The sequence below is a fragment of the Poeciliopsis prolifica genome, unplaced genomic scaffold, assembly GCF_027474105.1.
Source record: "Poeciliopsis prolifica strain line A6 unplaced genomic scaffold, Auburn_PproV2 SCAFFOLD015, whole genome shotgun sequence".
In the NCBI taxonomy this organism is placed as follows: Eukaryota; Metazoa; Chordata; class Actinopteri; order Cyprinodontiformes; family Poeciliidae; genus Poeciliopsis; species Poeciliopsis prolifica.
The window spans coordinates 10018020-10135000 of record NW_026562390.1 but is presented as its reverse complement, the minus strand read 5'-3'; the positions used below and the strand labels follow the sequence as shown (position 1 = coordinate 10135000).

General features: G+C 36.4%; 2 protein-coding genes across 7 annotated transcripts in view; both read right to left on the bottom strand.

Moving 5' to 3' along the window:
- The window catches only part of pappaa (pregnancy-associated plasma protein A, pappalysin 1a), a 96832-nt gene extending 60314 nt beyond the window's left edge, over window positions 1–36518 (bottom strand). The window contains exons 1-7 of the mRNA XM_055040409.1: window positions 36109–36518; window positions 27776–28880; window positions 19756–19901; window positions 19174–19467; window positions 18134–18326; window positions 17744–17865; window positions 7109–7610 (exon numbers count right to left, since the gene is read on the bottom strand). Of these exons, the coding sequence (XP_054896384.1) occupies window positions 7109–7610; window positions 17744–17865; window positions 18134–18326; window positions 19174–19467; window positions 19756–19901; window positions 27776–28880; window positions 36109–36499 (2753 nt within the window). The 5' untranslated portion in view covers window positions 36500–36518. The remainder of the gene's footprint in view (window positions 1–7108; window positions 7611–17743; window positions 17866–18133; window positions 18327–19173; window positions 19468–19755; window positions 19902–27775; window positions 28881–36108) is intronic.
- Window positions 36519–50850: 14332 nt separating this feature from the next.
- znf618 (zinc finger protein 618) lies at window positions 50851–91987 on the bottom strand. 6 transcript variants are annotated; one of them, XM_055040376.1, is made up of 15 exons: window positions 91604–91987; window positions 77265–77592; window positions 73814–73891; window positions 71090–71134; window positions 66521–66610; window positions 66350–66430; window positions 64588–64677; window positions 63996–64085; window positions 63849–63869; window positions 62554–62631; window positions 59491–59538; window positions 59045–59122; window positions 58217–58375; window positions 56565–57664; window positions 50851–55677 (listed from the first exon to the last, which is right to left on the bottom strand). In XM_055040376.1, exons 2-15 carry the CDS (start codon window positions 77563–77565, stop codon window positions 55138–55140), a joined length of 2799 nt encoding a protein of 932 aa, XP_054896351.1. In that variant the 5' UTR covers window positions 77566–77592; window positions 91604–91987; the 3' UTR covers window positions 50851–55137. The 6 variants fall into 6 exon arrangements, with proteins under 6 accessions (XP_054896351.1, XP_054896354.1, XP_054896356.1 ...); XM_055040379.1 differs by having other exon boundaries at window positions 59491–59535; XM_055040381.1 differs by having other exon boundaries at window positions 77319–77592.
- Window positions 91988–116981: the final 24994 nt, after the last annotated feature.

The window sequence follows — 116981 nt, the reverse complement described above, 5'->3', positions numbered from 1 at the left end:
ACATTTCTTTAGCTAGACTAAGTTGGCACTATGGAGAAATTGAGACAAAAAATGTGATTTTATGTTATTTAGTGCGTGGAAAGATGGGGTCATAATTAATTGTTATAATCATAGCCATTATCTGTTATGTGTGTTTTAAACACTGGTAAATGGGTGGGGAAGACATCAGTAAATGAGCCCATTGGGCTTGTCATAGATTACTTCATGTGGACCATCAAGTCTCATCAACTTAATTTTACAGTTCCATCATCAATGCCATTGATGCAGTGACAATTAGCCAAAAATACTAAAATCCTCAAAGGAATATCATTGCATGTATCATTAGGATATGTAGCATGTTCCTAGTAGAAAAACACGAACACACACCCTCAAATGCGGTAATGGATAATATAGACAAAAGAACGCCAGCCAACTCTTGTCCCCAGACCTTAACAAATAAACATAAGTTTAAACCACTATTCCCAATACGGCTATATAATCCTCAGTGTAAATGCAATTTACCACCAGGAGCAAATAGTGATGCCAAGTCACTCTGACTCATCAAACTCTAGGCCAAAGTCAGCAGTTAAACCAAGGAAGTGTTTGAGTGGTGTACAGGAAAGTCATAAACTTTGATGAGCCCTCAGCATTTTTGATTTTTTGAAAAGCAGAACCCTCTCAAACACAGGCAGAACAAAAGGTTTCCTACAAAACCTCATGTACATAACAATATGTGAAACCTAAAATTTCTCATCTGTTTTTTGTACAAGAACACATAATTACCTTTGTTTTGTTGAAGAACAAATTTAAAATGGTTGCATTTAGGTTATTGACAATAGTTTCTGGTTACTGTGTCACATTTTTCAATTTCATTTAAAAGTATTTCTTTTACTTTTGAAGTTCCTTTTCAAACTTTTATCATGTTCAGCAGTTGTAGCTCTTGTAATTCCAGGTGACAGCAAAACATTCCCCCTCTGACTAATTTACTTCCTTCTTTGTGTGAAGATAAAAAAAAAGCAAAACATAGGCGATAAAAAAAGTTTATTTCATTATTATTATTATTATTATTATTATTATTATTGTTACATAAACATGATTTCAGCACCTTCATTAACATGAACACTTGTTTTTGAGGAATGGGCCATCGATTCTGAACAACTGACTCACTTTTGCAGATTAACTAGGTTTTGGAGTTTGCACTGTTTTAATAAATGCATAAACAGTTGTGCAAATGTTAATAGTGAAGTGAGTAATGCGAAAAATTGGAAAAAACAAATGTCAGTCCTCAAAGTCTGCATAACTTCTTCACACATTAACTATTTTTAGATTAATGACTGTTAAAAGTAAATCCTTTTTTAAGCAGGACATATGGTGGAAGTGGCTGAATGTGAGATCATTCCTCATGTATATGGTGCTTTCATATTTATTACATTTAATGATTTTAATTTGTTCAAAGCATGTCAGTAGCTCATGCTAAATGATGCTTTACTGCATTTTGGGTCTCCAAGTGTAATATAACGTTTCTTTTTCTCTTTCTGCCATTGTTAATGCTACCAACTTGAGCGTACAGTAACCAATCTGTGCACACAGTGAGAATGAGCTGAGCGCACATATCTATGTGAATGAACGATAATTTGAGGCAGGCATGTTTAAATCTCATACACACTTGCTCAATAGTCTTCTGACACGCACTCTCTTTCAACAATACTATACTGGACCATCTGTCAAACTTGACATCCCTATTTGGCTCTGTGAGAGCATTCACAGCTCAATCTAACAGAGGTGGCCTATCACAAGATACGACAGGTCTGAAGAACGATGCAAAAGAACCAATCGCAACAACGCAGGAGCAGATATTAAGAACCAGAGAAATAGAGGCCCAGATATACCACTCTAGGCAAGATCCCAGATGAAGGTTGTGCAAAGAGGCCCCAAAAGCAATTCAGGATCCCACAGCAGGGTGTTAGAAACTGGTAGGAAAGGAATACATGGAATGCCATAAGAAAGTGACCGGTATATTTCACAAAAACAACTACTCAACCTTGTCTCCAGGATTTCCAGGTTTTGCACTGCACTGATCATATACCCCATGACTGTATGTCATATTGCCCCCATTTTGGGAAGGGTCAAAGTGCTGTTCCTCAGAGTGAGACAACTACTCAATGTGTGATTCAACCTGTTTTCAATTAGGTGCATGCTTGGTTCCCTCTGACCCAATTGCAACTGGCGATATAAAGTGTTGCTACTTTCAGCAGGGAAGAATGAAAAAGCAGAAATGGAACCGATGTAACAGAGCCTTATGAGTTCATCTTTCCATGGAGCTCCATACACAGGTTATATATGCATAGGTATTAATAAATTTCAGCTAAATATAATGATCTGATCTTGAATAACATCAAGATAAAATTATTTTAAGCAACATAGAATGAATAAAGAGTTTCGTTATATATGCAGTGAAATCATCATCATCTTCAGGTATTTTTTCCATGGCTATCAGCTATTGAGAGTTCGCTGTGGGGGGCTCCATGTATTCAACATTTGCTTAAAAACAATCTACATTTGTCAGACTGCAAAGATTACCTGTGCAAAGACCTCTTCAGATCATCAAACAGATTGTGAATTGTATTCAGGTCTACTGTAAGCTCTGGCTGGGCCACTGTAAAACTGTAATCTGGTCAAGTCATTCTTTGGTTATTTTTAATGAATGTGCCAGTGCTAGGCAGAGTTATGACATTTCTCTTCATCTTCAGTTTTGTTAGCAGATGGTTTTATCCCCAACAGTTTTTAGAACAGTTCGTAATTCTCGTAAAATTGACAAGCCCCCCCTTCAGGCTCTAGAAAACCAGTTTCGAAGCACGATACTTTTACAAACATGCTTTTCTGTAGGTGTAGAGTTCTTTGGTAATGTGCATACCTTTTGCAAAAAGAATAAACTAACTCACAGGACCAAAACATATTTCAGAGACTTCAAAAGGAGTGTAGCAAAATCTTTGGACTTGGCTGTATTTCTTCACTAGCAAAAGCTTCCATTTTCCACCATGTGCAATTGCCCAGATATATGAAGAAGCTACAATATTGTTTTCAAATGCACTACACAGAGCCTGGCAAATTCTTAAGTTTTCCTGTTGGACTGAGATTAATCAGAAGTAATCAGTTTAATCCTGCACAGTTGAAATATGTTGGTTAATTCTGAACAATAGCTGGTAATATGGTTTATCACAAAAATTTGGCATTATAAGAGGAGGGTATAGTATCAGGATAACTATCACTGGCAGTTAAATATTTTGGTTAACAAGTAGGAAAACCCAGAAAAATGTTCCAATTTCATGTTTATCTGGAGGTAAATTTTTTTGCCTACCTTTTAGCATTCAAATCTTTGGATTGAACTCTTTAGAGATAGTCAGTATCTGTGAAACAGGCTTGCACTCGTCATGAATCCAAAACAACTTGGAGTGGCACTTGCTGATACATAAAATCCTATGAGTCACCAACCCCAATTTTATTACCGTAAACTATGAGTACATAAGAGAACATTGCTTTAAATCATCAGTAGTGTTGTGGGTGCAAAATGTGCCCAGCGCTGGTACAAATTGATGCAAACTCAGTATAATGTATCAAGAGGGAAACTGGTATAAAAGACAATTGTGAGAGAAGAGATCGTAAATGGCGTAGGTCTAATTTTGTGATGGAAACACATCGTTTTCTGAAAAAACAGAAAACCTGAACCCTGAATAATAAGTAACCTCCTGTCAAGGTCTTTCTGACAGGTTTGCTTACTGAAGCCAACAATAATATCTTCGAAATCCAAAGATGTTCTAATTATCATCTATCCAGCCCATGACATGATTTATAATAAACATAGTTATACTGTTTACTTTATTCTACAGAAGCCTGATACAAGAGAAAGATATCATTTAAAGCAAAATCAATATCTCTATATAAAGGAGGATGGAAAAATGACACCAGTGGTTTCTTTTATTTTCATGGGACATTATGATCAGATTCCGCAAGTTCTGGTTCTGCTTGTTGTCCAAGCATCATAGTTACAATTAAAAAAGCCATAATTCTTAGAAATATGATTGAATTACAATCAGTGCATACAAATGAGATGTGCATGATCCATTTTGAAAATTGTATGGACTTTCAAAATAAATCAAACAATACAATCTATTGGTGAAGGTTTTCTCTCAATAGTCAGCAGAATTTTCAGATTCCTGCAAATGACTGGGTTTTACCTCAGCTGAGCCAGTATAAATGAAAAATCACTCACATTTACATGGTGGTAGGTGGAATTTAAAGCCAACAATAAAGGGACTCCAATTCTGCTCTCCCAAAAGCTATTTACTGTACTTGTTTCCTCACATTTTTACCCTAAAAAGGTTGAGAGGAATTGCGATCTAATGAACAGAATTAGAAGGCTTGAAATATAAATTTGAACAGAGTTTTAAAAACTTCAAGAACAAATTGTTAGTGATAGCTCCTACCACAATCCCACCATTAGGACAAAATAATCCTAACCAATTGTTCAATATCTTTGCCCCTAAAGTCACCAGATCTAGTTTTAAGAAAAGCTCTTCAGTCTCCAAATTGATGGATGGGGCACATTATGCGAATGATTTGAGCATAACCAGGATAGAGTCCTAATATAGACAGAGTGTGCAGTAGATGTGAAGGTGTAGGAGCTGTCCTGTGTCCTTTTTTTTTGCCTGGGAGGTCTCGCCTTATACTTTCTTGACCCCCTTATGTCTCCTTCATCACCCATTGCCATTCACCCCTATCCCATTCCCAAGCCAACCAATAATTTGCCCCCAACTGATACAACCACCCACTCAGTGTCTCCTCTTTACCCTTCAAACTCTGCACCATAATTTACTCTGTCACCCTGACCTCCCAGCCGTTTGGCCATTCCAAACAAACCACCACTCCTTGATGGGGCCAAAGGAGCCAAGATGTTAGCCATTCCTTCTGTTTGCTCCGGCTTAGATGAAGGCCAGTGGCTTGACAGGAAGAGGTCAATTCCCCTCACCCCTCATCCACTGTTTCGAATCCCAGGGAAACATTTTGCAGGAAGAATTAACTTTCTGTGTGGTCAACTGAAAACATTTCAGAAGCTGGACCCAGATGATAGATAAGTCCTGAATATGTCTTTAAGAAATTTCTCACCGGCTACCCCCATCATTTTCTAAAAACAAACGTGATTGAGAAGAGTTAGGTAAAGTCTGATTTCCCTTTACTCTGTGATCTGAATGCAACACTTTTATTCAAAAAAAGAATTGAGTTGCACAGTGAAGTCAAATCTGTATATGCACTCATGAGGCTTGGTGATAAAGGTAGTGAACAGTATCACAAAGACCAAGGGATACATTAGACAGGCCAGGGATACAGTTATGGAGATATTTAAAGTAGAGTTAGTAAGCTCTAAATGTCTAACAGATCAATCAATAAATAATTTATCACCCCAAAAAGAAAACAGTGAGTGAGGCATGACAGCACATGATTTCCCACCTAAACTGACAAACTGGGTAAGGAAAGCATTGATTAAAGAAGCGACTAAGAACCCCTAAGTACCTCAAAAAGAGTCACACCTCAGATTTGAGAATCTGGTGTTTACGAAAAAGCGGCAAGTAGAAAAACCATACAAAGTTACAGAAAATGCACTGGACAAACTAAACCAAAACTGAATGCTGGAGGAAAATGGGGGAGAAGACTTGCCTTTTTGCAGGACAAAATGTAGAGCAACAGTGGAAATGTTTACATTAAGGCATATTTATGTGCTAGAAGTGACCACTCTAAGTAAAGGCATAAATCCACCTGAGAATCTGTGGTAAGACCTAACGAATCACTTTTCAACAATGCCATCTATCCTATCTGACAAACCCTGAGCTCGTTCACAGTGGCGCCCACGAACATACAGCAGAAGATGTGCAGCTGTTCTCACACCAAAAGGCGATTCTACAATGTATTGATTTAGAGAAGCTGAACAGAAATGTATTTTTTCAATATTTATTTGTAAAAAAAATAAAAATTGTGAAATGCATGATTCCTCCTCATACTTCAAAAGGTTGTGTTAGTTTGTATTGGTCTATCACAAAATGTTAGAATAAAGGACACTGGAGTTCTTTGTTGTACTTGAAGGGATATAAATACTTCTGCAAAGTGCTGTACTACATTCTTTATTTTGTAAGAAATGTGTAAAGGAAACTTCATATCCAACACAGCTATACTTATTTACTACAGAGCTTCTCTTGAAGCTCAACAGACAAGATCCCACATGGTCTCATAAGAAAAAAAATATACAGCCATTTCCACTGACCACTACCACTGGAATGCGACCACAGCTAGTGAAATGTACCACAGTAGTAAAACTACCTACAGTACATCAACAGTCAGCAAAGTGTGCCAAAACCTTCAAATAAATACATCCTTACTGTAGGCAACCTTCCACAGATACTACCATTCAAGCAGGAAGTTCTGCACTTTTGAAACTTAGATTTCATCACTTCATCTTGCATAACATGCATACCCACCCCTTTTTGTGTTTTATCTAGCACTTTCCTTCTCATGTGAATCTCACTGATAGCACGACAGCAAGATGGTATGACACGCAGCAGCGCCATGTATAGCACAATTTTTGTCAAGTCAGCACATTCCATGAAAGAAAAGCAGTAAATTCTCACCACAGTGTGCAGATAATACCTTCAACAAGTCATCTGTTTGCCCTTGCTTCATGGAACATAGGAAAAAACACACATGGGGGCGACAACTGACCTGTGACTTAGGAAACAAATGCTGGGAAAACAGATCTGAAAGCTCAGAAGCAGCGGTGGCTTACATGTGTTCCAGGGGGTATTAAAAAGGATGTCTGCTATTCAGATATTTTCCACAGATAAATAAGTGCCTTTTACCGACATGTCTAAAATTACCCTACATTAAAGCCAGGAGCGAAATCATAAACACTCAGCCATTCTAAGCTTTTGATAGAAAACAATGAGGAAAAACAGCTGTTATAGAAAAAAAAGATGGCTTGATATTTTAAGTTATTTGTAAACCCTGGCAAACAAAATAATCCAGAATATGCAGACAAAATTCAGTCTGTCATCACTGACTGCAATTTACCACTCAAACTTACCTGTCTGTATATCGGCGGATTGGTTCTATCAGTTGCAGGCCTTTCGAGGCAAGTGTGAAGGGTGGGTGGCGCAACAGATTGTAATGAAGTGGTTTGCAATGCCTGCAAACTTTGCAGTCTGGCTTGGATGTCAATAAAGTTGCATCAATCTCGAGGTGTTGCTCCATTGTGTAAAACTGCACGCCATACACCTCTTCTTCCACGTCCAGTTTCAGAGTCAATGGAGTGTCACAAAAGACATTACTGGGCCCCAGCGAAATGTTGTTTCCACTCACAGTCAAAAGCAGGATGTCATGGATAGCAGGCAGAGCGCTCTCTTCTGGACTGAAAAATGTCACCCACACAGTCAGCGAATCGGGAACTACTGGGTGTTGGAACTCCAACTGAAGCATGCAACCCTGTGGAGGACACTCTGACAGGCCAACAACACCCTGGTCAGTTCCTGCATTTGGGCTCCATGTCCGTACACTTGGCTCACAAGCTTGCTCCACATCTGGAGGACCTGTAAGATAAGTTACAAAACAGATAACATGTGTTTGATGTTGTTTTTATTTTTTTTATTGCTATGTCATGTGATAGACCAACACAATGCAGTAAATAATGGTGAAGTGGAAGGAAAAGTTAAATTTTAAGGGAAAAAATTAAGAAATGTGGCATGTATGGGAATTGAGTTTTTACCATATTTGATGTTCTAGATTTTTTTTTGCCCAATACAAAATAGCTCCAACTCAGCTAGACTGAGCACCTGTTAACATTGATTTTTAAACATTGTCTCACTTTCTTAACTCAGTTTGAGTCTTGGTCATTCTAGCACAAGAATAATGTTTGATCTAAACCAGAGATAATCAAGTCCAGTCCTGTACGCTTAGGGTTGATGTCTTTCTCAAAGAAAAACGACCACCTTCGTCTTTAATCTTTTTTCGCTTTTTGGTGTTTTTTTTCATCAGAATTGCCCTATTTTTTTATTAGCTCTTTACATCAAATCCAAATCTTGCAACTTTCCTCCTGAAAAAATCCTTACCATGGCAGGATGATACACAAAACCCTAATAAGTAAGGGGGTGGGCTTTCAGTGACATGGTTTGGTTTATATGCTCAAAATTTTAATCTTGGTCTCACCTGACCAGATCACCTTCTCCCACATGTTAGTTTTCCCCTACACTGTTAATCACACACTGCAACACAGACTTCATAGACTTTCCTTTCAACAATTCAACAAGTGAAGTGCTAACCAAGACAAGGGATCCTCAGATCCAAGCCTCAAGGGCTGGTGTCCTGCAGGTTTTATGTTTGACTCTGCTTCACCACACCTGAGTCAAATAATCAGGTCATTAGCAGCACTCTGGAGAACTTGACTGCACTGAGAAGGTAATTAAGCTATGTGATTGAGGTGTGTTAAAACAGGGACACACTAAAACGACACTGGCCCTTGAGGCCTCAGTTTCAGGACCTTAGTACTATATTATTAACACTGCTTTAAACAGTCCCTCAGCCTTATCCCTACCTTGTCTGTTGGGTTCATTGGTTCTCAAGATGCTGTTTACTTACTAATGTTCCGTAACAAACCACTTAGGTCTCCACAAGACACACATTTGTATACTAACATTAAAGTGCACGTAAGTAAGTTATATTTACATTTTAGGTACCTTTTGATCGAAATTGGTTGTACTGAATTTTAATTAGTAAAGGTATCTGAAAATAAATACACAAGACATTTGTCAGATTCCTTTCTTATTTGAAAAATGAATAATGTATCATTTTAACATTTGAATTAACATCACAGTTGTGCATTACTTTGTTTGGGTCTGTAACAAACAAAAAAATCCCCCTGAAACTATATTGTGAAAGAATTTGAAGCAACTTAAAGGTTATTAATATCTCTGCAAGGTAATGCAGTGTAAATGCATTGCTTTATTTAAGGAATCTCAAATATTCCTGAAACAGTTAAAAAACCTTTGATGCACAGTGAAGAAATGTACTCATGTTTTTGGTGTTTCTAAAGGTCCTGTGACATCAAGGTTAAGGTGAAACTAAGAGTTCATTGTGAGTCCATCTGCAGAGGAAAGGCAGAGCTGAGGTGTGTACCTTCTGAGAGGGGCCCTGCGCAGGGTTCTCACTTCAGCGCAGTCATTACAACCTCAAACAGTCACACTCCAGCCATATTTGGAGTCCACACACAGCTAACTCGCATTATCCCAAGTGACGTACACTAACATTCATCAAGCACTTTCAGGAGCCAGCAAGCGGTAGACACTATGTTCTCCCTCGTTTTCCTTTTGAGCAATTCCAAGCTGGCAACCATCGAAGCCATTTGCTAACCTCATTTCTGGGCACCATGCAAAATTCCAGTGTTTAATCAAGTGAGGATTGAAAATGTATTCCAAGCCACATTATCTCAACATATTTATTATCGTACTGTAAGTGTGTGTGTGGCCAGAGTGAAGGTGAATTAAAGAAAAGCGAGTCAGTGAAAAAAGAAAAGATGGAGAGAGAGGGGGCTGGAAGGGAAAGAACTAAGGTGCTCCAAGAGATTGGCTGCACTCTGCTCATGTAGTCCTGGATTTCTGAGTATATTTTCATAGAGTTTGCAAGAAAAAGAGCTGTTGCCACTGAAAATATTTTGTAATGTCAGCTGTTATGATGGGCCCAACTTTTGCTCTGGCGCTGTTGGTAATGTTGTTGGAGATTTAGGAAGAGACAGAGCAGGGGTGTCATCCATTGTGAAACCTAAACAAACCGTTTCACAGCCAAGCAAGTATGTGTCCATGATTGACAAGCCAGTCTGTCCACACACACAGGATATGAATTAATATCAAAACGGTTTTGATTTATTTGAAGAATATGGTTGTTTGTAGAGAAAGTGTCATCATCAAAACTGAGATCTACAACACAAGATGCCAAATAGATTGAGTTATTGGCTGACTTTTGTCACTGTGTCTATTACTTCAAATATTAACTTCTAAGACTTCAGAGCAAAGAAGAAATATAGAGTTGAAGTTCAAATACAAACCATTAATGAAGCAATTGACAAAAAAGGCTAGGCATGTTTGGACTATCTTTAAATGTTACTATTTTATACCTCTGCAATAGACACCTTATTGTGAACAAGAATATGCTTCATCAGGCAGCAAATAACTTGGCTGCAAAAGGCTTGTGGTCAGATTCCTGCAGTCTGGTTCTAGTGTAGAATTACTGTTTATTTGTTTTGCTTTGGAGAATCTGGTTTAAGGATTTCATGTATACATACATTTTAAAATGTAGGTATGTAGACATAGAGTGATCTCTGTTTACATTAGATGATGGGGGTAGGGGGATGAAATTTAACATCCATGTCAAAATCAAACAGGATGTCAGTCAATAACAAAATACTCAGGAATTGCTATTCATGGTTGTTGTCTAGTAAGGAAAAGAAATAAAGGAAACCTAAAGCGTCAGAAAGAGTTTTTATGTAAATGCAAGCTTCTTATCTGTAATATAAGCTAAAATGAAAAGACGACTAAAGCTGCAAGCAGCGGCGACCACGGGAGCTCCAGTTCAGTACAAGTCCATAGGCAAAGCCTTTTTTCTGGAGTCCAACCGTCCAGACAGAAGTTATTGTCAATTTCTGTTTCGTGGTGAAGGATTAGGAACGACTTGGTTGGCCTGGGAGAGATAGTAAAGCATCTGTGTCCAAAGTCGGTCCTCGAGGGCTGGCATCCTGCATGTTTTAGTTCTTTCTCTGATTTAACACACCTGGATCAAATAATGGCTCATTGCAAGCCCTATGAAGAACACTGACATGCTGAGAAGGTTGTTATTACCATGAGGGAGAGAACTAAAACATGCAGGATGCCGTTCCTCGAGGACCAACTTTGGCCTCCACTGCAGTAAAGCATCAAAGACCAGAGTAGGCTGCTTTTTGCAGTTGTCTGTAGAACATAAGTTTTGAGAAGAACACCAAATAATGGCGCACCACCTAACATACAAAGTGACAGAACAGGGAGCTGTGAGTGGAGCTCTCAAGTGGTCTGTCACAATACTTGTTTTTAGGTATGTGTGTGTTTCTTTAGCACAGAAAATCATCTGAAAATAAACATTAGCTTAGGGGTGCTTAACCCTATTTCTCTAATGCAAGTGTCCTGCATGTTTCAGATGTACCACAGCTCTAATGCAAGTGGCATCATTTCACCATGTTGTGCAGAGGCTTGGTAATGATCCAGTTGTTGTATTGATTTGTGTGGAACCAGGAACATATATGATACATTCAGGAATCTGACTCTTGAGGAATGGAGATAAACACTTGTGCATTTCATTGATTAACAATATATTTAAGTCTTGATTTCACTGATTACTGCCTGACTGATTCTTTGTGTCTTTAATTAGAGTGGCATTTGTTTTTGATTGTAATTAAATACTTAAACCAAAAAAAATAATAATAATCTACCAAAATCAGCCTGTATTTCTTTTTATGTGATAGAGATTGCTCAGTGAAAAGGTCACAAATTAATCTTTCAGGTTGATTTGGACACTCTGGGAATTTCTGTGGGAGAGACTGGCTCATAACAGTAAAATTTTTAAACTTAGCTTAATCTCATCATAGTTATCACTGCCTTATTTGTGCTAGACTTGCTCAATGCTTCTTCCACACACCTCAGCTCTCTCTGATAATCACACCTCCCCTGTTTCTGGAATCATTCAGTCACAGTATGTAAATGTCCAGGTTTTCACTCGTGCCCTGTTTGATCATTGTGTTAAATTTCACTTATGTTGCTGGCTTTGTCCTGTTTGCATGAATGTGCTCACAGTAATGCCTGGGCAAGATTATTAGAGATGTATTACTATCTAATAATTTAGAGATTATGAACCAAATTATAGGTGTCGTTCAACCAAGACTTTTGTTTCTGTTGGAAACTAATTCTTGGATTTTTATTTGTTTTAATTTTTTTTTTTAAATGGCGTGTTCAAAATTATTTACACTCTTTACATTCTCAATAAAATATAATTAGCAATATTGGAATCATTCCTGAACATCTTGTTTCAGGCTTCCACTGTTGTTTAACATCAAGCTTAAAAAGCCTCCTTGCATTTACTCTAATATTGCACTTCCTCCACAAATTATCAACCAGTTTGAAGTTGAGGCCTTGACTGGGCCAATTCAAAACAATAACATTAAAATATTTTCTCCAATTAAAAGAAATATGTTGGTCAAATTAAAGCACTAAACTTTAAACCTAAACTTACCACAGGTATAAGTACATTAGAGACTTTTTTAATTTTTTCTAACAAATACATGGTTCATAAACCTATTGCTATTGAACACAAAGTATGCATTTGTGTTTTTTTATTTCCCCACCCTATAGCATGTAGGCATACATAAGCAGTAAATATTAAAAACAAAATGTCCAAGGCAGTTGGCATTACCCTTCCTATTATGAAAAAAAATTCCCATATCTTAATATGCCTTTGCAAATGTAGGACAATTGTGTGATGACTTGGGACTGAGGCTGTGTTTAAGTTGGAGTTATTTATAAATACATGCAGAAATCTAGACCAGATCACTGAAAATTAATTCCAACCTGAACACGTTTTCAATCCCAAACGCATCAAACATTTGTTCAAATCCTTCAGAGTCAGTTTTACCACACAGATGCTTTGCAATCATGCAAAAGTTGAAGAATGGATATGATATGTTCATACGTTTTGGTATTGGGAGTAGGAAAACTCACAGCACTGACTTTACAGCCAAAGGGCACTTCACCATACTTTCCAATATATTTCTAAACTTCTTTTTAAAATAATCAGGGATATTCTTTCATGTTGACACTAGGGCAAATGCTGCTTAATGTATAAATGGCAAAGTAAAATTACTAATAACTGTTGGACCACTACACCATTATAAACCAGTCTGAAGAGTGGAATGGATAAACAGAACAAGAATATGTCCGGGCATGCACACTTTATGCTTTCTAAGAAGTGTCTGCTTCTGGCTCTCACTATCTATGACTCACTGTCACACAATGTTACACACTTCCTCACTTAGAAGACAGACATCGACCCACTCCAACCTTTAGCACTGACACAGTCCTAAATAAAAAGACACTTTGCAGACACACAGGAACACTTTTTAACGGTAAAAGACACTAATGCTTGGATATCATTGCCTTGCTGCATCAATATTTTGTGATACGCTAATAGCAGTCAACAATTGAGCCCAAACATGTTGACATAGATTTGAAAAGATTGTTTTTGGTGGGTTTTTATTGGTCTTTTCTGTGAAAAAATACATTATATTGAGATAATAATTGTTTTACTTTGGTTTCTTGACATATACAAAGTCAGTCAGAGAATATGGTCACTGCTAATTATGTGGTTACTTATAGTTAAATACTCACAAAATGTAACCATGAAAAGAAAAGGAAAGATACCATTCCATGTAAAATAAATCAACAAACTGCTTATTTGGAAATAAACAACAAACCCTTAGTATGTTTGTGATTATTTCACAGAATTGGTAAGTTAATAGAATATCAGCATGTTGACAAAAAAATATGGTTGTTATTGCTGTCCAAAATGATAAAATAAGCAGAGCATGTAGATTTGCACACTTTGAATTCAAAGCCGATTCCACACAATTCCCCAACAGATCACCTCTTTCGCTTCCATTGCCAAACTACAACCAAAGGCAGACCGCATTTCTAAAACAGTGCAGTAATTTGATACCATTGTTCACAACTCCTGTGTGCTTACTGGTACTGTTGCTGACTCTGTTCTGGAGTCTACCAGACTCCAGCTTGAGAAATCAAGCTTAATGAGGGAAATCCCACACAGAGCACTGAAGGGAAAAGAGAACCAAGCGAAATTGCATAGGAAGGCAACGCTCAGGGTATCTTACAGTAGAAACATGTCATTAACTTAGGCTGTATAAAAGGATGCATAACCCTATTTTCCTCTCTGTGTGACTTTAAATGTCTTTTCTAGGTTACTCAGCCTTTATATACTTTGGAAAAGTATGCACAATGATGATATGGTTTGTAAGCTTCTGATTCACATCACTGAAGTAAATTGGAAGCCCACTTGTGAAGTATTTTAAGGCAACACTTCTGGCACATGACTTCCTTGAAGAGAACTATTGCTTGACTTACCATGTTCATCTGTTCACCAGATGAGAGGCATAAAAGTATTTAGGTGGAACATTTATTCTCATTGAAATACTTGTTGGTCCTCCAAATGAACAAGGATCCCAAGCATATTAGTTTAAAAGCTCTTAAGGACAACAACAAAGGGCAGACTTATAAACCTGATTTTCACAGCAGTTCTGCCTGCAAAATTACACCAATATTCCAGCAAACTATTCTTCGAACCATATGGAAGGATAAACAAGCCAACAGCTGTTTAAGTCATATGTGTTTATTCTACAGAAACAATTTCGGTAATTACAACTGACCTGAAACAGGAAGTGCTTTTTCTAGCTTGTTATCAAACATAAATGATTTTAAAAAGTTGTGTCTTTATCTTTTTCTGCATGAACAGGTTTTCATCAGCCTAGGTAAGTTTATTATGATACACTGACTGTTTTTGCAAACAGACGTATTGTGTTTTAGAATTAAATTTTAATTTATTTTTCTGTTATTCCCATACTTTGATCGCATTGTGTTTGTTTTATTGCTTTGGAGAGGTCCTTACGTTTTAAGGAGACTCGTTAAGACGAAGGTGGTTAGGAGTTTTAATTACAAATTACACAAATGATTTATTGTGTGATTGCAGGATTTTCTTTTTTTTAATCTCTTTGCCAGAATCATGTTAGTTTTTGTCTTGCAAGTTGACCTGATCAAGCATTTATTTCAAGATCGGTTTGACCTCGCTTCATGTTTTGGCTGCCTGTGCCAAAATCTGAAGAGTTGTTTTTACCTAGTATGTTTCTAAATGTTTATTTATTTCATGTCATAAATTACATGAAATTTGTCTTTCTGTATAATTTGTTATCTATTTATTTTTTGCTTCCTCCCCATCAGTCTGCATTAGAATCTGGTTTATATTTTTTAAACTTCAGAAGGCTCTACCCAATCATATCTTGCTTCGTTATGACCACACTGCTGTTTTCCAGTTAGCAATCCTAAATATGTGTCAAATATTTGTCATTTAAATATGAAAGTAGACACACATGTGCATTAGATGTGTGAACTTCAATATGCTTATTTTGTAAATAAGGTGATGTCAGTGGTCAGTGTTTTTTGTTTGGGAGTATTTGAGTGCGTACTCTACAGAAATGTCCAGTGGAAGTAAGTAAATATGTGGGACATTTGCAGCAGAACAGCAGCTGTTTATCCAGTAGAGGCTCGAGCAAGGAGAGAGATTCATTCCAAGAGGGGAAATAGAGCACAGTTTGTGCGCACACACACACACACACACACACACAGGAACATACTCATGACATGTCAGACATGTCCAGACTTGCCTGTGGTACAGGCATTCTACTAACTGCAAAGGCAACATAATCAAATTTGCATAAAATATGTTTTGATTTTGAGGGGCTGTTACGTTGATTTGCATAGAAACAGGTTTACAAATCGAGTACTTGCCAAAGAAGTCTCAGGCAGGAATATTTCATGAGCAGCAGATTTGTGTCTATTTAATTGCGGATATTGTGGTGACTACTAACGTTTGCACATTTTACACTGTACTTTAAACATCGTAGATATTAATTTTATCCATACCAGTCAACAAATTACAGCTGCTGCGGTTATGGTTACAACTTCTGTATTATTAATTGAAATAGTTAAATCATAAGAATTACTTACATATTTTATGTATTCATGTTAATGCCATTTATTTGTGAGTCACTCAGTTTTGTGAAGTTTATATCTGTCCTGCTTACAGCTTAGGTCTATTTTGGTTTAACACATCAAAATTATTGCTGGTTCACATTTGGGCCTCTTCTGGACACAACCCTGCTGAGAAGTCCTAAGGAGACATTTAATATAAACATTTATATTGAAGCATTACTACCTTTAATTATCCTGAATATGACATTAAATTAGAACTCATTTAAGGGTTAAACAAGTTTGACAGATTGATAAATATCATTATTAGTTCAAACTTAATGGCTCTGCTTTGCTTCCATTTCTGCACCACTGCGAGGATGTTTATCAACAGCAGGGACTGATAAACCTGTCCCAGTTCAGAGGAAGGTGGACGGTGCTAAATGAATATATATATGCTTGAGCAAAACCTGTTTCAGTCTGTCAGTGATTTGAAACGAGGACAGAGGTTTACCATTTAATAAACTGGTTTCTAGATTAAGGGGCAATTACTTTTCATACAGGAGCAAAGAGGTTGGAATTATTTACTGAGGTTAAAATGTTTATAATACAACCTTGTTTGATGATTGAAGTGAAACAAAAATGGTAGAGAATGAACCATTCTCTATTTGCTTCTGTGTACATATCAACACTATGTATGTTGTAACATAAACAATATATTTGCCACATCCAGTAAAACTAATTCTACGCCAAACACGAGTGCCAGAAGACAAAGCCTCTAAAAAGTTTTAAGATTGGGATTTATTGTTTGAAAACACCATGTGTTCCAAGCTTAGGTTGAGGAGATGCAGGAATCCATCTGTGTTCATCTGAACTAAGCGAAGGAATGCGTGTATTCAAACGGTACAATGGACATGTGTGCATCTTTCCAAATGGCTAGTTGTGCAAAGAATTTAGACAAGATGTGCTCAAATAAAATTCTAGATAAAAACAAAACAATGAAAATTTAAGAGGCACATCTAAAATATATGTCTATATTTTATATCGTCTGAGTTTCTAGATGTTACGAAACAGAATTTTGTCTATTTTAACCTTTTTTGTTGTTTGTTTTGCAAAGAATCTGTACACACCAAGACACCAAAGAGATTTGTGAATTGTAATCATGTGCCAAGCTCACTACTGTGCAATACAGGAATGAACCCTGAAGTTTCGTGACTGCCGGCACCAAAGAGGTCTAGTGTTCATAATAAAGAGTGAATCATTGCTGTGTTTTTTGTGTAAAACTAAAGTGATGCACTGTGCTCGGCAGAGCACATAAAACCTCTGTTGCTAGTTGCATGCAGTACAAATAAAATCCGCTTAACCCAGACCAGATTCATCCCAATGCTTCTACTTGGGCGTCCATACTGGAAAATATCACGTATGGATCAAACATATTTTTCTAAACACATTTCTTAAAAGCATTGTGTTCCTGTCTGTATCTGCAGTGTAAACAGATTTATTTTTCAAAGTGTTTTGAAATATTTATTACAAACGTCTCTGATCCTTGTACGTTTCTTCACTGCCCAAAAGTCATGAATCCAATGAGTCATCATTTTGGGTCTCAGTCAGTCCACAGAATTTATGTGTGCCGTATTAACTCAGAAATCCAACACCAGATAAACCTCAAATCATGTAATCAGCTCTTAAACTCAAGATTAAAGGGGCATGTTACTTTGCATTTATACAATGTTTGCTTTTGAACATAAAATTGGCAAAACAGTTGAAGAAAGTGACTCACATCTGTCATCTATTGGTAAGAATATTTAATGAATTTTCCAACAGGCATTCAAAGTTTACCCAAAAAGCACCCTTTCAGTTCGTGGGTGCTTTCATGGCATGTAACGTGAAAAACATACCTTCGGCCTCTCGGGGCGACCAGTGTCCCGAAGGGTCACATGGTCTTGGAGATGAAGAGTTGGAGGCATACTGCAGTAGAACTCTCCCCTCAGTACATTTATCACACGCTAATCCCACTTCTCTAGGAAACCAATAAGCAAGAACAAAAAACAACTTAGATGCAGATCAAAAACACCTCAAACACTTCAACACAGCAAATGTAAATATAGCAAGAACAGTAAATATGTGACAAGTAGGAGGTTAACCAAAAGGTTTTCTTTCGAAATTTTGACACTAATATTAAAATACAATTCCATCACCTGAAATCAATTTTAAAAAAATGAACATTTGTAACCTCATTAGTGGCACCAGCATTTGTTTGTTAACCTTTGGGCAGTAGTTTGTTTCACCTGTCGTAGAAGTGTCCAGTGATTGGTGGAAACCATTCCAGGGTAATGGAGTTGTGATGCTGCTCAACTACATGAGGTGCCATCACCACTGGAGGAGATTTGAAGCTTGTTTGCCATTTCTGGTACACAAGATCCAAGTAGCAGTGCATCCTTGCCACCTGGTTCAATGTGAATGAATTTGTACAAGCATCATCTGAGGATTAAGAAGGAAGTTTATGAAGGTGAGGTTTTTCAACAATCATCACATAATTCTGAAGTAAACAGAAAATTACACATAGTTTTTAACAAATAATTCTACTTTATCTTTTTAACAAGTAGAAATCTGAAAATTGCAGTGAACATTTGCATACATGAATTTACTTCATCAATTCTAAATAAAATCCCATAGAAATGGTTGCTTTTGAAGTCACCTTATGGTAGTGAAATACAGGTGGAGGCTTTGTCTTTTCAATCTTAAAAGCCAAGTATATTTTTATTGCGAATACAAAATTATGCACTACTTTGATTTGGTCTATCACATGAAATTAAAGTGAAATACACACAATGGGAAAGCTTGAAAAGCTTGACAATGGCAATTCTCTTATAAAACAATGTGTTATTGCTCATCAAGAAATATGTGTATTTTGAACCAAATTTCAAAATAAGATAGTATAATATTCTCAACATGACATTTAAATAAAAGTGACAGCATGAAATTTTTGCTGTTATGATAAAACCAGCTTTTTTTGTTAAAAAAAAGAAAGAAAACATTATTAAGTCCTTCTAATGGCCCACGACACATGAATATATACCCATCTGTTTATATTTACCATTATATCACTTTTTCTAAGAATGATAAAAAGCTGGCTATAGTATAAATCAAGAAACATAAAAGTGTGTCCCTCCTGCTGAGTTTTTTCAGTGCTTTTTCAAAGAAAAATTCCACATATGGCTTGGTATGCACATATACTCATCATATTCTACTATGGTAGTCTTTTTCAGTGTAGCTGTAAATTTGAAACAAGTCAAAAAGCAGAATCCATGAGTGGATCCACGCTCACCTGTGTAGCTCATGTAGTTGTTGAAAGGAGTGTGCGTGAAGTGCTGATGGCCGCAGGTCTCATTGCCTGGTTCCGGATCGTTGCACTCTTTACACTTTGGGGTGGGATTGGTGTCAGCACACAAGTCTCCAGTCTCCATTGAGGGTTCAGTTTCCAAACAAGCATCATTGCAGGAGTCAATCTCTGATACGCCTCGAAACACATGGTATAATCCAAGGCTATGTCCAATCTCATGGACCATTGTGTCAGTGTGACCAAATGTTCCATAAAAGGAGGGATTCAGCACAATTCCACCTATGAAAAGAAAAAAGAAAAATAGGGAAAAGCCTAATAAAGTTTGCATAACACAAGAGTCTCTATTCTTAATGTCTTAATTCAGACAGTGAATTATTAATAAGCTTCCCTACATATCATATCGTTCTAACATGTTAGATACGACTTATGGCTTGAACTGTGTTGCTGTGTTAAAATCAACAATCTGGGAAGTACATGGGACATGTGCATACATTTACTGTAATGTGGTGCATGTGAGTGTTCATACATGTATGAATGTGTGTCTGTGGTTTTGTTGATTTTTTTTACCCAAATGTGTGAGGGCTTCTTTGTCCCAGGGCCAAGTGGCAACCCCTGCCAGGTCCTCATCAGACGAATTGGCAAAGAAGACATTCAGGTGAGTCGACCCATCCAAATGTAGAATCTCTTTCACTTCTTTCATGTCCAAAAAGGCTCTAGAAAATACAGTCAAAAAGGAGAAAAAAGATCAGTTGACAATAAAGTAATAAGTCTAGGGTCAAAACCATTTTTACAGGGAATTAACATGTTTCATCAATTTTCCTAAAACAGCAAAAGTAGTAAAAAAATAAATCAAATGTTATCTTTCAAAAAACAAAACCTTAATAAACAGGTTTCAAAGTGACTAATAAATAACCTACAAATGTTTGACTTTAAACAAAACATATCTTTTCACTTCTATTATAAAATAATTTGCGTTTTTCTGTAAATAGTTCTGATTTCATTTATTTAGCTCAAGATAACAAAAAATGTGTTCAATTGTTATGATAAATTCACCTGCACAAACAGTTCCACTTCTTTGTGCAATCTTCAATCTTATTTGAGAAAATTCATTTGATTGTGTCTAATTCAGTTAGGATGATCGCTATTTAAGCTGAATTTTTAATCCTAGTAGTTCAGGAATTATACAAAATGTTCTTTAATTTCTCTGTTAGTTTTCTAAATTTGATGTCATGGTCTAAGAATAATTTGTTTGTTGTGTGACTGCAACTGAATCTTAATAACATAGAGTGGCATTTCTAAAGTGACAGTTATGAAAAAAATTAATAAGAAGCTTCTAGATTGCATGACAGAAAAGTAAGTATCTGATCACATTTGGATATTTTCACACTTTTGTTGAAGGTTTTTAGTTCTGTGTTGTTTATTGTTTATGGTAACAAAGATTTTAAGGATTTTTTACCAATTGGTGAGACAACTAATTGGAGCTCCATATCTGCACTCTTACAGACTCTATCGTCCAAAATGTCGCTGAGGATTTATCAACAACTAATTCCAGGATTTTCAAGGAAACAGGAAGGACGGATCTGCAAACTGTCCAGACCTTAACCCCATTTTACACTTGCAGCAAACTGTCTGACTTATGACAAATGCTGTTTGAAGAATGGTAAGCCATTCTACAGCAGTGTGTGACCAACCTGTTGACCAGCATTAAGAGAAAGTGCCAGTTTGTTGTGACTGTGTATGCCTCTCCCATGCACTACTCAGGCTCCTGTTTTTGACATGATTAAATTACTGAATTGCCATTCTTCTTGTTTCTTCCACGTTCAATTGTAAACTACAGTACATAATTCCAAAAAATAAAAGAAGAGTAAATAGCGGAATTATCTGTTTGGCATCAACAGAGAGGATATGGCATTTTTACTACAAACCACAACGCTTTCCAACAAAAAAGCCCCTTGTGACATTAACATATTTTATTTCCCTGCAGTAAAGCTTTCATTTCCCTCCTTACATCTATCTCAACATAGTCTTGACATTTGAATTCTGAAAGTACCCTCGATCAGCCCGACTCATACAAGTCACCCTTCAATTGTTGTCCAGGTAGTCTGATGTTTTCCTGTTCATGACCTAATGAATTAGGTATGGAGCCCTGAGAATAGTAAGGGCAACAGTAATGATTGCAATCACTCAAAATAAGAGAGATCTTCACAGCAGTGAAACTGTCATTCATTGTGTGAGCACATTTTCTCTGAGTCTGGCTGGTGGTCCTGGCAAACAGAGTCAACAAGATCAGTCTTCTTGGAAGAGCCTGGAAATCGGTTGCACATGCTGGAGTGCAACCGATTGTCTATTCTTTCTATCTGATTTTGTGAAAGCTTTGGAGTCATACATTCAGTAAATAAAGATAGATGACCAAACGCAAAACTCCATAAATTGGCCTCATCGTCACAAAATAGATCTTCTTCTAATGTTTTGACCTAGTTCATTTGGCCCACTTGCCTGCCTTTTCATTTTGTGCTCGTATTTTGCCTGACCTCATAAGATTTTGTGCACTGAAGAGAAACTACGGTTTCTTCAAATAAAAAAGCAGAAGAGGTGATTCATCAACACTGATTCTACAGTCATACCTGCGCTCTCTGATAAAACAGTCTGGCACTGAAACACACTGCATTCTACACTGAAACAAATTTATATGTTAATTAACAATCAACAAATCCTTAAGACAGGGAATATAGCTGTAATAACAGGTAAAGCAAAGTCTACAGACAATAGAATTTATCACAGTTTGGCAGTGATTGAAAACATGCTTAATTCCTTTCTTGCTTTGTTTTTATCGTGAGCTCAACTTGTACTTTGATGTCGTAAGATAGATTTGAATTTGTATTGTGATATGTTTAGTGTTGCACAACTTAAATTTGTTACAGAGAGTGTTGATTTTGTTCAACTCCATATCACTCCTTCTTCTTAAGTGGGCTCAAGTAAATACAGAATTAAAGGATTTGTTTTCAAAGATTTATACCTTTGTGTGAGTCAGTTGATCCTGGAATATACTCTTTGTATTTACCCTGACTCAGCGGCTGAAATAAGATATGTCTATGAGTTATGAAGGGCTCCAAGGTTGCGAGTTGTAGACTTTTGCAAAATTCAAGTCTGATTTTGACTTATGAATAATGACTCTGTGATGCATAAAGGCCTGAGGAACAGATATGACATCTTATAATTGGAGTGCTAAATGGTTGTGCACTTCAAAAGTAGGATAATTTTTCTTTTCCAATGTTTGCATGATATTAATTGTAACCTAATTAAGACTGTTATAGAAACCCCTGCAAAAAAGGCTCTAATATATTTTCAGACTTTTCTAAGATAAGGATTTATGAAGTTGAAGACACATACATCCAAACAAATCATCTGGATAATAAAACTACATATATATAAATATATATATAATATAAATACATATTACTTCTCATTGCAATCTGGTCTTTGAGTGAAGTGTTTATTTCGATAATCAGTCCTTCAATAAATGACTATACAGTAATCACTGGTAATAACTTACTTCATTGATGGGAACACAAGACCTGGGAGGACAATTTAAATTTAATGACAATGTTGCATTTGGGACTGCTCGCTTTTTCTTTTTTTTTTTTTTTTCAGTAAACACATTTACCAATCGTAAAATCTCACATGGTGGTTTTTAAAACAGCAAGAACGAGGAGGAAAAAAGGAGATGAGATGAATTAATTCCATCTGGTATTCAATCTGTCCCACTGTGTTTGATGATTTCCTCATTGCAGTAAAAACAATTACCATTTTCATTCCGTTAGAACATTGAGACTATCTGACGCTATGGCCCAACACAGTGCAAGTTTGCCTTATATGTGAACACAAACACCTCAGATTTGACTTTTCGCAAACATTTAACTGCTTGCACCAAATCCTTTCAAAAAGCCTCCACTGTACTAGTAGATTTAGCCAGACCAACCTCCAATCTTATTCCAATGACATCTTGAATCAGTTTGGGGTGTTAGACTGTAAAAACTTGCTTTACTGGTTACAAGCACTTTGAATAATGTGTTAGGATGCTAATTTAATGGTGGAAACTAGGGTTAAAATACTAAATGTCTAACTAGACGTAATGCCAAAGTCGTAAAGATCCTAAAACTTTGGGATTATTTCTGGGGTTAATTGGACAGAACAAAGAGATTGTATTGTAAATGTTTGTGACTTCTTCAGTCATTATTTTGTTTAGTGAAAAATTTGTTATCATTTCAGAACAAAGCTTATGTGTGTAGATTGTCTTTAAAAGTTAGCCATGTAATTTGTATTCTTATGGTAAGCTAATGTATTAAGTTGTGAGCCAGAACAGCATTGTAAAGATTTTTTTTTTCAACAAAATATGGGGTTAAAAAAGTTTGAATATGCCTCATGAAAGGTGAGCGAGCCCTATTACATAAAGTTTGGATGAAGAGTACAATATATAGTACATGGTCATAGATCTGTGCAAAAGTAACATTAGCCTCAATGGGGTGTGGTCTAAGAGGAGAGGGTGGGAGAGATGGGAGAGAAAGCAACTAATATGAGGTCTCCATTCCCAATAATTTGAGGAATTTCGTTATTTCCTCAAAAAATATTTGTCCAGAGTTTTTGGACATGCATGTCGAGGGAATGGGGTCAGAAGGTTTGATGCTGAGATGATCCAGGCATCTATGAATGAAAGGAGAATTTCTACTTTGAGGTCAACATGGATCTAATATTTTCTGTTTCATTAGCACCCTTATGCCTGCTACATGCAAGAAGCAATTCAAGGCAACACAGTTCCAAGGACAATTCCCGCTGCCTTCCCCTTTGTATTCCTTTTGGACATCTGTTCCACGTTTTTGAATAGTGTATTTGGGGAATTTACGTTACACCGCTACTTAAGCAGATAAATATTTCATTGTTCATCTTCACACAATCACAACAGTACAGATACTTTAAAAATCCAGTCTTTGCATCAGCCTTCTTATCCAGACCAACAATCTGCTTCACTTTCTCACTGAAGCCCCTTCATACTACTTAGCAAATTTTCTGGTGAACACTTTTGAACTGGATGCAAACATACTAAGTTCTTATCTTCTGTCATTGGACAAAAGGTAACATGTGAAGAAAATCAAGCCTCTACAAAAAGGCTTCACTTCAGGGTAATTCAAGATAGGCATACATAGAGTAGGCCATACTATCGTCTTAAAGCTTTTATACCTAAAACATATTAAATGTAGGGCCATAACTTCCTTCATTTGACTCTACATAAAATTCAAATGAGCCTATAAATTTGCCTTGCATCCATATGTTTAGGGCAGCATGGAAGCTGAGGTGAGCTGGCATTGCAATGACAGTGTAACAGCCAAGAACACTTCTGAAATTGGAGGGGCCCTTGGCTCCCCTGTCATCACATTGGTCAACAACACAGCCCTTAAACCCATCATTCATCTCTGGCTTTATTACTATGCTTGCACTTTCCTATTTAACCTTCCAGCACAATCCTCTGGGAACTCTCTGCTTTGCAAGGACAACATGTCCGCTGTTGTTGGATTCTTCAAAAGCCCAATTTAGAGAAACACACGAGAAACGATTGAAAATTTTCATATTTTCTAATTCTCAGAGTCAAAATTAACAGATTACCCTGGTGAACTTTCACAATTAGATAGAAACGTGAGAACCTCTTCATCGTTGGTCTCTCTGACCTCTGAACCATGGCGGCTTTACCACTGCATTTTTGGCAAAATTCCCTAATTTGTCATATTTTTTAGAGACCACCAAACATATCTGGCAACATGTTGTCCTGACATGACCTGCTGTAGCTCCTTTGCATTCCAACATTCCTTTAGTCCTTTAATTATGTACAAATGCTAATTCAGATTTAGATCAATCCACATGAGACCACAGACGAAACGTTTACTACAGGTGCTTTTACTATTATAACAGAGAATAGTGAAGTCCTGGTGTATAATGCACAGTACTTAATTATGTTTTATGGGAAACAAGGTTAAGTTTTAGCTGACCGACAGTAAAAGAAAAAAGAAACAAAAAACAGCAAAAAAGGAAAAAAAAAACAAACCATGAGCCCTAGAGATTATCTTTTCACCAGAATGCAGCAGAGAGAAGAATTGAAAGAAAGATATAAGGATGGTCCAAAAGTTAATCTGTCACAGTGAAAGATATCGACCAATGAGCTGCTTAGACTAGTCAGATGGAAAAACAAAGTTCTAAGCCAGACTTTTCTTTACTTAAACCCTAATAAGCCACTAATAGATCCATTTTTTTTACATTTTTTTTTGCAATTTGTCTTGCTGTCGTTTGTGAATTGCTTGGAAGTATTTTCATTTTAAGTTGCACGAAGGTCAAAGAAAGGTGTATATGTTTTTGGCTTCTCTGGTCAAATAATGAGCAAATTACAGATGTGAGCATATCAATATCGATTAATCTTCACGCCAGTGTTATACTGAAGCTTCAAATTGCACTTTGATGAATTACACTGATGACCTGATTTGTTGTAGTCTATATCCTGGTAAAGTTGAAAAACAATAATAATACTATCGAATTGATCTCGCATTTAAGTAGATGGTAAAACTATTTGGCTTGCTTTTAACACCAAAGAACAGAGAAAACACAAGGCATGGGACGTCAACATTTGTAAAAACAATGTAAAATATTTTCATTCACCAGATGTGGATAATGGAAAGTGTGTGTGGTGTTTATCTCATAGGAACACTCTATCGACAGAATGCATTCTGCTTCCCCTCGCGAGATGATCGCTTATGATGATCAAAGGTTGAGTCTTGATGATCGCAACTGACTGTCTCGCTTCAACTTAAATCTCGCATTAATATGATTCAAACCTCAATAGCCCTATTTGAGACCTAGAAAAATCTTCGTTCCTGTTTATAGGATGTGTCCACGATGTTGGTGTTCTGTCAAACACAGATTACACATGAGGAGTATCACATGAAAATGGTAAAAAAAAAAAAAAGTGAGACCTCTCAGCCATTGTTCTCCTGCATGTGCAGTACTTTGTTCAACAAGAATTCCATAATTAAAGAGGAATGTCAAATTGTTTGTAGTGCAGCTCTCTCCAGACATTCCATAATCAAAGCAAAATAAGCAACCACTTGGGAAGATTATATCTATTTCTTGAGATGAAGAATGTTGTGACATTTTTTTCTGCTTCTTTCTAGCCAACATCTGTCTTTTTACAAAGCAGTAAGTTCAATTCCTAAAGGGGGATTTAAATATTGTTCATCTTAACTAAATAGTTAACGTCTACTTAATTAGCTTCTGCTGATGACTAAGTTTTTTTTTGTGATTAGATATAAGTTCTAGGTTAGTTTTGTAGTGATTTTAACTGAAGTGGTAAGTTGTAAAATTGAATGCATGTCTGTCTCATCTGTAGATAAAATAGGCTTATCTTAATGATTATTTTTATTACGTAGGAAAAATAGAGGGGGAAAAAGCACAACATGCTAAATACTTTGTTTTGTCTTTCCCATGTCCTCACATGACGGGCTAAAATATTAGTGACTTATTTTCTTTTTCTGAAATACCCCTGACAGTCTGCTTTGCTGTCCACAAAAATGTCTTACTTTGGTGTGCTGACTTTCAGTGTACCAAGAATCAAACAATCATGCTATTGGAGGTCTGGATAGAAATTATTGCAGCAAATTCCAAAGACAATTCCCTCTAAGGATTTACTCATCGTCTAGTAACCACAATAAATTTACCGCAAAAACAAGAAATGTTGATGTTGTGTAGAAAACAATATTTTTCTGGATGTGGATGCAAATCTAAAAGCCTGGAAACTATGCAATACTTGTTCAATCACACACAAGAAATACTGGCGTCCTCTGAAAATGCATTGTTATCAGGATTCAGGGAACTATAACTCCCCTTCCTTGACATGTGGGAATGTGTCTAAGAAATCATCCTATTTGTTACAAGAAACAAGCATGCTGGCCTTTATTTTAGACCTCTAATGGACCTGCACTCTGTTTAAGTTATCACTTCCTCCAAGTCAGCTCCAATCTCCAACTAAGCCAGCTTAATTAAGACCACTGGGTATAAAAAACAGAAGGAAAAAAAAAGAAGGGAAGTGTTGAAAATTGAACAGAGAAATGAACAGTCTGGCCTCCACATTTGCTACCAGGAAAGTCATCATCTAGCATTTGTTTTGTCCTGCTTGAGTGTGGAACACTGATTGAACAAGGCCAAGGCTAGATTAGACTGGCTACCCCAGAGGATTTTCCTGGCCACACAGGCTGGGAGTTGAGTTACTCTAAGCATCAGCCCAAATAGTAAGGAAACAGCGAGGCCAGACCAAAAAAAGCCTTTCCTAAGGGATCCATGTATGAAAAGAATTGCTGTTTGATTTAGGAAAGTCATTAGAGGCTTTAGCGTGTGCTTTGTCTAATGTCAGTAAAAATATTCATCAAATGAAGCACAATGTTGTGATTAGTTGAAATTTTTCAGTGGATTAAAATCATGTGTTTATGAAACAACCGACAAAAAAAGGACAAATATGGTAACAGTATAAAAACTTTAAAAACAAGGACCTTACTTGTGTGGAGAGGAGCTGTCGATGCAGGTCTTGGTCACATCCGTCACATTTGGATTGCAACAATCACCGTTATCATAAAAGTAAGTGTCGCAGTTACATTCAGCGTCACATACTCCATTTCCCAGTTTGTGGTTAGGACAGTTGCTTGGATGCCCAAACAGACAGTCGCCTGCATCAAACCCTGTCAGTGGATGGTTACATTCAGGGTCACATTCATCATTGCCAATTTTGCCAATATCACAGTTGGCAAGAATCAAGCGGTCACGTAGGGAGGAGCTGGTCACATTATGAATGCTGAGATTCCAGGATATATTGTAGGGATTGAAGGCATCATTCAACTTCTGGTGTTGCAAGATAATTTGGTTGTCTGATACAGTTGGTCTTTTCATTTCATCATCCCAAATATTTACAACGCGATACTGGACTACCTTTCGCTGACGGAAAGTCCAAAGCTGGTTGTAGTTTTTAATTACGTCAACATTGTCACACACAGTTTGGCCACAAGCTGGAGGTTCTAGAGTTGTGTCCAATAATCCCTCAGATCGTCCCATGCCATCGGTACCGAGATATTCTTTTTGTCCAGGGCCTCGCTTCTCTGGCTGAGGGAAGCTGCCATCTTTAACTGTCAACCACTTGCGGCCTGGGTGTTCAAAGTTTTCGCGTATGACTAAGTGAGGTAGATCTCTGGGGTGTTCGTGACCCTGCATATCCCTGATAATATCCCTCTGTCCACGGGCCTGCCTCCACAAACCCACCTTCTCAACTGCCCCTCTGTAATTGTGATTCAGTGCGTTCCCCCCAATCATTAGGACTTTGCACTTTTTGGTCATATGACTGAAGACATCACCCGACTGCTCTCGGCTAACACCGACCTGGGCCCCATTGACGAACAGCCTCATGTACACACCGTCATATGTGATCGCCACATACGCCCATTGTTTAGGTACATAACGAACGTTAGCATGGATGGAGGTCACTTTGTGAGCACGGTCCGTTTTGAGCGAAAAGAAGAACCGAGGATCGCGGTTTCCATGTTCACTAACAGCCTGGATCCCAAGCAGCCAACCTCTGTCACTGGAGGCGTAGAAACATTTGTCGTACAGGCCTGGAAAGAGAAGGAAACAACAGTAAATTAACATTTGTTTGTCTTATTTCTAAATCTGAAGCAGAGGTGATTGATTTTTCTGTGAAACAAGTAATTGTTCAATTGATTTCAAGGTATTTTTCTAGAGAAGAACCAAACATTTTTGGTAACATTCAAAATAAGGGTTTTGCCATGATTGGTCCTTTTGATATCTAAAACTATGCTATCCTGGAAATTAGGTGGAAGTGTATGTTTAACTCAGGGAGACCCCATGGAAATGTCCCCTGTATATATTTATATTTATGTATTGAGTACATTGAAAGTTGTACATGAAAGTTGTCTCTTGCCAGTGGGGGTTGCCAGAAACAGCTCGTTTTCTGCTAAGGCCTTGTTTTTGCAGAGGCACCGAAACACTTTTTTCCTGTTTCACTTGGACCCTGCCTGTCAGCTTCGGGATGGTAATGTGTTTTCACTTCTTCGGGGATCACTGAATGCTTACTGTTTGTTTGTTAGCTTAGGGCCTGCTGAAATGCCTCAAAAGGTTCTTTTCAGAGGGTGGAAACGGTGTGTTCACAGGTGATAGAGCTGGACTCTGCTCTTGAGGCACTTCATGGGCTTTCAAGTAATTATTCCTACCCACAAAGAGACACTCAATCTTTGACCCACACACCCAGTTCCAAGAGCTATGAAGTGTTTTTAACAGTTAACAATGAGATCAGGACTTGAGATTTCTGGAAATACCTTTCATACTTGCCTATCATACCTTTATATAGAGTAAAGTTGATGATCACTACAATGTTTACATATTTGCTTGAGCACATGTAAGACTTAATTTCTTATTTTTTAAAATGATATTTTTAAGTTAGAGGTTCTTAAGCTTCATTAAATAAGCACCATCTCAGCACCTGCTGCAGGATATCACAAAAAATGTCATGTTATGCGATAGAAATGTGTGCTCCAAGAAGTCAGAATCTGCACTCTAAAGGTTCGTGGTGTCTCACAATCCACATTTCCAAAATCCATTAGAACTTGGAATGTAAAGGTGCACAAAAATCATAGTTTGCCTCATTTTTGAAAATGTTTCTGAGAAACAAGCAATAGAAAAAGCTAATTTCCTGGCAGAAAGTTAATTTTATCAATATATGTTCGATCTTAAATCGAACGCTTTTTTTAAACTAAAGGTTTGGGCTTATTTTGTCAATGAATAAAACCATTGTGTAAAAATAACTGAAAGCAGTCAATATATTTGTTAAGTATGTTTTAATTTATATTTGGATGTAGTTTTTAAATACAGTATGCAAGTTGTACTAAGACACACAATTAAGAGCATCTATTTCCCCTTGATATCCTGTCATTGGATGGTTAATATCTGGAGCTACAAGATTCATATGGTGTTTGTCATCATTTCAGGGAAGAAGTTAATTTAATGTAGCTGTGTAGCTTATTGCTGTTAAAAACACTGATATAAACGTTTTGATGCGGTCCACATTAATCCACCATTAATGTATCTGAATGAGAAACTAGAATGCTCCCCAAAATAGACCATAGTAATAACTGGGAGTCCTGGGAATTTGCTGTGCAGATACGTAATACCAACATTTCTCCGGAATGTCACTAAACATTCGGGAGAAATGTTTAGTGACAAGTATCACCAGTGGTACATGTACCACAGTTTGAGAAAATGGTATTATCAGACTGGCTAATGGTGCAGAGAAATCTAGCTACTTTGACTTGTTTCTAATTAAATACACACAACAGTATACGTTCATTAACTTGGAAGTCCGTACACAAATCCTCAAAAACATTGGGATGAGTTCAACATCAAGGTCAATCCTCAGGCTTCCAATATGCTGGAAGGAAAAACCTTCCAGCTGTCACATTGTGTACTCAGAGCTAAAAGGTGTACTAAAGTCCTCATAGGGTTTCTTGTGTAAACAGCTGTCATAATTCTGCCATGCCCAATTAATCCAGTGCACTGCACTTCTCCAAACCTAACTCTGTGAGTACCAAGATTGACACAATCACACACACCCACACACACACACACACGCACACACACAAATAAATCTATATTTATAGATATATTTGTGTCCCCCAATTGACACACATACGGATGCAAGCACCCAGGCATTTATTTCCTTTCTTTTGTTTTTTTTTTCTGCCCATACCAAAACACTACGTAAAGACAACATAGTCAAAAAGCACACATTCACTCACAATGAAAAATGTCACATGGACTTGTTAAAAAGCAGAGAGGAAGGGAATAATTAAGACTCGTTTACTTTTCAAATGTGCTGGCTCTGAGAAGTCAGCAAGAGTCTTTTTCATCTTTATACTAAAGTGATCAGAGCAATTTGAGGAGAAAATAGTGGAAAACATTGGTCAACAACAAGGTCAAAAGTAAGAAAAATGTCATTGGCTTAACTTATTTCAATTGTGTCTAAAGAAAAGTGACAAAAAACTCTTAAATAAAATAACATGCGCACTGAAATTCTTACTGTCAGCACCTAGCACAACCCTGTCAGGATGCAATGCTCCAACAAAGTTAAAAGTTTTAGCTGAGGCGAAATGATGGCCACAAATGTTTTGACAATTCTAGAACAGTTTATTAATCAAAATCTCAAGTTTATTTATCTCCCTCTTAGTATCACAATTGAATTCATACCAGATCACCTTGACATTTTCTGAGAACAGAGGAAGGCAAAAAGACAAGCTAGGGTAACATTTCAATGTTTTTGTTTATACCTTCACACTGAGTGAAAGCACCAAGTTATATCTCTTATCACAGCAATTATCTACTAACGTCTGCATATAATTGCTTCCAACAGGTCATGGAAGATTGCCACCATTTCTTTTGTGATTCTTTTCTTTTTCCTCTTCTTTGATGCGGGATAGCCCAGCATGACCCGGATGCAAAGGCTAATAGGGAACAACAGAGTCTGCATAACACTTGGATGCAGAACTTGATGTCCCAATGGTGGGTCATTCTGTGTGTGTATAGTCTCCTTGAGGTAACTTTTGTTCCTCATGCAAATACATGGGAAATTACAAAAAGTACAAATTAACAGTCACTGAAACCTTCCACAAGGAGAGTAAGCCAAAAAGGGCATTGCTAAAAAAGTTGGCTGTTAACATTGTGTTCTAACCAAGCATATTAATGGAAAATTAAGTGGAAGGAAAAGGCATAACAGAAGAAGGTGCACAAGGAACAAGGATAACTGCAGCCTTAAATTTATGGCAAGCAAAGTTCATCCCAGCATCTGGGGTAGATTTACATAGAGTGGATTACTGCTATAGTTAATACTTCAAAAGAACCACCTACTGGCATATTCAGGACAAGGGCTATAAGCGTAGCCTTTCCTGTGTAAGGAGACTGCTTAACTACAGTCAGTGCCAGAGGTGTCTCACCTGAGCAAAGAAAAAAACATCTGGACTGTTGGCTAGTTGTCCAAAGTCCTCTTCTCAGATTGAAGTAAATGTTACATTTCATTTGGAAATAAAGGTGCCAGAATCCAGAGGAAATAGAAGACCACTGTAATCCAAATTGCTTAAAGTCTAGTGTGAAATTTCCACATTCAGTATTGATGACAACCTGGGGGCCAACAGTGAAGCAGCCTGGGATTCCTTAACACCTCAGCACAGCCACAGGCTGTTCACCTCCTTGCTGTGCCACATTGATGCAGTAATTCATGCAGAAAGAGTCAACAGTAAGCACACACTACGCCATAAATGAACATACATTTGTGTAGCATTTCGGTTTTAAAAAAAGGTATTGGTTCCATGTAATGTTCAAATGTAATGTTCTGTGAATTTTTCATTTGCTCAAATCCATAGTCAACAAAAATAAAAATGTCAAGTACTCTGAGTACCAGGCCACGCTGGCCGGATGTGACGTTCAAGCCCTCAGACAGTACTGCATGGGAACTCATCAATATAATCCCACATCTTAGAAAACCCCTGTCACTCTGCTTCATCATCAGATAATGTGATATGATACCATACTCCTTAAGGAGAAAGACACATATCAGGTCTGGTCATTCAAACGTTTTATTGACAAACATTCCTTTGACAAACCTAATTTGACTAACTAGCCATATTGCTTACAATGTTGTCTTAAAGTGGCACCCCGTCTCCCTCAAAATGCTTACATGTTAGACACTGGTGTCCTCTTAACAGTTAAGAGGTTTTGAGCAACATTTAGAAATCAACAAACGCACCAGTGAAAGATGAAGTGGTGAAGAAACTTAAAGAAATGTTTGATAGCAATTTAACAGGGTTTGAATGCCATGGAGCACTATTCAACCTACTGTGTAAAAACTGAATGAATATGGCACAATAGATAACTTGGCATGGAAATATACCAGAAGATGAAAAGCATTAATTAAAAACACAAACAAGAGAACCATGGTAACTCTGGAGGAGCTGCAGAAACCCACAACAAGCAAGGCAGAATCCGTTTAGAGGAAGTTATAAATGGTGCACTCCACAAGTTTTGCAGCAAGAAGAAGAGGAGCAATAAGATAGCCTTTAATAATAAAAAAAAAGCCATGAGGAATACTGTTTGCAGTTTTCCACAGGCCATGTAAGTCATAGCAAAGATGTGGATTAAGGCGATCTAGTCAGATAAGATGAAGCATAAACTTTTTGTGCTGCATGCAAAACACCACTTGTGGTGGATAACTAACACTGTGATTCGCCCTAAAACTCCTATTTCCACTGCCAAGACGACATTGGTAGCATCATGGTGTGGGAAGCAGGTTAGGGTAGATTACAAGATGGGTGGATGGCGAAATTCTGATGGAGGCCATAAAAAACTTAAAACTGGATCAACTTTGTGCAAAGTTGGTGAGACATACCCTTAAAAACCTTCAGCTGGTAACAGTCATTCTATAAAGTATTGTCCGAAGGGCTGAGTATAAATGTATGCCATATTTTTCACATTGACCTGTCTTTGAAGAAAAATATTGAAAGCCATGCATCCTGTTCTTTCCACTTGACCTTTTATCTACCAATTCATGTTGTTTGTTTACATACAAAAAAATGAATAAATTGAATCTTGTGGCGGAAAGTTTTAAGAGGCATGAGTATTTTTGAATAGTACTTACTGTCACCTGTATCCTATCAGATTACTAAACCAGCCACTTAAAAGTAACTTAAAAAACTTCACTGGAAAAATTACTGATGAGGGTTGCTGAGCATTTGAGAAACCAGTTCAGTCAGCATGCATCCCTAAGTTGAAAACAAGCTTTCCAAAGCTCAGCGAAAACATCACCGTGAGCACTGATGTAACAAAATGCATTCTGGAGAAGGGAAAAAAGGAGTAAACTGATATTGCAACGGTCAATAACAGTTAAGGGGGGAAAAAAGCAGCAGGCACAAACAACACCGTGCTGGGATCAAAACAAGGGGTTAGAGTAATTTTAGAGGCAGTCGGATTTTTGTGGGCTGAATTAGATTTAAAAGATTATGCTCTGCTGAATTTGTTTGATCATTGTATTTGTTGTCTTTTGAGTCACCAATGGACCTAAGTCTTAAAAATGCACACAAAAGATTATGTCTAAATACTAATCTCCAGTCAGGAGGAGCCAGAACAAGATGAGGGGGCCTGGGCACAACAACAACAACAACACCTGCAGAAAATAAAGTGATTTCATACCTTATTTGCAAAGATGCTCAATTTGAGCTGGGAATTGTGTCAACCAGTTGGAAGTCGGAGTCTGTGTTTCTCTTGCACAGATTCTATGAACTCAACATATGTTCCTGATATCACACTGAGGAAAATCAAAGTGTCACTCGGGTCTCCGCAGACCTTCCCTCGACTCCCCCAGCTTCGTTCGAGACTCACAAGAGTTTGCGGAACTGGCTGACATTACGTAAAAGTGTTCTGTAACACACCACTGAGTATTTATGTGATCACAGAAGAGGGATGTTTTGGGGTCTGAGGGTCTGACAGACAAGGACAAGGGGGAGGGGAGCCGGAGAGGCATGTAAATTTTCTTTTATTGTTTGGAACGTCTCAATGCCGACTGGCTTACAGGAGGGCAAGGAGGACTGAGTTCAATTCAGTTCACCTCAGTTCACCGGCAGACATCTGTACAGCAAGCAATGACTTGTGTGCAACGCTCCCTATCGGTAAGGAATGGTAAAAAAAAAAAAAAAAGAAAGAAAAAAGAAAAAAAAAGATGTAGCCTATTCATGTCAGTGAAAAAAGATACGGTAATGCACAATTCGCGCTATTAGTCAAAAGCAAATGCTGTAGTATTAACGCCTTTGTGGGGCTTCTTTACGCATGGCTGCAGTCAGCAGTGTGCACAGACAGCAAAGCTTTTTTTTTTTTTTCCCCTGGCGGCAGGGATCCGTCTGCTGAAGTGCACCGACATCTGCCTTTATCGCTGAATATTAAATGCATCACCTCCGACTGACTGAGTCTTAAATTAGAACCGATTGTTTCGCGCAGTCGTCGGCGCGACAAGGAGCGCTTGTAAAGCCTCCGGAATAAAAGCGCACCTACACGTCTGCACACGAGGGGAAGCCCTACATCTTTGCAGTCTCCCATCTCGTAACTCCAGTAGCCAATCCAGAGGTGTCGATTTGGTGATGGGGGGTGGAAGGTGGAGTGCAGAGAGAGGGGGGCACTCGGGTTTGCGGCGTGGAGCTGCGAGCTTTGAGCGCCTCCACAGATCCCTCCGACGGATCTCTCCCGTTCTGTGCCGAACGTGACGTGCTCGCGCACAAAGTTTTGACCATTACATCATAGCTTTAAAATAGCCAAGCCGGCTCGGAGAAATTACATTTTACGCGCGGTGACATCAGCTGCCGGTCAAAGATGCAGTAGCCTATAACTGATGTCCATATTTTCCTCTGTAGGTTTTAAGATTCCTTATGGGATAAATCGTGGATACACAGATGAATAACACACCAAACATAAATTTGTGCTAAAAGGAAAATCTTGTCAAACTGCTGTTCTCCCTACAAGGTGGGAAACTTTAATGCAATAATGATAATAATTATAATAATTATAAAAAGTCTCCGGTGCGTTGCCTAAAATATCCGCTGCACTTTTCAGAGCATTACATCATTGTCTAGTCTGATAAATTAACTCATTTTTAAACTCTGCGCGTTGCTTCTTTAGGAAAACAGCACAAAGCCATCACACATTAATCCGCTTCCAACTCTCACAATAGAGTTGTAATAATAATAATAATAACAATAATAATAATGATAATAACAATAATAATAGAAATCCTACCTGCTATCACTGTGGGCGATCGCTGACCTCCCTCCGGCTTGATCCACATCTCCAGAGTAAAGTTCCCTCTTGGTATCTCCACGCCGGGCTTCAGACGCAGCTGATCTCCGCGGCCGGTAAAATAAACAGCCTTCCCCAGCTCTGGAGAGTCTTCCTCCGCGTGAGAGGAGCGCCGGCGCTGGCGGAGCACCCGCCGCTCCAGCCCGGGCAAAGACCGCTTGCCCCGGGGCAGACGTGTGGCACAAGCCCCTGGGATGGTGGCTCTCGCCTCCCGAATGCGCACCAGCTCCCTCTTGGATCTCCCTTTTCTCCGGACTGTCCCGCACTCTGATCCAAAACACAGGATGAGAATCACCAGGCAAGACACCCAGGGTGATGTCCAAAGTTTCATTGTTCGGACGAAAGCTAGAAAAAAAAAAAAAAAAAAAAAAAAAAAAAAAAGGAAAGAGAGAAAGAAAGAAGAAAGAAAGAAGAATCAAAATCAAAATAAGCGCTAAAAGAAAAATAAAAATAAACAAGTAAAAAAAAATAAAATAAAAAAAAACCCTGAAAAAATTTAAATGTCCAAAATGTTCTTCTGTTTAGGATCCTCCCGAGTTTTTCCTTTCTCTCTTTTTACAGCGGCAGAATGTCAAACCGTATAAACTGTCTAAATAAACCCATAAAGCTATGCTGTTTTTCCCTCTTTATATTGCTAAGCCACGACCCCCTCTCTTAAGCACAACTACTCTGGAGACATTCAGGGGACACGGGAATATTTCATTCATGTATGTGTTCCACGGGTTCTTTTCAGTGGGTCCCATTTAGCCAAGGGGATGACTAATAACTAATCAATCAAGAGGGGGGTCTGGCCGATGCCCCCCTCAATCCCCGTGGAAGGTAGGAGTAACTCGCAGAAATCCACAGTTGTCCGCCAACCTCTTGTCACACCTTTTTGTTGTTTCCTTATCCTACTCGTAAAACAGCATAAGAAATGGCACACAGCCTATGAAATTCCAAGTGACAGCCACCCGACCTCTCATATTTATTACAGAGAAAAGGGAGCTAAATGGAGATCCAGAATTAAATAATAATAGTAATAATAATAATAATGTTTAAAAAAAATGTAAAAAACAGAACTTCCCTTTCGGTCTGTGTGGCAGTACAAAAGTTGAAATTCACTGTGATATATCAGTTATCAGGCGCAGGAGAGGCAGAGGGACAGAGAGCTGCAACACTAACCATCGCGGTCCTCACTGATTGCCTGGAGCAGATAGCCCTACTGTTGGAGGAGTCGGAGCCCGACGTCCGCATCCAGCTACTCTCAAAATTCAGTTAAAGAACAAGTCATGTTTCAAACGTTCCGGGGCTTTCTGTGTGTGTGTGTGTGTGTGTGTGGGTGTGTGTGCGTGTGTGTGTGTGTATGAGGGAGAGAGAGAAAAAGGAGAGAGAGAGAGAGAGAGAGAGAGAGAGACATAGAGAGAGAGAGAGAGAGAGAGAGAGAGAGAGAGAGAGCGTGTTTTCATAGTGGGAAGTCACACAGGTAGCCAACTCTCACTGACGGCAGTTCCCTTCGCGGTACGCAGAGATACGATGATGTTTGGAGTTTGTGAAGCGTATAGCTATGTATCCCTCTAGCGGCTACAGTTTAAACAATCCTACACTTGCACACGTCGCACAACAGGAGATCATTGCCGGGCAGGATAAGAGGCATGAAGTCCAATCTAAGCCCGATTATGCTTGTTAAATAAAAAATTTAAAAAAAAGTTTTGTGGCATGTCATTAGTCACGACTTGCATTGCATATGGGTTTATTTGTCACTCAGACTCCACACTTATTGAAATTGAATTTAAAATTGAGAGAGATTAAGGCAAAAGCTATACTTAGGATTTGAACAACAACATGAGACAAAATCATGATCTGAAAGAAGAAAAGCTGTTTTTATTGATGTTCTCTTTAGAAACTGAGTAGCTTGTTTTGGTTCAGTTATGATTTATGGGCTAATTGATTAGCTAATGTTATTTAGTTATGTTGATTGATTTAAAAAGTGCCCCTAAAACTCAACTTCTAAAGTCATCGTTTCCTTTTTAATCAAACAAACCAAGATAACCGAGACACAAAAGTTCAGTAATAAAGATGGAAAGTTCCAGTACTTTGTCCCTGCACATAATTCATATCTCTACATTGTTGGGCATGGTTTTAGTGCCATAATTAAGACTAGCTCCTAGCTGTGGCTACTTCCTTGGGATAGGGGGCTATATCCATATCGAATCCAGCTACTGATCTGCTTTATGATATGTCAGCATTGGTGACTAAGCAGCTGGCGCTGGAAAATGAGAAGGAGACCACTATTGCTTTAAAGAGGCTGGTGACCAACCGGATTGGCTTCTTCCTCTGCTGTCCATTAGCACAGATAGCATTAGCCACCCTCTCACCAGTGTCGATTGATCATTAATCAGATCATTAGCTGGCTTTGGCATGGATATAGTATTCCTTGACAAGTAATTTGCCCCTGCTGGGCGCACAATAGTTTTAATTATAGCACTAAAATTGTGTTATAATATGGAACCAGAACATATGGCATGATTTTAGTACCATATGTTGCACAATAATCATAATTATGGCACTAAAACCACCCCATAATTTTGTACCCACACGCTGTCTTTTTAGCCCTGTTTCAGAACTGTTAGTTAAACCTTTTCCATGATGGTGTGATGACTAAGGATTTATGACAAAAACACAGGAGGCGTGTTTTGCCATTAACACACATTAATGTTTTGAAGGGTGCGGAGACAGAAAAAATATTTGAGCTTCAGCTGTAGGTAGTTTATTCAGCAGCAGTGAAGCTTGAAAATAAGAAATCCAGAAAAGTTCTGCATCACCAACTAATTGACAATAATAAAGCCACTGCTGTTGACACGTTTGCACAAAACTAAGGAAATTTATGTTTTTTTCATTCTTTTTTTTTTTTCCTTTTTGCGTACCGCTCCGTTTCCACTCCAGCTGAGTCCCGTTCAAATGCATTCTTGTTCTGCAATGTTGGGCCCGTTCATGAAAGCTCTCGTCTGACCAAAACGTGATCAATTGGACAAGTGATTTATGTCTATTAAATCTATAAACAGAATTGCTGAGCCTGATGGAGTCCAGCAGCAAAATGGGAAAAAACATCTGACTCATTACTAGTGAAACAAATCAAGCTCTCACCTGTTTATAGAGGTAACAAATGGTCCTAATTGGCCCAAAATCCCACAATCTCTCACAGAACACCATTTTCAAACAATCAATATATTTTACTGAGTTCACCAGATTTTTAAGGAGGAAAACAATTAGCATACTCAAGAAAATTACTACTCCAACTTCAAGTAACTAACTCAAAAAGCTTGCAAATAATTTTTGTTGCTTGGAAACAACTCAACTCAACTTGGTTTCATTATTAAATCCAATCAATAAAACACACACACACACACAGTGCATAAAGTTTTTTAAGACAACCAAGACAACAATGGTTCGACAACTTTTTTTAAATAAATCATTTCAAATTGATTGAGCCTTCCAGTTTTTCATTTGAAACAACTTGCTAGATTTTGCAATGTACATTAACTGTTTCACTCTTTTCTCGGGTCTATGTCTGCCGAATGTTGACAAAATGTCGCGGATGTGTAAGTTTCAGGTTGACTCACTCCAGCATGCTGATGTTTACTGACTGTCACCTTTGACAGATGTGCATTTCAAAATCAAACACTCAGACAATACTTTTGAGCCTTTGAGCATGGCGTAAAACCTTTCAAAGGCCCAAGCAGCTAACTGAAAGCAAAACTTATTTTCTATGCAATGTTTCTGTTAAACTACAAATTACTCTCACAGCCAGACAAAAAAAAAATATAAATAAATAATATATATATATATATATAATATATATATATATATATATATATATATATATATATATATATATATATATATATATATATATATATATTTTTTATTTATATTATCATATATATATATATATATATATTTTTTTTATTATGCTCATATATATATATATATATATATATATATATATATATATTATTTCTTTGCATTCAGAAACATTCAGACGGCTGAAATCGTCCTGTTCCTTGTCTGTTCTCCTCCTGTTGTTTTATAGCAAATGTGTGTGCGGACAGCTAAAGGCTGCCACCAGCCATAAAGAGAAGAAGGAACAAACATCAAATATTTACTTTCTTCCTCATATGGTCATGTGACTTTTGAGCCACATACTTCTTTTTGTGTCGCAGGTATTGGTGGGTGGAGTGGCAGTGGGGAGGTAGGGAACTAGAGAGGAAGTTTGTTTAAACAGTGATTGAAAGCTGCTACAAGAACACCTTCGCATGTATGCAAGGAAATAATGACGAACTTCAAGGCGATTTTAAATAAACATTGGATGTAAAGTTGCATGGTGAATTTTCCTTTGGGTGATTGTCTCCAACACTTCCTACAACATTGTTTCTGTTTGAATTTTAACTCTCCTCCTTGGTCAGTCAGCACTTTACATTATAAAGCGTAATTTGAATTTATTGGTGTAATTTAAAAAAAAATATTAATGCTCAGAAAACACAATTACTTCACAAATCTATTTACAAATTAGTCAGAAATACCATGTGTGTTATACATGCTCATAACATCAATCATAATTTCAACATATCAAACCGCTCTCCACCCATAGCTCTTCGTTTTTGTAAGCTGTAAAAAGTTTTGATATCTTCTTTTGGAAACAGGTCAACTGTTGGTTACTTATGCACCCAGGAAAGCAACATCCCACTTTAACCCAACGACCTGTGACGTTCTAATTCATATAGCCCGTGCACAATTTTGCAAATCGCATGGCAGATCCGAGTTAGTCCACAAAGTGCAAACTACCATCAAAAGAAGCATCTCGCTAAGGTCAGCTGGGGCAAGAGTGACGAGGACAAACTCCTCAGATAATCCCAAACTGTGCTTAAAATGTATGGAAAACGGCAATTAAATCTACTGAGTCTTTTTAAAGCGCAATATGTTAACATGTAATGAAAACATTATAAATATTCCCCTGACAGAAAGAGCAACACAAAATTATGTTATGGATTAATCTATGTTTACTGTAATAATGGTGAACTAAATATTTAGTATGAAATAAAGAGCTATATCTGTAAGTGACACTGTTAGGATTATCTGCATTAAAAATCTGAATCCCTGCCATACTTTTGGCTCCCCTCACCCCCTGTGCCACTCACTTTGGACCCGGTGGGGGATTACATCTGTGAAATTAAAAAAAGAACAGCCTGATAAAGTGGGTAAATATATGAGTACACAAATTTTATTGCAAACCTGCATGTGCGATAGCATCTCGAACATTTTTCAGACATTAGTTTGGATTGTCTCATCAGTGTTTTACTTCTTTAGCTTCTCTTGATCACTTGTGAGAAACGTGTCTGCAGTCCTCTGCTGTAATCCTGCTACATCATCCAAGTGAGTGTGGAGAAGTGCAAGTCAAATGTGGGGTAGAAAAAAAAAAACATGCAGTCCTATAATCCATTAATGCATTCAGTTTAATCTGTACCGTGGCTGTTCTAGAAAGAAAATCTAAGTACCTTGTGTTGATTATCGTAGCTGAGCTCTTGTTAAAATAAAACATAATGGCATGTCTTTACAAAACTTTGTAAATTAGGCTGAAATTAGTATATTCATGGGAACTGTTAAGCATTTAGTGAAGAAAAGCTTTAGTTTCACCCAGAACTTAGTAAGGTGGTTGCTATTTCTAAATATAATGCCGTTACAAAAATATCCATTAAAGCACTAAAGAGTATTATCCCATTCTACCCACAAACAGATACCAGCCTGAGTTTTCCAGGCTTCCGTGAAAACTGGCACGCATGCACTTTCCAGTAAAAAGAAAGCACTGGCTGACATGGAGGTGTGGTTCCTACTTTAGCACAGAATATTTCTACTACTAAAAATGCATATACATGCAAGAATAGGGGTTAATCTTCTCTAATGCTTGTGACAGCTGTCATTAATATGTACTCAGCGTGGAGGAGTAGCATTCAGCTGGACAGAGGCATAACATAAACGGAAAATGGAATCTGCTTTTTGCTGCAGTTTGAATGTGAAACGGTGATGTGACAGAAAATAAGATTCTTTCTGACTTGCAGGAAATCTGTCATGCTGGTGAGTGCAACTTCCTCACTGTGTGGAAAAATATTTTTTCTCAAGCTGTGGAGTTTAATATCAGATTAATTCCTCAAAAATTAATTAAAATCATTCACTCTTATGAAATGATGTAACTTCAACAATTAAATTCTCTCTCTCTCTCTCTCTCTCTCTCCCCATATATATATGTATTTTTGATTTTAAAAAATACAAATCACATGTCATGTGGAAAACACTATCCACAGGTTGAAGAAGCTGGTTATTGTTGATGGGGAGATTTAAGGAGCCATGCAATGTTTTTAAATCACAAATTTCTCCCATCTAACCAATTTAAAAGTGCTGGATCAATGACTAAACTGGAATGTTATGGTGGAATACCCATAGACAGAGATTATCCACATGGAGTGGAGAAAGCTACATATTGATAATTCTAACACTTAAAAGTGGCCAGACTGGCCTCTTAATAACAATAGAATGTGCTTTATGCATATAAAAGTATAGAACTACTTCAATAATTAGATTTTACACAAGCCTTCCTCATTTCAATATTATGTGAGTTTTGTAAGATATGCACGTTTATTGGTTCATTTTAAAAATGTCAGCATTCTTCAGAAAGAAAAAGTAAGTTCACAAAGGCAAGGTGAAAGAAAAAGAAAAATGGACTTCCAAAGTATTTTTGGAGAGATTCTTGACAAAATAGGAATTGGCATCGAACAACATATCACTGCCTGCATGTGTAAATATGCACATGCACTGTGGTTCACAAAACAAGTGAGGCTTGCCCCCGGTTTAACTCTGGTGTTTTTACGGGGAAGAGCTCCATGTGCAGGAGTGTGGAGTACGGCACAGTCAGCACACCAACGCTTACCACCAATACTGCCCCTCCGTCTAGACTTTAGAGCACATCCATATGGAGATAGTTAGAAAGCTCATTAGGCTGCCTACTTGAAATACAGTTGTAGTGACGCTTGTCCATAAAAATACACAGTAGACTGGTTTCTGCAGTGGTATTAACCAGGTTGAGGAATCAAGCCCCCAGGAATGACAACTGTTTTGGGCACAAATTGATGTCTCAAATTTTCCAGGGAAGGAGTAAAAACAATAAATTATTTCTTGGAAGATATTGGAACCCCTTACTTGCGCTTGTCTGATGCAAAAGATGCGACGAAGACTTGAAAAATGTTAATGAATGCAATGTTCATTCACCTTATATATTCTCCAACTGTTCTCATTTTTTCAAGTTAATTTGTGCAAACATAAATGTACCTTTGTTCCAGGAAGAAAGGTTCAGGGAGTCAGTTTAGGTCAAAACAAAAGATAGATGTTGCCTTAAGTCGTTGAATGTTTGTTAGTGCATGTTGGAAAATAATTTTTCTATTTCTATGCATAGGATCTCATTCTTTCATCAAATGATATAGTGAACGATTCAACAATATAAGCCTTCTCCTCTGAGATCGATTTTTAATTCCTCTTATAAACATTCAGCCATTATTAAAACTTTTTCTTTCTCCACTGATCTATTTGGATACAAGAAATAAAGCTACATAAATAACCACATAGAAGCCCAAACAACCGGTCCTACACTAATCAACTGGCAAAGAAAGGTCAGCAACAAACTTGAGAACCCATTGAAGCAATTTAGAATGTATAAGAAACATAATTGTCAATTAATTAAACAGAAAGAGGGATACTGAACTCCAGATGAACTTTGAATCTGCCAAAATAAACATAAATGTTTTAGATGTCCATGCTGAACCTAATTTTAATACATCTTTTAATTTGTTTTTCAAAGGACAGTCATTTTTACTGCACAAAGAAGTATCTTCAATACCTTCACCCCATACTCCAATGAACCTAAAGTGGGGTTCAATGAAAATGTTATCAACAATTTTAATTTTATTTTACACTCCATTGAACCTTATTCAATGGCAACAGACCATGTACTAACAGATTCTTCAAAGTAAATAATATAAATCTCTATAATTCCAAAATGGTGGACGTAAAGAAGTTGATAAAATAGCTTTTCACGACTTTATGTATATTTTAAGTTGTTTGAATATGACAGAAACTTAACTTTGGGAGAAGCTTGCACAATCCCTGTGGAAAAAAAAACAACTAGATTATTCTGTCAAGTGATTTAATAATATGAACTCAAGGGAATGTAAAAAAAAATAAAAAATCTAACAATACAAAATCTTAAAGTAGTCTTTATTTATGTAATGTAAAACCCACTAAAACTTTCAGTCTTGGTTATGCAACATAGATACAGTTTTTGATAAATGTTTACTATTTATGGAGGAGACATGTTTATATTTTCGTATAAATAAATGCCATTTTAAATTACAGCATGCATATGGGTCAAAATAAGGGATCGTTTTCAAAAAATGTTTTCTAGGTGTATTGATAATTTGGGATGTTTTGGCTACATGTTACTACACTGATGTGAACACTAAAAACTTGCTTAAGATCATTGTTTTTAAATTGGCGTGTGCATGTGTGTTTCTTATCAATTTTACTGTTTTGAATTTGACTACAGTTGACAAATATTTATTTTATTGTTTATGTTCTTTTTTTTTGTTGACATAGAGCTTGTGGAGTTTTGCACGCTGGCATGAGCTTATGTCCAAGAAATGTGCGCGCTTTGCTTTCCAAAAGAGAAAACCTTAATGTACACAGAGAGATTGAACGTTCCTCCCTGCTTTGTTTGATTTCCTCAGAAGTTGTCCTCTGGCCTCGGCTCGGGGTTGAGAAACCATGTCAAAACCAAAAAACAACATCTCCATGTACAGCTGCAGCCCTTACAAAACTTTAACCAAACACAAAAAAAAAAATTGCAGGAATGTCTAGAATGCACCTGGTCAACAACATTTCTAAAACGCAGCTCACTTTGTGAAGAACATACCTCATTTGCCTTGCTTAGATCACAAGCAATCAGCGTGCTTTGTGGAGTGCGTAAACAATGGTGGGGTGCTGCAATGCAACTGTGATGTCGGGAAATGGAGCACAATCAGCCAAGCGCAATGTGTTTAGTATAACGCTAACGTCAGTAAGCAGAAAAAAAAACCCAAAACAAAATAAAAAAAAAAAAAAACATGCTGCAGCATAAGACAACAACGCATAATGCAACATTGAGATGAGCAAACAACAGGCACGTGCTGATTCGGAGTCAACAATGCAAAACACTGCACCTCAATGTGTCTGGGCTGAACAATGTAAAAGCCGATTATGCAAATTGGGGTTATCGAGGGCATTGCAATCTAACAATGGCGCCAAGTTGATTGGACTGTGTTTGTGTGTGCATCTGTGTGTCTGCACAACCCATTCCCTTGGGTTTCGTTTTTTTTTCCCCCCCCCACAGTTGCTCCTCCCCAAAACCTCTATCCCATGGCCTTTTTACTGAGGCCTCATTATGGAGGCCGCTGTCAATCGGTAGTTCAGGGGTCATGGCAGAGGTTCACATTGATCAATACCCCCCAGTCTGATCAATCAACTTGCCTTTTCATTTCTACCAATAGGATACCAGCTTGCATCAAAACAATAGAGTGAGAGGAAAAAAGAATGTCAGAAAGAATTAGGATAGGGAGAACAAGTCCGCCTCGCTGAACCCATTCCAGCAGCTTCTTCCCCCCCAAAACTTTGGAATGACATTGTCGAGGACACCGATGACTGGCGTGCGTCATCATGATGCACCTGTAATGCCCTTGGGTTTTTTGCTTTTTTTTTGTGCTTGTTCCAGATTCCAGACACTTTGTGGGAAATTTGGATGTCTTGCTACATGACCATTTTTTTCCCATGGCATTAACAGACTCATACACTGATTATCTTCAGCCCTTTTTATTGTCAATGTTTGTAGGACACATTTATATTGAATACTTGTAGTACATTTGTCACTCGATAAAATGACCAAAACAATTAAAGTACACAAATACATAAGTATAATTACATTTATAATTCCCCCCAACACACACACATTTGCAAATTACAAGACACAAAAAGCCTTTTGCCCCTGGCAGACCTTAGGAAATTCCAATGATCCATTGGCTTTAATCATCAAACAGGCTTAATAAAAGGGGTCATTTTTCAGTATCCTCAGAAATTAGAATTGCTCAGTGTGTATTTTGCCAAGGAATTATTCCCCCTAAGGTATAATTCCAGCCACCAAGTAGTTACAAATCATGGAAATGAGATGACAGTATATAGAAGAGAAAGACACTTAATACTAAATCATTAAAAATGTACTTTCTTTCCTCCACCCCACAGCAACACTTGGTTCCTATTGGATTAGCATTCTGAAGGCCAAATATGAAGAGTGAGCCCTGATAACTTATTCAATGGTAAATATACCTCTGTTTAAATTAGAATAGATCCTACTAAGTCACGAGAGGCATGCAATCATGTGACCTAAAAAAGATTAACATTGTCTTATATATTCATGAAAGGAATAATAATATGATCAATAGGTTTTAGCAATGAATATAAAGCAATACAATCTGTGCATCAACAGAAATTCAGAGCGTTTTATTTTAATTAAAAGTAGCGCATAAGCCAAAGAACTTCATGAATTGTGTCTTTAAGAAAGAGTCCTGTTTGTGAAAAGTCATGTGGATATCCAGAGCAGATGGAACCAAAGACAGACTCAGTGAAACATAATGGTGGCAGTATTATGCTGTGGGAATGTGTTCATTTGTCAGGGACAAAGGAAGTTGGATCAGAGTTGATGAGGACTGCTTGGTACTAAATAAAGAGTAATCCTGGGATTGACATGTACCGGTGGAAGGGCATAGGATGAAACAGTCCAAAGTAGCAGCGACTGAAGTAAAATGTGGTCATAGAAAATACTGATGTCTGGAGTTTTAGGGTGTTTTCACACCTGATTTGATTCAATTGGAGACCAACAGTGCAACATTTGTTACATTTTCAGCTGATGCAATTCATTTTCACACTGCTCTGTGTCAAGCACACCAAACCCTTTGAGGAACCTGTTACCCTTCCTTCTTCCTGAAATCTAAGCAAAAACGGAGATTCATCAGATTATAGCGATTGTAGGATTTGCCAAACCAACTCTCTTCAACAATGGACTCAGCACAAACTTCTTCCTCCACCAGTACTGGACACAAGCATTTGTTTTGTTTGCATTTATCCAAATAAATCTTTGTTTTAGTTCTTTTGAGTTTTTCTCTGTAAAAAAAGAAAAAAGAAAGAAAAAAAACTGTATGCACACATACAATTAGGCTCATTACCATGTAGGTTTACATCTGAAATACACTTTTTAACTTGACAACATGTTTCTTCTGCCTGGAACTAATATTAACAATCTGGAATGGTCCAGACAAAGATAAAGGTTATGGCCAAGAGGCCTTGCAACCTCAAAAACTTGAAAAATCAAACTTACCGTTGAAAACATGAAAAACAAACCAAACCAAACAAAACAAAAACTTCTTAGCCATCATAAGCAAATTAAGCACTGCAATAGCAATTGAAGCTTTTCCATTTGTTACCCAGAAAGGTTTAATTAATTTTAGGCGTATTTCTTTGATAAATGTATATCATGATTTCTACTCTCTTTTTTTAGTGATACAACTTGTACATAGCTTTATTTTTTCATGTTTGAAGAAAAATAACTTTCAAACTCCATAACTCAAACTAATTTTGCATTTAGTTGCATAAATAAGGACAACTAACGTCATTCAAAAAAAAAAAAAAAAAAAAAAAAAAAAAATATATATATATATATATATATATATATATATATATATCCAAAATAACATAACACATTTTAACAGGATCCTTGATAAATTATACTTTGTAATAATTTTATAGGTTTCAATAATAATAATAGTTAAAAAAAACTGCACTGATTGCAGTATTGTGTAATCTGATTGCCCAATTCTGTAAACGTCATCTGCTCCAACATATTGTATCATTTATGAAATAAGGCTGAAGTGCATTTGAGAGATTCATGAGAAGCCCCAAGGATCCACATTTTTGGTTTCCTGTGAATAAAAGAAAAAAAGGAAAAAGTGAGTCAAGTATGTGGTGTGTGTGTGTGCACACGTATACGTGTGTGTGTGCAGGTGTGCGGAAGGGAGCGAAGCAGGCAGGTGAACAGAGAGGTGTACTGTGTACCTTTGAGGTCAGGGTCTTTGTGGAGTGTTAGCTGTAATGACACCTGACAGCAACTAGGTGGATTTGCCCTGGCAGTTCTGTACATTCGTGTCACTACTGATAAAAGTCAGCACCCACTGAACAGGAGAAACCTCCATCCCGGTGCCACAAGGTCCTCCACGCAAGACAAAAGAGAGGAAGATGGGAACACTTCCTTCCTTCTGTACATACCTGTCCCTCCGATGCTCACTGGGCAGAGAACTTGCGACAGCTCTGATGGTCCTTGGTTGATCGGGAGTGGAAGTGCCAACTTTGTGAGTTCCACAGGTGGAAGGAAAGCTGCATGACAGCAGACAAATTGGGCATGGGAAATGAAACCTGGATGCTGCTTCTTTAGCTGTACAACAGCCAAGGGCATAAAGGAAGTCTGTAAAACTTTCCCTGCTCATTTTAAGTTACATGTATTCTGGCGGGTAAAGCAAAGCGTGTAATCTCATGGCATGAGATCTTTTAGCTGGACTTATGCTATCTTGCTCTTCATGTTATTCTAATTAAAACAGCCATAATAACAAAACCCACATGTTCTAACTTTTTTCCAGATCTGGTGTTTTTATTTGTAGTTTAACACTGAATTGCCTTTATGTCCTTTTTCTTGAATCATCTAAAGCCTATACTGCCACCTAATGTTCACAAACTGACTTCTAGAAGGAACCCCCTTTACACTGTTGCTCCAGGGTACATATTATTGTTCTATTGCACTCAGTCAACACTTATATCAGAATGTGGTGTTAATTGAAAAACGTATTTTCTGCGCTTTGGATATGTAAAAGGTTGTGTAAGAGTTCCTATGAGAGAATGCAGATTTTAAATTTCTCCATAACCCTGAACTAAGAGGAAGTAATTGTCCATTAGGTGGGTTATTTTCTCCCATTTTTCTTCTCTTAATAACATAAAATGAGGACTTGCTCCTAAACACGTAAGTAAAAACAAACTTGGCACGTCACGTCAGTAATTGCTTGAAGAAAAACGTCACTGTCAACAGTCAACAGTGGGCTACGTTGTGTGTGTGTGCGCCTGTGGTGGGTGAGGGGGCTGGAGTGGCAGTAGACAAAGAGCTGGGGAGGGAGGGCAAATGTGGACACATGCTGCAAATTAGGCTTTAAGCAAGCAGCCCCTTATTTCCTTATGTTTAGAGCAACAGAGGAGACGTGAGTGCAGGTGTTTCTGCATGGCTGCACCTCAGTGCACCTTGGGGACAGACTGACCTGGGTGTGAAGGGAGGGACCGCAACAGCAGCCTATGAAGAACACAGACAAACTTTTTTTTGTCCCACTCCCTCCCTTCCACCCTGTCCGTAGCCCCCTGAGGAACCCTTGCACGCACTTCTAAGCAGCTTCTGCGTATACACTCCCTGTGGGCGGGCTTCAAAGGTGGCTGCTATTTTGTGAAAGGCCTGTTTTCACTCGACGTGTGTCTGACGCCCACCTATGTCAGAAACTGTGGAAGGCTTCATTTCTCCCTGGGGTGAAATTATACTGGAGAAAAAAAGCAAACTCAATTCGACAGGAGTCAAATCTCAAATGTCACGAGGTTCTCTTACACTATTTTTACAGTGCCTTGCGAAGGTATTTAAATCTCCTACTCAATAACCACAAGTTTAGTTTTTTATGTGAAGAAACAAAATATACAAGGTTTGCAACTTTTTCTTTCGGAAATAAATGTATAAAAAGTGTAACATGCCTTCATATCCAGCCGTGTGACATGAATTGAATAAATTAGGATAGATCTGTGAGACATACTAAACATAATCATTACCATTTTTTGGAAAAATCAATCTCAGATTATGAGACTTCATCTGCTCATTCTGTTTATTATGAGCTCCTTTGAGAATCAGCTGTTTTAGGGCTACGTCAGGCTTATGCAAGTGCTGGCCAGGCCTCCAACTCCGCTTTCTGTTTCTGCAATAACTCTTTAATTAAACGACTTGCAACAATATTTAGTGTTCCTTTGGGAACAATAAAAGCTATGTTTGAATTTAATTGACTCTTTACACACCTGAAAATGGCTGCAAGCAGATGCGCATTTGTACAACAACGCGCCTTTGACCTTGAGTAAGGTCCAGAGGCAAAAGAAGTGGAGTTTGCTGCACAACCATCAAAAATGCAGCAAGCGGTTTCTGCATAAGTGAAAGTCTCGCAGTTTTAGGAAAGGTCAGTGGACCTGCATTAGCTTTTTACCCTGCAAGGGGATTGTTCACGAGTGAGGGGAGAAGAAGAGGGAGATCAACAGATGAATTGTTGCGACTGCTGCACCAGTCACATAGATGTAGTGAAGAGAAAGCAGAGCTGAAAGACACTGCGAGTTAAGTGCAAGAGAAAACTTCCAAGGAAGCGTAGCTCTTGACCTTCATCTTCACAGGAAATAAGAGAAAAAGACAAAACAGATTACACACAAAACCTTTATACAAGAACTACAGCAAGCTTAGCATATTGTCACACAGAAGTTTAAAGTTTATTCACACATAACATACTACAGAGGGTAATTTATTCAAGAAACATTGAATAGCGCTGTCATATACGTCACAGGAAAAGAAAATCTAAACCAAAAAGACAACCGTTTCTTTGCCGTTATATAAAAATATTGTTGCTACAAAAGTATAAATTAGGTTTACTAATAAGACAACTCAGATCTGAATCTACACAGAAGTCTGCTGCCAAAGTGCGATAAAAAGACTAGCTGAACAGAATCCAACATATTTTTTATTTTATTTTTTTTGCATTTTAGCTGAGTATAAAAAGGAAGAAATGCCTGTAAAATAGGATGAAAGCAACACCGAGTTCTTAACCTGAATTAATTAACTAGTTGAACAGATCTCCATGTTAGCATTCATTTACCACAACTTCACAACTGAACTTTTATTATCTGAATAAGTTAAACCCCTTAAACAAAAGAAAACTTACAGCTGAATTCAGCGTTTCTAGTATAAGTATCTAAGCTGACTTTTCTATTATATCAAAACTTTCTGAAATGCTACTGTAGAAAAAAGAGGTATAATGTTATTGGTGCTCCCCACTTGTTCTCTTGAATGAAGGCGCCTCCTTGTGGCATAAAAACAGCAGTTCTCCTGTATTTACAAAGTCCATTTCCGAAAAGGGATGATGTCAACCTCTAAACACCAACCAGAAAACTGAACAGCTACTTCCACCTTGAGAGGCAGAAATTCAGTCAGAGTACCTTAAAGTAACATCATGTCAGAGCCAGAAGGATTCATTTTTATCTGATGAGAAACACTGGTTAATAATATTATATATGATTACTCTTATCAAAAGCATGCATATCTTAGTTATATTTTTCATTTAATCAACAAAAAGAGAATACTATTTCTAGGAAAATTTAATTTCTTGTCAACAATGGCATTTTGTCCCAGAGCATATCCTATTGGAAAAAAAAAAAAAAAAAAAAAACAGTGAGAAAAATCCCTTCATCAGTAAGCCCAGGAAAATTGTTGAAACCAACAACCATGTGCAGTATTTTGACCATTTCTCTGATCTAACCCACATTTCAATTAACTGGTTTCTGAAAATCTCAATACTGCCTTCTGAGTGCTGAGGTAAAACATTGGATTGAAACTTGAAAAGTGTATTTCAAACAGATTTTACAGTCGTTTTTTTTTTTTTTCTTTTTAGTTTTTTTTTTAATTAAAATATAATAAACAAAATCAGAATATTCTAAGAAATCATAAAGTGGGGATAAGGAAGTAAGGCAAGGCCTTTAGGAACTTGGGAGAACAAAAATCTAAAGTCTACTAAAAAATATGTGGCTAAACAAAAAGTTTGCAAAGCAAATCCTCGGATCGTTGTCTTGTTTTTCTTAAGTGTTTCATAAAATTAAAAATCAGATAAAAGGGGAAAAAATAGTTTGAATCAAAACTGGTACTGATCTGAAATGTTAATCAGTTTTCTTTTTTCTTTTGGCTTTACAAACGTGTTACTATTCCCACAGATGTATTTTCACTTGTTGCACACTTACATTCACTTTAAACAAAACAGCCCTGCCTGTAGCCTTCCAATGATCGCTGCGAACTGCATTAGTGTGAAGCTGTCTGTGCAAAAGTGAGTGCTAACAGTGTTAAAAGGACTTTGTGTCTGTGTACAGTCCATCAGTGTTTTCTGAGAAGGCTGTTATTGTACTGAAACTGTCGCCATACAGGCTTCAACAGAAAACAACGTGAAATCACCTGAAAGCTGCAGAACATCTTATAGTACAGTGTATAATATGGTGAGGGGATTTTGAGGTGCGGAGAAATATAAGTGTTTTTTTTCTGTTATTTTACAAAGTGAAGGGTTACTTGGTGGGGGAAGGGGATGAGAAAATAAATACTTGCACTGCAGCATTTAAGAGTATTAAGCAAAATTCAAGCTGTGTGAAAATACAATCTCAAATCACAGTATCAGTTTTGAAACGTCCTTCGGTGTGACACCAATAAAAATAATCTAAATATTCAAATTCGATTCTGATGTAGAGTCATTTTAAGTCTATGTATACAGTGGATACCTGTTTTAATGCTTAAGTTACTACTGACCTGTTTTATGAGCATACATGCTCATCTGATTTCACCTACTAAACATATAAATAAAGCACTTAAGTCACACAGTTATACATGATAAAAAAAAAGTCACCATGTGGACACTAGAGGACGCTGTTTCCAGCTATAAATTCCTGATAAGTCTACATGAATGGCAAAAGAAAAGAAGCAAATGCTTAACATAAAAGAAGGCAATTAATGTACAAAACAAAGGCAAGAAAACTGAAGGGTTACAGGTCGAGTCAAGGAAGAGACTTAAGGCCCAAAAACAGAGAGAACAAACCAGAGATTGAATAGTAATTACCAAAGGCAACAAACAGCAGTTTCCATTCTTCCAAGCCATTTAAGGAGGTATTAGCGCAATTTAATGTACACTCACTTCATGAACACACTTACGTTAAGTTTAGCGGATACACTGGTAGACCAAAAAATAAAGAATAAAATAAAATTCCTCAGTGTTTCTTTTCGATGGCACCAGGTGTATTTTGGGTGGAATGGTTGAAAAACAGAGTTGTGGTTCGGTATCCACCTCAGCACTGAGGTCACAGTTTGGTTTCTTTTTAGGTACAGTGAGGAAAAAGTGGCGGTGCCTGCTCGGATGTGCTCATTCCTGAGAAAATCCTATTGATTTAATAAATGTTAAAACGATTTGATGCAGATTAATGACTTGCGTTGTGAGAACAGTCAGATAACGGGACCTGTGTGCTGTATTAAAGCTTATTGCCTTAAAAATGGAAATCTATAGCTCAAAATAGGAAGACGATGTTTATAGTAGAATGATAAAACTGGGAAGTAACAATAAATAAACCAGCACACTTCCAATGGACTCTATTTGTCTTCTGAACGAGCTCCAAAAAAATAAATACATATACCTGCTGAAAAATGCCATTATGGAATAAACTCGTGCAAGCAAGCTCACCAAATGAATGATAAGCTGTTCTCTTGAGAGTCCAGGTACAATGTGTGAATCTAAAACAAGTGCATTGATGCTACTTGTTGATAGCGGGTGCAAAGTGATGTGGCATTCCTGAATTACCAGCCCTGGTAACCATTAAGCTCGTAAAATCAACTGCAGGAGGTTTTTATGCAATATACTACCTGGGTTGTGCTGTTTTAAAACAATAAAACATTTTAAAAGTTATTATTTCATAATGTTATGGAATACATTTTGGGAGTAATCCAGCTATAACAAGTATGACTGAACAATTTCATTAAAAAAACGTAAAACAAATATATTTAATTGGATGCTTTCCTCTTTTAATCCTTTGAACTTCTATTAATTTCAGATCTGTGCAAGTCTAATGGTTTGACTTGTACATCAAAAAACAAAGAAAACAATTTCAGCACATTTTCTTCACCATTTTGTAATTAAAAAGGAAAGCATCACATAAAATTAGTTACCTTCTCAGTTGAGAAAAAATGCATGCAGTGCATGCAAATCCTCCAACGCTACATTTTCTGGCCATCAAAGCATCCGCAACGTTTAAGCTCCGTTTTCTGCCTATTGTCCAACATCGACTAAGCTGAAGTATTTTCATTTTAGGTTAGTTGTGTAAGAAAATCCTAAACGTAGTGCACCTAATTTTCAGAGGTGCAGTGGCAGTGAATATTAACTAAGTAATTCTTTCATTATACACCCTAAATGTACTGCTACAGTAGTTTGCCGTTATCTCCCTCCTGAACGGTTTTGAGAAGTAGGTTGGTTTTTTTTTCAGAGGTGTGTAACAGTAGGCCGAAGCAGTGAGAGCTCTAATTACCTGAAAATGTTGTCAACCAGTGAGAGTAACAGCATCGTAGCCTTGTAGAGGTTTAATCATTAGGCTGGAGTAATTTAAATCACTGACTGTGACAATGAAATTCTTCCTGCTCACACGTGCGACTTAAACCGAGGGCAGCGCACCAAACAGGACTGTCTCGTCTTGTCAGAGATACCATTCCACTCCTTCTCTTTGCTCTGTACTTTACATCAACCCGGTCCTCACAAAATATATAAAAAGCCATTTAATTTTATATGTGTGTACAGTCTTTGCAGTGTGTGTTTTTTTCTGTATTATTCTGCCTTGAGGAGTCTTTAGTTTTCTTACACACTGATGTTTACAGTTTGTCTAAACCTACAGTACATAAATATGCATCTTCAGTCATTGGTTGGATGATCGTTTGGTTGATTAGGGACTGTTGGGATTGTTTTTCTAACCCATGTTAGAGCGAAGAAAAATGAGTTTATTCATCTCCTCAGCAGTGACCTGCTGCCTCCTCTTCATTGCCAGACTTTGTTCACACACAGTAACACACTCACTGCGTATGCCCACCGCAGGCACGGCGAGAAGCCACAGCGCCAAGCGAGCGAGCCTGGGGAACTTCTCGCTCACTGTCGAGCTCCAGTACTGAAAGAGGTCAGGTGTTCCTTGGACAAGAGGTTCGGCCAGGTACTGAAAAATCTCTTGTCTGACTTGTCCCGGACCTTCGTCGTTCCCGGAAACCAGCGAGGAACCTCTTGAGGGTCCGCCGTTGTTTCCAGCACCATCTATACGGCTTATTTTTGGGGTTGGGGGCCCGTCTCCATCCCTCTCTTCTCCACTAGAACCACCTCCACCACTCAGACCTCCATCCCTGCTTTCAGCAGCCATTTCACAGGCACGGGAAATGATATCCTCGTGCTGATAGGCTGGAACTGAACGCAGCTTGAGCTGCGGGTCCAGGACCATGGCTACCTGGTGGGCTCTTTCAACCTGTAAACAGAGAAATATCACCGATTATTTGAATGAACACCAAACAAAATTATTCTTAACCAATTATACAGCATTCTGTACAGATATTCAGTATTTTATTGGGATATTTTGCAGACTAAAACAAAGTTGACATGGTACTTATTCATTTGAAATGTTCCAAAAAAGAAAAAAAAATAATATAAATGCATTTATTTTCACCCCCTCTGAGTCTCTTTTAAGTAACCACTTTTTGCTATACAGTTATTTAAGGTAAATCTCTACCAGCTTGTGCTTCAATCTTCAATAGATTTTATTTTTGCAATTGTGCTTGTCCTTATTTGAAAAATAGCTCAGGTTCAGTGAGTTGAACTGTGAAAAGCAATTCTTATGTCATAGGATCATTTTAACATGTGAACATGCATTGATCTAAACCATTCCATTGTAGCTCTGTTTGTACGTTTAGGGTAGTTTTTACTGACCAGTCTCTGTTTGGATTGAACAATTTATTATCTTTAAGGTTTTTTTCTAAGAAAAGCATCCCCACAACATGTTGCCAGCCCCACTTGTATTAATAATTTTGCAAGGTTCTGCATATCAGGGTCACTAGTTCCTGATATGTTCCGTACAGTTCAACCACATGCCTTCAGAAGTGCATTAAGCCCTGATCTGTGGTGAAGAGGAAATGTTATTTATTATGTGAATACTTCCATCAGTTTTCCATGTTCACTTCAAAGTGTGAACATTTGGAGTGGGACTGTTGGATTGTTTTTCTCACTGAAAAAATGAATATTTTCTTTTCCTTATTAACAAGCTCAGAGTCTGATAGCTGTAATCTTTTATTAAATTTACAATAACATTTTTTTAGGAGAAAATACAGTACAGGTAACAAGAAGGAACCAATTTGGTACCTTAAAGTTTTCCTTGAGAGCTTCAAGGAAATAGTGGCAGAGTTTGCTAGCGGTGCCGGTTCCAGCCTCCCCAGCTTTAGATGTGAAGAACTTCTCCAAGCGCAGATAGACAGGCAGTACTTGCTGTAGGGTTGGTCTCCTCTGGCTGCTCAGCTCCAGAGCTGCCAGGCGAAGAGGAGCCAGGAGACAAGCCAGGGTGCTTAGCAGATGTTTGTTAAGTCCTTGAAGAAGTGGCACGGTGGACTTACTGCGGCCATAAGCCTCACAGATGTGTTCGAAGTGTGCGTGGACCTGCAGGAGGGCCTCTGCCATGCGGTCCCAGCATGGAGGTGTGGGGCATTGTGCAGGGGAGCCTTGTGTACTTTCCTCAGTTGTGCTTGTGGATGTGTTGAAGCACTGTTCCTCACGAAGGGCCAGCGTGGAAGAGGAGGCAATATCTCTGCAGGTTGAGAGAAGCTCGGCTAACTCGTGAAGCCCTCGAGCCTGGAGGCTGCGTTTCCCGAGAACTGCCTGAACGACGGCGCCGAGCGAACACCCTGCACACCGCAGACATATTCTGCCCCGCCCGCCGCTTCCTAGTGGCGATCCTGCGAATCCGGCTGCCCACAGTCGAGGCTCGGAGACATAAACGGTTCGAATGTCTGACATGACAAACTCAGACAGCACGTTCTGCACCCAGTGGTGAATCTGCTCGGGCCCCTCCCTCAGCTCCGCCTCCCTTACGCCGAGCACGTAACGTTTGAGGCGGGATCCCTCCACCTGATAGGCTGTGAGCACGTAGCAGGCATCTGGACCAGAGGTCTGGGAGTGGCAGGTCACTGCGATGCCCAGTGAAGCATTGGAGCCCAGGGCACACGTGACTTTGACTTTCACTTGGTTGTACATGCGGGGAAGCTGGCGCAGTGCCAAGGCACTCATGTTGCCAAGAGCATCGCGGGTGGAGTAGGCGCCGTGACGAGCCCCTGTGTCCACAAGGGTCTGTGCCAGCTTCAGGAAGTCTTTGCTGTTTAGCACATTGAGCATGTTCAGATCAGAGCACATTACCCGTAATAGGCGCTCGGCCACCTGCTGCCTCTCCTTCTCAGGTAGCCCATTGTTCTCTGCCAGTTGAGTCAGATGGATTACAAGGGAAAAAATAAAAAACAGAGATAATCATTATTATTATTTGAGGTATTTGATGGATTGATTCTAATATTTCACTTGCTGGGAAAATATAAATTTCCTGAAAATAACAGAAAAAAGTCGGGAATTTTTTTGAAAACGGTTCTAAATTTCACATTTAACATCCAACCTTGAATGCTGGATCTGAGTTCCTCACTAAAGAGCTCTCAAAAACATGTTGTTGACATATTCTCTGTGATTTGATGCCATTTGCACCCATCGTGTTACAGGGTGAACAGTGTTTTCCAGGGCCAGTTTTGAAAAAAAAAATAATAATCACAAACTTCTTTGGTGGTGCAAAACTGCATTACAAGCGATCGTTCATTTAGCTAGTCTGGGTTAACAATCTAAGTGAAATTGTAAGTAAGATACTGCTGCAATACCAATATACTAGTATAACTGTTGATATCAAAAAAAAAGATGAACGAGGGAGGGCTCATTTACTTGTTATTTGTCTACATCCTTAGACTTAATGAGCGAGCAGTACTTACGGCTGAGTGTATGGTTCCTCTGAGAGATACTTTGAGGCTGGATTTGTATTTTCACTGAGGGATGGGCCTGAGCCTGGGACCCTCTCCACAGCTGCTCTTGAGGACCCGAAGCTGAAGAGGTTTTGGGAGAGTCCCCTTTGGTGTGGTTCTCATTATCAGCTGAAAATAGACAGATGGCAGAAAAAGCATTTATCAATAGAGTACATCTTGGGAAACCAGCAGTGAAACTGTAAAACAAAGGTACGAAAATTTAGGGACAAACAAAATGGGAAAAGAAACCTTAAAATTATGCTCTTGACAACTCTGATTCATTAATAGATTAATCGTCTTTCCAATCAGTGGTGTACATCTTTTGAGTGAGTGATCACAGTCACAGTGCTAAGCGTCATCTCCTTTACAAGATGAAACTCAAATGCTGACACAAGTCTCTAAAATTCATTAAAACCACTTAACTACAAACATAAATTTTAAGTGTATGGGCACAAAATGGTTTGTTTACAGACATGAGGCGGAAATATGTTGGAACGAAATGGACTGTCTGGGTATACACAAGGGTAAAAACCGGAAAACGTCCCACAGCCAAACCAAAGACACGCTCCTGATTAAGTTTATGATTCTCAAAATATTTTTCAACAAGACAAAGACCACAGCAGCTTCAGATCCAGATCTGCAACAACCCTTATAACAATCTCTTTCTTAAAACTCTGCATTAATATTGAGCACAACTTTAAAAACTACACCTCAAAACTAGTTGCCAATGAGGACTTGTGCACATTATTCATTTGTCTCGGTGCTAAGCTCAAGGCTTATCTGTATTCGTAAACTCACCAGCGTGCGACTGCATGTGCTCCAGGAGGTTGCTGTAGAACTGGAACTGGATGCCACAGGCACCACAAGTGTAGGGCTCTAAAAAGATCACAACGCCCAAAAGACTGTTGACTTTTTGTCATCAGAATAATAAAAATACTGTGCATTTTTCAACCTGGCTAATATTTTCCTTGATCTGTCATGGATTGACAGTTATATTATCATATAATTGTTTAGGGTGTTTGCAGGTTACTGTGATTCAAGATAGAATCACATCCAATATAGAAGCCCCTCCTTATTCTGTTGGGCTATTTTAGACTTTAGTAATTGACTCTAATAAGGCAAAAAATAACAGAAAAAACAGCATTTACATCTTAACTTAAACAAACAAACAAAACAAAAAAGAATTGGAAAGTTGGAGTCCAGAAGAATAGCACAATATTTACATTTTTGCCACTATTACTTACTTTGTGATGTAGAGAAGGTGGTGGCCACCAGAGGGCTCGGAGTTCCTGCTGACAAGAGGAAAGGGAAGGATTTAAAGCTACAGACACTGTGGTGCAGGCCTTTCCGCATCACTCTTTCTCTCTCTTCATTAAATCTGCCGAACTCCAGATTCTATGCTGCTATTTTTGAAACAATAATTCAGAGTGGATTTATTCAAAAACAGGAGTATCAAATAACAAAAGGGTGTAAATGCTTTTTTTTTTTTTTGAAAGCAAAACCAAAGTGCAGTCTAATAAAACATGAAAAGGCCTTCATCTTTAGAGCAATAAAGGCTAGTTGCAGCATCATCAGGGCTGCTTTGATATAGTGTAGCTAAAGCCTGTATGGTCAGCTTTAATCTTAGACCCTATAACTGCAGTAGAAAATGGCCTATAATCATGCTACCAAATTTAAACTTCCAAGGCCACACAAGCAATAATAATGCTAAGCTAATAATCTTCATCACTGTGTGTTTTGGTCTGGTTGCTTTCACATGATTATATGGCAACTAATATTTTAATTAGTGATCACTACACAAACAAAAACAAAACCTTCTTTTAAACGTTCAAAATTTGGTAATGCTTTCCCTCAAAATGAACTTCGTTGAGCTTTTACCTGCAAGCATGTTTGCAAAGAGATGAGCGGTTATTATATGACACTGCTTTGTAAATAGGAATTTATTGCAGTGAAACCATGGACTAGCTCAGGCAGTTGTGGAAGCGTTGAGCTGCCGGGATGATTTGCTAATCTCTGGACTTCTTTTCTATTTTGGTTACAGATCCCAAAACAGTCATTTTCTGTCATAATTGTAATGATCCCCTCCCAGGATTATTTATTGTTTGGCAGTAGAAACTGCCTTATTTTCTGAATTTAAAAATAAGTAAATGCAATGGTTAAGATAACCTATAATAAGTCAATCCCTGCCCAATTAAAAGGAAGTATAGAAAACCTAACAATCCCTTAGGATGTTTTTTTTTTTTTTTCCCCACTCTTTTTTTCCTCCCACGAACTTGCAAAAATAAAGGTTAATGCTTTCTGAGATTTTCATGTGCATCTTGGTTTGGTTTGACAATTTATTTTGGTTTTCATTTTTACTTTGTGAATTATGCCTTGGAACTCCAGGGGGCTTCTGTAGATGAGTTTTGTGCAGCCAGGCAATTTTAGGATACAGTTTTTTAGTTTAAGACTAAACCAAAAATTAAGATCGTGTACACAAAATGAACTTAACAGCATAAGTAGTCTTCTGATCAGAGTATACTCAAACAGTAACACTTTGAATATTTGGGCTTGTAAGCACAAAGTGATTCTTATAAGTCAAGTTAAAAAGCACCACACGAAAACAAAGCAGGTAATACTTAATTAAGCCCATATTTTTGGATCAAAATGTTTTTTATTGACCTGATGTAACATTCTAAATCCCAAATGTCATGTCTGCATCAGCTGCAAGTTAAAAATAAGCAAAATTAATAAAAATAAACCCTCAGTCTACATGTAATTAATCTTCATAATGTGTTCTACTTAGTACATTGAGTTAGAAATAAAATAATGTTTTAGTAATATTAAAATTATTCAAATGCATCTGAAAGTATTTTTCAGATACTTATTATCAGTTATATGTAAATTCTATCCAATTTCATGTTTTCTGAAATTGCGTTAAAAATTGTAAGTTTTTCTAATGTGATATAGTTCTTTTTTTTTCTCCTGACGTTAGGGTTTGGAAGTCGAGCTTTAATTCTAACAAAGGTTTCAGTCTTTGTCCCGTATAAAAACTCTCTCATTAAGGTAATTGACATGTCCATATGTGATACTTTAGATCAAGTCATTGAAAATTGGTGGTGTTTCAACAGAAAAATCTTCCCAAATAGATAAAGTTGACTAACGCTGAGCTTCTGGAAAGACATTCCTAAAGCTCTGACCGCAACCCTCAAGAAAATATGTGGTTTATGCTTCAGTGCCAGGACACAAACCGATTTAAATAAACTGCATCAACTCTGCCAAAAAGCAGTAATCAAAGATTCAAACAGGGTTACACTAAAATCTGGTTAATCGCTACAAGAAGAATGTAGTCAAATTGCAGAAAGACAGTTAGCCAAATATTAGAGGTGGTTAAATATATATTTTGGAGTCTGTGATTTTTATCCTGTGTGAATAAGAAGAAAGTCCAATATAAATTAAAGTTTGTGCACTAAAATCTACAAATATAAAAATACCCAAATCAATGACCTTCATATCCATAATAAGTGCATTTCAACGTATGACTTTTTCTGTAATCTGGTCTAACGTCAGTCAAGACTTGTTCCCCAGTGAATAAATATAAAGGATTGCTTTAGAGATAAATCCCAAAAATTAAGGAATACTACTACTACTATTAAATTTAAAATGGAACAGTTTTCCTTAGTTATTCAATCCTAAACCAAGTGTTGTTAAAATAAGTAGTGATGCAATAGAGTGGTAAAACACACCCTGGTGCAAGCTATTTTTAAACATGTGGTTAGCATCTATTTTAAAAAGAGTAAACATTTAAAAATAACATTTCTCAAATTCAAGACTGGATGTTGTCTTACTGCTTGTGCTACTCTGAATTGAATGCAGACTTTAAATGTTTTGCACATCATTGCACTCTAATTTATGATGTATTGTTTTGCACCAACCATTTTCTACTAGATGAGGGTTATACAGTTCTGTTTGAACATCTTGGGTAATACAAAGAAGCCGTTTATAAAAGAGAAAACATGATTTTCAAAAGCATCTCTAGTTTCATGATCAGAGAGGGGAGATGAAAAATATTATTTTCAGCTATCAGAATTGAGTTTTATATAGTAACAATTGATGCAAGGTAGGTCACTCAAACCTCTATACACAGACTCCATTTCAATTTTCAGCCCCGCAAAGAGTAACAAAACAATATCTGCTGAGAGCATCTGAAGCAGACAGAAACAAATATCTGCTTAGTACAACATAAAAATACATCTCCCACTTTGAGTAGAAATAATACATTTCCATGCACAGTTAGAAATCCACTAAACAAGACACTAAGTGCTTACCACTTGAGTTCTGCGAACTGTTTGTATCAACCAAACTGGTCTGAATCGCGCTCTCTAATTTCCGTCTAAATGGGCTGTCTACAAGGGAAAAACAGGAGAAACAATAAGTGGCATACTCATAAAAAACAAGTGACCTGCGCAGAAAAAACAAAAAGGGCAAAATATTTTAAATTCAAGCTACGAACACCCACAACTATTAGGTTGAAGCAAAATTAATGGCATGCAGTGTACATTTAATTTTAATCTGCAGCATTGAAATCAATCATTCTGACAGGTTTGAATAAGGATCCAAATGGTCATATTACATTTAAATATGGGTTTAATTCTGCCTATTCGTTTCATCTTTTTGACCCACTTCTACAAAGCGAGCGTGTGCCGTGCTTTAAATAGGCTGAGTGCTTCTTAGCAGAAAGATAGGTTGGGGAAGTGGGGGATGGTGTGGAATGGCAAAATGAGACTCAAAAATTGCACTATCATTTGAGAATTTGTCAATTTTTGCTAACCTAAAAATGATGATTGTTGACTTTTTTAATGTGCATTTTTTTATCTTTTGTGTGAGAATTCCTTTGCTTATTTTAGTTACAAAAATGGTCAACAGCATTTGCTGTCTATTTTTTTTAAAAAGACCATTTTACAAGAGAAAAAGCAACTTTGTTTTTTTTTTTTTTTGGATATATTTAAACTGAAATCCAGCAAAAGTGGTTTAATACCCCAGGATGATATGATACAAATAAGGATGCCTCGATATCGAGTATTATACCAGGGCTCTAGTATTTTTAATCAAATGTATCAAAGTCCACAACTAACTCAATCCTCTGTACTTATTATTGGTGTAATATGTATAACTGTGTTGCACATAAATCAAATCTAGAATACCGGTAAATAAAAATTATAATCAAAATTGTATCACAGTCCCTCCAGACGTCTTCCTGATAGTGTGGGAGGAGTCTTTATCTTGCAATCCCAAAGTTGTTGGTTCAATTCAAGCTTCACCCTGGCAAGACACTTATCCCCAAATTGCCAAGTCAGTGTATGAATGTGTGTATGTTTTTGAGGTTCCAGTTAAAGCACTTTTATTATGATTAGAAAAGTGAGGCTAAAATGTATGATGAAATAATGAAAAAAAAAAAATCACAACCCCCAATATATATATGCAAAATCATTTTCCTGGTATGATAAGGATGAATGTTTTGTTAGTGTGGCCAAGATGGAATTAAATAAGGTTTTGTTAATATACTGTATACAAATCTGAATGCTCTCTTTTATGTGTAGAATCAAAATAAAATGAAACTTACTGCTCAGTGCTTTGCTCAGACCTGTAATTCGGAAGGAAACAGACAAAATTCATTGTGAGTTTGATTGAAATTTAGTTCAGCAGGGTATTATTCATCCAACTTCACATAGCAAAAAACAGAAATGTCACAAAATAAGGCCATACTTACTTTTTATCTTACTAGCCTGGCTGTGGCTAAATTTACTCATGTCCAGGGTACCACATTCTTGTACACGTGAAGTCTTCAAATCAAATGACCCTATAACAAAAGTATTTACGAGTCACATACCCACCAATGTAAGACTTAGTGATATATGTTCATAGAACATCTTTTAGTAAAGCAATATAACTGCAAACTCCTGTAATACATTATATAATAAAGCATTTTAACTGTTTTGTGAGAAGATTCCTTTTACAAAGGCAGTTTGTGAAAATGTTTTCATCTGAAACTTAATTAATAAATGCTTTATGATTAAAACCAAAACTTGGCAGACTTCAAGTCACCACTAAACCTAAGGAGGGACAAATAATCATACTGTTCTTATTTGGTTTCATTTTCTCTTTTTTTGTTGGTAATTAAACATGTCAACATCATATTTTTTCACTTGTATTGAAGGGGAAAAAAAGCAATTACAGTACATTTATAGGCTTCCACAAAGCTAGAATGTAAAAACAATATTTTTCCACCATTCCTCTAATTTGCTCTAAATAAAATTTTAGTTGCATGAAGTTTTTTGGCTTGGTGCTTTAATCAGACTCACCCAATGGTGTATGAAGAGCAACATGCTCCTGGTATGGGTTGAAGTATTTGTACTGCTTCCCACAGAACTCACAAACATAGCTCCCGGTTTCTGGAGATGAAAATAAACACAATTAACCTGTTAATTACTCCAATAAATACAGAAGCAATCATGTCTGCCATCAGAAAAAAAGAGGAAATAAGAGGCTAAAATTACACTGGTGATTATGTTTGCAGAGCAGACTTTGTGTTAACCAGTGTCTGTCCCCACACACAGGTGCATTTAATTTAATAAAAATATCACTGAAAAGTTATCTTTTCAATATATTTTTAATTTACTTCAATAATTCAATTCAAAAAGTGAAACTCATTTTATATGGACTTATTACACACAGTGATATAATATGGGAAATTATTTGTTTAAAGTTGATGTGTAAGTCTTAAACATAATGAAAACAATGAATTAAATTTCTCTCAAAAATGTTATATTATATAAGATTAATTCAAATGTTTTAAACCCTGTCAACTGCCAAACGCTTACATGTCAGACTTTGACATGTCTGTAAGGACGCCGGCTGACTATGATGTCAATGAGAGACATCAGTCTGGACTTCTTTAACACCGCAGCGGAGCTACAGGACGATCACATCCACACCATGCCACACTATTGCAGTAAATCATGCAAAAGAGGGTTGGAACAAGACCAATAACAGGGCCTGTACTTTACTATACAGTGCATGGACATGTTTTTCTTGATGCTAAAATTTCTCTTTAATTTTTTTTTTGTCAATCTTCAGTAACATTTCACTTTTCTCAGACTTTGTTTTTTTTTTTAGGAGCCCTAAACATAATCACCAAAATTAACAAACACCTGAAATACATCATTATGTGTACAAAGAATATATGAAAAATTAGCTTCACTTTTTGAATTAATAATGTTAAAGTCATGTGTAGAGGCTCAAATATATACATACATTCCTATTAATACTGGAATAAATGTAAAACTGCTGAGGATCAACCATATGCTTTTTGTAAACAACAAGATCCAGATACAGGTTATTTGAACAATCACTTTGTTCTCCTATTAAAGCCTATTTTACACATTTTGGGAATAACCTACTAAAGAGAATGGCAATTTAACATAAAATAAGAATTTGTTGTTTCATCATGCTGCAGTAAATCCATGCTCTAAAAGTCTTCAGTGGAAATATCCTCAGGTAGCATGTAGGAGTTTAATAGTAATAGTTTAATAATAGTAATAGTAGTAATAGTAGTAAACTATAGTAATAGTTTAATAGTACACCAGTGGTTGATTAGCTAGGATATGCTAGCAGGGTAAGCCTGGTAAGTACAACCAAATAAATTCTTCTTGTTGATTCTATATTAAACTCTCTATGCACATTTTACTTGTCCAGTCAGCAAGACAAGATTCTACAGCATCTCTTTGCACAGTAAGTGAGTCAATCATCCAACTTAACTCGGGAGCACGTTGGCTAAAAGCGACTGCGGGCATGTAGCACCTGGCAATTCAAATTAAATCAACTGAAAAGAAAATTGGACACAGAAATGATCTATAATTCACTTAAAAAGTTAGAAACTATCGATAACATTAATCAAAAATCTTAGGTAGGATGGTTTCTGATGGTTTACACTGATTGGAAAATAGGTCTGGGTTTGTAGTGTGTGATTTATTGTGGGACTTTTTGAAACGTAACAAAAAGAAAAGTAATTTTGAGAACCATAATAGCATATGTTCAAACGAACTATGAGTACTTCAGTCTTACTTGGTCCAATTTTCTGATAGGGTTCAATAGGCTCCTCTTCTTTAAGGCCATCAACAGGTAGAACCACCTGTTCATACGGATCTAAGGGAGACGGAAACAAAAGCATTGACATGCTGAAAGTGTTCTTTAGTAACGCAAAAAACAACTTGTTGCACCAAAACTTGAGGTTACCATCCACTGCGTGCAAGTCACGGTGCTCCTGGAAACAACTGTAGTATTTATACTTCTTGCCACAGATGTCACAAGAGTAACGGAAGCTACCTGCAAATGAACAGAAGAGAAGCAAAGTTTATATTTTCCATCTTAAGTTCAGCCAGACAGAGGATTTCAGAATTGTTGTAATATTAACATTTAAGAGACACAAAACAATGAAGAATGAATTATGGGACAATAATCACTAGCCGGCAGCAACAGATATGTTTCTGCATTTTAAATGTAAGGAAACAGGAATGTTACATGCAAATAAGGTGCAATGCATACACAGGAGTTTCAACATAAAACCCCAGTGTACTATAAGCCTGGCGGGCCACTGGGCTTTACTTGGCCCCCACCAGGTTAACCATTATCTTAAATAGTTGTTTTTTCATACACCAGTAACAGGGACAGTAAAGACGGATTAAGCAAGAGTTACAGTTGACGCATTGGTCTCTCTTCATCAGTGGTTCACAAATCAGTCTTGGACAGAACCATAAAAAATGATTTATGTGCTTTCAGTCTTTCTTCAGTGGAGAAAGATGTATGCATCACAGAGATTAAATTAAATCACGCAGAAAGAGGAATCTGATGATAAAATGAAAAGTCAATGACATGGCTGGCAAATTTTTGTAAAAAACATTTTAAAAAAAGCAACATGACATGCCTTTATCCTACAAGAGTGATCTATAAACTGCATTATATGAAAGGTAGGACCTGACTGATGTAGAATATTATTTGTTAAAGTTAAAATCAATAAGCTTCAAAGACTTTACGATGTCATAAAAGTCAGCTTAAAATAGATGTACTGAGATGAAAGCAAACCCATATTTCAATAATTGTGATATTTTAATATATAAATTCTGTATTAAGTGCAAACCAAACATGAAAAAGGAAATGTTCAAATATCTGCAATGTGTTTGTTAATCCAAGAGAAACTGCTGCAAATAGAAAAGCACAACGCAAAAAGATAAAATCTAATTCTAACTTCATCTCTTCAACAGAGGATGGTTTATGCTTCTCTCGATAATTAAATATCAGACTAATGTTTCCCCTGGAGACAGGTCCATCAACATTTATGTGGCCTATATCATTTGACAATTAGGCAACAAACTATATTTTCTTCCATAAATTCTATACTGGGAGTATTAATGACAAATTTTGGAATTTATTTCTGATTCATTTTTTTTAATAAGAACCATTAAATAGAAGAATAAAGTGCTGCAGATTCTTTAAAACAGGCATTAGCTAGACGGACGAAAGATGAAGGAATAATAGGATCATCTCCACTCATTACATCCCTAACCTTTATCTGATCTTTAGTAAACTCAAAACCAAAGGTTTTGAAGTATATTCAAGCCATTTATAGACTAACAAATAAGGGAGTCCGACATTAAATAAAAAAAAATAAAAAAACAAAACAGAAAAAACAAATAAATAAAAAAAAACAAACAAAAAAATCTAACTTTTCACCTTTGTAATTGTCAATGACTGATTATGGTTGCTTAAAGTATTAAACAAATTTGATTTAGACATTGAATTTGGCAGACTTTGAAACTTCAAAAATGTTTTTTCCAAAATATGACTTTAATATTTTGTTCCCAGAATAAATATCAAAACAAAATATGAATGTCAACATAATTAAACTAAAAATTGTTTTCTTCACAATAAAAAAGTTAAAACTTGAGCTATACAATAACTAAAATCAATTATAAAGCCCTGAACAAAAAATGTAAAGTTTTAATATCACTTTTCCTCCAATTAACACAAGTTTATTTTACAAAAATTTGATGAGTTCTTTGATTTGTCAACCTAAAAGCTCAAATGAGATGGTTCGAGACACAGGTGAGATCACATTCATCGTAAACCAATAAAGGGGTAAACAAGAAAAATAATTGGTTATGGAAGCCTGAATCCCTCTCGATGGGGTTCTCTTCATTGTCAGTCTTCTGTAAATCAAATGTAACAAAACATTAGCAGTACTGTTTCAAAGCAAAATCCATATATAATCATACTATATTTTAGCAATGTAGCAGCCTACTTCCCGTTTTAGATTTCAACCATCCAAAACGTAGAGATTTGTGCTTTCTTGTGATTCAGCAACCCCAACCACTCATGTACAAACATGATACATTGGCATCTCCCTTTGTTCTGCACCCACTCAAACACAGAATCAATACATCATCACGAGAAACGGCAGCTAATTTGATCAAGTGGAGTTTGTAGCTGATGATTTGTTTCAGTCCCTTTGGTAAATAGCAGAATAAACAATGAATGTCGCAGCTGACAAGAATGCTAATGTGAATGTAAGAACTGTTCTGCTATTTTGTAATTCAAATACCACAAATGTAAACTATTCGGTTTGTAAAATGTTCAGTTGGCTGGCAAAAAAGCCTCCATCCTCCTGTATAATTAATGCAAAATATTTTCTATTACATTACAAGCTAAAATATTATCCACCCTGAATTACAGCCAGCCCATAAAAGTCTTTATGAAGCACATACCATAAAATAAAAGGCTGAGAATAAGTCCATTATTCAACTTGTCAGAAGGATTTAAGTCAAGGTTATTGTATTCAAAAGGTTACTTAAAAAAGAATAAGGGAGATACTTTTAAAAAGACTTTTCAGCAACTGACATGCAGAGATAAAATCCCCTTGATATAAATGGATTAAGGTTATGCTATGCTGTCTTCTGGCTGTCAAAATAACGGGGACATTATTTTATGTCTGTTTTTTTAATATTTAATTAGCTAATTGACTTATAATAACCTGACTTTTGAAATTTCTCCAAAGAAAATCATTTTGTGCTACCACAGCGACACCAAACAGGTAGAGATCTATAATTTTAACAGCTAGCATCTGAAATTGGCTATTATTGACAAAAAAGATCAAGGTTTGCAATAATGACCACGTTTCAAATGAATTATTAAAGAATTGCGGCCTGTGTCTGAAATGAATTAGTCTGCCCACCTCTGTGTGAAGCTGAAAAACTTCACTATGATCAAACATTCCCAAACTGACTATTCACTGTCATTGTAAAATGTTTTTTTAAAAAACATAACTTCGTTCTGATTTGTCAACAATTGCTTTTAGATATTTTACAAAAAAAAAAAAAAAAAAAAAAGATTGTCAATATTTACTTTCTGGTATGAGCAAACAAATCTGGGGTCTGTTACATATTCATATGAGTTTCAGCTTGAGGGCAAGACTTGAGGACAGTTTTCTAAACAAAATCATAGTGATATTTTTTCTTATTTTTTATAAAGGAGTGGAATTTTTTTGATATTTGTGTTTACACATTAACATACAGACATTTGCATAGTCATCTTGGAAGTACACTTTCTATCTAAATATTTTAGTCTTTATCTGGTTGTAAAATGATTTTATAACCTATTACATACACAATAGATAAAACAAGAGAGTTTGCAATAGTGGTGAAATAAATTGCAGCCAATGCTGATTTCACATGCAGGAGTGGATAGTTAGCAGCTGCAGTCTGTGGCTCAAGATGTGTATTAGCTTGCAAAGACTTTGAGAAGTCTTTACAATGAAGTCACAATGAAATTTACAGCAGAGGCTGACAGAAATACAAATAATTAGACGATCAGGTTCAAAAAACAAAAGGCAATTAGTTTTAAATTATTACCGAATGAACTGAGTTATGATTAAATTTGCTTTGCTTCTTAAACTGCTTTAGACAGTATTATTCAAATTAGTATTTGTTTCTTGATCAGTACAGTTATAGCACCTCACCCACTCATCTATAATTTCAAAAAAGACACTGTTTTGTTTGCTTAATAAAACTGGGTCCAGATGTTTCACAAGTCTGATCAATGAAAGAGATTTTTTTTTCCATAAAAAATTGGACTGATGTTGTTTTACAATAACAACATTGGTGTTATGCTAGATTTAACAATATTTTATTTTAACAATCCTTTTTATCTGATTATTTGATTAATCATAAAAAGTATGTTCTTCCTCCTAAGAATTTAATCTCAAAGTTGTTTTTTTCCCGTCCAGTTTCAGTGGCCGAAATATTATAAAATCTAAATATCACAAACAGCATTATGACATTCAGCACCTCTTCATACACCATCTGAACGTTCTCATTCTATCTCCATTAACTGCTCTTTACTTTGTTTTCTTTCACTATGCATTGTACATGTACTGAAGTCTCTCGGTTGCATATTCACATAAAAAGCACAGTGAGCATGTGTAGGTAGGTGTATAAATAACTCGCAAGTACTACTCTGAGGCACAAGTATTTTTAGTCCTAATCAAACTTTGAAAGTGATGTTAAGGCGCCGGGTAAAAACTGGTCCTATATGACTGTATTCATCATTTTGGACTTCAAACTTTTCTCAGTAAAACCCATTTTTTAATTGCACACTGTAAAAGATTACCTCAATTACTTGCATTTTGTTTCCACAATATTCCTATTATGTGTGCAATAATCTACATTCATGTATCTGTTTTAAAAACTACATCAAATCTGCTGTCATGCAAATAAAGTTTGTTTAATGGATAATTGGCAAAGGTGTACTTACTATTGGGTGTCTGAGGCAGACCATCTCCAACCATGCTCTCTGATTCTATAATGAAGAAAAAATAGGTTTGGACTCGCTTGAATAGATTAATGCCAACATGTACTTAAAGATCCAGCTCTGTTTGCACCAAATTATTATTTCAAGACAATGAAGCATATGAGCAAACTCTGGCAAAAATTACTATTGTTTTGTTCCTTTGTACCTTTTTTTGTTCACACTGACCAAACAGAGTCTGCGTACTATAATCTGAGTGTGTGCTTTCACAAAGCATGTTGGCAATTTGGAATCAGAGGCTTGATAACAACAAAGAAAAAGACACAATCAAAAAAGACAGCCAGGTTGGGTAAAATATCGCACTGACTATTCTGTGAAAATATATCTATGTTTAAGGTTTTGCTAAAACAAAAAAGAAAAGAAATAAATACAAGCCAGACTACCACAGAATCCTCTGTTCTTGCACTCATTTAAAGATCCATGAAAGGGTGTTTTCACGTCACCTACAGCAACTACTCGCTATGTGGAAATATAGAAGTCTATTGATTTTCTTATCCGGGCTTATAATACCCCCCTGTTGCCTTGTATTTTATGCTCCTTTGTGTTTTAGCCAAAAAGAAGGCTTCTCATGCCCGAACATGCATGCAATTCTTTAAGTCCAAGCAAAGTTGAAGCTTTTTCTCCTTGAAAATTGTATTATTTTCTTTTTAATGGGCCCACAAAGAGAAATGTGATATGAATCCGAACTGACTTGCTTTTCCTTTCAGGGCGTCAATGTTTAAAGGTGCTGCCTTTTAGTTTTGGTTGGACTTGATGCAAATCATAATAACTTCCTGTAGTGGTATTTAATGTGTGAATTGCATTATATTGCATTATTTTTCAGAATAAGCTAGGTCCTATACTGACCTCTGAGCACACCAGACCTGTCATTCACTGAAATCATTATGACACAAAAGACAAAACAAAGGAGAGCTCAAAATGCTGAGCAGTTGAAATCCTTTGACAACCAAGAACTAGGAAACATTTACAAAACAGTAACAACTGACATCAAAAAATAAAGAATGAATACAAATAAAATAATAAAAATTGCATCCTCCATAACAGTCTGGAGGATGTCCAGCCAGTTGTTTTAGTAGCAAATTCAATTTGATTTGAAAATAAAAGGCAGATGACAAAGCTTCATCCTGTAAAGTTGACCTTTCGAATGTTAACTGAGAATGCTGGAACCTGACCGATAAGGAATATTGTTTCTGATGATCAGTGATCAACATGTTTGTATTTAATCCTGACTTGACCTAATCAGTTTGTATTAACCCGTCTACACAAACAGAAAATATGGCAGAATTTACACATGTCAGCAAGTGTTGAAAGATAAAAGTTTCTGAAGTATTTTGGCCCCTGTAGCTCCCTGTGCCCATCACTACTTGGTTAGGCAGGAGATTAACTTTTCTTTCCATACAGACACAAAAAAATGGAAGAAAAAAAATGTCAGCCATGGCGAAAAGGCTCTCTGAAACTTGTTCCAAAAAATGTAAAACTCAAGTCATAACTCAGATTAACACAAACTGAAAGATGATACATTTCAGTGGTGAAGTCTGTGACAGATGGAAGAAAAACAAATGAAGACAGATCATTTTTGATATGCAAATGTTCACAAAGTTTTGCTGTTTGTAAGTTTAGTGTTTCAAGAAATATTTTCAGCTGCTGATAGGTGAGATCAACTCTAAAGCATTAAACATAAAGACTCGTTTTCTAATGAAAGATATGAGAGGTTCTTTGATCTGTTCTTTGAAAAAAATGAGGGTGGGATTTCTGTGATGGTGAAGGGGTCAAGCACAAGCCACATATGAAGGCCTCAGTTTTCGACACGGCTGTCGCAGGTTCGACTCGAGGCCTGGAGACCATAACCCCACATCTTCCTCTTTCTCTCATCACCCACTTTACTCTCAATTCACTATCAAATTAAGGCCAGTAGAGCTAATAAGACCTTAAAAAACACAAACAAAAGAAAATTAGGGTGATATTAATGATCACCTTTAAAAACAATCACTAATTTGTTGATCCACAGAATGTTGTGATATTTGTGAAGGTTTAATAACTTTAATCTTGGAATTATTTAGCTATTGATTTGCTGAATTATTTTTCATTCACTCTACAATTACACAGTTTATGGGTTAATAAATATGGCTAGAATGAAAAAGATGGAATTCAAAGCAATAATAATTGAAAAAGTGTAATTTTGTAGAATAAAAGGAGGAATTTGCAAGTTAATAAAAACAGATTTTAGGGGGCCCTTTCTTCCACTTCTGTCATTAAGATGCAGCCACCGCTTTGTAAATCCCATGTGGGCAAATCGAGCAGCAACAATTCCATCTCAATACACTTTCTAAAAAGAATAAAAATATCTATTCAATCCAATGCAATAATAAGAAGATTCCAAGTCAGCTACATACATTTAAAATTAATGCAATTTGAAGACCTGACTTGCAGCATTAACTCCTCCTGGAAGATTGTACAATTGACAACAAAACTGGCAAAAAATATTATTAATATGAGGAGCATGAAAGTATTCAATAACCTTTCAAGCAAGTCTTTTGAAAACCCTGATATTGCAAAACCAAATGCAATTCAATATATTGTGCAGTCTTACTGCCAGTATTTCATTTACATTTTGCAATCCTAAACTCTAAGGAAAGAAGTTTATATATATAAAAAAATCAATTATCTTACCTCTATGTGCTCTGACGTGTGTCTGAAAGCAGTTGTAGTACTTGTACTTCTTCCCACACACTGCGCATACATACGAACCTGCACAGACATGTCAAAAGTAAGTTTTAGTACCATTTTATAAGTAGCAATTAATTTATTACAGCGAAACTTTTTACCATAAGGTTCAAGTTGGGATTAACTTCTGAAAGTTATTCAAGTGAAACTAGTTTATTGTTGTTATAATGATACTAAGATCATATCTTGCACAATTTCAGTATGTAAATATGAGAACTGTTCTCATAATGTTGTGTACCAGTAAAACTTGACACAGTACTAGTTTCTTTTCCACCAAAGTAGTTCCAGTGCCAAAATATGATTATGACATGCACCAAAGTATCAGTTGGTGCCTGAGATGATTTTCTTCTTGACCAGCTTTCACTTATGATCAGCTGTTTTTAAATTCAAAGTCAAATTGTCTTCCGATCAATTAAAACTTGATACCATACCGCTATCTGATGTTGCTGACAACAACACTTTTCTGTGCAGCTGTTGTTGTGGGAAGAAATCTTAAAGTTTCCTGTACTCTGTGTCAATGAGGTGTTAAAGGGGCAGCATTATGTAAAATCAACTTTTTGGAGTTTTACCACATGTTATGTATGCTATTCCCTCATCAAAAACATACCAGCTTGTTGCCTTGATTCTGTCGTGCATGTTTGAGAAATATTTTAATCTCCTGCGGAAGCTGTCCAAAGTGCCTGGGTGAACTTAGCATCGCCTTCGAGGACGAAGCTTCTCGATGGAGCTGCGGTTTCCAAGCTTCAGACCTTATGCATTACAAAGCATCTCTCCACCACAGTTTCAACCAGACTAGCTCCTCCAGACAACAAGCATACCCCTGGTAGAACTGCACACTTGATTTTTAGGATGTTAAAAATCAAGTGTTAAACTTTGACTGTCATTCTCACTATTTAGTAGTTTATTTTCTGAATGTTTCAGGTGCAAAAAGAAGCTTTCATAAAACATCCAAGTCACATGCCTCTTGGTGACATTTCCTACAGTTGATAAAAATAGAATAATGTTCCCAAAGCCAACTTATGCTATGAAGGCTAAATGTATTGCAGCTAAAATGATTTGTTTTCATTTTGCTTTCCAGCTCACTTTCTTATGGATCATGTTGAGTTTAGATCTCAAAGTTAAGACAAGCATCAACATTCCTTCAGAAATACACACGACTGATGTTAACAGTTACTGATACTAATTGCCCTAATCATTATAATTGCTGGTATAAGATGGAAGAGTTTAAAATGTCGACTCCAAATCATTTGTCTTTGTTTGAAATTAATCAAACTTCTCTTTACAGAGACTGCTCTCTCACACATCGTGTGACTCCTAAGATAAATAATTAATGACCACTCATGGCAAGAAGGCCAGAAAGAAGTATTTTAAATGCTGGAAGTACACTTTACAGATAAATTTGACTCAGCTAAATAACTATTGGCAGGTCAAATTCTCTCATCAGTGCATCTTTAGTGCTATAGTAAGGATTTATAGAAACTGTGGGTTCTAAACTGGTTCCATGAAAAAGATCCTTGCTTGGATATTCACAACCAGAGAATCAGCACTGTTTTACATCACCGTGTTATTTTTAAATATTTGTTCCAGTTAATGTTTGATCACAGAATTGGAGCACTGCTTTAGAATTGGGATTGCTTGGTAGAAAAACTTTGACACTTTAACAATGAAGGAAGAATAAACTCAAACTGCAGCACTAATCACATAAAGTCAGCTTCCATTTCCAAGTCCTTATATACTTTTTATTGCCAAAAGTATTTGCCCGTCTGCCTTCACTCACATATTAACTTTAGTGATATCACATTTGTATTATATATTAACATGATGTCAGCCCATCCTTTGAAGCCATGAAAACTTCAACATTTCGAGGAAATGTTTGCTCAGGACTTAGGAGCACATTCATTTGAATTTTTTTTTTTTTTTTTTACCATTCTTTCAGAAGCATGTTGTGAGGGAAGACATTGATGTTGGATGTAAAAGCCTGGGTAGCAGTGTTCACTCTTATTTATCCAAAATGTGTTTGCTCAGTTTGAGGTTAGGGCTCTGTGCAGCCACTGTGCAGTTCTTCTATTCCAAACTCACTCATCCATTTCTTTAAGAACCGTACTTTGTGCACTGATGTGCACTAAACTCTTGGAGACTACATGAAGCTTGGAGGTGTAGTGATTGCACTTCACAACTCATCTCCCGGATCTGGTAGAATATTTTACGTAGTCTACAATTTCGTGGATTTGTTGCTTTCATTCACAATTACTTTCGCTTGATTATAGCACCTTGAATAGTTGACTGTGGAATCTTTAATATGAAGGAAATAGTTGTACAGGTGGCATCCTATGGTACCACAGTGAAATTCAATGAGATCCAGAGAGCAACAAATTCTTGACTCAGCTACTGGCAGGTCAAATTCTCTCATCAGTGCATCTTTAATGCGAGAGTAAGGGTTTATTAAAAATGTGGGTTCTGAACTGGTTCTATATAAAAGATCCTTGCTTAGATAGTCACAAGCAGATGTTGTAGAAGCAGCTTTGCAAGCCTAAGTGCTGAATTTTAAATACCTGTGGCCTCACACGGGTGCATAAAATTGAACACTTGAATTCAATGATTTGGAAGGGCGAGTGTATATTTTTGTGAATTTACTTATGTAAAGATATGAATCTGCAAATTACGAATATAAAACACTTGAATTTAGGAGTACTGTAAAATTTTGGACAAACTGTTTGTGTCAACATCTATAATTAAATTCCTGTTTATTATTAATCCTAGCCAGAAAGAACCGGCGCAGGCCGGTTTTTAAAAGCTGCTGATTCCAATTAATTTTTTATTTGCTCTAGTTTACCCAGAATAATGATTTATGTAAATGCTGTTGAGTTAGACCGTGAGCTTTAACCAAATTTACATAATGAATCAACCTTATATACAGCTGCACTTGTATACATGCATGACACTGACATGATTTTTGAATCATCTGAATGCTATCTCAATAGTATAAAATAGTGGAAATTAACATAATTTAAACTTAGCAGATGTGTGAAAGAATGATGTGCAAAACAAAATATCTTCTCCACCCCTAAAAGAAACTTTTAGAAAAACAATTATTTCCCTGTTATTCAAGCCAATTTTGCAATACCCATCTTTGATATTTAATTGCTATCCCAACAAGTTGGCATAACTACATTTTGATTACAATATAAAATGACTGAACAGAGCATCAACTGGATGTCAATAATCCTTCAAACAGTCCATCTTTTTAAGAAATAAATCCAAGAATAGTCAGTTGAATGTAGATTTTTTTCACTGCAGGAATATTGTTTTCATAAACTGGCAATAGATTTGACATAAAAATAGATGTAGCTATTTAAACTTCAAGCAAATGCAATGATATATCAGTATAATCACACACCTATGCATGAGTCAGTGCTCTTCGTTGGAGGAGGAGTACCAAGGGCAAACATACCCTCGGTTTGAGCTCTACGGGTTCCACCTCCGCTTGATCCTCCATCTTTTCCTCCAATAACGACACAGATCTCAGCAGGGTTGGCATCTCCAACTTTCCCATTGCTCTTCTCTGAGATTCCAGGCTCTTTCTTCACAGCCACCGTCGGTGGTGTACTACTCGTGGCTGTGGAGGGATCCGTGGCTGCATTCCCATTTCCACTTTCAGCCTGCTCCTTCCCAGGATTAGGTGCCTCCGGTGCACTCATGACTCCTCCTCCTCTGAGCCTGTGCTTCTGTACAAGGAGTAAAAACAATAGTCAATATAAAAATACATCCTGGTAACTTAATTTGAAGCTATATGGCCTCAAATCTTTACTCCATTCTTGCATTATACAATGGTGTTTGGAAATGAATATTTGTGTCTATTATCTAAGAACAAGCCACCAAAGATTATCAGCAGCTTGCTTTTTAAAAAATGTTTAACATGAGACCCATTTTTGCATCGTCATGAAAACACAGGACTGCGTTTTGAGATAACAAAGAATCTAATTAGTGCTTGAGAGGAACCTACAACTAGTGCCGTTGATGTCAAGCATTATAACATTGTGCTATAAAAAATTGCGCCTTTTAATATTTTTAATGTGAAAAGAAGCATCTAATCAATAGCTGAATATAATTTCTGAAAATGTTTAAGCTTGTTTGTAAATACAAAAAGCACAAAACATTAATTCTGTTTGGTTTCCATTCAGAAACATTTCTCTTTATTAAAGCCATCTCTAATGTGGCCTTTAACAACATCTGATGAAAACACTGAATTGCCTTGTTTTTTTTTTTTCACTCATGCTCATTGATTGAAAAATACAAGCTGTTTTAATAAAACGTTTAGAAACTGTTATAAAAAAAACTGATAGTCTTCAGAGTAATTTACTACATATGAACATTTGCAGAATTTCAAAATATAAACTACTGCCTCAATCTTGGAATATTCCACTAATCCTCTCAGTGTTAACTACCTCAAAGTAAAGATTTAAGTTATCTTGTTAACATAATTTGTAAAACTTGTAAAGAAAGAAGGCATTTGGGTATACCTAATTCTTTGCAACAATCTGGGCACCCTTAATGCTTTGGGATATCCTAGCATGCTAGCGTAGACCATTTAAGAGTTAAAATTGTGTCGTCATGTACACACAAACCAGACACTGATGGAGATGTTTACTGTGGTAGTGTTCAGTGTTGCTTAGGAAGTCATCTTTAATGGCTTAAATCCTACACCCCTGTGGTGCTCAAATCACTGCAATTTGAGAAATATCTAAATTACACAGCTTACCACGTGGCTATAAAAGGCCTTGTTAAAAGAATGAGCTCAAATGCAACCAACCAAAACAGAAGTATGCCAAAATGAATGATGTTATGGAGGGAAGGAAAATCTGTCTTCTAATAATAGCACACCAATACAGCAACAAGTCTCTTTAAACCCCAAAAGCACCTCTCTCTGAATAAGACACATGACCTAAAATGGGTAATACTAAAACCAAACATTGCTCTTTTTTGAATCATATGGTAGATCTGCACATGCAGTTAAAAAAAGCGGTGGAAACATCAAAACTGGTTGTTTTCCTTAGGGTTAAGACTTTGTCAGATTTCCACCTAAACAACCCAACTTTTGGAAAATTAAAAAAAGCCAAATTAATACTATGTACAAAATCTTTTAAAGGTATGTCCCTGCAAGATTATATTTTGCCAAAATAGCTCAAGCCCAGTCAGAACGCATCTGTCAACATCTATTTAAAAAAAGTTGCTTTGTTGTTCTCTAGGAAACAGTGGAGGCCTTCATAAATTAGTTATGTCTACTAAGTAGGTGAGCTCTGAAGTCAATTGGCTACATAAGATTTTATTTGCAGTTGTTGAAGTAAATGGACCTACTTCAGTGGTGAATATCATGTTGCTCTTTCCTTCCACATTACAATTATGAAGAGCTGAAACAATTCCTCGAGTGACTGAAGTACTTAGGTTATTAAAATTCCTCGAGGAAAATTTATCTGCCTCGAAGCTTCATTACGTTATATTTTATTATTTAATGCACCATGTTCCAGCCGGGTTACTTGTGTTACGCAGAGCTCTCACTTCCGTCTAAGTTGTTGATGAAAGCTAAGTGTTAGCAGCATAAGGTCCAGTTTTCAAGTTTGGCATAGAAGGATTTTATTGAGTCATGACAGTACCCGGGTTTTTAGTGTTTTTTGAGGGACCAATAAGCATCCTTAAAATGGTGGGGCAAACTGATTAAATTAAATCAAATGAAAGTAAAACTATTGATTTTTCTGAAAGTCTTCACAAAAGACTCTGAGGTAATTTTAAAGACAGGGTGAGGTAATTTTGAGTCTGACAAGAAATTTCATATAAAATATCTTTTTAAAATTGAGAGAAAAAAATCATTTGAGTTTTTTAAAGTTCAAACAACTAGCCATTTATCTTTGAAACAGAAAAAAAAGGCAAATTGTGATGTTACTGATGTGAATTTTTCAGAATATTTCACCTCTGCACTGAAGTAACTGACCATTAAAATTATATTTCCATGTTCTGGGCAGGTACAGCAATTTGAGAAAGATATGTAGAACTTAGCTGCACTTAAATAAACTATTATGAGTACAACGTATTAATGTCAGCTTAAAAAGAAAACTTGATCATTAAGATGTAAAATCTTCATTTCTTCACTTGCCCTAGATTTTACTGGGAACCTTCCAAAACGCTCTAAATAAAAACATGAAGACAACATGATGCAAGAAGGCTTTAAAATTGAAAATTCTGCCTCCCATTACTGGTAGACAAAGATCTCGCACTTCCTTTCCATTTCTACTTTCACATATTTCACAGCAGTACAAAGGGGTAGCTAAGTTAAACAGGGATGGAAAAAAAGAGACACCTCTTAATGTTTAGGTGTTGTTGAGGACCCAAACGTAGAGATGCAGGAACATAAGGAAAAAAAAAGAGTACTTTTATTAACAGAACTTATTAGGAATAAACTGGGAACATCATGGTGTGGACTACAATATGAATATTTGGGCTAGTAACTGACATAGATATTGCTATTATGGATGACAGCAATATCACCTATGTCATAACCCTTTGATATTCTGAGAAAAAAAAATTACCACCCTGCTGACATCACCACTTTTTCTCTGTTTCAGTTAAACAGTGACAATCCTGAGTGATTGTCACTGTCAAAACAAACAAACACCAACCTCCTTCCCAGTTCTAACATCAGCCCAGTTTTACAGATCGGTCTGGATGCTGCACTGATAAGTAAATGAACAGTTGGGAAACAGATGTTAAAGATTAGAAAATTGAGACTCTGAAGTAAAAGAACAACACTAGAAACCAAAGACAAAATGAAATATAAGAAGCTGTGACCAAATTATTCTACTACTATCATATACCAACAGACTACAATAGGTTGACATGAATGTAAATGTTCACTGGAATAAAAATGGTCATAAGCAAGGCAAGTCAAATCATCCAACAAGATGCATGTAGGTGTTTTAATCTAACGGATGGGCGTATTTTTCTCTGTGCACACACAGTAAACCACAAAAACGAGGCGAAAAACCTGCAGAGCTATCTGGCACTTCTTTATTCATGCAGAACAGCTAATGATTATCATCGAGGCAATGAGCTAATAATATTTAGAAGAAAAAAAAAAACACTTTAAAATACAGCTTTTTGGGCTGATTTTTTACAGTACACAATATTTCTCTTTATTAACATCTCTGTAGAATACCTACAGAAAAATTCAGTGGTCTGCGAGTTTGCTTTGCTCAGACCAAAGCAATAACCAATCATCTATGATTATTTATTTAGAGTCTATTGTTAGTTTATTAAATATTTAGCATGCTGGGCTTGTGTACTGGAGCTACAGAAATTAAGACACAAGTGTGAGAAGTTCATATTGCACATAAACATATTGAGGAATAACTTTAATCATGCATGAATACATCACTACAAAACAAAATGAAGATGTTAAGTTTTTTATGATGACCTTTAGTTTGAAGAAACATATTTTCAACTGGATTTTTTTTCCCCCGCATTTTCCAGTAAATTCCACAGTTTTATTGTCCTTGAACATTGTAAAGTTATGACTAACATTAATATTTTCCATATTCTGGTATGCTTCACTGCAGAAAATAATTGATGATACTTGTGGCATGTTGTGAGTCGGCACTGCTTTGAGGTTTGACATGCTTTTTCTCCCCCCCCCCAAAAAAAAAACTATAAAATGACTTCAAAACCCCTTAATTCAACAAAATGTCACAAGTTAAAATAGAATGAAGTGCAAGGTTCACAGTAAAAAACCCAAAGCCATCCCACTCATTATTTATTGTTCAAGGGAATTTTGATTTCAACACAGCTGTTTTTCTAATAATTGTATGACCTAAATGCAGCTTAATCTTAAAGTCATGCGAAAAAAAGAAGTCTTAAAAACTACACAAGCTTAAACAGTTTCCACTGAACCAGAGGAAATGAAGCTTAAGTTTCCCCAAGATTTGCACCTACTTATGTTGGTTAAGATTGAATGTACTGATGTACATTTACACGCACTAATCTCGAAAATGCAATTTAAAAGTTGTGTTGGCTTAAAATTAAACAACAGGGGATGAATTCACTGCTTCATCTTTTGCTCTATAATGCTAAGCCTCATAAACAGGTATTAGTAAAAAAAAAAAAAAAAAAAAAAAAAAAACAGTTGACAATATGACTTAAAAATAGAATCTCATACCCAATCCGATTTCCAATTTTAATCAACTTCCTATCTCTTTTAAAAAGAAATTAGAAATTAGAACATATTTTCAAAACCTTAATCATCCCTCCTGGGAGTTGACCTGAATTCAAAGTTTAACTAAATACAAGCTGTAAAAGATGCTTGTAAAACAAAATGGCAGGCCCTGGGTGGGCTGACCTCACTCTAAGCCGAAAGACTGCTTTGGTGAAAAACATCCTGATTTTTCATAAATTTAATCTTTATAAACAGCAAATTTGATTAATTGCCCAGTTCTATCAACAACCTCATTGATAATTTCCCTTGCTTCTTATTAATAGTTATTCATTGTCAAACCAAACTTGTTGCATGAGTAATTTGTTTATTTGAAAGTATTTAAGCAGGTATTTAACTCCCTTTTCACATGTGATATTGTAATTTCAGGCCCCATGCCCACAGAGACAAATTTTAAGTGTGTCTGCAGACCTTTCTTGTCGTTTAGGCGTTGCATCCGCATTGATTTGGTTACTCAGTTGACCACAAATGATCATTTCAAAAATGATCATTGTCGGAGAGTGAATAAATTACAAAACGCCAGTTTTATGTTTCCCTGTGGCCACCCAAGTCACGCATTTTTTTAAATGATGACGGCAAGACTCATCTAACTTCTCTAACTTGTGCCGAACATGACGCTATTTGGTGTTTTTTTTTGTGTGTTGTTCTCTGAAAGTGTCACAGTGCAACCAAATGGACTGGCATACCAACTACAGCATCTTCTGGGTGTCGCTGCCTGTTCTGTTGTTTTATTCTTCATTGTTTACAAAATATACTGCGCTTGTCACTGTGTACAGGGCCTTAAACGTTGCTCTTTTGCTAACTGCAAGTCAAAAATATTCATAATTAATTTTGCCTTTGCCACTTATACTTGATGTTTTCAAGTATGTGAAGGCTTGAAAACATCAGCCTACATACGTTTTACAAATAAATTGAGTTAAGTAAACTGAATTTATTTGTACTTAACAAAGGAACCAGATCATATGAACAAGATGATTTATCCGTGAGACTGCCACCTGCTTATGTGGTTTTAATAGTTGATTTTCAACAGAAGACAACCCAACAGCAATACAAGCTGCAGAAGTTCCTCAATGAATTTCAGCACTGCAAAAAACATTTAAATCCAATTTGAAGCAACGTGTGGGCAGGCCTCTCAAAAGTCTTCTGGGTCAACTGTAAAATGAGCAGCACTTTTATCATTTACAGAGTGGCGCCAGATTTTACGTCTTGGTGACATAATACATTAAAACATAGTTCAACATTCTCCCACTCAGTCATGTGGAAAAGTGTTTTCTTAAGCTGGTGTTCCACTTTGAGATCCTTCGGTTTCCATTGATGTATACCTCATATTTAGCTGTTTTTCATTTAGTTGGAATTACAGTGTGCCCGGAAAGTATTTACAGCACTTCACTTTTTCAACATTTTAATTTACAGCTTTATTCAAGTTAATCGCTTTCTTCAAAATCAAATATTTTTTTAATTGTTTTTAATTGAGCGCAACTGGTCTAGCTATTTGATTTAATTAAATGTCCAACCTTTCTCACTGATGCAGACTTGATGAGCAAAACCAAGCACTGTTCAGACTGTAGTCAAATCAAACTAGTGAAAAGGACTCCAGGCAAAACTCAGAAATTAGATATTGCTGGGGCAAGGATTATATAATGCTTATGAAAATACTTTAATGCAAAATCTAGTTTCAACTTAAAGCAGTATGAATAAGTCAGCAAAGTTGAACTCAAGTAATGTAATCTTTATGTTTCATTTACAACATGAGCTGAGATAAAAATTAAAAAAAACAAACAAGGCACCAAAAAATTAAATTAAGGTAAAAAACAAAGCTTTTCTCTGTGGACTACTTTTCTAAATTTAGCTTAGATAAATTTCTGATTCTCCCTTTGAACTGAAAAGTGTTCTGGATCAGATTCTCAGGATCTCCTGGATCTACAATCACTCTAAAGTTACTCTATTTCCTGGATATAAAACTTGTTTTATAACCAAATTTAAAATTTTAAGACCCCCTCAGCTGCTCTTCCTCCCTTTTAAGGGCCTCTGCTGCTCAACTGTCTCCCTAAACCATAACTGCCTGTTGAGCGCAACTGGTCTTGCTATTTGATTTAATTAAATGTCCAACCTTTCTCACTGATGCAGCTACAGAGTTTTAAGTTTTTAATTCTGGCATTAGTAGACACAATAATGGGTAATCCTTTGAGTTATGTTTTTTTCATGCTTGAATGATTTAAGGCCAAGTACAAACAGAGCTAAAAAAAAAATCAGACAAAGTCCATCGGACCATAAGACATTGCAGATAACTATTGCTTATGACCACTCAAAAAAATTAGGACAAAAGATTTTTTATTTACCTAAATATATCAACAACACAGAGCAAAATGTTATGCTTCTTGTGCTTAAATAAAAAGCATCCCACTTAACCCAGTGCCACATTCCTTCTCAGATGGTTTCATTTAAATTACTGTTTGGGGCCCAGAAAGGCAAAATTGTTCATTAAAGAACAAAAAGGCAAAGACCAAAGAAACTTCCTAATTAAATTGAAAACAGATTGACCAGCAGTACTAATTTTTTTTCTTCTGGTCACTCTTGTCATTAATCATCTCAAAGCTCTCCCCATAAATGGGTAACTCTAAGGTACAGAATGGCTTATAGGTAGGAAAGTACTTAAAATGTTCTATCTAACCCATTGAAACAGTAAAATAGTGCACACATGTTGCTACATAAATATTATATTGCCATATATCATTACTCTTTACTGCAGCCGCAGAACTCTGTGTTTAATAGATTTTCTGGTTATTAAGAATGTTAAAAGCAATGTCTGACGAACTCTGTGAAGGGCTTGTGCAAAAAATGTTAATTATTTTGGCCAATGCTCATAAATATTAGAGTAATTTTTAAGGTTAAAAAAAACAACAAAGTATTTAGTTTTTTTGTTTTTTTTTTAAATCCTGCATTTATTTGTTTTGTCTAAGTGCAATGGTGTGTGAAGCAAGACCTCTAGCAATGACAAGCAATAAACATACCCAGAACTCCTGGAGAAATATAGCTATAAATTATAAAAGTGCCTGGATTTTTAATATAGTATATGCTTAAATTACATCAAATAATTTTGATAAAATTAAAAAAAATAGAATTAGAAAATAGATGTAGAATAGAATAGAAAAATAGATGTTTTTCATTGAATTGCTGTCCTTAAAAGCCTAAAATTGAGCAAACACTCACTTACAATACTGATTTTCTATCTGTTCTCTTAATGAATTTGATCTGTGGGAGGAACTATGCAAAAAAAATAATAATTTCCTGAGGCGAAATAATAAAAATATTTTCTTTATCTCTCTTTTGTTACTTGAAATCTGGATAAATAATGCCAAGGACGCTTTCCTTTCAGAAAACGTTCACTCCCCTTCTCACTCATGCAACCTTTTTTGAGAACCATTTTTAATGCAGGCTCTAAATTAGTATATAAAATGTTGGATGTGGCTTGTTTTCCTCTAATTAAAGCCAAAATGCAAAATTTGCCATCTGGCCTGTTTTCTTACAGTCTGAGGCGGCCTATATACCGTAGCCTACAGCAGGATGGCAAGAGAAAATCTAAACCAGATGCACATCAGCTTCATGTCTCTTCCTGTATATTGTAATAGGTTACAAACCGACATACAAAAACTCAAAATTGTGAAGATGAAAGACCTTATTCTTGGTTTTGCAAATCTACATTTACAAAGTAACATGTTTAGATTGAGTAAATCTCCAGAGTAAAGGCACAAATTCAACTAAACACTGCTGTTGTTGCTAACAGTGAAGAAAACAAAGTATTACCTCACCTGGGACAAATACAAATTCATGCCACACTTTTGAGATTTTTATTCGTCAGCATGTTTGAAAACAATATATTCTCGTCTTTCCTTTCTCAACACATTACTTCTTGTTGGTCTATCCCATAAATCCTAATAATAGTTTCTTGAGTTCATGGATGCAATGTGACAGAATGTGAAAATGTTCATGTTGTTTGGTATGCATTTTAAAAACAAGACAAAATCAATGTTGACATAGACATCTGAGTGTGTTTATGTCATTATGTTCAGATTTGCAAAACTTCATTTTCACATATCTGTGCACGTTTACTTCTGCATTAATATCATGTGGTAAATTTTTCTTGGGCTTCAACATAATGAGGTTACGCGTAAGAAAAACATCTCTAGGACAGGACTCTGCTTCAAATTTAGTGCTTACCAGAGGTACTTAAAATACTCCGCCTATATTTGGGCAATACTAAACGAGTTTCTGCACAATAATTCGGTTTATCAATCACTGTGTTTTTAAACTGCTGAGGTTTTGTATTTTTACAAAATTGCATTGCTTGACCTAAAGTCCCAAAGCTCTGCATGTTTAACAGGCTGGAAAAAAAGATTCCAAATATAAAATACAAATTTGCTTAACGCTCATAAAAATGTTTCCACTCTGGAGGGATTAAAATAGGAATCAGCAAAAACAGGGAAAAAAGGAGAGAGGAGGGGTGAGGGGGGTCACTTCAATCACTGCTTTGACTGCATGTTTATATTATCCAGAGCAGAGTGAGTGACTAGGAGCTGGACTTCACCAAAACCTGCTTCACACTAATGCCTGCATTTTCCATTTCTTTAATCAAATGCAAAGTTCTCTGTCCTCGGTAGTAAATATATTCCAAGATGGTGTATGACCAACGATTTCAAAAAGCAATAATGCAAAGAAATGGATAAACTCCGCCACCGCTGTCTCTCGCTTTCACACATACATACACACATGGGATGTTCTGGAAAAAGAAACTGTGTCGTCTAGTAAAATTCCATCAGCATACACTCAAAAAACCCATAAAAACCTTTTCAATCTATATGTTAATGCCACGAATTAAAATTTAATAACAAGAGATATTGAAAAGCAGTGTTGAATTATACAAAAATAAATCCTGAAAGATCAGGCCCCTAAAATTAGAAATTCAGGGCTGCATCCGGACTGCTGCTAAACCCTTGTAGGCTGGCAGATTAAATTTTTGATGAAAATCAAAATTACACTGCACGCTGACGCAGCCGCAGCAAACCTGGCACTATTGTGATTTATGGATTCATTAAACCCGCGGGAGTTTTCCCCCCTCCTCTTTTCACTCAAAGAAATGAGATTTGCTTTGGTGAAAATTTGTATTTTCAGAAAAGCTACTCAGGCTCTGCTCCACCTCTAGAAATGGCTGAGGGGGGAAAAAAGCTTGTGTGTATATAGCCACAGCACGTAAACAGGCCTAATTTTCATCGCTGCAGCAACTGAACATCCATATGCATTATTCATGAAAGCAATAAGGTTCATTTTTACAAAGGAAGAAAAAAAATGTGCGGAATGTACAGAATTTTTTAATGCGGCACACCCCGCCCTTAAAAACCTATCCCCTGAGACTAATTTAACTGAAGCCATTTTTCAGACATTTCCAACATGCCACTATGGAAATAAACAGAATATTCAGCTTAACAGTATGCATGTTTGTTTCCACATATTTAAGAATAAATCTGGAATTATGCATTTGAAAAAAGTAAATAACTAAACACAAATTCTATTTTTTGTTTTTGTTTTCCTGAAACAGGTATCTGATCCATCTACACCAACTTTACGACAATGTGAGCAGCAACTATGTTTCAAAACCTCTACCCTGAGGCCAGTGATTTAATCTTCCACCATCTTGTGTTTCTCAGAGACCAAAGAGAAGTTTGACCTCTTCATCTAAACCAGTGACTTCACTGATCCCAGTCTAAGCTCGGCTTTTCCTCATTTAAGTATCAACAAGCAGGAATGCTGTTTATCTTTCAACTTAAAGGTTCATTTTTAAGAGAAGAATGTTAAGATTTTCAATAAAAAAGTCGAAATTTCACAACGCATAACTGACAAAAAAGTCCTTCATGTGCAGAGTTCTCCAAATGTTACTTTTTTGTCTGTTTTTTTCGCATTCTGTATGCATTCGTATCGACCCCAGACCTTAGTAGGACTCTGGAGAACATTACTGCACTGAGGAGGTAATTCAGCTATTTGATTGAAGTGTGTTGGACCAAGGAGAGGACATTGAATGTTCACAGAACACCAGCCCTTAAGGACTGGGATTGCCCACCAATATTCTAAGCAGACTTTAATTCTATATTGTTTCTAAACCACATTAGATCCTCTAAGGCGCTTTTCCACTACACCACCTCCAACCGGTTCGGTCCCGATCCGCCAGATTAATTTTCCTAATTTTCCATTAGTAGATCTTGTCCAGCTCTGCGTGGCTGTTTCAAGATTTTCACACCTGCTTCAGGGGTACTACTAGCCCAGAACTGCGAAGAAACAATTTGATTGACAGCTGACTGCATTCGTTGACTGGCTCGCATGGCAAACTCAAAACTATAGTTTAGCTATGGACCGCGGACATGCGGTCTGTTGTCAGAGAACTTCTCAATACGGAGAAGCGTAAATATGAGTTTAGTCAAGAGCAGCGCTAGGAACATGCTTTAAGTTTTGGAGAGGTACGACAGTGATTTAGCAAACCTGCAAGCAACTTGTCTATCTGAAGAACGGGCAGCAATAAAAAAAAAAGAGAACGATGAAGCTGGGGTCAGCTGTAGTGTTGAGCCGAAACTGCATAATATCAACTTGGTGTGATGTGAATTTTATGTTTTGTTTGGATTTGTATATTATGTGTGGCTATTGGTTTAAAATTTTACCTAAATCCAAAAGGTTGCAAATAAAAAAAAATAAAATGAACTGCCAGAATATAGATATATATGTACTGAAAAATAATCTGATAATCTGTCTTCACCATTATGCTTTGATCAGCAATGAATTTCTATAAGACGAAATTAAATATACAGGTTTATTTGAGTCCATCAGAACCACAACCTTCTCCATTGATAAGTCTCAATGTAAACATCAGCAAAACGTTGACCACAGCTGCTGGCGCTGATGGCCCGCTCATTACAGTGAGAAATAGAACATATAATAGAAAAGCTCACTACCTGGTATAGAACCAAACCGCACATTAACTGGTTACTGCGTGATTTCCCAGTGGAAAAGCGCCTTTAGATCTTCTCAACCAGCGCGCTTGAAAATTCTCAAACATACATAAAACTTTTACATGAATCTCAATATGCTGTATTTATTTTGAAGAGGACATCTTTTTTGCTAGTGTTTTCAGGAAATGATTGGATCCTCACTAACAGGACCCAATCTGGTTCTTTTTGGTAAAATACAGTAACTGCCCAGCATCGTTCTATACTTTTACGCATAGAAATATCATTGGATTATTCTCTGCATTAAGGTATTCTGGTCTTTTGTTTGTGTAGTGATTCCCAAACGATTGTGATGCCACAAATAACAGTTGAAGAGACAAGGGCAGCACAATATTAGAAAACATTAATATATTGGTAAAAGCTGTGATGACAGTATGAGTTACAATAAACGCCCCTTTTCATCTATCCCCTCTTTTCTCATTGGAGCTTCAATCACTCTGTGACTCTTAGCTTACTGGGAAATGCAATTTGCATCTGGTGTGAGCATCAGCATCTGTTGTTGTCACACTGCCTAATTTTAAATTAATGTAAAAAAAAAAAAAGTCAAGTTCCTCAGACCTAAAATATATTAGCTGACAATTACTCCATGCAAAACAGTCTTTTGCAATACTGTAGATGACATGGCGATATATTTGTGTCATGCTAGCATTACTGTTAAGGGAATTAAAAGAGGAATGATGACAATACAAGCAACAACTATCAGCATATTTGGTACTTGTTTGATCATTTTGCCATTGCAATCGTTTGGTTATTTGCATTAATTGCTAAAGAGCACCCAAAGAAATCACATTTGTAACACCCAATGAAGTACTGAACTCAACTTTGGGAATCACTGTAACAATTTTTGTTTATAAAAACTTCTGTGTCTATATATATATGCCTTAGAGTTAAGCCAGCCCAACTGATATCATACTATTGGTCGTTTACTAATGATCAAACTGCTTGTTTTTCTCTTATGCATCTAAACTTTAATTCACCAAAGTTTACTTAGTTTTATTCTCAAGAGTGTAATGACCTACTGCTTGTTTTCATAAGCATACGTCATATAAACATTCTTATCACTAACTCTATTGAACTCATGAATGACAGTGGTTGCCTCTTTTCAGTTCCATAGTCAAACAAGAACTCTTGCATTTTGATTAGACTTTTAAAGCAAAGGTCAGAATTTACACTCAGATTTTGCATACCGACCATACATTTTCCCCCACAAGCTCTCGGAACTGAATGAATAAAGATTTTTGAAGGTCAGCATTAAAATCAGCCACAGAAAAAAAAAAATGGCCTCTTGCAGTTTCCCCCCTCACATTAAAATAAAAAGCAAGCCGTGCAAGATGGGAAAACTGTTTGGCGTCTGCAGGATTAATATAAACAGTACAGGCACTGGTTGTGATTGTTTTTCCTGCCCTCAAATTATGCTGACATGTTCCTTTCTTCTTCCAGTGCTATAAAGTTCACTTCAGATACATTTTCCCCCTGTCTGCACAGCTTCAATCTTTGCAAATAAATTCCACTGGCACAAAATGCAAATATTACAGACTTATAACTGAGCAAGCAGTTATAGTTTTCTACTTGTAGATGCCAAAGATTTTGAAAGATTAGAAAATTCATATGAAAAGAACTGAAAGGGCTAAAATTATTCTTTTTCACACAAAGCATCATCATAATATTATTCTACAATAATATTATTGTTTCATAATAATAACAAAATGTAAAATGTATTATTAATAAGTCGCACAAGCAGACTCGTTAAATTTTCTAATTTTCTTTTTTAAAATGACCACCTACAGGTGGCGCCACTGGCGCATTGATTTTAAACCCTTCATTTCTTAAAAACACATTTCGAAACTGTTTCTTAAAATCAGGACGCTTTCGTCTTCTTCTCCTTTATCCACGACAAAACGAGGGGACATCAACATACACGGCGGTGCTGGCAGCAGGGCTGTTTGACGACAAGAAAGGCAACTCTGGAGCTCTGCTCAAATTTGCAGGAAAATTCACAAAACATGGCTGCAGGAGGTTTTTGTGTTTCAGATTGTTCCTCCCCTCATCGTCCTTCATGTTGCCACTCTCGCCTGGTCCGGCTTGCTCCATCGTAATAAACGGCGTTTTTTTTTTCTTGTTTTTTTTTTTTTTTTTACCTGGGCGGACGTGTGCGCAAACTAGCTGCACAAGCGACACGGCGCCAGTTTCACTGCAACTTCATTACTAAAAAAATTTTTAGCCCTCCACAAAAATAACATCAACGGATTATTCAAATTGCTAAAAAGCCGTTTACCTGGTCGTAGGGGCGAACAGCAGTGCAAAGAGCCTGCCTGTGCTCGTTTGCCGTGTGAAAAAAGGAGGGTAAAACTTGATATCCGCAGCAAAAAAAAAATTCTGAAATTTAAGATTTTTAAATCTGAAAAAAACGAAAACAGTGGTTTGACATACCTCTGAATGCGATGCAGCTCATGCGAAACAGGCTGCTGCTCCACAAAATCCTCCCTCCCCGACCAGAGGTGACGGCACAAAAAAACTGCTTCCTCAAAAAAAAAAAAAAAAAATTCTGAATTAGTTATGAGAAATTCCAAATGATAAAAATTTCACCATAGCGGTTTTTTTGCCTGTCTCGCGACCCGCTACGTTACATTTTCGTAAAGCGTGATGGCGCATTTGAGTGATGCGTTCGAGGGGTTTAACGGCTCAGTCGAGCCGCTCCGTCTGAGCTGTGCACAGGGGGTTAGTGTTGCGGTTCCTCCTGTGGAAATTTTCGTCCGCCATATACAAGAGCAGATTCTGAAATTGCAGCGCCGGCCTGAATATTAGCCTGCATGGAAAAAAAAAAAAAAAAAGAAAAAAAAGAAAAGTCTGGGATGGAGACAGAAAAAAATAGGTTGGCCAACTGTGAAGCTGCACGGGAGGGGGGTCTAAAGAGACTAGAAATTGCGCAGAGTATAAAACCCAAACGAAAACGAATAGATGGAAGTTAATTAGAAATTTATGGCTAGATGAAAACAAATAGTCAATCTGATACAGGTTTCATGTAATGCTATGTAATTCAAATAATTAAAAAAAACACACAACTGTGCATTCAATAAACATCATGAGACAAATGTTTTGTTTTATGAGGTTTATTTGCTCTTAAAGACCGAGCTGTCAAAAAAAGTAACAATCAATTGTCACGTTCTAAGTATAATAGCTTCTATTATGTAAACCGATCTGCACAAGCTTGGTTTACATATTTTTTTCAGAGCAAGTTTTTGTTGGCCAACAAATTTTCTTTTCAAAATCACATTCTTGAAGAATTTACAGTTTGTTGTTTGTTTGTTTGCAGACCAACAAGTTTTGAACTTGAGTGTCGATCTAACCTAAAATATGTTTACAGTATTTATTTCTTAGGAATTAGATTTTTAAGAGTTTTGATACAGCGTTAAACATATATTGTTTTTTTTATAGTCAGTAAAGTTAGGGTTTATCATTTGCTACAGTATTAATACAGATTTTAGGTAATAGTATGAACATAATAGTAATAATAACTACAAATATTGCTTTTTAAAATATGAATATACAGATCAATGCAAATGTAAGTAATACATAAATGATAACACTGCACTATCATTATGGCAATTGTTTTATAACTTGCAAAAAAAAAAAAAAAAAAAAAAAAAGCTCCCGAAGATGCCAGGTTGATCTAAGTTGTTTTTTTCTGGGAGGATTGTTTTCTGATACTATTAGATTTTTGCTTGCTCACCGATGTGCTTTGCCATAATCACAATAAGAAACAAAACATGACATATAAATATGGTAAACGCTGCCAAGCTCATCTGTAAAGGATATTAAATTAAAATAATCTCTTAAGTGTTCCCTTTATACGAAAATGAAAAAGCGCTTTATCAAGCAGAGTTTTGAAAATTGTGAAGATAAAAGCAGATAACGAATCGGGATATTAATGTTGCTCAGAATGATGTGGGCGTAAATGATTATTATTGCTTGCTACTTTGCGTTTTATTTTTCTGCGTCCGCTCTGAAATAACGTATTCCTTAATTATAGCATCTGTTGCTACATTCTGAAAATCTTTGCAATGTTGATTTGTGTGTTTCCATTTTGTTATAAAAAAAATAGTTGATGAATCATTTATCTTTATAACGCTTTTTGTTATTATCGGAATATTTTTGTTTTGTTTTGTTTTGTCATGTGCAATAATCTTTTTTAGTATTTTTATTTTATTCGATTGCATCGATTTTTTAATTATTTCTTCACTTAAAATCCATCGTTTAATGCAGTCACTATTTGTGCCCAGCAGAGGGCAGGAGCACACAAATTTAGACGGTTGCCTGCCAGTGATCCCATCTATTTCAAACGCTCTCTTTTTTGCTCTCTACCTCCCCCTGCTGTCTCTTTTAAAAATATTTTCGATTCATTTCCCTCAAACCAGCTTCGTTGCGTAGAGGCTTATTTTTACAAAAAGAGATTAGGTCGGGATTTATGCTGTAGAAATTTGCAGGTAGTTTCAGATATCAGTGCACAGTTCGGGTGTATAATTCTCATTTCCACTACTTGGTAATGTTGTGCATTACATGCAATCCTGATCAAATATTACAAAGCTTAGGTGTAACAAAATGTGAAAAAATTGAATACCACTGCAAAACTGCTTATTTTGAGCAACCCTAAAAAAATGAGAGAGAATTCAGGTATCCACTGTTTCAGTCTTCCTGAATATTGTTAAAATGTCAAGCACCATCAAAATTTGGATTAGCAGATGTCACTTTGTTGTTATATATATAAAAAACTGTCTCCTCTCCCTTTTTCACAGCTCAAGGTTGTCTTGACCTCCTCCCAGCCTAGTTTTTAAAAAATCTTCCTAGAAGCAGCAGAGGAACCAACAGGTGAGGGGGGCTGACAACAACTGGGCTATTTTTTCTTTACGACCTACTTTGCTTTGAGAGCCACTATATCCTGGCAGGATGCTCAGGAGCTTTTACATAAATTAAGCGGCAATTCCCAAAACAATTCATTAAATAATTGATTGGAAGATCACAACAACTTACATAAGATCTCCTTTTGTGGCACATAGGGTTTTTTTTTTCATATAAAAGCTTTTAAGAGATCTATATTTTCATAACTTTTAATTTCTCCATTGTCTCCAATAATTGTTTTCAGTCTACAACCATTTCATGGTGAAAGAAAATCACATTTTAATGTGCACCTGTCAATCATTCTAAATACATTTTACAGAATTTTGCACATTCTGAATGTATATAACTTTTTAGCAAAACTTTGTCAGAGAAAAAGTGATCACAACTGATAGGAGTAAAGCACAATAATTCTCAATCAGCACTCTTGGTGGTTTTGTTTCTTGCTTTCGTATGATCACAATCATATGATGGCTAATTTTGGCCAATTTCTAACAAATATTGTTTTATAACTAAATCTTCTGACTTTATGACTCCATTTGTGCTGCAGCTTTAGGGTGTGTAAACATTGCACAGTGAAGTTATTTATTTAGGGTAAATATTTCCTAACTCTTAAGAACATTCCACATTGTTGAACAACAGTTAATAATTTTTTAAAACTTGATAAACTGAAAGCATTGAGATAAAATTAAATGTTTGCTCATGTTGGGACTAAAGTTGTCCTTTTGGCCTTAATTCTATGTAATATTTGACACAGTAGCACCAGACTCTGGAGTTACCATTAGCCTACCTTGTGAAAAAGTTAAATTCTTTGTCGCTCATTTGAAAAAGCAAAGCTCATACATGTATATTAGGTAGACTTACTTCACACAGTATGTGAAATTTCACATCACTGACTGTGGAAATGTTGCACTGGTCTTCAAGCTAAGCGCATTCTGTGCCTCTCAACTCTTCCTTCAGGGCCTGGGACCTTGATTTCCAAATTAAATTCAAGCTTCACTTTGGACTGCTCAGCAACAGTTCAGTTATTTCTGTTCCAGGTAAGACACTTCTGACATTGGCTCTGGTTCAGGAGTGGCTTGATACAAGGGATGTGACATTTGTAGCCCATGTCCAGGATCCATCTGTGTGTAATGACTCTTGATGCGCTGACACAGTCCACTCCTTGAGTAGCCCCTACAAATTATTGAATGGCTTTTTCTTGACATTTCTCTTTGTTGCTGATATATCTTTTTCTACCACACTTTTTCAATCCACTCAACCTTGTGTAAGAATGTTTGGATTCAGCACTCTCTGAACAAGCTTCTATAGTAAATGACCTCTCGTGGTTTTCAACTTTATTTTTGCTACTGAGAAACTGAGAAACGGGAAATTCAAACCTCAGGGGGTTGCAAAGGTTAGCAAATAGCAAAACATGACACTGAAATACGCTGCTCAATGGTTCAATGTCATAAAACATAAATTCTTTACAAACAGAAACACAAAAAAAACCTTGGTTAATTTCAAGGTTTATGTAAAGTCATAAAAGCACACCAACATCTTAGCACCTGAAGGCAGCAATGACGTGGATATAGACAATAGGCACACATACACATTGTTTGTTCTTTAGATGGACATATTAAATCTGATAACCATGTTTAAGCTACACACAAAGATGACAACTTTTATTATTTTAGCACATGCTGTAACAGATCAACAAACACAGTGATGCAACCTCTGACTAATCTCTATTACTAGTTTAAATGTGATAGGCTTGAATACAACTGTCCAGTCCAATGAAGAGGATCCTCCTGTTGGTCCAGGAAAACAGTGGTTGCTGGTTGACCTCAGAGAAGTAAAAGTAGTCAGTGATCCAGGCTGGTGTTTGTTGACCTTGACACCTAATTGCACGTTTTGTCAAATTCAACCAAAATTCTTCCATGTCTGTGTAGAAAGGAAAACAGTTGAATCTCTTTGCTGAAATGACTACTAAAACAGTATAACAGTTCATTTGTGACTAATTTAGAAGACGTGGTTTTACAGTTTGTCATATGGAGTCACATAACAGGACCATGTGTTTAATTTAGGCATGTAATGTAATATTACAATCATGATTAATCATGTGCTTTCTTAATTTTTCTTAAGTAATGATAGTAAGAAGATATGACAAAAAAAAAAAGTTTTGATGATATCAGAGCCATACAAGAATGTTATTCTCTTCTTTTCGCCATAGATTTATCACCCTCATTACACACAATGTGATGAGGGATATATTTTAGAGATAAAAAACATTTCTAAAATTCCAAAATGTAACATTTAACCTGTTGTGCTCTAAAAAGGCATTAAAAATGGCAATAGCATGGGTAGCTCTTTTTCTATTTTTATAGCATTTTGGTCATGTTCTTTTCAAAGGCTTGCATTTAATCAAAGGCTGCTGGTTGTTTTCCTCTTCACTAGATTGCACACCATGAATATAGCACAAAACCCACAAAAGAAGCCCATAATAGGTCGACCTGCCATCCCTACACTTACATTCTGAGCACCTGATTAGACAAGAACACCTATTGTAATTATAGTTATGATAGGGTAGAAAATGACTAACCCTCCTACATTTGTGTATGCATGAGAGGCCTTGAGAGGCTGAGGAGGACACTAAGAATAAAACACACAAGCCTCTGTTGCCCAGAATGAATTTGATTACAGCAGTCTCCTTGCCAATGCTAATTATAGTTATCCAATTTTAGTCCTTGATAGTTGTTTTTATGTTTGGTCACTGTGGAGTCAAGACCACAGGCTGCAATCATCCTCACAAAACTGAGTGTATTAGAGGATGGGTTCATACTTTGGGCTCTCCAAAATGGACATTTAGATAAGGAGCCTTCTAATCAGTGTCAGTGGATAACTACACAAATGAATGACAGGATTTGGTTTGTTATTAACAAAAACCTAGTGAGGATCCCAGTTAATGTTATATGGCACTTTTACATTTAATGTTACTTCATTCTTCTTTGCAAAACTGGAGATCAGCTGTGAACAGTTCTATTCAAGTCCTGCCACAAATTGTGAGATTGAGATCTTGCCTTTGACTTGGCAGTGTAGCTCTTGCTGTATGCTTCAGATTATTGTTTTTCTAGAAAATAAATACACTTCGGAGACAAAGTTCTCTTGCAAATTGTTCATAATTTTTCTGGTTTGTGCTGCATTTATTTCACTTTGTACCTTTGCAAGTCATTTGGGGCCCAAAAAGCCTCACATAGCCTAACATGATGCTGCCACCGCCATGCTTCATGTTGGGACGTTGCGTTTGTGGAGATGTGCATTGTTTGGTGTCATTGCATCTTGTATGACGGAGTAGAAGCTAAAATTTTTGTCTCATCAGACCAAAGAACTTTCTTTTACTTGACCATGCCGTCTCCCTCATGACTTGGCAATGATATGACTTTTCTTCAGCAGTGGATTTCTCATCATTTAAGTAGAGAAAAAGACAAGAGTATTCAAAATATTTATTTTTCTGGTCATTATCCCTTAGTTGTCTGAAATAGTCAAAATAAGTTTTTTCAAACAGCAACTTCTGATTGCCTCAGATGATCACTCCCACTTTGGACATCAGAATATTTTGCTGTTTTTTTCTGGGGGAGAAATACAAGTTTATTATCTTTTAATGTTTCACTGACAGACGTTTCTTAGAAAAGATAAAGTCATAGGTGAACTCTGGTATTTTAGGACATTTGTTTCAGGAACAGCAGATATTTTCTTATTTTAAATCTTTGGTTGTTCATGTCCCTTAATGATTCATAATGGAAGAGGATTGAATCCTACAGTAAATCTGAAAGACAAAAAAAAAATGTTTTTTGTTAAAGTCTGGTTAGATTTGAATAAACCAGTGTAAGATAAAATGACCTAGATGATAGGAATCTGCACCTGAACTAATTTTGAATAAAACAGGTCATTCTGTTCTGTCCTTTTTCTGACACTTTATTCATCTTCTGCTTTGTATGCCAGCATTATTTTGTTCGCCTGCAGACATACATAAGTAACATGCTAGAAATAAATTCAAAGGCAAAGTACATTTTTGTTCTTTACATGACAGAAGAAAACAAACACACAAATTAACATACAAATATTGATCACAAATGCTTTATAGATCTTTACATTATACACTGACACTTTGATAACAGAATTGCAACTAGAAAATTCCTGAAGAAATTTAACCGGGGCCCTGCCAAAGTGTGCCCGTCGATTTGGATCCAGCGTTCTGATGCTAAACATTAGCATCCATGCTAAAGAAAGCTGCAATGTCATCAATACAATGTGGAGAGTCACAAGCATGACTGACTGCATTCAGTATACTAAATATGGGTAATAAGTAAGGGAAATAGCTAATACCTCATGCAAGGTAAAAGGCTAATGTTAATGCTCTGAGCCCTTACCTGAGTGGAAAAGATCATGCAGGATAATCTTATTGCACTGCCTACGGCAGTGCACTGGTGGGGAACAGAGAAATGCTAATGTTTGTGCTAATGCTAATGCACTGTCTTGCTGCGCAAAACAGTGCCCTAACTTGAGAGGAAAAGATAATGCAAGCTAATATCATTGCAGCGCCTGCGGCACTGCATTAGCCACGGCCGAATCTTAAGGCTTTTATTTTGAAATGTTCAGAATGTTTCATTTTAAATGGTCAATGTAATCCCATGTATAACAGTGATTTGGTTAAATCAGACATATAATGGTCAAAAGAGCACTTATTTAAAGTAAAAATTGTCAAGGCTTTTATTTTGAATTTTTTTTAAAGTTAATATAAAATTTCCACACTAATTCCATGTGTAACAATGGTTGGTTAAAAATAGTTATAAAAGGCGCAAAACACAAGCAGTTCTAAAGTCCAGCTTTTTTCTCTGAGTTCTGCCATAGTTAGAACTACAGTGATGCGTTTTTGTAGTCCTAATCAGCTGGCCCCTTTGTGTTCCGTTGCCATGGTAATGGATCCTCTGCCAGCTGTGAGTCAGACAGGGGGAGACATAATTCTATCAGTTTGAGGCAGCCATTTTCCCTAAAATATGCATGAGCCAGAAAGGAACCTTAAGGCTTTTATTTTGAAATTTTCAGTAAGCTTCATTTTAACTGTCCAAAATAATCCAAAGTGTAACAGTGGTTTTGTTAAAAAAAAAAGTCACATAATTCCCAAGAGAGCAATTCCCTAATATAAAAGTATGTCAGGTCTTTTATTTTGAAATTTTAATTCAACTTATTTTAAAATTACCACACTAATCCTGTGTGTAACAAATGATTGTTACACAACCATTTGAAATCAGTTATAAAAAGTCCAAACACAATAACACACCATGTTGTAGTTCAATGCCAGGAACGAGCCGCACGTTTTGATACCACTTTTGTGGGTGGGCTCGCAGCGGTGCGAGCCGCATTCCGGTCTACGGAAGAAAAATAAAGAATGAAGAGGCATTCTATTAGGTGAAGAACAATAGGTGCCTGCCATGCAATGCATGGAAGCAGTGACTGACTTGCTTCGCAAGTCAGTCACTGCTCTGCTTATGCATTGCTATGGGTAGGCCCCAATAAAGAGGCATTCTATTAGGTGAAGAACAATAGGTGCCTGCCATGCAATGCATGGAGGCAGTGACTGACTTGCTTTGCAAGTCAGTCACTGCTCTCCTTATGCATTGCTAGGCAGGCCCCAACAAGAAACATGTTTTCAATGTGTACCTTCCTTTTTTGACTTCGTAGGAACAGTTGACAGTAATTGGGTGGTTGGGGCAACCCTGGAAAAGAAACTAGTACCTCTTCCTCTTACCTTTGCTTTGGGGGCTTTCCTCAACCACCGCAAAAACAAGTTCCAGTGTGGCTTTGGGGTCACCATTGGCTAAAGGTGCACAGGCTGCCGGGAACCAGCTTACAGACACCCAGGAACCTGAACTATGTTTTAGGAATTGGATTCAAAGACTCATTTACAACTGTGATTTCTAGGGCAGACTGGAAGGAAAAAAATGAGAACTACCAAGGAGCCAGGACTGGCCAAGCCATGCCTACATACTGTAGCACAAATGTCTTTCCTGTGTGGTGTATTGGATATTCTGAGAGGCTAGAATGGTGTCTATCAGAGCTTCAGGTGATGCATGAGAACATGTGACGTGAAAATTTAAGTAAGTGGTACAGTAAGACCTAATATATCATGTATGGATTGAAATAAATGTCATTTCCTTTTGTACAACTTGATCAGATTTTTCATTAAAAAACTGGATCTGGGGTGTTTCTAATAACTAATAAACGGCAAATGACACTGAATCGAGCTGCAAAACACTATACTGTTTTAAAAGTTGAACAGATCTTTTTCTGTATTTACAATAAACAAATAGATTTTACATTTAGGATGCTGGTTTTATCTGAATCAAAAGGCCCTCAATTTATAGTCACAAGTCAAAGACATTAAATTCAAAAAGCAATGCTCATAATACAGAAATCATATTTCTGATTGTTAATTTAGATGATTATGTATTACAAATGATAAAAATGTAAAGTTCAATTATTGCAATATTTGCCGCTTATGCCCTAATTAAAGTAGGTCAGTGTAGCAATATGTGAAGTACTGATTCCATCCAAATCTCCACCAAAACTCTTGAATGGTTTTTGGTTGGCAATTCTCTTGTCAACCATTTCCAGTTGTTGGGTTTCCTTATCCTACAACATTTTGGAGGATAAGGAGTCAAGTCTGAGGTTTTATTCATGATTCTGAATGTTACATTTTCGCTGTACTTAACTAATTTACTGATTTCTTTACTGCTTCAGGATTTCATAATGATCACAATTAAAAGAAATAAAATCTCCATAGTAAAATATAGTTTCAAGAAAATGTAATTCTTTTAATTACATGCAATTATTTTAATTCTTTTAATTACATGCAATTATTTTAATTCTTTTAATTACATGTAATTATTTTAATTCTTTTAATTACATGTAATTAAAATTGTGCTTTTAATTACATGTAATTAAAATCGTGCTTTTAATTACATGTAATTAAAATCGTTCTTTTAATTACATGTAATTAAAATCGTGCTTTAATTACATGTAATTAAAATCGTGCTTTTAATTACAAGTAATTAAAATCGTGCTTTTAATTACATCTAATTAAAATCGTGCTTTTAATTACATGTAATTAAAATTGTGCTTTTCATTACATGTAATTAAAATCGTGCTTTTAATTACATGTAATTAAAATAGTTCTTTTAATTACATTTTAATTACATGTAATTAAAATTGTTCTTTTAATTACATGTAATTAAAATCGTGCTTTTAATTACATGTAATTAAAATTGTTCTTTTAATTACATGTAATTAATATCGTTCTTTTAATTACATGTAATTAAAATCGTTCTTTTAATTACATGTAATTAAAATCGTGCTTTTAATTACATGTAATTAAAATCGTTAATTAATTACATTTAATTAAAATCGTTCTTTTAATTACATGTAATTAAAATCGTTCTTTTAATTACATGTAATTAAAATCGTTCTTTTAATTACATGTAATTAAAATCGTGCTTTTAATTACATGTAATTAAAATTGTGCTTTTAATTACATTTTAATTACATGTAATTAAAATCGTTCTTTTAATTACATGTAATTAAAATGTAATTAAAATCGTTCTTTTAATTACATTTTAATTACATGTAATTAAAATCGTTCTTTTAATTACATGTAAATAAAATTGTGCTTTTAATTACATGTAATTAAAATCGTTCTTTTAATTACATGTAATTAAAATCGTGCTTTTAATTACATGTAATTAAAATCGTGCTTTTATTTACATGTAATTAAAATCGTGCATTAATTACATGTAATTAAAATCGTTCTTTTAATTACATGTAATTCAAATGTAATTAAAATCGTTCTTTTAATTACATGTAATTAAAATCGTTCTTTTAATTACATGTAATTAAAATCGTTCTTTTAATTACATGTAATTAAAATCGTTCTTTTAATTACATGAAATTATTTTATTTCTTTTAATTGCATGTAATTATTTTTTATTCTTTTAATTGCATGTAATTTCAATATGCTTCTCAAACAGAAGGGTCAAAGAGGAACAGACTGCAATAGATTGCATCAGAGTGAATTACCGAATTTTTAGTAAAACAAACACCAAATAGAATATTTTTTCATTTACAAAATACCTTCGCAAGTCAGTAACTGCTCTCCTTATGCATTGCTAGGCAGGCCCCAATTAGTACAAATTCAAGCCAGACATCTGAAATTTGTGTAGATACAAAGGAATGTAAAATTTACTTGCAGATTAATCAGAAATGTACACAAATGGACAATTAGCTTGATGGGTTACTGAAAAGTGACATTCATCAACATACCCATCTGTTTTAACATGCTACATTTCTACAAATCTAGAACTGTAGCCAAGATGTTTATGCTTGTGATTACAAAGGACTCAGAGTATGAATGAAAATGTAAGAATTTTACATCTGCATAAGAGAAATACTGGGAAAAAATTATAGAGGATAACAAAGTCTCATGAAAAGTCAACATTCAAAGCACCTCCTTTGGCCCTTTGCTGAGACACTTCAAAGTGAAAGTAAAATTATTCAAACTACACTGTGTTTTGTTCTATGTGTGACGCAGAACCAGGGTAGGCATTTCCTTTAGTCCTGCTGCCATGTGGTTTTATTGATATCCCTTAAATCTTTCAGCTTCATACAATGAGGTGACCCAGATGTGATTGATCAATGTGTTCCTGTGCTGGAGATCTGCCTCTTACAGATCTGCTTTAAAGCTGTGCATCACAAGAACCGGTTTAGTTATGAAAAGGTAAATGAATAAAGACAGTTAATGAAATTATTAATTGAACAAGTAATTGACATAAGAACCAACTGGAAACCAGAAACATTTATATTGGTCTCAAATGTCTATGAGCCTGTATGTGCCAAAAAGCACTGAGGTAATATTTTACAAAGCAAAACACCAAAGGTGTCCGAAAATAATAGAGACCACCAGTCCATTACACAGAGCTTATTTGCGTGGATGGATGGATGGACGGATGGACAAATGATGGACGGACAAATGGATGGAATTGAATTAAATTTGGATTAAAGTAGATCATAGTGACATAGGCAATCAATTTTATTTGTTAATTTTATTTGGTTATGAATACTTAGTTGTTGTTTTTTTCTTTTACTTTTTTGCATTGTAAGTTACATTTTATGTCAATGAATTTCTCCCATCATCTGCTTCAGCTCTTTACTGATTTATAACACCTGGTTCACTGGAAAGATTAATCGAATTGCAATTGGGAAGTTGTGGATTTGAATCGAACTTCCTCCTGTCTCAGATGCCATTGTGCACTTAACCCTGAGTTATCTACTGATCTCCATAATGGTGTAAGAATGGATTCACGTCAGCGAATGCAGCTGGCTGAATGTAGCTCCAGTATTCGCTTTGAGTGGTTGATATGAATAGAAAAGCAGTGTATACGTTCAGTCCATTTATAAGGTGGATTATGTAACTGTTATAGTTTACATCTGGGTCAGGAGAAACACCTAGCATCAGAAATTAGAAACAGAAGACATTTCAAAGAATATGTGCCTTGGAGACTCAGATATGGAGCTGTGTGTGTATGTGCGGGCGTGCATGCATTTGGGTGCTGTGTGTTGACCTGAGGACTGACATCATATAAATGATAGCCTATAAATGGAAGCTCATTAGATAGCTTTTATAATGGAGACAGACCTGAGGGACTTTAAAATCCGTCAGTGACGCAACACCTCAGAGGTATAAGTTCATAGCTGAGTTTTATATCCTAATAATTTTATCTCATTGTGAACCTAAACTTATAAGAAATGTACAAATTTAAATCTTTGACCTAGTTCAGTATTGAACATATTGTTTTTAAAGCAAGTTGAAAGTTGTAGAAATACTCCCTCGTAATTCCCTCCAATCCTCCAATTGTCAGCGAATGTCAAACTGTGCACATTTTTTGTTTTTCCAGTTTTCTAGTTATTCCGATATACATTTTTCTCATGATATGCAATATAACATTTTGTCAACATTTTAAAGCCAGCATAAAATATAGTAATAGCACAGTAGAGAATAAAAAAAAACACTTAGCAATGAAGTAACAGAGGCTGAAAATGTCTTTGGCTTAGAATAAATGCTCTGTATTTCCAGAAACATAAAATGGTGCCACTGAAGTGATTGGGTTGTCTGCACACTTTAAATTCACTGAAAGTGAGCTCAGTGTCCTAGTTTCTTGGATGAATTTTCGGAAACCACGTTTTGTTTTGCACTGCCTCTCTGCAACCCACACCATCAACACAACGCTAAAAAAAATGTTTACCCTCTGTGTACAAGCTATAAAAGGCACCTTGTAAACACTGCCTGGTGCCTTTTTTGGGAAGATAATAAATCAGGAATCAGGAAATGTCAGGAGTGACATTTCCGTTTTTAAGGGAGCTTGTGATGCATGTAATATGGATGCAATGAAATCCATCAGTTACAAATATATCAATATTTGATCGGAAACTTTTTTGTTTCAATTATGTTAGCTAAAGATCTATGAAAACGACACACAACCATGATTAGATTAAACATTTTTAGTATGTTTTAATGATGTAGTGAATTTAGTTTTTGTTGTATTTTTTACACTTTCACATATATTAATCTTGTTCTATAAATTTCTTATGAATATGTTCTTGAATATGAATGTGTTACACACTTCACAATTACATCACACATGAAAAAGTCATGTTCAGCGTGCAGAGTCATTCCATACTGTAAATAGATTTTAACTCATACAAGTTTGATACACTTTCAGACAAACTGCACTTAACTTGATCATTTAGCTCTGGTGGATGGGTGTTGCTAAAAGTCACATCCCCTTGCCTTTCTGGCTGAAACCCTTTATGGCTGTGAAATTTAGAGTTGCTTAACGTCACACTCATCTGACCCTCCACTCCAGAGATTTTCCCCTGTTTGAATCTCCTTTTTATGCCAAGGGCCTGCCTCAGTTTCCATATCCATCACCCTCAGTGTAATCTGAACTCAGGATCCTCTTGTGCAGCTTGTTTTTGTCTCCCCTCAAACTAAGATGACAAACAACCAATGATAAAAGAATCCAGACACTCAAAAAGAGCTACATAATTTATCTTTATTTGTAATCAGAGAGGACCTTTTCAGTTTTTTTTTTCTTAGTTGCTGTTTTATCCCGTTCTAAATTTGTGTAAAGCCTTATTAGACTCTTTGTCAAATCACCCTGCAGCTGCGGTTCTTCTTACTCTCCTTCTGGACTCTGACCTTTTTACTCAATATCTATCTTGTCTTTTGTAATTTTCTGCTTTAATCAAATCTCCAACCGCATGTGTGTCGCTTTCATGAATGAGGAGGCACGGAGACTCAGAACGGTACACTGCAGCCTACACATAGATGTTACACAACACTGCAGCACTTTTTCCTTGTGCCCCTGCAAAGCAGAATCTGTTGAATCTTTCCGAGACCTTTTTGTTTAACTGAGTGTGTAAAGCTTTAAAAACTGAGACCCTTATTCTTTATTTAGTCTTATACCTTTTGGATTCTCCAGGTTGCTCTCCTTATTACCTTCTGGATGTCCTGGTTTCTAACACTCTTATTATTCCCAAGGAACTAATGTCTCAACAAAATGCCGGACATGAGTCACCTCCGAAGTAGGAACTTAGTAGGAAATTGGATCTGAGAATGACGTCTCGACCAACATGATTATATTTCAGTTACAATCTGGGAAACTAGATAGAGTAACTAGTTATTGTGGTTAGCGATCCAGTATAATCAGGGTAGCTATTAGTGTGTTGGTAATACACTCCCAGTAGTATGTTCTTTGCATTATATTCAGTAATTCACTGTATTGATTATTTTTCTAACATAAACATACATATGTCATTGTCTTAAACACATTTAAACTGTTAGAAGTTAAAATAAGTAGTATTTTCTACATATCGATTAATTTAGGTCCCTCAGTTTTCTGTATTACTTTTCAGCTCTCTTGCTGAAAAGTAATACAGCTGAATTCGTTCATTCCACAGAAAATCTCGATATGGAAAGGTTTGTAAATACTGAACTGCAAACAGGTGGTGATATTTATTTTCACACAAGCTCTCTCTATATGGTAAAGTAATTGACTATTTTTCATACCATTTGAACAGTTTAATAAAGTTTTTTAAAAACATTTTTTATTATCTTCAATATAATCATTTTCAAGATCAACTAAACATTTGACTTCAAGGGTTTTCTGTGTGATTGAACCATTTCACCCCTAATTAATGACAGACTTTTGTCCAACCTTTTACCATTTTGGATTTTGAAGTTGATGAGAACTCTAACGTTTCATGTCACAGTTTCATCTTCAGGGGCAGTTTCATTTCATTCTTCAAACTTTTAACTCAAAAACTCAAAAGAGTGTGAAAGGTGAATAGGTCACAGACTATGTACATGAATGTACACATTAACTTGATGTTACAACCATCACTGTATCAGCTGAAGGTGGATATTTGTATCTGAAGCACATTTACTAAGGTGAAAGCAGAATTTTTTTGCAAGTAATGTTTTATTTTTACTTCATCATTCAAGTTAGGTTGCCTCCTTTATCCAGTCAATTAAAATTGCTTTAAAAAATTCTGTTGCCAAGAAATGCAGGTCTCCTTCTTGTCTAACATGTGACCATGCTCACTTGGTAGTTTCCTGTCTAATGCATTAACCTTTTTGCAAAAATACAAAATGCATCTTTTTTATAAATTGATTGAAGGTTTCATTGGCAGTGGGTATGCATTCCTGTTTATTCTGTTTGCTCTTTGTACGCCACTGTTTCTGTAAATGCTCCAGATACTACTAAAGGTGAACAATGTTTACAGTTCTCTTGCTGAAAAGTAAGAAAAATGCACCAAGCCCCTTATAGAATCTCATCATGTCTGCCTTTCAAATATACTGGTGCTCCTCGTTCCACTTTGTTTTTCTTAAAATAAACTCAAAATGCCTGGGTCAATATGCAAAGCATCTCCACAAGCATAATTCTTCAGAGAAGAAAACCCTTTCATCCTGTTAAGTAGTGCACCTTTGTCTTGTACTGTCCTCTCTTCTTTTGAGAGAACATTTCAGTCCTTTTTCTGTCTCTACCTGTATCAGAAATAGAGCTCTTGCTCTAATTGTGTTGAATTACATAACTGACCCACAGGTATAACAGACTTGGAAAGCATGGTAATACATTGCTCTTTGCTTTCTTCTGGGTCTGCTCAGCTAGTGACAGAAGAAAGACAATGCAAAGTAAACCTCCAGAGTAATTGTCTGTCCTTAAAAGGTCATTTCCCCCTGTTCCAGCACTAACAGCATTAATAATGGATCATTTTGGGTTCTTTTAGGGATTTTTAACTAAAAGTTACACCCCAGTACACACAGTACAGGAAAGGTATTTGTTTTTTGAGAAGTAGAAAAACAGACATTTTATTTTTGAGGTCATGCTGTCAGCCTGAACACAGGTGCGAGTTCTCTTAAAATAAGTCTTAATTTGAAACAACATAACACAATTTCAAGCCTGTGTACTTCTGTGCGTTATTGTCATAATAACAGCCATTGTTTTGTTTCATTGCACACAGACTAAAAATAGAACTCAAATAATCTTAATGGATGATACATCCTCCTGGTACCAAAGAGAGCTCCGAACAAGACTGAGGGCTGTTAAGGCATACACTCTCATGTGAGCATACTCTGTTGTTTGCGCAACATCTCTGCTCTCAACACTTTGCTGATGATGCTAAAGCTGAGGATTATATTAAACCAAACGTGATCTTTAATCTGGATGAGTTTCTGACAATTTTTATCTCATTTTTCTGCAACCCTGAGTGAGTGTTGTGACCTAGAAGCTTTGTGGCAGGCTTCCCGTAATGGTTTTATTCAGTAATGATGGATACTTAGTTAAATCTATATTTAGAGTTTAATGCTGTCAGCTTCGGCTTAATAAGTCAAGAAGATAAAATAATATGCACGAATATCTAACAATATTGTGGCAATGGTGGTTCTGGACCACATATAACGGGGGAGAAGGGTGACGCCAGTGGTTTTTCTTGGGAGTTAAAATAACAGATCAGTATTATATTTTTTAACATATCTACTGAGCCACAGAGCCAACAAACCACTTGCGGCTCCAGAGCTGCAGGTTCCAGATCCCTCATCTCGTACATGAAAACTGTGACCCTCTTTGTTGCCAAAAGTGCAACGCTTTCAAATGGGATAATATGCAAAGTTGGCTAGTTTGAGACTTCATGACATGTCAACTTTTGTATGCTACATTAAGTGTCGTTGTATTGCAGTGTTGTGTAGAATTCACAGGAATCAACTCCAGAAGTTAAGGCAGCTATGGCATTGCAACCTCAAAAATAGTGACGTAACAATGTTTGTAAACATATTTCATTAAAGAAGAGTCGCAGAGTTTTCATTTGTTCTGATCCATTGTTTAGTTGAAAAGCAGTAGGTCTTGAATTAATCATTTTTATTTTTATCCAATGCCTGGGACAGAATGACTTTGTTTGATAAGGTTTAATTTGATTATTAAATATGTTTAAAATTATGTGTCCTTTTATGTGCTTGTTTTGAATTTCAGAAAGTGCATGCTGTTTTCCATTTTTGCTCAGCTTGTGGTAAACTTCTGGAATAATTTATTTTGATATAATTCCCTTCATCTTAATTTCTTTCATTTCCTTTTGAAGCATTTTGAATAACCTTGTGCATGAATGGTACTCTACAATGAACTTATCTTGCTTTGTCTTCAGTTTTTGACTTTTCATCGCAAATATAAAAATAAACATTAAACAATAGACCTCTTCTCATATCCCACCCCATGCTTCACTACCACAGTGGTCACGAGGATAGGAAATGACATGGCTTCCCAGATTCACTTTTAGATTTCACTGTAAAACTGGGTTTGTGTACATCAGCACACTCCTCCGCAGTGCATACACATGCTGAGTTACCCACCAGTCTCAGTAACTAAAAATACATATTTTTACAGTACATGCACCCATATTCTTTGTGTCATCCCACCTCAGACCGGTTAGATACAGGGGTGACGATGTTCAGCCACAGTTATTTAGCCATGAATTTGGGATATATTAAACCGAGTGCCATTCTACCTTCCCCCAGAGGCATTTAGCTGTTTCATTCCCAGGCCAGCCTTGACACAGCTGCTTAAGCTTGTTAGTCACAGTGTGGCGCAAAGCCTGCGTCATCACTGAACTCACAAATTTATGGGCATAAGCTGTGTTGAGCATATATGTTTTATTTATTAAGAAAATAATGCAAAACATCCCTTCTCTTCCTCCGTCTCTTTCTATCTCCAGTGCTTTATTGTGTGTGTGTCACCGCTCTCTTTTATTGAAATCTCTGCAGACTGATAAAATGATCTGTTTATTAACACTGTACCCATCTTCTCATTTATGCCATCGTTTAATCAGGCTTTGTTTACAAGTGGGAGTTTGGTGAAGCTGCCAACTCATACAGCGCACATTCTATAAGATTGGTTTAAGAGGAACAAAAATCTCAGCTAATTCATAGTTACGGGAATACAATGCTTAGGAATTTAGCAATAAAACACTGAAACGCCAGATTGCTGCTTACTGCTTGCACATGGTAAGTGTTAGCGGTTATGTCTTGAGATCTAAGGCTGCTTTTGATTATAGCTACGGAAAAAGAAAGAAAATAGAATAAGGGAGAAATTCTTTAACTGGAGAGACTTCTGGTCAAATTTACAGCTGTGTTACAACCTCGACTCAAGCTGAAACAAAATATTTTTCCATTTGGCATACGAGAAGGTTAGGAAAGAGAAATACTAACACATTATGAAGGCAAGAAGAGTGTTGTTAAAAATGCTTGAAATTCTTGGCGCATGCAAACAGTAAAGACGAGCTTATCTCCCTGACCTCTGCTTTAATTTCCTTTGGTTATTTTTAGTCTCAAAAATGTCACCATAATTGTCAACCACTGCAGGAGAGAGGGGAGAAGTTTTAGTATACACTGCCGGCAGTTCCATCAAAAAGGTAACAAGCTGAAGTTTTAAATATAAAATGCTTAACTTTGATGTAAAAAGGATGTGTGGGCCCAATACAAATACATTTCAGGCAATTAACAAGAACTAACTGAGTTATTGGGACTTTTGACAAGCCTGAAAAACTCATAGAAAATCAATTATGACAACATCTGTGTAGTAGAAGTAATTATATATTTAGAACAGTTGGAATTTCCAAATAAATTCTTGAAATCTTTCCATTCTCTTGAATTAAATTGAATAATATGCCTTTAAAACCCATTTTTATGATACTTTTACCACACTTTGACTCTGATCAACTGCCTGTTAGTAGGGAATAAAAATAGGAGATACTATTTCCAGTCATTGCTTCCTGTTTTCTAATTTAAACCAGAAAAGGAGGGGATGGAGAATTTCCTGGTCATGTCCTCAGGGATGCGACGTTAGTTGCTAAGAGACTAATGGAAATTCAGGGCTTAAGAAATGACAAAAATGATTCATTGGCCAAAACAAATAAATAAAAGGACAAAAAAAAGGGAGTGAAAGAGTGAAATGAAGAAAAATAAATAGGAAAGTAGTACAAAATGCCTTGCCCAATATCATTATAAAAATCCAGATTATTTTCTACTAATAATTCACCATCACATTAATTTGAATTGTTTATTTGTTGTTTGATTTGTTTATTTAAATAATTTAATCATATAGGCATATATCACACCAGTATTTCTTTTTTTTTTTTTTTTTTTTTTGCAAGACTATAACTTATAGTATAACTTATATAACTTGTAGTCATATAACTATAGTAATTCTACTTTCTAATAAAGTCCAAGCTTAGTTGGATGAAGAGTGTCTGTGATCAGGAGTTTTCAAGTCTTTCCTAGAGGTTAATTTAGTTTTGATTTTTACATCTTAAGTGTTTAAATCTTCTTTTATTTTCACAATTATGACCTACTGCCAGACATCTGGCTGCAACATTTCAAAATGCAAAGTTATAGATATGAATACTTGTACATTTGAAAATATAAACTGCTCACATTTCTGCTAGACAAATCTTCAGAAAGCAGAAACCACTAATGAGTATGCATAACTATCACCTTAATTTATTTTTTTCTTGTTTATGCCTTGCCCAATGCTCCTTTTCAGTCACTTAATTCACATCCTGCATTAAAAACCTGACTGGACAAGCTGGCATCTTCTGCTGTGGTATTAGGTAACACAGTGGGAGGAAAGGACACGTTCCTATTAGCTTTAATATGATTAACTGAATCTGCAAGGTCTTTCCTTGACATTTACATTGAGAGCGAAAGCGGGAGAGTGTGTGCTACAGAACTGCTTTTGTAAAACAACAATTTATGCAGTTCTCTCTGAACAGACCGGAGCACACTCTCTCAGCAAGGCAATTGTTCAATGAACAATTAAGCATGAATAGTGCTGCAAACACAGATGTGCACACACATGGCCAACTGTAAAATTGGTCTATTTAAATTAAAAAAGGGCAGAAGTGCTTGGTGCAGACAGTATGTACAAGCTGATAATGGAACATTTTGGTGAGAACAGTTAAAAAAGAGCTGGTCATTGTGCTTGCCAGTCAGTCAGGAAGAATTCTCCTTAAATAAAATTTATTCACACAAGCTGCCAGATCTCAATGGTCAAGGAAGACCTGAAGAGAAAAGATTTTCAAATGATCCAGTTCTTTACCCATACTTTCGGAAATCAGCAGAGTTCCTGCTGATAGAAAATCTGTGATTGCTTGCCATTTATGTTTAAACCACCACATTTTTAGGTCCTGTGAGTGGGGCGCAGCGACTGGGACAGGAATAGAATCAAAGGAAGTGAAAACAGTCACACAGTGGAAAAAGCTAATTTGCCTCAAAACTTTTACGGGACTGCTCTGGCCGCAACTGCAGATTCGAAGCCACTTATCCCACCATTGTCTGACCACCAGCCAAATAAACACTTTAATGTCTTTTTTGAAAAGCAGGCCTTTAAGACAAAACAGCCTCAGAGAAGCAGCCAAGCGGAAACCAAATGTGCACCCTCGTACTTTCCAAAACGATCCACTGTCTCGGCCTCCAGATGCGTTTGCTTCCGGTGATGCCATGCATGTGATCATGAAGTGCAGATCCTAAAACCAACACACAGGATTTGGAAAGTTAAAATCATCTTATGAATATAAAACTTTTTTTTTTTTGGGAATTGTTTTTATGCAAACCTCCTGGGGCAAACCACATTTCAATTGCATGTCTTGCAAAACGGAATGGAAGCAAAGTCTTTAAGAAAAACTCTAGCTGGGATTTCTTATATATAGGTATTTTTGTTGTTTATTGCAGTCGGATATTCCACACATTAAGCAGCTTTGGGAGTGAACTCTTCTGAGCTCATCTGAAACGGTTTGAGCCTACTATGTCATTTTCCCCTCAAGTGAGTTGAGGAAGTTCTTTCATTCACAGATGCAAATACATCTCCTGTGACAATCTAACCACAGTGGTGTAAAGATTTATGTGGTCTGTTATGACTCAAATTCATATCATGTAGATAAAGCTTAGCTGAATCATTCAGTTCTTTTTTAAACTCGTTTTTATGTGTATTCACAATGGCGCCAACTGATTTGACTTTACCCAACTGGAATCTGTCTGCTTTCCAGTCATTCCTGCCTATAATGGCAGATGATGCAGGAGTTTAGTGGGTTCTGGGAGAATATCTAGTTGCCACTTGAAAATCAAATCTGTTCACGAATGGAAAAACTTCTTTAGCTTTGCAATCTTCTCAACTTACAGTTGAGTGGTTTTGTTGCGTCATATGTAGAGTCGGCCAATTTAACTTTTACATAAAAATTTTAAAAAATTAATCTGGAAGCCATGTTGTGAAAATGCCAGCTCACTTCCTGCAGCTCTAACTCCTACAAGGGCTGCGTGTTGAACATGGCACATTTAGTGGAGACTGCATTTTGCTCAACTGCATATGACTAAACTGAGTTGTGTCAGAGTTTTGGAAACAAATTTTTCCCTTTAGAAATGACATGAGCGTCATTAACTTGTTGCTAAGTGGACGTAACTCAGTAATGTGGATGGAAAATCTCACACAGTTAGCTCACTGAAACAAAATTTCCTCTGTATTCAGTGAAAAGCTTACTGTTATTGAATCTCAGTGTTGTTGTGTATGTAGGACAACTACAGTCACTGTTTTCCCTATTGACAGCTCTTGGATGTAAGGAGCTGTAAGTGAGCTACAGGAACTCTCACAGGAGCCCTGCATTCCTGTGAGAGTTGTAGGTGTTCACGGGCTTTCTGCACACACACAATAGCCCATTTGATTTCAAATTGTTCTTTGTGGTGGTCCCTCATTCTTTTGAACGAATGCAGGAACCACATCCTCCACGAGTTGCTGTGTCTGTGGCTTGGATTAGATGTTGCGCTGTCCTTCTGGAATGTGATGGTATTGTCAAAACACAAATCGTGATAGCCAGGAAGCAGTCCACGATCCTACAAGCCTGGGTAATATTGTAATTAGGCATTCATTTTTTTTTCTTTTTTAATAAATGGTTCTGTAGGCTTGATGGTACAGTCCATCAACACAAAGATACTTTCCTTTCTTTAAACACAATCATCTTTGTCTTGCTATCTCTGATGGGAAATGTTTCTCAGCCTTCAACATCTCTTTCACATCTTTTGTTAAAAACTTGTCACCATGTTTTTGAAATACATTTTCTTTTCTCTGTGTTAGTTTCAACTTTTTGTACAATTTAATTACTTTTTATGAGCACTGTTTAATCTAATATATATGAAGGCATGTTCTGGTCTTTCACTAGGTGATTTTCAATCTTACTTGTCACATTGCTGATAGGAATCGTGATAGGAATCGTTTTTGTGTTTATTTCCTGGGGAATTTGACAATATGGCCACCTCTCCACAACTCTTCACCATAAAACTATGAAAGAATGTTCTTTGTCTGTGCTAACGAAAACCAGAACCTAAACTAAAATCAGATAGCAGTCCAATACTTGAAGATGTGTAAAATCTGTCACTATACTATCTCAATACTCACACTGACTAACATGTCAGTGTCAATCTACAAAACTGCATTTTTGGAGACTAAATTATAAATTAATGTTAAGGAGATAAACTTGAAGTTTATTTTGGGGTTGGGGGGGAGTGAATTTTTACATTTGCACACTGAATCAAGACATACTTTATATACTGTATTGTATATCAAGGTTCATGTTTAATTTTAACTTTAGTCTTTTTTGCTTTACTTTGTTGTTTTCTGCCCAAATAATACGTTGAAAAACACATCACCCAAAATAAAACTTTTTCATTTCACAAATTTTAAAATAAATGTGATTTTATGCAGTGAATCGACAGCATATTTTCTGATTATGACAGTAAATTTGCCTTGTGACTGCCCTGGCCTGACCCACTCCTTTTTAACCCTACGGTCTGATAGCTCTGTTTCATAATTTACTCTTTCCTTCCTCTTTTGCACCCCGCCCTTTCTTTCTTCTATTTTTACACCAGGTTTGAAATCCATTTATCCCGGCAGTCTATAAATGGTAAAAAAGAATTAATGGATTTTGGCCACATCCTGTGATTGCAGAGCACAATAGAGCTTATGTTGTCAGCTGCTGATCCTGTATGACTGAACGAATGATCCACCGACTCACATAAACTCAGTGATGACAATGAAAGTAGTACGAAAAAAGTCATTACTATTTCAGACGGCAGACTTGTCTCAGCAAATCAAATCCTAATCTCATCTCTACCACACCTCTCTATAATTAAGAAATAATTACTGACATGTAAGTTAGTCAGTTATTTTAGTTAGTACTTTTGACAGCCAATTATAGCTACTAACAAGTTAGATCAAGAAATACATTTATTTTCAATTAACAGAAAAACTAAATGGATTGCCTAACCGATAGAGATAAGCTATGCAAATTAATCTCTTAATGCAGAACATTCAATACTATTTTAAAGAATAAAACAAATCCATATGAATTTGTCAGTCACCCAGAACTCTTTTTTTTTCCCCCGAAGAGTTTTTGTGGCTCATATTTTTGACGGTAGGCAGACAGGAAAGAGGGCGAGGAAAGGGGGGAAGACATGCAGCAAAGGTCGCCGGGACCGGGAGTCAAACCCACAACCGCCATGTCAAGAACTAAGGCCTTCAAACGTGGGGCGTGCTGACCCACTGTGCCACCAAAGCACGCCAGTCACTCAGAACTTTAGAGAAAGTAGTTTCACATCTAAATTGCAACTTCCGCTATGAGATGTCAGGACTTGGGGAGAACAGAGAAGTTGAAAAAAGTCTCAGTATCACCAGAACCAGACAACACACCACAGCAGAACTGAAACAGAGGGCCTTACTTTGATCCAACATGTGCTGTTGTTTTCGACTCTCCCAGAGAATGGGCTTCAGACTCTGCAGACATGCAGTTTCCACACCCTGTCTTTTGGGCTTAGAGACAGACTTCCTCCAGACAAGCTCGTCTGGTCAGCCTGTGTAAGACTGGAAGGTGGTACTGGTTTGGGAGATCTTGAGGGTCTCCACTTTGGATCATTGTGGAAGAAAATGACTCATTTAAAGGGGGAAGCATCACCTAGATAAGTTAACTGAGTTAAACCTGCAGGGCTCCCATGGTTTGAATAGAGGAACGATAACGCAAAGCCTTGAAGGAACTTTACATAACATGGAATGATGTAACATAGCAGGTGATGCAAATGAGAAAAAAACATCTAACACAAATGTAATCTTGAGTGATGATCAGCTCTCTACAAGACTGGGTTGGGCAAGTCTTGTGATTTAGTCTAAAGTTCTGCATCAACCTCAAACATATTACTGAAAAAAGTGCATTTTAAACAAAGGGATAGTGTTTACGAACTGAGTATTGACTGAGAGGCAAACTTGAAATGGTTTGAGAATTTTGTTACATCATGCTGCTATTTTTCTTAAACAAGTTCTTCAGACAAGACAAAGATCTCTTGGTTTCAAAGATCTAAACAATCTATCGCTTCAGGCACTAAAAATGTCTCTTCAATAAGGTTCAATTCACATTCAAACAAAAACAAAGTGGAATCTTTGTTTTAAAATGACAATATTTTATTGCTTTTGTCCTACCGCAGCTTCTGCTACTTTGGACCTCTTTGCAGTGTCTTTGATTGATCCTTGCTTTGCCATTCAGTTTATTTAGACAGCTACATTTTAGTAAGTTTGCAGTTCTATAATTCTTTTTTCATTTTTCAGACGACGGATTGAGCACTACTATATGAGATATTTAAAGTTTGCTAATCAGGACTATGTTGGGTACTCGGGATCTTTATTGAGGGGTAAAATGGGCTTCCACATGCATGTGGCAATCTTTGTGAAATATGTATAATTTCCCTCCCATTTCACAACTACAATACTTTGTGTTAGTCTCTAAAAATAAAATGCACACATATTTGTGGCCATAACATTACAAATTGTGAACAGGTTTGAAATGTAAGAACATTTTTCCAGGGCACAACACAAACATCCTCACCTGAAGGATGTCTGTACTTTATGTCTGTCTATAAAAAAAGGGGAAAAAAACAACAATTTCAAGTAGTTTTGTGGGAAGGCTTTGTTGGTTTTTAATGATGTAAACCAATTATTCTTTAATCATGGTGTTAATTTACTGAATCTGAACTCCTAACATAATTGATTCTTCCCTGTCTGTTCTAGTTTATAGTTATCTTTTTTTTTCTAATACCGGAGTTTGGTTCATGTTACTGTTCCTTTTGCTTTACTTGACTGATGACTAAACATTGTACATTGCACTGTAGCTGTTGTTATTTGGGATCTTCCTCTTTTAAAATCTAAAAGATTGCAGATGTAAATAGAAAACCTAAGTAGCATGCATT

Bases quoted from the DNA above. Each gene is read 5' to 3' on its own strand.
- znf618 (XM_055040376.1), bottom strand. From the start codon at position 77,565: ATGAGTGCACCGGAGGCACCTAATCCTGGGAAGGAGCAGGCTGAAAGT. The intron at 64,086-64,587 runs GTGAGTCTGATT...CTTTTGTTATAG, and splicing joins TGCTCTTCATACACCATTGG to GGTCATTTGATTTGAAGACT. The intron at 58,376-59,044 runs GTGAGTTTACGA...GTCTATTTTCAG, and splicing joins GCACATGCAGTCGCACGCTG to CTGATAATGAGAACCACACC.